The sequence below is a fragment of the Carassius gibelio genome, chromosome B21 (assembly GCF_023724105.1).
Source record: "Carassius gibelio isolate Cgi1373 ecotype wild population from Czech Republic chromosome B21, carGib1.2-hapl.c, whole genome shotgun sequence".
NCBI lineage: Eukaryota > Metazoa > Chordata > Actinopteri > Cypriniformes > Cyprinidae > Carassius > Carassius gibelio.
This window is the reverse complement of record NC_068416.1, coordinates 15,772,950-15,897,975: the sequence shown is the minus strand read 5'-3', so window position 1 is coordinate 15,897,975 and position 125,026 is coordinate 15,772,950. Positions and strand designations below refer to the sequence as shown.

The window sequence follows — 125,026 nt, the reverse complement described above, 5'->3', positions numbered from 1 at the left end:
ATATGTCCGGGGACGGTTTAGAATATTCAATTAACCTAATTTTGGGCCGTGGGTAAACCCACACAGATAGGGAGAACATGCAAATTCACACAGAAAGGCCTCCTGTAAACACGTATATAATAAAACAGGGTTAGACTCTCAAAAACTTCTCTAGACATTCATAACTTTCATTTGAAACTTATGCAATTGCACTTTTTCTGTGACTAGAAGCATCCAAACAGCTTCTGCAACTAAACAACCAACAGACCAGCTAAAACCGGTTTGCCTATGAGTAAAGCATCTTTCATTCCAAGATAAAGTAATTTTCAGGCATTTGCCAGTTCTGCAAAATGTGCACTTTCTTACAAGTTGCTTTGGTAAGCAAGTGTCCGCTCTGAACATAAATGTGAATGTGATGTAAACACAAGAAAGAACGTGTCATGAAAAAAACTAGTAGATGGAAAGTAAAACATGCTGCTAGGTTATGAGATAATGATTAAAAAAAAAAAAAAAACAAAGGAACAGAGACTTGCTAGGATGTTGTTTTATTAAAAAAATATGCACCTCAGAGAATGATCTGGAATGGAAAAATGCTAATCTTGAGACGTTTTGTCAAAAGCAACAGAATCTTTTCATAACTGTTTCGATATAAATGGCATATAAAGTCAGTACAGTAAATGTTAATAAACCAACTAATGCTTGAATGTATCTTTACCGTGGCTATAAGGTATTAAAAAGATAAAGGTTCATTTCCGAATCTGTTACAATGAATCCAATCTTACACCGCCCATGAGTCGAATCTAGTTAGCATTAATTACCTCTCAAAATCCCCAAACAGCTCATTTATCTGGCCGCTCTAGAGTTAGCCAATCTGTTCAACGATTGATGCTACAGTAGCAGAAGTCCCCTGCAAAGCACAATCTGAGCTAGACTGGTATCCAAAAAACGTTCACCGACAAGATAAACAAGTTGCAAATCCAATGTGAAAGCAAATGCAAGTGGACTGAACCATTTACAACACGTGAATTGCTCTTTTGGCTCAAAAATGCTCTCATGCATTTTAACTCTCATGAAAAAGTAACATTAAAAACTGAATCCAAAATATGACAATATGTTTTATATTAATATATTCTGTTGCGTGCATATATTGGCCAATTTATTCAAAATTACTAAAATTTTATAATACATTGTGCAATATATGCTATTATATTATATACATTTTTATTTTGACATATTACAATACATTCCTAGCATTTTGGATCAATATTATTCTCTTGTATGAAGGCTTTAAATAAAAAATGAACACAATATTTAGATAATTAAATTGTTGTATATTTTTAGAAAGCACCATATTTTGACAATTGCCAGTGAAATGGATCAAAAATACTTAGGATAAGCACATCTCTCGAGTGAGCGAGATGATCAGTCGCTTCTATCTACCTAAAACAGTGTTTTGACACACACACACATAGAATACCTAACTTTAGCAAGTAGGTTTCATCTAATCTGGTTATTTGATTTACAAATAAAACTTAATTGCAAGTGTGAACAAGTCTTTGCTCAAAATGTGAAGTCATTCACACGACACACAAATGACGGCTCAATCACGGTTCGAGAATCTGAGCAGGTCTCACGGCACGATGTTAAATAAAACGTCTTGAACGTCTTGAGCTCAGAATCGCTAAAAGCTTAAAATGGTGTCTGACTCTTTGACAATCAATCCCCTCTTCCACAAAGGTTGACCTTTGCTGATGCCTAAAAGCTGCAAAGGAGCACTTGATGCGCTCGTCTGTCATGTATAAGCTAACGTTACATCCAAACAAAGGACTAAAATCTTCCCCATATGGCAGTTGCGAAAACAGCATAGCTTCTCCAACTGACATGTATGCTCACCTCCAACTCACACTTGCTAATATTTAATGCTCCGATGCTAGTCAAGTATGAATGTCAATATCTTTGATGACCCTCAAAACGCCACAGCAGACAGCAAAAAGTACGGTCACATTAGCAAGATTTTTGCGAAATTTCGCAGGGAGAAGTGTGTTATTGTTTATTGACAATAGTAGCAATGTACGAAGTGCAGCTCAGAAAAAGATCGCTTTTAAACTAAGCAGTCAGTGCGGTGAACCTGGTGAACTTGAAACCCAATGCAAAATCTACGTCCTTGCACAAAATTTCCGAAGATGAGAATTTCAATTAAAATGACTGGATTCCACCCGCAAAAATTCGCCAAACAATGGTTAATGTGACCGCACTTGAAGGCTTATCAAACAGATGGTGTTGAAATCCTAAAACATCAAATACTGAGGTGTTCAGGATATGATGTGCAGTCACATTAGCAAAATTTCGGCTAAATTTATTGTCTATCATCAATAATGAAACAATGTATGTAGAACAGCTCACGCAGAAGTCACTTTCAAACCAAATAGCTTTTTGTTGGTCAACGTGGCAAATCTGTGAAATCTTTAGAGGGGAAATGCGAAATTACCAAACTTGTAATTCCTGATAAAATTACTGCATTTTGCCCCATGAAAACTGTCCGAACACCAATGAATGTGTCTGCACCTTAACAGAAAGCTTCTTGGTTTGAAAGTAACTTCACATGTGGCAACACTACTGATAATAGACAACAAACCAATTTTGTCGAAATGTGATGGCACCTATAAGCAGCAGCCATTCTCTGCTGGAAGATCAAATTAAAGATTATTATTAACAGAGTTCAGTCTGAAGACTTTTTATAGCACCTTACGTAGGCTGTTAAAATGCCTTTGATGTGGTGATTGGCCATTGGGAGGAGCTTAGCCATGAACCACGCACCCATAACCCCCTTTAACCTGCGATCTTGAGGTCAAAGGTTTACCTTTACTTGCTTTTCGATTTGAATTTGTTTCCCAGGCTGAAGAAACAGTACAATAATCAGCCATTTGTTTAGACATTTTTCAAATGTACAAGCTGACTGCACATCTGTACAAGTGATAAGACACAGAACATGCCACCTCTCGTCTGACGGCCATTACATCCCCCTTGGACAATGGCTAGCACGCTAAAATGCACATTTGCCCAGGTTTGTCTGTTCAGACAGTGAAAATACATGTCTTTCTGTAGAAAAGAAGCACCGTTGGATGATAGAAACACAATAAAAACCTTTGGCCGCTGGGAATAGCCCTCTCATCCCAAAGAGATTTCCCCCCACGGGTCTTCACAGAGGAGAGAGACAGGCGCTGGGTTGCCATTTCTGGTTTAACAACAAATAAATGGCTCGATAATGGCCTACAAAGGCAGTAGATTTCATTTTTTTGTCACTTAAATGAAAAAATAAAAAATAAACTAAATTAAACTAAACAAACAAAACAGAAACAAGCATTAAGGAGCCCTATTAGGCCAATGTATGCCTTTTTAGGTAAGGGGGCATCGCATGTTGATGACAAAAATACTATAGTTTATGATGGCACAAAATCCTATCCTCCTCAGAGTACAGTACACTTTATAGTCTTATTGATTAAGGAAGCTGTAGTATTTTTGGCATTACTATAGTACTTTCTGAATAGAGCTTGAGAAGTGAGGTTGGCGTAAACAACAAAAAAATGTCACTCACAGTAGTCACCAAGGTTTTGCTTCAGTGCAAGTTTGTGTTCAAAAAGTGTGAAAGGATATAGCAGCTTCTGTACATATGATGATCAAAAATGGCATTTGAATGAAATATTCCCTTATTTAAATGGTTGCTATTGCCGTCCAAGCCTGTGTCTCTGCCTGTACTGTAGCTAAAACAGATGGATTTTTGTGCTTTATAGAAAAGTGTTTCTGTTTTCTCCTCAAATGTGGAGACGGAGTATTAGTATTAGTGTGTGAGTAGACAACGCTTGTAACATCTCAAATGCATGCATAATCATGTAATATCACTAACAGCCATGCTGCTAATATACATTATGTTAACAAATGTATATGCTACCATTTAAAAAATGTGGGGTCAGTGAGATTTTTTAAAGGTAATCAATACTTTTATTTAGCATGATACATTTAAAATGATCAAAAGTGACTTCTAATTTAAATATATGATGTTCTTTTCAACATCAAAAAATGTTGAACAAAAAAAAAAAAACTGTTGAACAGTACAATAAGAAATGTTTAAGCACCAAATCAACATACTAAAATGATTTCTGAAAGATCACTGAAGTCTGCCGTAATGGTTGATGAAAATTCAGCTTTGCATTACAGGAATAAATTGCATAAAAAAAAACACTTACAAATCATACTGACCTCAAACTTTTGAATGGTAGTGTACATAGGACTTTTCATGGATTGTTTGCTAATATGTCCAAAATTTGCCCTGTAGAATGTCATATTTGAAAATACAAACAAATGTTTGCATTGTTAACGTCTACTGTGTTTGTCAGTATAGCAGCACTGAGACCGTGGTGTGTTTGAGGTATACCTGTGAAAACCCTGTGATCTGCTAGATATGGTCGAAACTGTTGGCAGAATGACACAGAAGCTTGACAGCTGTGCTCTTATCTGACGCACCATCTGATAAGAGTCACTAAATCCCAAAGATAAGTTGAGGCATATAAGATATTCTTTTTAATCTGCTCAAGATGACTGATCCTTCTGAATTTGAGGTAAATGGACTAGAGCAAAACCTTGGAACACAAGTATTTTCTTGTGATACATTGAGCGTAACAGAAAAGAGAAGAGGAGTAAACCATTGGAGGCGGGTGTGGACGTGAAGACGTTGGCTGGCTGAGCAAAGGTGGAAGGAGCTCAGAGTTTGTAGAGAGTGTGGCCTGTAATCTCTGGGACTTCAGAGGAGAGTGGCGTGGTCTGGATCTGCTGTGTCCATACTAGCCAAAATGGCTTTCTGGTCTTCTCGGGGTGGGCGGCGGTACAGCAGAGCGGAGAAGCGGGCGTACGGGTCCTGGCGAGTCAACTTTTTCTTCTTCTTGCGGAGGTAGAGAGCTTCTTCTGGCTGGAGGACCTGAGAGGTGTGGGGCTGCTGGGTCTGAGAGGGGGGCACACCTGTACAGAGAGAAAGTCTGATGAGCACATGAGGACAAACAGGTGGCCAAAATTGTTAGAACACTAGGAATATTCAAGAGGTTTCAGTTGTTTTTTTGTTGAATTGGCCATTACGATACCCATGAAAAACAAACTATTGTCAGAACTACCTGTGACAGAAGGAATCTGCTGGAACATTGAAAATAATGGACTCCCCTTCAAAGTTCAGACCTCAACCCCATTGAGCAAATCTGGGGTGAGTTGGAAAATAAACTTTACAGATCTATTGTACATTCAAAGGAAAGCCTTTGGCATGAGTTGCAGAAGGCATGGGATAACATTGACACTATGCCAGAGACGTGCAGCTATTATTGCTGCAAAAGATGGACATATCAAATATTAAAGTGGATAAAAACAGTACGACTCACTTCATCGGAAATTCTCAAATAAAATCATGTTCTGGATGCAAAAAAGGTCAATATTTTCAGATCTGTCAGGTGTTCTAACAATTTTGGCCACTGACGTTTAAAAGTTTGGGGTCAGTAAGATTTTTTATGTTTTTAGTGGAGTCTCTTGCTTATCAAGGCTATATTTATTTCAAACAAAAAATATATTTTGGAGAGTACTCATGAATATCCAACGTATTGGATGTAATCAGCGGTGAGCCAATGATGTCACATGGACTGTTTCACTGATGTATTTACTAGGTTTCCAAAAAACTACAGTAATTAATGACATAATTTTCATTTTGAGGTAAACTAACCCTTTGAATTCTTAGATAATAAAAAAAAAAAAACACTTGTAAAGTATAAACTCTTTCTCTTGCACACTACAAACTAAGTGATAATGAAATGTTATAATGTGAGCATAAAGTATGGATAGTCAGGATAATTGTAAATAAAAGTGGATAATTTAGTTAAAACGCCATATACAGCACAGATTGTCATCGTTTCAGTGCCAGTAACCAATTGTATTCTAGGAAAGGGTTTTATAGTATTCAAGGAGGCAGAGAGAGCACTTCAATGTGGAGAACCACTGTTATGAAGAGTCTCTCTCAACACTTCCTTCTCACACCTCAGTGCCTTACAAACATAAAATGCATAACTGACTCTATATTTTAAACAACGTGTGAGGACAGTGTACCTTTTCCCTTAATGTATGATGCTCACGCATAATAAATATGTTGACTTAATAAAAATACACATCATCATTCTGTTTCAAAACTAAGCAATGTCTCCATAGACAGCATTTTAAGGTATCACAGATATGCTACCGACATGAAGGCTGCTACAAAGCGACCCAAATCAGTCACTTACGATGTTCCATTTCAGTAAGCATGCTTCCACAGAAGGTAGTATACAACAAAACAACTGATCAGTAGGTTCATGAAAAAAATTTACCTTAATATTTTGTACAACAGGCCTATAGTATAAGAACTACAGTAGCTTGTGACTTGCTCCTTACCCATCTTTCGTCTGGTCTTGGAGTTGTTATTGTTGACACCGACTTTCTTGGCTTTTTTCACTCGTTGATATCTTAGTGCTTCTATCCTCTCAGACCCTGCAGAGCCACTTGGTGCACCTCGATGTTTTCTGTGCAGGAAGCAAAGAGAGGCAAAGCCATCATACAGGGGAAGGGTAGTGCGGTGGCTCGCCATGTGTTTTAAACTGGTCATAGTAGTGATCACATGGCCTTTCGTTAAGTTACTGTTGCTAGTACAGGCCTACAGGCAACTTAACCCATGAATCTCTTACACTCAAATGGTCTGAACCACGCATGGTCCAGTTTAGTATCATAAGTATGATGCAAAATATTTATTTGAGTGGAAAGAGAGGTATACTTAAAGTTTTTCAGAAATTTCCCTCCAATCAAATCAACAAGAAAAATGAGAATTTTGTTTTGAAATGTATACAATACCTCAATATGGCAACATTATGTATCTGTTTAAAAACAAAATCATGACATAGACTGGGGTAATTACAATGGATGAGCATACTTAAATACATATTTGAATAAAACTGTAAAGTACTATAAATGTTACTTATGAAAACATTTATACATATATAATACTTTATCAATCCATTCTCAGACATTTCATTTTGTATGTACAGTCTTCCCATCCAAATACAGTATGGAGGCACTTAAACTGGCAGCCCACATACTCTGCCCCACACACTCGCACGCTCACACAAACATACACAGCTCTCATGAGGCACAATAAAATAACAGAAATAGCATTATAGAGGGGCCGTCCTTCTGCTGAGGCTGCCGAGAGAAATTAAAGGCCATTAGTAGAGGGGGAAAATCACAGCTCAGCGACAAAGCATTGTCAGAAATGTGCTCATAGACATGAATACTGTCTACAATGGGCTTCACCATGCTGACAGGGGGAGAGATGGCGGGAGGGGAAAATGGCTACTTGGGAACAGTCACATAATGAAAAATAAAACAAAGCACTTGGACAACAAATGTAACAAGAATTTAATCAGATATTTGTTGGTTTTTCAACTGAAGAGCAATATTTAGCAATGGCATGCATGGCAATTTGCACATGGAACAGGACTTTAAAGGGGAATACTCTGGAAAAGCACTTCACTGGGTAAAAGCAACAACTTAAAATGCCAATAGTGCTTTCCCCATTGTGAAGGAAGTGCACGAACTGTTTTGGAAGAAAACAGAAAAGTGTTCTGCAGTCCAAACAAGTGCAGTAAATCATGATTATACAAAAAACTTAGCATTTTATTAGGGCTGTGAATCTTTGGCAAGGCAGCGATTCAATTAGATTACGATACATAGGTTTTCGATTCGATTCAAGAACGATTTTTGCAAATTTAGAACGATTCAATTCGATTCGATTCATAATTAAATTCGATTCGATTCGATTATAACGATAAAAATGTATGTAAGCCAAGTTTTTAAAAAAGAGCTTAAAGAGTATTATGTATAAGCTAACATTTTGTCACACCAGGGGCGTAGCCATAATTTCAGAAGTGACAGAAATGTCAAATACAACCATTTTATGTATGTAGCCTATATAATAATAATAATAATAATTATTATTATTATTATTATTATTATTATTAGAATTATAATTTTTTACAAGGAATTATCTTCTTTTTTTAATTACTTTTAATTAGCTATAATAAATCAAATACACTGCTGGACAATAATCAATCATTTGTAATCGATATGTTTTTCCTAATGGCAATTTTATGATTGTTTTATATACTAGGCTACATTTAATTAGCAATTATTTACATTTTCTGCACAGAATAAGATAGAAAATATACTTTATAGTTTATGTACTGTAATAAATGTAAATTAGCACTGCATCATTCATAAATTGTTTGTGGGGTTTTTTGTTTGTTTGTTTCATCAGTTCATTCTGCTTTTATCCAGTTTAGCTGCAGATATAGCCTGGCACGTCTATGAGAGCGAGATCGCTTCTCTTTCAGTGTGAAAACGTCTTCATCTCTATTTAACTTTTCCTCTCCATCAGCGAATGATTCTGAGAAAATGCGCCAGATGTCTGTTTGGCAATGAAACAAACGCTACTTTCATGCATCTGCTTATCAGATAAATCTCGCGCTCTTATTTCAAGGTCGTTGTTAATGCTGTGGTTAATTTTAAAAGTTTCCTTCGTATATTCGGTTCATCCGCATTGTTTAAAAACATTTTTCATTCAATGGATCTGCGCGTATGATTTAGACACATACATTTCTGCTCCGTCCATGCAATAAATACAGCTGTCGACAGTCGATTGAATGGGGCGTTATCACACGTCAGCTGCGTCAGAGACGAACGGAGCGCGAGCGCAATCCTGTGACAGTCTCATCAGGCGGTAAACAGTGGAGCGCGTGAAGGACAGATAAAGAGGCACGATTCACGAACACTCTTCAAGGTCTCCATTAATTCGTGCGTGTAGTAATTTAATGTGTATACATTTTGAAAGCATTGAATCGTTATAGAAATCGCGATTCATTCGATTCTTAGCATTTTGAATCGATTGCTGTTCAAGATCGGGCGATTCACGATTCAAAAATCATGTTTCAAGATCGATGCATATAAATCGACAGGGTTTGTAATCGATGCATCGAGAAAACGAGTGAATCGTTACACCCCTACATTTTATCATACAAGGTGTTTTGTACAAGGCTCATGGTTTTTAAATCACTTGAATTGGTTTCAAGCAATAAAAAGCACCTATATAAGATGAAGCATAACATGCAACTCTTACTTGAGACGATCCCTAAAAAATGGTCACCTTGACCCAGGTTGAGATCAAATTCCCAGCCACTGCAAGTAGTGTTTGTGTTGTCATTAATATAAACCTTCATTTAAAAGCACATTTATTTTATAAACAGTTTATCATGAAGGTTACCATGAATCAAACCATGAGGACCTTCTAAATGGTGGATTCTCATAAAATCAATATTAAAGCTTGGTTCTTCACATATTTTGTTTTTATTGCGTCTCAAGCATGAGGTTGTGTTGATTAAATGAAATGTGCTGGATTTCCTAATCAATAACTGGTAAGCGTACATATGCATACTAAGCCCAGAATGCATATAGGATTCAAGACTGCAGAACTAAAATATGTGGTTATCTGAAAATAAACATAAAGAAAAAAAATCTGTAAACTTGGTAAGAAACAAAAGGAAAGCAAGACCCAAAGACTTGTATTCCCCTTTAAAGGACGAGGTGAATAAAAGCCCCACCTGCTGCCCCCCCCTTTCAGACATGGATCCAACCCTTACCTATTGCGGTGTAGAGGAACTGGTCACAACAACGCTGCCCAGATAGCTGAGATCAATCAAAAACAAAGCAGGTAAGACTCGAGGGGTCATCAAGAATGACCAAATGCCCTATTCAAGATGATGGCGACATTGCAACAGATGAGAGCAGACAGTCCCTGCAACAAGATTCGCCCAACAAGCCTCCCCCTGGCAGTCAGAGCTGGGGTGACCTGGGTGACAGGAGGCAGGAGAGAGGGGGGAGTGTGGAAAAGGCAATCATGCGGTCAGGGTTACATTGGAACAGGAGAAGAGCTCCGTCCCTGTTGTGCCGAACACACCAACCTCAGCCTCCACATCATACATTCTGAGAGTCTTCCTAAAAAGCCTGGAGTTAGTCAAAATGGTGGGCTTCATTTGGACTTGGATTGGACAATTTTATTGCACATGTGGGGTTCCTCCTGTTGGGTGAAAGGCAGGGTAAAGCATGAGAGTGGATGGAAAGGCTGAGATCCTGTAGTGGTATATCTCTGATTCCAGGCTTTTTAGGGGCTTCGTTATTGCATTTTAATAAACTTAAAATGGAACTTATCCAGACACGTAGCCCTAAAAGGTCTGTCACCATGTCTGTGAAGCAAATAATTCATCTTGACTTGGAAACTGTTACCCCACAACAGCATTTGGTTAATGTCGCTCGCTTTTGATCTAAGACAAGTGCTTTAAAGTGCTTCACAGACCTTATGAATGAAATTGGATGTCTGGCATGAAAAGCAGAATCAGTGGTATAGAAAACTATAGCACAACTTGCCAATGTTGAAAATGGCTTTGAATGATTTTAAATAATGCAAGGCATCTGGGGCAGTGTATCTATGAAAGCTTGAGTTCTAACATTACTAAAACCAGCTTAAGGCAAGCAGCCAATATAATTTTGCCCATGAGAGCAAACTGTAGCTTTAGACTAAAATCAAAAGTGTGGTTATTTTTGCACTGAGAATATTCCTGAAGGGTCTTCCTAGATGTTACACTTAGGCCAGATGGTACATGGTAGATCAGTCCACACTCTACAGGCCTAGTGCACCTACCCTGAAGCTGATAACTGGGGTGGAGATGGTTCTGATGGAAGGATCTCCTCCTCAGTCCTCCTCTGGGTTGGCATCTGCCCAAAAATGTTGCTGCTTTCTACAGGAGGTGAAGGGGACTGTGACGGATAGCTTGCTGCTGAGGTGGCAAATGCCATGTGGGACCGGTAGCTAGGACTTGCTCTTCTGCTGCCTTGGCCTTGAGCAGGAGAGGAGGAGGGGGAGGACCTTCTAGAGAAACTAGCTGAAGAAGGAGGTTGAAGGGTGATCTCAGACATCTCAGGAGGAATCGGGGGTTGGATGACACTAGGACGGGGCCTGGGGCGCACTACAATCTCTGGTGAGCCTTCGTGAGAGCTAATAGGGCTCTGAGTTAGAGGTGAGAGGCGGGATGGCTGGAGAACTACCATGCTGGGTTCCATCCTGCGGGGCTGCCTTGGGCTAAGCCTGGGTGTAAGCTCATACCATCGCGTATCCAGGCTTCCGAACGAGCTTGGGCCAACCATGTGAGACACTGGGTCAGGGTAAGGCAATACCGGTACACCCATACCGTGGCTTGTGTGTCTTAGCTGCCCTAGACTCTGTGCCTCTTGCATAGGTAAACGCTTGGCTGGAAGGCCCTGAGGCTTGACCTTGCTGGGAGACTTGCCTGGGCGGCTCTTTGGGGCCTCCAGCTGCAGGATACCAGGGTACGGAGATACTTGAAGGGCGGAGGGCTGGAGGGCACTAGGAGGAAGAACAAGAGGAGGAGGAAGGGGAGGTTCCGGATGGAGATGTAAAGGGTGTGGTGGTGGAAAAATAAAGTGAGGACCCTCGATTGTGGCAAAGGTAAAATCGGGTCGCTGCCAGATGTCTGGAGAGCGCGAGGTGGAGGGGTGCGCCAAGGGAAGGGTGTAGCCAGAGACTGCATAATGCTGAATTTCTCCCTCACCGATTTCCTCTGGGATGGTAGGATGACCGAAAGGGCCCTCCAGGTGGTAAGGAGGAGAAGACATTACTGAGCTGAGAGGACTGGTGTCTGGCATGTAGAAGGGGGGTGGAGGCTCAGGTTCCCCTGGACTTCCCAAGTAGCTGTAGAACTGGCCATGGGAAAAGGCTCGGAAGTGAGGAGCACCACGAATCTGTCCTGTAGCCTGGAGTCGACTGGTTTCCATGATAGTCATGCCTTCCAAGGGCCTCTGGAAGCGAGGACTGTAGGCTGGGGGCTGCAAGTAAGACTCTTGGCTAGAAGAAATGGGCGAGATCTGATGGGGTCTGAGGGTAGCCATCATAGGTGGCATGGGCCCCGGATCATCATTCTCCTCATCTGACTGACGAAATTCAGGGTACAGGTCAGACTCCTCCACAAAGGGGAAGCCCTCGATGCGCCGTGCCTTAACTGGAGTTTCCGCATCCATAGTTTCCATGACAAAGCGCCCATCTGGGCCACGACTGATCAATTCAATTGGCGTGGTAGCCTCTGCCTCATGCTTAGAGACATTATATTTCTTGCTGGTTATTGCTCTCTTGGTCTTCTTGTATAAAGACAGCTCCTTTTCCTTGGCAGGACTTTGAGGAAACTTCTTAGCTCGTAAACCATCCTCGGAGGACTCTGAAGGAGGTCCTATGGAGCGGACACTTTCTGGACTAACCTTTCCAGAAGATGATCTACAAAAACGGGAAAGAAAAAGAAAGATGAAACAATAATGATTTACATCTTGGTCATTGTAGTTTCAGGTAAAAGTACATCTTAGACAACTGGTTATAAATCAGTTGTTGATATCACCCATCTTAATGCTCTCATTTGATGATACCTGTGATTCAAATATACTTATAAATTATAATATACCACCAACAGACCAACATTCACTGTGAAAGATTCTTTGACAGTCTTGTGCCCAAAGTACTTCAAGGTAACCTACAGTACACCCACACCTCTCAAAGTGACAGGTAGGGTGAGCATGACGTATGTTATGAAATCCAACAGTGCATATACAAGTCAGCAACTGAAACTTGCTTATTTACTTGAAATGACCACTATCATAGTTAAAAATTCAATTAACGGTTTCTGGAATTTTTCTGACATACATCTGAAAAATGTCTTAAAGGGATACTCCACCCTAAAATGAAAAATATGTCATTAATCACTTACCCCTCATGTCGTATCAAAACCATAAAAGCTCAGTTCGTCTTCAGAACACAATTTAAGATATTTTGGATGAAAACCTGGAGGCTTGAGACTGTCCCATAGACTGCCAAGTAAATAACAGCATCAAGGTCCATAAAAGGTATGAAAAGTCATCGTCAGAATACTCCATCTGCTTTCAAACGTGCAATCTGGGTTATATGAAGCGCCGGGAACACTTTTTGTAAACCATAAGGATGCACTGTTTCTATGTGTATTTAGCTTTGATTTAAAATAAAACAGTGTATCCTAATGGCGCGTATGACACAGAAGAGCATATGCGGCATGGTGATATAGAGTGACGGGTTACCGTTGACAAGGGAATTATTAAATAGTCATTATTTTTTGTTTTCTTTGCATGCAAAAAGTTTCCCCGTCACTTCATATAACCCATTGCACGTCTGACGGCAGATGGAGTATTCTGACGATGACTTTTCATACCTTTTATGGAACAGAGTTTTTACAGATTTGGAACGACATGAGGATAAGTGATAAATGACAAAATATTCATTTTGAGGTGAAGTAAACCTTTAAGATAACAGTTGTCCTCAAGCTTTCAGTGCAACATGTTCTTTATCATAAACCAGAATGATTGTTGAAGTGGTTTGTTTACTTTTAGGCCATAATCACGTTAGCTAAATGTAACCTATGATTTAGATTATTTGCCAGTTTATCTTTTTGACATCTTTATGCTACTTTACATGTTAAAAACAAATCAGATATCTTCAAATCAGTTTGAAAATATCTAGGACACAGGACTTAAGAATAATTACACTTTTATTTAAGGCCCTATAAAGTAGCACCCTGAAACCTAATATAGATGCCTAGATGTGATTAAAATGATTGTTGGTTGTAATTTTCACAGTTTTTTTCTGGATATATCTTGTCATAACTCATCCTTGTTAAGGCCTTACACTCTCCAGTCACCACTGTTTGAATGTCACAGCTAATTCAGTTTAACAGTACTGTTTAGTGTGTGTGTGTGTGTGTGCGGGGTAGTCATAATAAATACCAAAAATGAGTCCTCATTAATCATAGATGGTGACATTTTCCAAGATATTCAACTGAGAGTATTTATGTGACCAAACAACGAGAAATAACAAGCATAGTCCAGAAAAGAAGAGAGAAAATCAAGAAATGTTGGAGAGCCATAATACTTTATTCAGTAACAAATATACATGTAATGGCTGAAGCTTTGTTTTTGCTGAATCATTACACCATGCACTTTCACTTGTAATGGCTGCGGTGACAGAGCTTGGTTTCCATGGCAACTGCCTATTGATGACCACCATTCAGGTGCAATGACGTTATGCCTGCTCCAAGCAACAATACAGTGCACCATAAAGCAGGCTTTTCCCCAGCCAAGCAGAGGGAACACACAATACACACTCTTTAGCAAAAGAAATTCCCCACCAAAGAAACTTCCCACAATTGTTCTCACAAATGTTTAGAGGCATAATACACAACATGTCTGTTAAGAGACTAAAACTTAAACACACAGACAGGTTTGATCGGATATTGGCTCGCTTGCTAACAAGGCTGTGCTTTCATTTTGCAAGAGTAAACATGTTTTGGATTTAAACATTGATAAAACATCAAAGATTCAGTGTGTTTTAGTTGTAATTATCCTTATCATCTGATCATGTCAAGTTGTTGTCCTGCTAAATGTTGTGATGAAAGATAATGACCTCAGGATTGCTGATAGGAAGATGTTATCAGACTTTATAGAGTCCACCAAAATAAACTTTTTCTGTCTTGAATTGGCCTTCCATGCAAATTTTTCATTTTTCCATACAAACATGTTGTTGCTTTTAGGTCACAAAATTCAAAATCTTCCTGGAATAATCAAGCTAAGCATTTAAAAATGATTGTCTGGCAATGCACAGTAATACCACAGTTAATACAGTTTTTGGCACAGAATATCTCAATAAAAGCTCAATCTACTGTTACCACTCACTGTAAACATAATTGCAAATAACAACACAAAGTGCATAAGTTTTATAATACCAGGATTTCACAAAATATTTACCATTTATATAAGATTGATTCACTAACAAAACAATAAATAACAACAAAAGCAATCTGAACGCAGTAATACTAGCTGCTGCACATTAACCTCTGGTGTGCAGGGGTGTGTTGGTGACATACAGGCAGTGGCTCAGATGCTTGGGAGGGAGAAATCTGAAACAAACATTATGGGGGTGGTTAAGACACATGAAAGAGAGTGCAAGCCACCCCTTGGCAGCCTTTGGTCTAAATGTGTGCAATGTTATTAAAACTACTGCAAATGTGTGGAAGCACAAAAATTCACATGCAATGCATTATGCAGAATACAGCAAGTAAATATTTTATTATTATTACAAAACTGAAGTAATGATATAAATATATACTGTACACACACTGAACAAAATTATAAAGGCAACATTTTTTTTTTGCCCCCATTTTTCCTTTGCCGAGGTTATCCATCCACCTCACAGGTGTGGCATATCAAGATGGTAATTAGACAGCATGATTATCGCACAGGTGTGCATTAGGCTGGCATCAATAAAAGGCCAATCAAAAATGTGCAGTTTTACTGTACTGGGGGGTCCGAAGGTGTCCGAAAACCCCATTTGCCTCACGCAGTGCAACACATCTCTTTCACAGAAAGTTGATCAGGTTGTTGATTGTGGCCTGTGGAATGTTAGTCCACTCCTTTTCAAAGGCGGTGCGAAGTTGCTGGAACTGGAGCTCCTGGACTGGTGTGGTTACACATGGTCTGCGGTTGTGAGGCTGATTGGATGTACTGCCAAATTCTCTGAAATGCCTTTGGAGATGGCTTATGGTAGAGAAAAGAACATTCAATTCACTGACAACAGCTCTGGTGTACGGTGCCTGGGAGGGGACATGGTCGGTTCACTTAGTTTTGTCATGGCCACGACATATTAACTCGTGGTAGCATCATATTATGTTAAGGGAACGACATGTTTTTCTCGTGGCCATGAGTTTAATGCGTAAACAAACCTGGGTGACCATCGCAACCCGTGATTATCAGAGATGTATTCATTAATATTTTATTTTATGTTCCCTCGTTCCCTCAACATGAGAAGTTGTGGTCACAAGAAAAGGATGTCGTTCCCTCAAGATAACATCTCAAACAAATGATCGACAAAAAGGATCTCGTGACCACGACATAAGTTATTATGACCTTCCCACAAATTAATATCTCGTGGCCACAACAGAACTGGTGGACATTCCTGCAGTCAGCATGCCAATTGCACGCCCACTCAAAACATGCAACAACTGTCACTTTGTGCTGTGTGATAAAACATTTTAGATTGGCCTTTTATTTTGACCAGCCTAAGGCCTGGTTCACACGGGACGATTTTAAAATTGTCGGCAGATTTTCCAAACCTGAGAGACCCCACACACGGCGATAAAAAATCACGGGTCTAACAGTTTTGGTCGCTCCGTGTGTGGTGTGCAGCCACACGGCAATATCAACACATCACACACGAACCGATTTGACTCCCGAGCATTCCCAGGTCAGACGGGAAATCTCGCAAAATCCCTCGAGATCAAACGTGACTTTAGAGTAAACAATCATGGCGGACAAAGTTATTATTGAGAGGATGCAGTCGCCATAGTTTGTGCTTTGTTTTTAACGGGGAAAAAAACATAAGAAAAATAAGAAAAGGCGATGGTCAAAGAGGTGGAGACGACGCGAGCATGGACTATACTTGCTATATCATGATATGGAGATAAGTTGTTGTTTTATCTCATAGAAATGTTGTTACGTACTACACAGATTAATAACCGTTGAAATAAACGTTCATATATTAGTTTCCATGTACTCTGGTGGACTGCAGTTGTGGATGTAGTTATGCCCATCGACTTTATTTGTATTTGTTATATTATATACGCCGGCTGTTTTGATTTTGTTTCCCGGTACTATCACTGCCTCGTCACCTCGCTTTCTGATTGGCTACACGCCACAGTCCACAGGCTGCGTGATTGTTTGTCCTCGGGGGACACCACACACGAGAAGAAATCGGGCAAAATAAATCCAACATGTTGGATATCCCCGATTTGAGATCGGAGCGGTCCCGACATTCTTCCGAGCAGAGGAGATTAGTCTTAACACACCACACACGGCAGGAATATTTGATCTGATTATTTTACGATAATCGGAGCATCCTAAGATTGTCGGAAGGGCTGAATCGGGGCTAAAATCGGCCCAATTATCCTGCCGTGTGAACCAGCCTTAAGGCACACCTGTGCAATAATCATGCTGTCTAATCAGTATCTTGATATGCCACACCTGTGAGGTGGATGGATTATCTCGGGAAAGGAGAAGTGCTCACTAACACAGATTTAGACAGATCTGTGAACAATATTTAAGAGAAATAGGCCTTTGTGTACATAGAATAAGTCTGCAGCTCATGAAAAAAGGGGGCAAAACAAAAGTGTTGTGTTTATAATTTTGTTCAGTATATATATATATATATATATATATATATACCCATACACACACACACACACACACACATTAGAATTTAACATTGGTAGTGTGTTTATCATGACAGACAGATACACAGACAGATAGATAGATATATAGATAGATAGACTTCCACTAAAAAAGTGGACCTGTGGAGGAAAAAATATTTGGCAGAAAGAGAGAAAACTGACCCATCAGGAGTGAGAATAACACCAAGAAGAACTAAAAGTAAACTGGGGTGGCTTAACTACATGGAAAAGTGACTGCATCACAAGAGAATCAAGTCACATCCACACAATCATCTTAAAACAAAGGTCCAGTCATGTAATGGGTGACTTGATGAGAGTTGTGGGAGCTGTATTAAATTTGATTCAGAGATGGTTGTGTTTGATATATTTATTTATAATTTAATAATATATTTCAATAAAGGTCTAAATTTGATTTAAAGTCTTGTTGCTTGCTTAATTTCATATAAAGCAAGCGTTATGAAAGCATTCATGACCCATTGTGACGAGGATTTCACAGCTCTTAATGCACTACCTCATAATCAAATTAAAGGTGCTATGTCGCCCTCTGCAGGACACATAAAAATAAACTGAGGCCTTAATCAAATTAAAGGTGCATACCGAGATATTTACAACCTAAAGCCTATGGACAGCAAGTTTAATAAAAAATTCGAAAACGAGTCCCTTAATTTATAAATGGAATAGGTAAATACACTTATAATGGAAGCCTAGGAGGCCAACAGATTATGTAGTGTATACTATGAGGATATATTTGAAACCATTTCCTTCTTTTATTTTAAAAATGAATGTGAGAATTTATATTTTGTGAGGAAATTAAAAAAGAGGCAGTAGGGATCTTCTTTACAGAGTAGTATATATATCACTTCATATGAACATGAGCATGTGATTATAATTGGATATATCACAGTGGTCAGAAAAAGTATGTGAAACCTTGGTTGGTTTTCTGCATCAATTGTTCATAGAATGTCATCTGATCTTCATCAAAGTCACAAGTATTGACAACAACAACTTAGTGTGTGTGTTGTTAGCGTAAGCACATTGTGTTTGCCATTTTATGACCAATTAATGCAAAAAAACAACTAATTCTAATAGGTTCACATATTTTTATAGAGAGAGAGAAACAGACAGAGAGCAGTGTGATAATACAGTTTTATTTTTCATGTAACTATCCCTAAACTTCTATATTAGTTAACCGATCAGAATAATTATTTTTGTAATACATAACCAGTTGCTCCACCATGAGAACAATTGCCATCTTAAAATAAAGGGAAGTCATGGCCTAATGGTTAGAGGGTTGGACTCCCAATTGAAGGGTTGTGAGTTCTAGTCTCGGGCCGGACGGAATTGTGGGTGGGGGTAGTGCATGAACAGCTCTCTCTCCACCTTCAATACCACGACTTAGGTGCCCTTGAGCAAGGCATCGAACCTCCAACTGCTCCCCGGGCGCCGCAGCATAAATGGCTGCCCACTGCTCCGGGCGTGTGCTCACAGTGTGTGTGTGTGTTCACTGCTCTGTGTGTGTGCATTTCGGATGGGTTAAATGAAGAGCACAAATTCTGAGTATGGGTCACCATACTTGGCTGAATGTCACTTCACTTTATAAAGGTGATAACTTCAAACAAAAAGACATTTACAAAAATAATACAAGCTTTGATATGAAACCCTCTGGCATACTTTCCTGCTTCCATTATAAGTGTATTAATGTAAATGTTTATTTATACAAACACTCACACGGACTAAATCAGAAATTAGAAAAGTTGAAAATAACCTAGAAAGCTATTTTACATTTAATTTCACAATGCTAAGTGTAAATGTGCGAGTCGGCAGGATGCTAAAAGGCGACAAAGTCTTAAGCTTTGGGTCTCCAGTGTGTGTATAGCACATGTGTTCACAGCCTGCCAAAACAACCGTGCCCAGCAGCGCACATGGGACGCATGCGACATAAGGCAGTGCACACTGCTGAACAAGGTGCAGGCACTCACAGAGGACTGGACGGCGGAGGCCTGTAGCTGCTCCTTTCCTGGCCTTCCCAGTAGGGTTCTATGCCAGGTAGAGGTGTAAGAGGACTCCTGCGGCAGGAAACACAATAGAGATGGGAAGGATGGGGAGGGGAGGGATCATGTTGGCAATTAACGAGGCTGCTTTCCATAAAAAACAACATAGCAGAAGGAAAAAAAAACATTGACATGGAGAGATAGAAGTAAAGGAAAAAGGAAGGGAGAGCTTGAGGACATAAGAAATGATAATGATCGAGTGCACTGGATTGTGCATTTATTAAATGACCGTTTATCATCTTTCACTCATTGTAGGGCCTATGCATGCAGGGATGTCAACGCCAGCTTGGAACCATGCAGCATCCTTTTTTTGAAATACCAGGAGACCTTCAGAGGTTTCTTTGAGATTCCTGACAAAAGCGGCTGATATACAGTGGAGTGCAAAGATCTGAGACTAAATGCTTTGGGTCTCCATTTTTAAATGAATTATATTCCCGTTTTTTTTTTTTTTTTTTGTTAAATGCAGAAAAAATAAATAAGTTGCCTTAATAACAACTGGACTCAAAATTCATCAACAAGTTTTACACAAACCTATAGTTTGTTTTCCAGAATGATTTGATCTTGTGCTTCAGTGATAACAATTCTGATTATTACACAAATGAGCTTATTTATTGAAATAATACAACGTTAAGCATTTCTCATTGATTTAACATTATTAACATTTCCTAATTTTATATGTTAAAAATCCCCAAATTTCCTTTTTCTTTCTTTCTTGACAATGAATACCAGATTTCTTTTGTGACATCATGCTTTTGCCTCCACTGTATAATTTTACAAAGCACAAGCCTATGTAAAAGAAGTACAATAACTGAAAGTATACATTGTGAAAAATGAATACTTGATGCCATAAAAGTACTGCAGATAAAAGCGGTTACATAACTAGCTATAATACTCAATTCAATATTACAGCACTACCACAAATAGATACCGTATCCCAGCATATCATGGAATAAAGTGAACTAGTATGCTGAATAGCAGCATGTTTTTAAATGTCACGACTATGCAGTTTATTACTGACATCATACCAGAGTTAACCCATTTAGCTTTGGATTACTGAAAGATGCATGTAGGAGGATCAAGTACTATAAATGTAATATCTGAGACATCACTAGTCTAAATGTATTATTCTAGAGAAGCACTGCTCTCTCTAGTCACTTAAATCTCATTGTTTGTCATCAGAGGATGCAAGTAAATTTGCTTCTTCTAGATTCATCAAAGCAGTATGCAATACTGTGATAGGATAACACTTTAAATATTAGATTATGAAGAAGTAATATGGATAAATACTATTGAATGTATAAATATGAAAATCCTAGTCACCGATGTCCACTGTTATTAGCGCTGGGAAGACAGACAAACAACAGAGTTAGTGTAAAATGTAAGTTAGGACAAGCCGAGATTGTTGCACTTGTATACTGGAGAAATAAAGTAAAATACCCTCCCTGTTTTTTCAGTAGTGTGTTAGTATACCATGGTAAATGCTAAATAAAAATATGAAAGCATTGTAACAGGCATTAATTGAAGCAGAGACAACTCAGCATGCACATTTACCATGGTAGAGAATCCACAGATATTGTGGTTATCATCCAAACCCATTACAGTTCAGCCAAAAATAAATTCTGGGCCTTTCATACAACATTAACTCTGGATTATAGTTTAAAAAAATGGTTTGACATTGAGTTAAGCTACTTGTCGCACTAGTAATTTTGAAAGGCGATTAGCACTGCTTTTAATGGTAAGTTATGGAATACTGCTTACTGCTTATAATGCTCAGAAAAAAAGAAAAAAAAAACTAATCATAAAAGTCTCAATGCTTTAAATATTAGTGTGCGTATAAGCAGATTTTAAGTTACTATTCACTGAAAAAAATGTATATACATCTACTAATTTTGACAGACACAAGAAAAGATTTTGGGTGAACTACAGAGTCCATTATAATATAAACTCCATGTGTGATTAATATTCATCTTCACAATAAATTGTGTATTCTGTGTGTTTGGATTATAGCAAACAAAATGATTAAAAAAAACACTTTTAACAACTTAACATACTATTTACAGTGCTTGTACTGTACAAGCATGTTTTGCACTCTCTTTTCAGTGTCTGATTGTTCCCATGTGAGCTCAAAAACAGCAGGTCACTTTAAATCGGTGTCTGTGCAGAAACCAGTTACTATGAGGATGAAGCTGACCCTAATCCTGCAGTACTTTCTTTGCTAGGGTAGTAAGTGTTATCAAGACCATGAACATTCATAGACAGCAGGCCAAAACCACAGTCAATTTATCAAGCAGGAATACATGAACAGCATTGTTTTCCTACAATAACTTAAATGGCTAATTAACATCCATAAAACACAAGATTAGTTACAGAAAAAAAAAAACATAGGAATAAACTTCAAATGCAATTAATAAACAGTGTTGGGGAAAGTTACTTTTAAAAGCAAAGCATTACAATATTGCGTTACTCCCTAAAAAAGTAACTAATTACGTAACAGAAAGTAATGTGTTATGATACTTTGAGTTACTTTTTAAATCTGGGCACGGCTTGCTTGTTTAAGATAGATAGATAGATAGATAGATAGATAGATAGATAGATAGATAGATAGATAGATAGATAGATAGATAGATAGATAGATAGATACATAGACAGACAGATAGATAGATAGATAGATAGATAGATAGATAGATAGATAGATAGATAGATAGATAGATAGATAGATAACATACACTACTAATATGCTGTTGTGTACTGCTTTTTTCTGACAGTGTTCTTGCTAAATGTTAGTATTTGAATTCTTTAAACTGCCAAAAACGTGAAGCTTATATTACATTTATACTCTTTATTTTCAAAAAATATACTTTGTTAATAAACACAAAACGTGAATGTAGTAAATTAAATTAGAGGCTAAGATTTGAATAAGCTAATACAAGTACTGCACAATAACATCTATTGTAAAGTAGCAAATCTCTATTAGGTGGCCAGGGCCAACTTTCAAAGGGGTTTCAAGATGACTTAAAGTGATTTAAAATGAGACAAAACAAGCTGTATAATAAGCTAATCTAATCAAGATATGTATCATTTTAATTCAGCCCCTCAATAACTCTTTGTTTCATTTGAAGAACCAGAATTCCCACGGAATTTATATCCAGAAGCTTTCTTTTAAAAGTGTGATTTCCAGATGTGGAATAGTCATACACACACACACACACACAAACACACACACACACACACACACACACACACACACACACACACACGCACGCAAACAAGCACGCATTCTAAAATGTTATACAGTAATTATTTCAGTTACAGAAACTGGGATTTAGGGAGCCTTTAAATAGTGCTGTGGAAAATAGGGGACCTTGGAGTCTAAAAGGCTGAGAACCATTGATCTAAAGTGCAAATCAAGGCAAACACAAGAGAGAACTATTTAGAAATCCAGACTAATGAAAAAAATGAATAAACTGCTCTTTGATGAAATTAACTTCGACCATCCAGTCCATGAACACAGTACATCACAGGCCTATCACTGAGCAGTAATAAATGGCTCTTCTAATAGGATCTGTAAACGAGAGGGCGTGCCTGTCGGATGCCTTGATTTATGAAGCACACTCCACTCTCTGTCTGAATAAACTGAGGTGCGAGGGGAGAAGGGGGAAGTTCTTAAGAGACATTACTTACGGAGTCTCCACGCTCTTTCTGCAGTGTGTTATAGACAGGGGGGGATCTGTTGAAGAGAAAACCAGATTAGAGATTTCAGACATGCATAAAATGACTAATTTCAGGGCTCCAGACTAACTTTTTTTACTAGGAACACTGTAGCCCCTGACTGAAATTTTTTAGGAGCACAAGGAGAAAATGTAGGTGCACATCTTAAATCAGTCTGCAATGCAATCGTTCATGTAATCCCCCCATCATTTTAACTGTATTGCTGAAATATGCTTTGATAATAAATAGACTTAATTTATAGAAATTAAAATGTGCAGAATTCTTTTAATTTCAGAGGGACATGACATTACTCATTACAGTACATTTGTAGATGCAAACAAATCCACCAGGAGCACATTTGGTAGTGCTGGGGGGTGGTGTATGGAAATATTAAGAATGTAGATAATTTAATCATAAAATTAAATTATATTGTTTTGCATTAATAAGTGCAGCTACTAATAATATTGGATGTTCAATTCTTGTTTATTTCTTGTTTATACACATTTGACAAAATAATGGTACATTTAATAAAAATACAATGTATATATTTTCTACTTTAAAAAACATTATATATATATATATATATATATATATATATATATATATATATATATATATATATATATATATATATATTAAAGTAGAAAATATAAATATATGGTCCTTTTATTAAATGTATTATTAAAAGTTGTTTTTTCAAGGCACTTTGTGAATTTACTTACTTCATAGACAAAAAGTCCAAAATCTGATTTCTTAATTTTATATTTTATACTAGTGATTTTATAATAGTGATTTTATCATTTCAAAATATAATGAAAAAAGTAGAAATTAATAAATATTAAGCCAATAAGAATAAGTGCTCCTCTGCTGCCATCTACAGGTTCTAGTGGTGAGTTGATGTATTCTTTAATTTTACATAAGTGTTTGTTCACCACAGTATATTTTTGAGATTAACAGAGATTTCTGTGCAGAATTTGAATGCAACTCACTAGATCTCACAGCAATCTTTATTTATCTTTATCTCACTGGATGTCGCACCACTGTGCTGTAACAGTGTCAGAAAATCAACTCTGGTTCCCGAGTAAAGCTGTTTTGAGCTTGGACAAGTTTGTTTGTGTCACGGTTCCAGCTGATGAACAGTCTGCGCTGCGCAGCTCAAACGAGTAGCAGGATTTTGTTATGCTTTTGTTTTATTTGTCGTTTCATGTTTCTCATATGCAACAGAAATGGCAGCGCTTACCAGTTAAACAACGGTCAGTCACAAAATGTAATTGCACCGCCGGAAAAAAAGAGTGCAAACTACAACCATTTTGTCGCAGTCTGGAGCCCTGCATTTCCTGATGAAAAACCATTCTGAAAGCTTTCTGCATCATCAGTTGTGTGATTTTAACAACTGCATGCAAACTCCTTCAAAACTGTAAGAGATCAAAACTGTAGTGTTTGAGTGTCTTGAATGTTAAACATAATGGAAAGTTTCCCGCTGTTTTCCAGAACTCCTTGGACAAAAAAAAAAGTAACAGTCTGTAGAGTAAGATGTGAAGGGCATGTGGTTGGATGAGAAAGAGGAGGGCATTCAGACCGCGAGGGCACCACTGACCTCGTCTCCGCTTGAGCTTACGCCGTCTCTGTTTGTTGACGAAGCAGGCCGCTAGCGTGCTGAAGAGGATGGCTGCTGCCAGGAAACAGATGGTGGCCACAATGCCTGCCACCACCGGCCGCGCCAGCCCCTCGTCTGGCACCTCAGGCGGCGGGAAGTAGTCTGAAAGATACAAACAAGCTCGCCTTCAGCACACACACACACCAGCGCTTTCAATCTTAGTGTGGGCTATTTCAACAATAAACCATACAGCTCATTCAGAATTATTTAGTTAATAACAGGGACGATTTAAAAGATTGTTGCCCCTTGGTAATATTATTAGAAAATACAGGATTAGTTCCCACTGTTATGCTGATGATACTCCGCTATATATCTCAACGAGACCAGATGGAACTTCTAAATTATCTAAGCTAACAGAGTGTGTTAGAAATGTAAAAGATTGGATGACCAATAATTTCCTCCTATTAAATTCGGATAAGACAGAGATATTAATTATTGGACCAAAAAAACAGTACACAGAATTTAGTAGATTACAATTTGCAACTAGACGGATGTACTGTTACTTCCTCTACAGTCAGAAATCTGGGTGTTATATTAGACAGCAACTTGTCTTTTGAAAACTATATTTCCCATGTTACAAAAACAGCATTCTTCCATCTTAGAAACATTGCCAAGCTACGAAACATGTTATCTGCTTCTGATGCAGAAAAGCTTGTTCATGTATTCATGACCTCTAGACTGGACTATTGTAATGCACTTCTAGGTGGTTGTCCTGCTTCTTCAATAAACAAGCTACAGGTAGTCCAAAATGCAGCAGTCCTTACCAGGTCAAGAAAATATGATCATATTACCCCAATTTTACAGTCTCTGCACTGGCTACCTATGAAGTTCCATATCAGTTACAAATTATTATTACTTACCGATAAGGCCCTAAATGTTTAAGCTCCTGCGTACCTAACCAGCCTTCTACCACGCTACAACACACCACGCTCCATAAGGTCTCAAAATGCTGGACTTTTGGTAGTTCCTAGGATAGCAAAGTCCACTAAAGGAGGTAGAGCTTTCTCACATTTGGCTCCCAAACTCTGGAATAGCCTTCCTGATAATGTTCGGGGTTCAGACACACTCTCTCTGTTTAAATCTAGATTAAAAACACATCTCTTTCGCCAAGTATTCGAATAATGCATCTCTTAGCTTGGGTTAAACTAATTAATTTTACTTTGTTGGAACAGCAACTATGCTCATGATGTCTCTGTTTGTTTCTATGTTTTGCCATGGGATTTACATTTACATGCTTTGTAATGATTTGTATTGTAAAAAGCGCTATACAAATAAACTTGAATTGAATTGAAACAGAATGAAACGGTCGCCTATCATGATCCATAAAGCCATTCAAAATCACCCTGGGATGCTTTGAGAAATTAAAACAAAGCCTGAATGGCAGCCTCGTGTTTATTTTAACTTCAAGTAGTGAATGAATTCTGACTACAGCGCAGTCTATTTAGTAAATTCAATCATTCCGAGCTGACTGTCAATCACTGGAGGTTCTGTTTATGTCATGTTGTTCTTATGTTCTTGCTATCTTACTTTTGGTTATTCTGTTTTGTATGTTGTTTAATGGTCAACATGAGTTGTTTTAAATGTGCTATAAAAATAATAAACAAACAAACAAAATTATTAGGCAGCACAACTGTTTTCAACATTGATAATAATAAGAAATCAGCATATTAACATGATTTCTGAAGGATCATGTGATGCTGACGTAATGGCTGCAGTCTTCAGCTTCAGCTTTGCCATCACAGAAATATATTAAAATAGAGCAGGGGATACGGTCAGTGAAATAAAAACTATATTTCAAAAAAAAAAAAAAAACTTGTATAAAAAAATAAGAGCACAATGCACCATTTTAAACTGTGTGATTGACATTAAATCCAGCAGATGGCAGCAGAGTCTCATCAGATCATCACTATTTCAGAATCAACTCACTCCATTAATGCTTGCGTGGGCCTACAAAAAATGTCACAGTATTACATGATATTATGTGCAGTAAATCTCACAATGCATTTTCAAAACCCATATGGACTATAAAAATCCTCAGAGCACTGACCTGTACTAGAGACTCCCACTACATTACTGGGCTCACTGACAAGGTCCTCCATAACCGCCATCACTCTGAACTCATACCAGGCTTCCTGCAAAACAATGCAGAGACATGTACAGCAAGTTTCCTTTAAACAGATGACTAGAAAACTCAATCCAGTTCAACTTTAGTTGCAGTAAAAAATCTTGAGGGAGATTTTACTGCCTTTTTACCGCGCTGACAACAGACATGAAAGAGAAGACAATGCTGAATAAAGTTGTATTTTTTGTTATTTTTGGACCTAAAATGTAAAAATTGTATCTGACCCTCTGATGTCACATGGACTACTTTGATGATGTTTTTCTTACCTTTCTGGACATGGACAGTATACCGTAACACAGCTTCAATGGAGGGACTGAGAGCTCTCGGACTAAATCTAAAATATCTTAAACTGTGTTCTGAAGATGAACGGAGGTCTTAGGGGTTTGGAACGACATGAGGGTGAGTTATTAATTACATTTTAACCATAAAACCATTTTAACCTTTAAATGTACAACAAAATGATGACTACCGTATTTTTCACAAATTTTTCGCCAATAAGTCACATAAGAACCAAGCACCAAGAGTAAACGTTACCGTCTACAGCCACGAGAGGGCGCTCTATGTTTTCAGGGGTAGACTACAGGAGCACTGAGCAGCATAGAGTGCCCTCTCGCGGCTGTAGACGGTAATGTTTTCTCTTGGTTCATTTCTCTCGGTTCATGTCAAATTAATTTTGATAAATAAGTCGCACCTGACTATAAGTCACAGGACCAGCCAAACTATGAAAAAAGTGTGACTTATAGTCCGGAAAATATGGTAAATAATTATTGTTGGATTAATTATCCTTAAAAAGTTAATTTATAGTTAACTCAAACACATTTTCACCTGCAGGAATGCCATTTCAAGCCTTATGTCAATCTTTTGAAATGGACATCTCAGGCATACCTGGACCAGGTCTCTAGCCAACAGCTCTGTCTCTCCAGCAGGGATTGCATCATCAAGAACATCCCACCTCTCCCCGAGGCGGAACTCCATGATGTAGTGATCAATTGGCGAGGTGTGATTGGCTGGAGAGATCCATGTGAGTAGGACTCCCTGCTGTGTCCGGTTGGCTGTGAGGCACCGTGGTGGGGTAAGCAGCACCAGTGGTTCTGGGGTACTTATAGGAAATACTAGAGGAAACAAAGTAAACCACTGGATCATTAAAACACTCTGATATGATGCTTAAGAAACATTTGTTCTTATTAACGCTGAGAACAGTAATGCTGCTTAACATTTTCTGGGAAAACATTTTTTTTTTTTAGATTAAAAGAAAGTTCAAAAGAGCAGCATATATTTGACATATTTTTTGTTACATTATAAATGTCTTTGTAACAAATTAAAACCATAAAAATATCTTCATTGCTACAATAAAAACATGTTAACTGACTAAATTAAATAATAAAATATATAAAACTGAACTTAATGTAGTAAAATTACTAAAACTAAAACAAAAAAAATGTTTATATAAATATGTACACACAAACACTACATACATATACAAAAAACCTACTAAAAATCACAAACACAACAACAATTTTAATAAAAACTATAATAGTATCTCAGTAATACTAAAATAATACTGCTTTATGGACACTTTTGGCTAACTTGATTAATCTTTGCTCAATAAAAGTATTTATTTCTATAGTATAAATACTATAGAATAAATGTAAAAAAAAAAAAAAAAAAAAAAAAACATCTGAACTGTTGTGATATACTATACTGTAAGTGATACATTTGCTAGTATTAAAGTAACATATAAATTATTATTATTATCATTATAATTAAATTGATAGCCTGAATGCACTGTAAGTCTTTTTATGCTAAATGCATAAATTTTATTTAAATTTAATTTTTTAATAGTATTTAATAGTATTTGTAATACTAATATCCATTTAGAAGTTTTTACAATACCTTTAAAATTATCAGACAGAATTGTATTATTTCTGTAAATAAAATATATAATATATTCTAATATATTTGGAGCTTCTGCAAAAGTTCTAAAAACAAAAACAAAAACATTATAACAGGGATCAAATTACTATTCTGCCAGTCCCATCCCCACAATAAAATGCATTTCTGTCAGGCAGAGATGATCTTGTCTTTGTGAGTTGAATTGTGCAGGTGGCCAACCTAGTGTGTTCACAGTGACGACCTCGCTGAACGGGCCTGTCCCCAGCTTGTTCTGGGCCAGGACGCTGAATTGGTAGGCCGTCTCGGGCTCCAGGCCCTGCACCAGGAGCCAATGCTGCCCGCTGGGCACAGGCATGGACAGCCAGTCATGCGGTCCTAACTGCTCCCTCTTCACCCTGCAGGAGGAGTCACATGCACAGATGGAGAGAGTTCAGCACGGCACAAGCATACATGCGCATACGCTCTTATAATGATTGCCATGTCGCTCACAATACTGATGAGAGCACTGCCTGCAGCCAGACATAAAAAGACAGCTTGTTTAGCTCAGTGTGTGTGCTCAGTGATATCCAATGACACAAAACTGTCTCACGGTTTCCTAGAGGAAATTCTGAAGGATGTGTTTTCGACCGCCGATCTTTACAAAAATATCCTCATAGATCTTCAGTGTGCCTTGTACGGCCTACAACTCTTTTCCCTTTATCTCTTGAGAAAGACCTATGGCTTGAAATGAGTCTTATAGACAATACGTCTCCTATAGAAACCACCAGAATGGCTACAGTGTTGTGGATAAGTGGAGTAGTGTTTTTTTATGCTGATAATGTATTGTTTTTTTAACTACAGAAGCCCTGGACTCTCACATCATGCCATGTTGCACATGTCCAAGTAGTTTTGCATGCTCAAAACTTTGTGTAACTGCACCTACAGCCAGCATGCTTCATTCAGATAATCTGCTGCTCCTTGGCATGCAAGAGATGACTCCCACCGGAGGTCCCGACTAAATTTAAGCCGAATTTCTTTGACCTTCTTTGTACGCAAAAAACACAAGATCACCATTTGTTCACCATAAAATATAAAGTGTAAATGTATGACAAAACTGAAACAGACGTGTGTTTTTTTTTTTACTATCTATCTTACTACTCAAACTATCAGTCTTCAAATATGAAAATCCATCATAAAAATAAAAATATATGTTAAAAACCACTGAATACCTAAACAAGAAGGAAATAAATAATACGTATAGTATACAATGTAATAAATAATAAATTGAAATACATACATAAATACATACATATATACATATATATATAAATTGTTGATTTATAACAATTAGAAATGTATGGAAGCCCATTTCTGCCAGTGAAAAAAAAGGTAATTGCAACTTTTTATCTCGCAATTCAGAATTTTTTCTCAGAATTATGTGCTATAGACCTGCAGTTATAAAGTCTAATTCTGAGGGGGAATATGTTCTCAGAATTGTGATTTTTTTTTTTATCTCACAGTTCAGACTTGATAAATAAATATTAAATAAATATTTTATGTACTAATATATATAGTTGTATCATTCTAATGCAAGAACCAAAAAGTTCAAGATGTCATCTCTCTCACAGATTGATGTGCTAAACACAAGGCATCATTTGAGATATTGAAATTACACTGTGTTAGGAATATTAATAACATTCAAAAAGAAAATAGTTAAGGAATAAGGTGTATACGTCATTCGCCCCATTCCTATTGGTGAGTCATAATATTCCACTGAGGTCTAATTGATCACTTCATTCATGCCCTTATAGCTTGAGAGTTCACAGGCTCTTGAGATGTGTGTTATTCACAGCATCTCAGTGGTTGCTCGGCACCTCTCCTGCAATGCACAGGAAGGAGCAGGAACACGTCAACTATCTGCGTCAAAGAAGGCTGACGGGAGCTGTTGTTTAATCTCACGTGGGTCACCTTTAAAGGCCATTCATACACAACCTTTAAAGTCACACTGCCCAGTGCCACTGCACACAGAGTCACACTACCCAATGTTTCAAATGAAAAACATTTTTTAGCCAGCTCTTGGCACAGGTCTCTGATTGCTCAGGCACCCATGATGGACACATCAGGCCAGCGGATAATGATGATCTAAGAAGTCGGAAGCAGAACGGTGATTAAGGTCTGGCCCTTGGGTGAGGATTAAAATGCTTTCATCCTCCTTGGGCTTCTATTCTTCCATAGCTTTTGCATGTGTGGACTGCTGTTTTAGTGGAAGAGCTCAAATTAGTAGTCGGTACAGACTGTAAAGAAATGCTGAGTGAGACGTACAGACACTGTTCCTTTGTATGAGACACAGATCTGTCTTGGATGACAATGTAAACAGCAAAACCAGCAGACCTTAGTGCAGCTGCAATGTAGGCGCATAATGCTGATCTAATATACATACATTTAAACACAACAGTTCAAAAGACTGCGGACTGTATTTTTTATTAAAATAATACTTTTATGCAATTTTATTTTGAAATGTATTAAATGTATTATTTTTTATTTTAATGTTATTGCACTTTTTTCCTGTTATACTTTATATTTCATAAAATAAATGCAATAAATGCATTCTTGATGAGCACTCGAAATGCATTCTTGATGAAATAAATGCATTCTTGATGTGCATTTAAGAAAAAAAAAAAAAAAATCCTTACAGACCAGAAAACATTTGAAGGGTAGTGTATATACTGTATACAGTCCTATAATTAAACATTGCTTTCCCAAGTCAAACAATCCTTACACTTTCCTCTATTTTTCTCCATATAACAGCCATGTGAGTCTCTAAACTCAAAACTAAATTTAATGTCTATTAATAGCTCAAAAAGGAGTGAAATCTGTCTCCAGGGCTCGCAACAGGCTAAACCTGTTCATGCTACATTCCCATGAAACACTGCTGCCATCTGTTACCTGGTGTGACATTGCAGGAATACAGTATGTTCTAAAATGAGTAAGTTCCAAGTATAGCTAGCAAATGCACAGCTTTAAAGACGTACGATTGAAATGTTCTTGTCGTACCCACCAACGCAAACATACAAAGGCTATTGCGAAGCATGTGTCATTCTATAGGGTCAGGAGCACAGAAAGCTATAGAATGCTGATATTCTGGGTGAATATCGTAGAGGACAGCAGCACACAGGGAGCAGAATCACAGGGATGCAGAAGCGCTGGCATGGGCAGCAGAAAGATGAAGAGAGGCAGAGGAGACGACTGAACAAGGAGACAAATGTGCTGCTGATTAACCCAGAAGCAAGAGTTTGCCATTGTGGATCAAGTTACTAGCAAAAGTTCCTCAGGGTCACCTCTTTAAACCCTGGATGTCACCATACCGAAGCTAGTAATGAAAACTTTTAAAATAATCATACAGTAAATACTTACTTGCAATAGTTGGTTTTCTGTGTATGGTTAAAATATCAAAAACTGTTTAGCACTTAACTGCGAGAAGGCACAAGACAAAGTCTTTACATTAATAAATACTTTTCATGCATAAGAATCATCGGAATCTCTCAGGGCTTCATACTGTACTGCACAATACTGTACTGTATGTACAGTACAAACTACAGACTTACATGAGTTCTACTTTACTTCTAAACATTCTTTAGAAATGTAACATGGCCAGCATGCTAGCTAACTGCTTATCTTTGCTCAATACATTCCAGTATGAAGTTATTTGGAAGTTATGAACAAGACTCATATCAAACTAGACTGTATTTTATCAATTATATGCCTGACCATGATATTATACCCATAACCACAAAGCTGCACTGACATTAATATTAACAGTGTGTCCAACTCTAGACTGAAGGGCCCTGTTGGTCATCTCATCCCTATGGGGAAAGGTTTTGCCCCATCCCACCCATTGCCCCCGGATGCAGCAGCCTCACAGCAGCGGCAGAGCTCAGGTCAACAGTTAGGAAAAGAAGCAGAAAGCAAAGCATGCTGGGATGACTCACACATGGCCGTACCAGACTGAGAATGTCTGCTCAAAGCCACCATTGTAACCGGGTTCCCACGAGACGTTGGCCGAGGTCGTCGAGACTGAAACGTGGACTTTGGCAGGGGCGTGTGGGCTTGTGCCTGTGGAAGGAAGACAACCTGTGTCACACTCAATATAAACACACACTTGTACACAGACGCTAAGGCCACACATATTTTATTTCCCTATGTCAGAGTGATTAGCTCACTTGTCTTAACACAAACACTAGCGCTAACACAAACAAACAGACTCTGTGTGCATCATTTATCTTTTATCTTTTATTTAACAGCTAACTGTTAACCTGTGGGGACGCTTTTGAGGACACATTAAGACACTGAAACATTTCTAGCAGTCTGCTCACAGCATATAATATCTCTTAGAGACCCAACCCATCAAAAAGACTTTTGCACAGATAGCTTTTTGAGAGGAACTTACTGAATAGCTAACAGTTTAGCCTAGTAGCTGCTGCTTGGCTGCTAATCAGAAAGTTTCTATAACTAATAATTAAGGTCAGCTATTCAAACAAATACAAACAGTGCCCAATAGCACAATGTACATGCAAATATAAGGACTATGCTGGCAGTGTTTGTTTACAACTGCACTAGCCACTAATAGAAAGAGACAGGATGTTAGCATTTGCGCTACTTTCCTTTATTGAATTTATAAGCTATATCCTATAAAATTAGAGTATAAGTCTGCGTATAAATATACTTCAAAGTACTGCAACAAGTCTTTACTCAAAAATCAATACTTTTGGCAAGTACGTGGTATTAAAGTGATTTAACATTAAATGAAGACACCAGTCAAATCAGTACCCTAGAATGAGCTTCATTAATATTCAGTACTTGAGGATGATTAGGGAGATCACGGATAACTTTTTCTCAGAAATCCTATTTTCTTAATTCATTAAATTAATTAATTAATTTTCTTTAAAAACAAAATTCACAATACTTTAATCATAAATTAGAAATACTCCTTAAATACCTAGTTTGTGTGTATAGAGTAAAACATTAACTGAGAGATATCATTATAAAGTCTACATGGAACCCACAGTTTTTAACCAATGATTTTTACTTTTTGTTTGATATACTGGATAAGGATTTAAAAAAATGTTTTTGATTTAGATAGTTTAGAATAGAATAACTCAGGCTGATTTGTGAACCCGTTAGATGAACTCACTGAAACAAAAGTCCTTGAAAGAACAATTTTCTCAACAAGTTTTAGTGAAGAGCAGTCAAAAAGTTAAACTTGTATATCATATTCATTCATTACACATAGACTGATATATTTCAAATGTTTATTTCTTTTAATTTTGATGATTATATTATAACTGACAACTAAGGAAAATCCCAAATTTCAGAAAATTTGAATATAAATTATGACCAATACAAAGAAAGGATTTTTTGAAATCTTGGACAACTAAAAAGTATAAAAATGAAAAGTATGAGCATGTACAGCACTCAATACTTAGTTGGGGCTCTTTTTGCCTGAATTACTGCAGCAATGCGGTGTGGAATGGAGTCGATCAGTCTGTGGCACTGCTCAGGTGTTATGAGAGACCAGGTAGCTCTGATAGTGGCCTTCAGTTCTTCTGCATTGTTGGGTCTGGCATCTCGCATCTTCCTCTTCACAATACCCCATAGATTTTCTATGGGGTTAAGGTCAGGTGAGTTTGCTGGCCAATTAAGAACAGGGATACCATGGTCTTTAAACCAGGCACTGTAAGCTTTGGCATTGTTTGCAGGTGCCAAGTCCTGTTGGAAAATGAATAATGCATCTCAATAAAGTTGGTCAGCAGCAGGAAGCATGAAGTGCTCTAAAACTTCCTGGTATAAGGCTGTGTTGACCTTGGACCTCAGAAAACACAGTGGACCAACACCAGCAGATGACATGGCACCCCAAACCATCACTGACTGTGGAAACTTTACACTGGACCTCAAGAAACGTGGATTGTGTGCCTCTCCTCTCTGCCTCCAGACTCTGGGACCCTGATATCCAAAGGAAATGCTAAATTTACTTTCATCAGAGAACATAACTTTGGACCACTCAGCAGCAGTCCAGTTCTTTTTGAAGCGAGACGCTTCTGACGCTGTCTGTTGTTCAAGAGTGGCTTGACACAAGGAATGCGACAGCTGAAACCCATGTCTTGCATACGTCTGTGCATAGTGGTTCTTGAAGCACTGACTCCAGCTGCAGTCCACTTTTTGTGAATCTCCACCACATTTTTGAATGGGTTTTGTTTCACAATCCTCTCCAGGTTACGGTTATCCCTATTGCTTGTACACCTTTTTTTCTATCACATCTATTCCATCCCTTCACCTCTCTATTAATGTGCTTGGACACAGAGCTCTGTGAACAGCCAGTCTCTTTTTCAATGACCTTTTGTGTCTTGCCCTCCTTGTGCAAGGTGTCAATGGTCGTCTTTTGGACAACTGTCGTTTCAGCAGTTTTCCCCATGATTGTGTAGCCTACAGAACTAGACTAAGAGACCAGGCTTTGCAGGTGTTTTAAGTTAATTAGCTGATTAAAGTGTGACACCAGGTGTCTTCAATGTCGAACCTTTACACAATATAAAAATTTTCTGAGATACTGAATTTGTGATTTTCCTTAGTTGTCAGTTATAAACATCAAAATTAAAAGAAATAAACATTTAAAATATATCAGTCTGAGTGTAATGAATACATATAATATACAAGTTTCACTTTTTAAATGGAATAAGTGAAATAAATCAACTTTTTGATGATATTCTAATTATATGACCAGCACCTGTATGTATGTGTGTGTCTATATATATATAAAGCATAACTGAAATAAAGATGAAAAATAAAATTCTTAGTGTATAAAATACTACATGAAAAACTACATCTAAAAACCCCCCAGAAAATTAGAAAAGCTGCCTTGGCAACTGACTAAAAAAAAAAAAAAAAAAAGTTTAAATAGAAAACTTAAAAACTAATAAAAATTACATAAGTAGATAACCAAATTAATAAAACTTATGCTAAAAAATGAACTAAAAATATAAAAAGAACAAATATATACTAATATAAGAAATAACACTGAAGTACATAAATCATAATTAGACAAAAAATATTCTACATCAGAGTAGAACTATTAAAATATATACTCAATACAGAAATTTCTATGACATTAAAAAAAATCGCTGATATGTAAGGGTTACTCCTAGAACCCTGAGACAAAGACCACTGTTGTCCTGCAAAATATAAACAAAAATTTTGAAAATAACACTCTTTGATCTAATGCGATCAAAATTCATTGCTGTATGGAAAAACCCTTTTATCGCAAGTCGTGTTTGTGCATTATGAAGTAGCGCCATTTGGCTCAACGCCTCCTACCGATCACTAGGAGGTGCGTGCTGGCAGTGATGCTCGTGGCGACATTGGAGGCGACACACTCCCACTCCCCATGGTCCTCCTTGCTGAGAGATTTGAACTGTAAGCTGCCTCTGGGTAGGACGTTGTGCTTGCTTCTGCTGGGCTTCCCTACCTTCTCCAATAAAAGAAAACAGTTCTAGCAAACACTTTAGCTTGGTTGACTATGATACAGAAATTCTACTTAAGGATTCTTAAGGATGCAGGTTACCTTTCTCCATGTAATGTTGGGGAATGGGTCTCCTTCTGCCTCACAGGGGATGACCAGCTCTCGACCAGCCTCCTGCCTGTACTCCCCTCCAGGAACCACCAGAAATTTGGGTGGGTCCTATCCAACACCACACACCACGTCATATTGATGCAAATAGATGATATTATCAAAAAGGTAAAAAAGGAAAAGAAAGAACCTACAAGTTTCATTCTTTACCTTTAGCACCAGAGGGGCGGGAGGGGACTGTCCCATTGTACCGAGGCTATTGTAAGGCACGCAGGTGTAGGTGCCGAGAGAGTCCTCTGTCACCTCAGACACTCGAATGCTCCCATCTTCCATTTGGCTCCAGCCAGGGTACTGCAACAGAGAGAAACTTCAGCACACATACAATCAGGGATACAATCAATTGTAAAAAATCTACATATTTTAACTGAGGAGGAACATGGATCAAGAATGAACTTAATATCCTGTTTCTTTGCTAAGGGCAGTTATTCTCCATTTGGCTTTATAGTTGAAGTGGAGCCAATGATCTTTGTCTGTGTGAGACTATGAGATCAGTGTGAACTGTGAATGAAACCCATCTCACACAGGCCCATGTGACAGCATCTGTGAAAACACAGATCATTGTCCAGCTGGACTCACCTTCTCTATCCGCAGAGGCAGGCCGTCTTTTTTCCACTTCACTGAAGTGACAGGCGGGTTGGCATCCACCGGGCAGCGGATGTACCCAGGCAGTCCGATGGCCACGTAAATAACGGGCGGCATGTTCACCACACGGGCAGGGTCTATGGGACACAACAAGAGTAGAATCAATAAAAACTGCATAAATGTTGAGATGTTAGATATCTGGTATACTGTAAGGACATGTAAGGTTTTGTGCAATGTTAACTGTCAGACAGATGAGAGGAGTTTGTTCCGGATGTCTCTCTGAGTCATTAGTCTGGAACAGTTAGCACAAATCCTCTAAATGAGTCAACTACTGATGGAGAAGTACACTAATAATGAACTTTAGAGAGTCAGAAATCAGACAAAAAGATCTGAACTAGCTCACATTGAGACTATTACTCAGCTAATCGTAGAACAGCACAGTAAGTGCCTTGGAAACACAGGCGGAAAATAGCTACTATCAACATAACTGAAAAAAAATGTACTTTTTTTGTTATTTTTCTACAGAAAATGTGAGTTGTGTTTTCCCCATGCAAAGTTTAAAGCTGACTCATCATTTATAAGTCTGGGGTCGGTAAGATTTTTTTAATTTTTTTTTTAGAAAACAATATTTTTATTCAACAAGATGCATTGAGCTAATCAAAAGTGGCAGTTTTATCAGGCATTCAGACCTTTATAATGTATATATATATATATATATATATATATATATATATATATATATATATATATATATATATATATATATATATATATATATATATATATCATCATGGGAGTATTACATTTTTACCATCAAAGGAATAAATTACATTTTAAAATGCATAAAAAAATACAGTTATTTGAAATGTTAATAATATTTCATAAAATTACTTTTAACTGTACTTTTGATCAAATAGATGCAATCTTTGTGGGCATAAGCTAATAACCAACCCCAAACTTTTGAATGAGAAATTAATACATAATTATAACAAATAAATACACTATACATAAACACATTATTTGGTCAACCAAATGCATGTACAGAATTGTGCAATATCACACACACTGAAGGAAACGTACTGTATATGTTATCTTCAAAAACCAACCAAATGTTTTGCAATGCTACTATTAAAGGGATAGTTCACCTAAAAATTTAAATTCTGTCAATAATTACTCACCCTCATGTCTTTCCAAACGTGTAAGACCTGCATTTATTTTTCAGAACCCAATTAAGATATTTTAAATAAAATCTGATAGCTTTCTGATGCTGCTTGTAACCCTGAAGTGCAATTTAACTGACACATTCAAGGCCCAGGAAGGCAGTAAGGACATTGTTAAAATAATCCATGTGACATAAGTGGTTCAACCATAATATTAAGAAGGAACAGGAATACTTTCTGTGTGCAAAGAAAAATAAATAATGACTTCATTCAACAATTTCTTCTCTTCTGTGTCAGTCTTCAATGAGCATTCACAAAGTCACATGATGCATGCGCTTGATTACAAGCAGAGGAATGCACATGAATACTGTCATGAACACGTAGAGAAGACTGACACGGAAGTGCAGAAATTGTTTAATAAAGTCGTTATTTTCATTATCCATGTGCACAAAAAGTATTTTCGTAGCTTGGACTATTTTAAAGATGTCCTTACTACCTTTCTGGACCTTGAACGTATCAGTTGTGTTGCTGTCTATGCAGGGTCAGAAAGCTCTCGGATTTAAATAAAATATCTTAATTTGTGTCCCGAAGATGAAAAGTTCTTACAGGTTTGGGAAGACATGAGGGTAACTAACTAATTAATGACAGAATTTTCATTTTAGCGCGAACTATCTCACTAATTCCTTTGTGCCACAAAACAAAGAACATTATTATTGCTGATAACTTTTCTTTTCTTTATATTACATAAACAACATTTAAAGCGAAGACTATCAATAATGCTGTAAAAGAGATTCAGCTGTGTGTGACTCATAAATCACAGTCTCTCATTAGTGAAGACACCAGCCAACCGCAGCATGCTGGAGAACGAGAGGGAGCGGCACTCCGAAACGAACACTTTGAAGAAAACACTGCTCCATCTTAACGCTTAGCAAAGTGCCAGGGTCTATTTTTAGAACAAGTGGAGCTAAGGGTCGGGACGATGGAAGAAGTGTACCAGAGTGGAGAAAAGGACAGAAGAAAAGCGAGTTGTGAGGATGAAGCACAGGACTGCTAATGAAAAGGAAGAAGAGGGGGAAAGAAAAAAAAAATTAGGCAATCTTGATGCATGGAGCAGACCTGCAATGCCCTCAGCCGTCCAAAGGGGGCGCCAACGCCCTCGCTTCCAGCCTGCTGGAGCGTCTGCAGGTGACGTCACTGCAGAGAAGAGGGTTTCCACACAGGATGATGTCATCCTTTTACATTCCCCCTCCTTTTTTCTCACTTACTGTCAAATCCATGCCTCTGCTCGCTACACACATTGGTGGCCAGACTACGTGAGACTGTTTCAGAGGACAGGTGAAAATGCCTGCAATCTGGGAATTCTGCTATGATGTAATCCCTTTCCGCCACTTCATCCGAGCCAAGCTGGTCCGACACAGGCTTCCTCCGAGCGAGGGAATCTGAAATGTCTGTTGCCTTGGATACCACAGCCACTTCTGCAGCATTCATTCCCGTCACCATTTGCAATGCAATGTTTGGGTTTTGTTGGTGGTTTTTTAAATAAGGTATAGAAAACCCATGTTCTTTGCATCATTCTATTGACGTGGAGGATGTGAGCCGTGACTGAGTGATCTGCTAGCTTACTGACTCAAGGTCACTGTTTCAATTCAGCTCCAGACTCCGGGGACAGAAGGCCATTCCAATCTCTCAGCTGCAAATAGAAAGCGGCAGCTGAAGCTAATATGCCCTCGTGCCCATGTATTGAGAAGGAATATGCCGGGAGACTAAAGTAACCCTTTCATCAATTGCAAAAGAGCACTGTTATGCCGCCGTTATTCTGCATGCATGACCTCAATGTGAAAACGTGATGAAAAGACATAATCTGCTGGTGAAGGTTGTTATTTAATTTTCACACACAATCCAGGGAAACCAATGTCACAGATTCAGGATGAAGGAGAATTCCTCCTCCTTTATGTCATGTACTGTATGATATTACGTAATATAATTTTTATTTATTTTAAGAGTCTCTTATGTTCATCAAGGTTGTATTAATTTGATTAAAATAATTCACTCTTAAATCATGCTGGATAACATACTTGATCATCGCGTTCAACAAAACAGAAGCTTTTGGGATTTTTCAGCTCCACGGATCAGCAGGATACTTTGACAAGAAGTAAAAATACCAAACGGATTCTATTCTGGTGGTTTCTCGCCTACATACTGCAGCTGTACTTCAGCATCTGTGCTGTGCAATGCAGTGAGAATTTTTAGGTGCATCAGAAAAGGACAAATGTTTTCAGATGAAGTGTTCTAGTTGTGTATTAGCAGACTGACTCACAATGCACTGTCAGGTACGCTGATGCAGAAGGTGGGCGCCCAAGGCTGTTACTCGGGCTGCAGGTGTATTTCCCAGCATCCTCAGGTTTCACCTGGGAGATGATGAGTGAACCGTCGATCAGAATACTCACTCTGCGCTTGAGATCACTGGAGAGAGAGAGAGAGAAAGAAGTTAAATTAGCATCAATAGTATCGATGATTTCAACAACCTACACTACTACATACACTACCGTTCAAAAGTTTGAGGTCAGTAAGATTTAGTTTTTATTTTTTTAAAGAAATTTATACTTTTATTCAGCAAGGACACAATAAATTGATGAAAATGACATTAAAATAGATTTATAATTTTATAAAATGTAAATTAAATGCTGTTCTATTGAAATTTCCTTTTTTTATTTTACATAAACACAATCTTGGTGAGCATAAGAGACATCTACAGTAATACATGAAAAAAATAATCTTACCAACCTCAAACCTTTGAATGGTAGTGAAAATTTTTTTTTTTACTGTTCCACGACATGAAAGTTTGTCAATACTGACTTTTTCTTTCTAAGCTGTCCCTACTAATATGTATGCCTAGGTAAACTCAATTAAAGGCAGAGAATAAAGCACAATTCAAAGCCTTGTGAATTACAGTCTACTCTTTCAACAAGAACAGATGGGGTGTCCGAGGCAGAGAAAAAAAAAACACTTCAGTGGACAAAATGCCTGCGTGCTTCCACCTGTCCTGCTGCACAGAGCCTCTATTAGAAAGGAATACAATAATATCTTTTTTCTATACAGTGTACAGGCCACGCATGAGAGCGTATTGGATGGCTTAGGTCACTACTACTTCTAATCAGTGCTAGTGGAGCGTATGATGACTCAAGCGCCATGTCGCTGGATATTCTTTTCACAGGGGACAAAAGCAGAAGCATGAACCATGAGAACCTGAGAGGGTCTATGGTGAAGCTGCATTTGTTGTGTATAAAGATTACAGAGGGCACTTTCCTATTCAAGGTTACTATAAAGGACACATTATTTATGTAATATTTTTGGGTTCTACAGTATGTGTCTTTATGCTAACTAGACTACCATGACGACACTAATGAATCTTTTTTTGACAGGCAACTCTTTAAAAATACATTTAAATTAAAATGCATCTGTTTATCAATAGATGAACACTACCATTCAAATATTTGGGGTGAGTAAGATTTTTGATCAGATGTTTTCTAAGAAAGCTTATTTCTGTCACGGAATGAAAAAAAAAGGCTTTTTATGTCACAATTATGTTTTTTTTTATTGCAGTTCTGGGTTTATATCTCACAATTCTCACCAATACTTTTTTATTTTTTTATTCTGTGGTGGAAAACAAAAAAGTATTTTGAGATACAAACTCAGAATTAAAAAAAGTTAGAATTCTGAGGAAAAAGGGCATAATGGTGAGGTGAAAACTGATGTAAACAATGCTGCTTAACATTTCTGTGTAAACCGTGATACATTTTTTTTTTCAGGATTATTTTTAAAAGAACAATATTTAACTTTTTTTGTATTATTATATCTATAAAATATCTAAAAATCTAACTTGAGCCAATCTATTGAAAGGTAGTGTACAAAATATCAGTAGTGGTGGCATATTTAGTTGCATTTTGTGCACCTTTGATAACATTTCAGGTTTCTATGAAAATGTCACAACACAAGGGTTTACAAAACGTTTAACCAAAGCCTAAAGCAGTATCACAATGGCCATAGTCCCTAAAACTCACTGATGCCTCAATGATGATGACGAAACTACATGGACACAGGACAGTGGGGGTATGGTACAGTAATGAACCCGATCATAACTTTACTTCTTGAAGAAGACGTTATCTTCCTCCCAGAACCAGGTGTACGTTAGGTTGCCAGGATACGCCTCAGCCTGACAAGTGAAGAATGCATCCTGGGATATGTTAACGGTTATGTTCTCTGGCGGTGAGACAATAAATGGGGGTCCTGAAATAGAAAAGAGACACATAATAAATCAGCATTACATATCAGGATGTGTCACATTCTGTTGAGGCATATAGCAATCTCAGTCCTCTTCAAGGTTAAACACAACAATATTGGAGAAAGGATTTAATAAAAGTGTTTCCAATGATATATATTTTCATTCTGTTATTTGTATTCGACAGATCAATACCTCATTTACAGTGGTGTACATACTGAATACTGAAAGATATCAGACTGAATGAGGCAATATACCACTCAGCTGTACCATACATATTTGGAGCAGCCGTCTCATCTGAATATCACTGGCCAAGATGATAAGAATTTTACCCAGCAGCCTATCCACAGATCTCACCCTGCCGCCCACTGTGGGCATCACTTGAGTTGGCAGTGCCAGTGTAAAGAGAGGGCTCTTCTGTGGAGAAAGCCTGCAGAGAGCTCCCCGTGCAGGCACGGACTCTACAGATGCTCTCCGTCCCGCTCGACAGCACACACACATTACAGTACAAAAACAAACTCGCTAGATAGCCAGCGTGTCTACAAAACCGTGTTTCTACAACTTGCCACTTTTATGTCTCAGCAGTTGATTTTTGTTTAAACTAACAGAAAACTGTTTCTTTTTGTAAAGTGAAGGGCTTATTAAAATGGAAATTCTTTCCCTCATTTATTTTCCCTAGAGTTCCCTTCGTTCTCGGTCTGGTCCACAATTCTCATTCGGGTAAAGAACCACCTACTCAAACGGGAACATACTGTAACATATGATCAACGTGAAATGACCAAAGGTGTTATGCTCATAGAAGAAAGTCTCAGACAAGAATTAAACACTCGTCCTATTTTTGTCCCATCAAATGCCAATCAAATCAGTGTATCTCAAAACAATAAGAATCTTTATCATGATAAATGCATGGTATCTCTTTCATAATAAAGAGAAACATTCTTATAATTCATGTTTATTTACTAAGTATCTCATAACAATGATACATTTTTATCATAATTAATGCTTAGTATCTTCAAATAATGATAAACTTTCAAACAAAGTATCATAATAATGGGAAACGTATAATTAATGTTTAATATCTCATAATTATGGGAACTTTCTCATGATTAATGTTTATTATTATCACTACGGGTTAAGTCGTTATAGCAAGAAAGTTTCTCTTTGTTGTGAAAAAGTTTCTCATTATCAAGAATTACAGATTTTTTTTACCGTGCCGGTAACAGGCTTCTATACCCCTTCATCAACACCAAACCAGCGTTGATTGTGTTATTATACAGGATATAATTTAGCAGTATAGTTATTAGAATTTAATGGCTACTATTACAGTGATTCACTTTTAAACCATTCAATGCAGTGGGAAAAACAGAAATTCAAAAGAAAAAATGGAATGTCATTTATGACTGCAGTTTGATACTGATTTGATTGGCATGTGATGGGACAAAAATAGGAAGGAGTGCTTTATTCTTGTCTAGAAGTGTGAAAAGGTGAATAAAGAACACTATTGCACTAAAATAAAATGTTAATCTTGTGACAGATCTTTGTATAAAAATCTCTCAAGTAAAGTATATTTATGCTTATGGGTAGGCCAAAGCCCCAGATCTGAGCTTTGTTTTCTTCCTTTTTAATAAACAAACAAAAAAAGACAAAACAAATAGAAAATATACAGTAAGTTATACATCCATTGTGTTACTGGGTTACATGCTAACATGGCAAGCTAAAAGCAGCAGACGCAGAACAGATTAGGTGTCCCAACAGGAAAAAGCTTCTTTGGCAGCACTATAGTGAAAAATCTCTCTGACAGTGAACCCATTACTGCTTTATACTGTACCAGACAGCCAACATATGGAGTCCAATTATCTCTGTAGCTCTACAGCATGGGTGCCATGCAGCATGCAGCTTTGCAAGCATAACTGTACACACATACATAGACACAAACACACAGAAAACGGTTCAAACACACCACACAGCACTTCAACAACATGATAGTGATATCATTCAGTTAATAGCAAACAATAAAGTCCTGTAGAAACAGTTTAGGGTAGATATTGTGATACCTTGGACGAGTAGGCGTGTGGTATGGACGGCCTCTCCCTGCTCGCTGTACGCTCGGCATGTGTACGCTCCTCTGTCCTCACGGCTGATGGAAACAATCGTCAGGCTGCCATCGCTCACCTGTGGACAGATGTCACAGAATCACCTACTGACTTCCAAATTCTACATAATCTCATTAAAGGGATAGTTCATCCAAAAATGAAAATTCTGTCATTAATTACTCTCCTTCATGTCGTTACAAATTCGTAAGATCTTCACTCCTCTTCGCAAATTAAGATATTTTTGATGAAATCCAAGAGCTCTCTCTGCATAGACAGCAACATGGACTATTTTATTGTTGTCCTTATTACATTTCTGGGCCTGGGAACATTTCAGTTGCATTGTTGCCTATGCAAAGTCAGAGAGCTCACGGATTTCATCAAAAATATAATAATTTGTGTTCCGAAGATGAACAAAGGTCTTATGGGTTTTGAACGACATGAGGGTGAGTATATAAGGACAGAATATAACAAAAAAGTAGTATAAAGAGGTAAGATTTGTAATGTTTTTAAAGAAGTGCTCACCAAGCATGTATTTATTTGATCCGAAGTACAGCAAAAACAGTAACATTTTGAAATATTAATATAGCTGATTTCTATTTGAATATATTTTAAAATATAATTTATTCCTGTTATTTCAAAGCTGAATTTTAAATTCATTACTCTTAGTCTTAGTCACATGATCCTCCAGAAATCATTCTAATATTCTAATTTGCTGCTCAAAAAAACATTATTATTATTATTATTATAGCAGATTAGAATTTTTCAGGGTTTTTTGATGAATAGAAAGTCACAAAGAGCAGAATTTATCTGAAATATAAATATTTAGTAACATTATAAATGTCCTTATCATCATTTAAAGTGTCCCTTCCTAAATACATAAATAAAAAATTATATAACCCCCCCCCACCAAAAAAAAATAAATCATCATGATCCAGTCCGTCTGGAATGATATGAAGTAACAGAACAAACTGAGACAGTTTGTATTTTAAGTTAAATATTTGGGTAAACTATCCCTTTAAAGGTGCAGTATGGCATATTTTCAGCTAACGGTTGAAATGGAAATTGCACTACAATTTCAAAATATCGGGAAGCATTTTTCCTCCTCAGACTCAATGGTCATGCGAGTTGCCAGATTGACGACACACAACAGGAATGAGTACAACTGAAAATGGAGGGCGACGAGCCTTACACTGTAAGTTGATTTATCCACGTTTTTAATATGCCTCTGGCCATAGAGCTTTTTAGATGGTTGTTGAGGCTTTTTAGGTTGGGTAGAATCTGCAATCTCTGACCCAATTGGTTTGCTGGTTTCCATGGCTGTAATGAGCTGTTTTCCACCACCGGGCAACCCGGGTGTTGAAATACTGTTGGGTAAATTGGCAGTGGGTGGGATCACACAGATCAAAACAAAAACAGACATTCCGACACAGAACGCTCATTTCAAAGTAGAATAACTGGCTGTAACATTGTTTTTCAGAGATATAAGTATGCCAACTTAACAAGTTTCCTAAATGTCTGCAATACAAAATACTGATTAAGAAAATTACGTTTTGCAGAAAGAAGTTTTTAAGTTGCTCTGAAACTTAAATATATATGAATATAAATTATGTTTTCAAATTCTCTCATAAGTCAATCTAAATCTCCATTTTACTTTAAAAAAAAAGTACTAATAAAATCTGAGCTGTTTAATAAGTCTGTTTGCTTCAAGAGAACAGTAGCATCTTAAGTTTTGAGCAACTTCTCATTACTTATCTCGGTGACAGATTTCACTTATCTCTTAATAGAAATTATGTGCTGGGGGAACCATGCTCAGCATCCCACAAGAGACATCTTTTTTCGCTGCCGAACCCACACTTACGTTTCTTTACATTCAACCCATGTATCATGACAGGCGCCACTCTTACAAAACAACTCATTAAATAATAATAATAATAATAATAATAATAATTTTCAAACCAAATTGTCTCGTACACAGTACAAATAAAAGCACTTTGCAGTGAAAACGTTGTGAACTGGAGACAGAAAGGCAGAGACTGCATAGGAGAGATCAAACAAACCAGGTCACTCCAACAGAGACTTAAAGATCAATGTGCATCTCTCTTTCTGCACCCACACAAGCGTTCCATTTTACCAATTGCAGAGCAGTTCTTGGGTTTATCTAATATTCTCTGGATTTTTCTTGGATAGATGGGCTGTGCCATGTGGACCGAGGAGTTTTTGGTATTTGTATTAAACATTTGAGAAATTAGTATACAAAAGCATAATTTCTAATGGGGATTTCCCAGCCAGTTAAAAATTTTATACAATTATTTGTGGATAAACTGATTAATATTCATGAGCTAAGCCTTTTGTGCAACAAATTATCCCCACCCATTTATTATTCAGACGTTTTCTTTTGTACAGGCTTTTGTTTTTAGTAAAATGCTAGGCCAGCCTGCTCCGTGTCTTGTCTTTATTCTGAAATCATATAAAACATGCAAGTCATAATTCATTAATAGGTTCCTGTATGAAGCTCTTTCAAGCTGTGATGGTTAGCTTGCTGGCTCGGTTTCACAATCATCCTTTCGAGACAAGGCCGCACTTATGAGAGGAGAGTGTCTCTGCTAGTTTTTTTAGCCTTGAATCGTGCACACGTTCTCAGAGAGTGAGCTGAATAAATGATTCACTCTGTCAAAGAGGGTGTGTTTGGTGGCAGAGGGGCAGGTAAAGGGCGGGATGCTGATTCTTACTATGAATGATTAATTAGTACACTTCAAAGAAAAAAAACAATGTTTGTCTTTGTAATTTTTCATCAAAATGTAATAACTTGCTCCACCTGTGTTACTTTCATGAAACAACTCATTACAAAACATTTTTGTAAACTGAAAATAAAATGTCAAACGTCAAATTAAAAACTAAATAAATGAAACCAACAACAGTTACTGAAAAATAAAATGAAATAATTATAAAAATAACATAATAATTTTAATTATTATTATTATGTAGTAAAACAGATATCCTGAGGGAATTAGTAAACAAAAAAAAAAAAAAAAAAGTAAAGTGAACACACACACACACACACACACACACACACAGAACTTTCTTTAATAACTTTTAAAAAATTTAAATGTATAAATTAATAGTATATTCACTGTAAGTCAGCAAGGGAAGGGATAAAAAACCCTTTACTCACTTTTGAATGCAATTTGCTGCCATTCATAATCTCATGGGAAATATGTGACTGGGTACAACTAGTCTTGGAACAGCATAACAGTTCAGCCGCTCTCCGTAAACAGACCTGACAGGTAAGGAACTCCACAGAGCATCTTTTCTCCCCGGCCTGTCAGAACTGGACGGTTAACGATACATGAGGGTCACTTTACTGCTGCTGACCGAGCAGGTAAAGAGCACTTTGACAAAAAAGTGCAAAAAGCATACAGATGACATAGATTCATGGTAAAGTAAAGGTTTTGCTGAGGGGGCTCTCTGATGAATTATTCAGCGTTCAATCAGACGGTGTAATAGCAAGATCTACTAGCAAGCATCATCATCACAGTTCATGTGATATCCAGCATGTGTGACTTTCTCCTTAGAAGACTTACACATACCTTGAGGAAAGATTTATTGGATGTTAGACTTTAATTTTTGATTTGAAAAATTTAGTTAATCTTAAAAATAATATGTAATATAACTGTACATATATAATGATAAAATAACATTGGTAAAAGCAAGAATTTCAAACAGTATACACAGCTACATTTAAATACTCGACAATGGAGAAAGATGCTATTTTTGTAGTTACAACATTTATCCAGCAGGAGTTAACAGGAAAATGTTAACAAGCCAAACCTTGACCTTTTGATGTGAACATACACACTCCAACGCTTTTACAAACTTAACATACATGACTTCAATCTACAAATGGGCAGCATGATGGTAAGCGGCTAATTTACTTCACAAACGGCAGCAGCCTGAGACTCCGCCATGGATGCCAGACTCCGTAATTACGCTAATTACACAGACGGAGATGCACGGCCTGGCTACGGCAGACCCAACAACAACACACGTGTCTAATAAATCATAGCACACAACTTCAGAGTAAATAAAAACTAGTTTTATGATTGATACCTAATACCTATTATTAAGCATTATTCAAAAACTCCACCCCAACTTCAATTCATAAATAACCCTGATATTTTCAAAATGAATCTCTTTTTAAGGCATCACTTAATAAATATATATTAAATAAATACATAAATATAATAAATAAAAATAGTTAAATCTCCGAAATATGTCAAATTTTGTTAGTAAAGGAGGTTACAAACTACTTCATGACTTTAAAGGAACATTATTCTGGTTTGTTGTCAAGAATAAGAAAAGGTACTTGAGCACCACTTTTGCAGTCTTGCACATTTATCGTTTTGTACATTTATCATTTATCGAGTTAAATTTTTTTGGCTTCAAATCAGTCTTGGACAATCTTCTATTCACATAGTCACTAGTTTGTTTGTTTCATGGCTTATTAAACTTTCACAAAGACGTTTTGAAGATCTCTACAGGAAAAATGAATGGGGAAAAAACCTCTGGAACCAAGCGTCCTGAAGAACTGGTCTAATCAGTCAAACAACGCTCTATTTTGACTGAACAAAGAGCTCGCTATCATTCAAATTAACAAGCAATGAATACCATTGTTCCTCTCCCTGATGTTGTCTCACCTTACTTCAAAAGTGTTCAATCACTAAGCAAAGCTTGTCGCTGACAGACTGTCATTTCTCTGCTGTGTGTGAGGAGATGGAGATCTCTCGATGGGCTCTTGTAAATCAAACTCTTTTCAGGCAGAGAACTGAGCCATCCGTTCCTTTAGGAATCTCTTCGCTTAGTCTACAGTGAGCAGACGGTTTATATTCTGGAAGTGTGTGATTGTTAGGTTCAGTATGTTTGGTTTGCCGGTTTTGATGAGTCACAATCAATGGCTCGCTTGTGAGAAAAGAGCTTGTGTTTTTTTTAGTCGCCGTTTTAGATAAGAGAATCAAAAAGTCTGTTTCATATCGCGACCGGCTCAGTTGATGAAATATAAAAGATGTCACTCAAGTCGAGAAAGTCCACTGGTATTGAAATACTAGGATGGTTTATTTGGTTCCTAATTACACAGCGCTGTGAACAAAACAGACCCAAGGGACGCCTTTACAACACATAGTTAAAATGAGCAGAGTTACGAGCACCGAGACGGACAGAGGGTTAGTGCTGAATGACTAGGGGATATGACAGGGTTGAGGGGGATTAATTAGCTCTTTCTGCAGGCCGTGTGATTACTGTGTTAAAACTGCTGCGTTATTTCTTCAATCTGACAGAGGAAGTTTAAAACATACAGCAGGGAAACTCAAATTGCTTTGCTAAAAGGCACTTTTAGACAAAAGTATGGAAAACCATCTGAACTGTGACAAGCTTATTAGGGACAGTCTAAATGGCCCTGGTGGCAGTTTAAGAGGCAGTCCCACAAACCCTCTACTGCCCCCAATAGTTCAAACTGGCACTGTACTGTACACTAAAGTTTCAAAGTTTGAAGCTGGTAAGATTTTGTAATGTTTTTGAAAGTCTCTTATACTCACCAAAGTTACGTATTTGAATACCGTAACATTATCATTTTATGAAATGTTTTCTATTTTAAGATATTTAAAAATGTAATGTAATGTGATTGTAAAGCTCTGGTCTTAAATGTCCTTCAGAACTCATTCTAATATGCTGATTTGCTGCTCAAGAAACATTTCTAATTATTATTAATGCTGCAAAGAGTTGTGGAGCATTTTTGTGCTAACTGTGATATTTTTTTCAGAATTTCTGATGAATAGTTTAAAAAGCTGAAAAGTTCAACAGAGCAGAATTTATTAGAAATACAACCTTTTTGTCACTTTTATAAAATGAATGCATCCTTGAAGAATTTATATTTATATATATATATATATATATATATATATATATATATATACACCCCCATGTCATCCAAGATGTTCATGTCTTTCTTCCTTCAGTTAAAATTAAATAATGTTTTTGTGGAAAATATTCCAAGAGTTTTCTACACACACTATAATGGACTTCAGTGGGATCAATTGGGTTGAAGATCCAAATTGCAGTTTCAATGCAGCTTCTAAGGGCTCTACATGATCCTCTACATGATGAAATGATCGGTCATTTACTAATTTTCCAAAAAAAAAAAAAAAAAAAAAATATATATATATATATATATATATATATATATATATATATATATATATATATATATATATATATATATATATATATAATTTTTAACCACAAATGCATTTTTTCAGCCTACATCACACGTACGTGATTAAGCTGACCTAGTGCAAGATGAGCATTCGTGGTTAAAAAGTATATACATTTGTATTTTTCTTAGAAAATTACTGATTGTTTCCCTTATTCCTTAGCTAGGCCACCATTGAAGTCCACCATATGGTGGAAAATCCTGGAATGTTATCCTCAAAAACCTTCAATTTAAATTTTTTGTTAGGAAATTTTCAATAATCTGGTTATTTAAATTAATAATAATAATAATAATAATTAAATGAAAACTTAAACGAAAATCTTTAAAACCGCAAGTGAGCACTGCATGTGGCACTTTCCCTGCATGTCACTTGTTTGTAGTTTAGACACATAAGCAGCAATGGAATAGTGATGGTGGGCCACTGATCACCTCATGGAGGGCTGGATTTGGGGCCGTGACAATGGTAGATGGGACAGAGGAAGAGAGGAAGAAGTAACGATAGAGGAAAAGAGATGACAAAGTGCCTTTGACCTGTCATTTCCACTGTAATCAAATATCCTGAGCCCTCACTGTGACAACTCCAATCCTGTATTTGTGCAGAGAAGGATATCAATCAAACACCACAGGAACTCTTTAGGATCCACAACACTATGGTTTTCACATACTAAAGTTTCACGATTTCACATACCACAGCAAAAACAAATATGCTGTAATGCAAAGACCAAAAAGCTCTTTTAAAACCATTTCAATTATTTCTCATTTAATTAAACATGCCTTTCTGCAAGCTTTTACACTATCTATTTACTATTCTAAACAAACCCATAGCACACCGCCATAAGAACATCTCTTCTAACACCTATATATCTCTAATATATAGTATATATTGATATGTAGTCACTACAAGAGAGAGAGAGAGAGAGAGAGAGAGAGAGAGAGAGAGAGAGAGAGAGAGAGAGAGAGAGAGATTGAAAAGTTACCACTAATTGACACTAATGGTTTGCTGGAGTATGGAGCCAGAAGAGTCTCAATAAAGATAAATGCACACACTACATTCACATATGCACACACAGGATTCATAGATGCACACACATGATTCATAAATACACACACAAGATGCACAAATGCGCACAAAATTCACAAATGCACACACAAAATTTAAAAAGCACAGAAGATTCACAAATGCATACAAAATTCAGAAATGCACACAAAAATCAGAAATACACACACAATTCAGAAATGCAAACAACATTTACAAATGCACTCAAGATTCACAAATGCACAGGACAAGATTCACAAATGCACAGGACAAGATTCAGAAATGTATTTCTGATGCACACACACATATATCTTGATTCACAAACTGCTTGCGGTCTGTGAACTTCACTGCATTTGTGTGTGAATTTTGAGACTCCCCTGACTTGGCTCGACACACAAATGCTTTTTTTTAAACAGGGAATGATCAGCAACCAATCAGATATCTCCCTTCTTTTAGCCAATCACAAGAATGCATCCCATGTGGGGGGATTGTTTACTTATAAGCCAATCACATGAACGTGTTCACACAGCAATTGTATTAAATTGTATGAAAATACAGATGTTTAGATTACAATTCAGGTTTATTTTTTATTATTTTTTACTAAATATAAATTTAAAAATGTCTCAATACATATAGCCCAGTGACTGCAGAAAAAAAGTTAACCATGGATTCATAAATTTGCAATAGGCAATTATTTCATTTTATTGAAATATTTTAATGAAAGTAAAAAAAAAATTAAAAAAAAAATGTTTAAACCTTTTTGAATATTTAAATATATCTAAATATTCTTTTGGATGCAATATAGAAGTCACTTTAATTATAATATTCAGTCCCTACATGAAGAGAGAGTCAGTGGTCAGCTGCGAGAGGAAAGTGGCTCTCTGGCTGCGAAAAGTGGGTCTCCGGTTGTCGTTCGCTTAGGAAAGTGAGTTGATCGCTGCGTGAGGAAAGTGAATCGTTCGCTCAACTTCGCTGATTGAGAAAAGTGAATCGTTCGCTGAGGAAAGTGAGTCGCTCGCTGGGTGAGGAAAGTGAGTCGTTCGCTGCGTGACTCGTGAGGAAAGTGAATCGTTCGCTGGGTGAGGAAAGTGAGTCGTTCGCTGCGTGACTCGTGAGGAAAGTGAGTCGTTCGCTGCGCAAAGTGGGTCGCTGGCTGCGCAAAGTGAGTCGCCGGCTGTGTGAGGTAAGTGAATCGTTCGCTGAGTAAAGTGAGTCGTTCGCTGCGTGAGGAAAGTGAGTCGTTCGCTGATAGGCTTATAAGTAAACAATCCCCCACATGGGGTGCATTCTCGTGATTGGCTAAAACAAGGGAGATATCTGATTGGTTGCAGATCATTCCCTGTTTAAAAAAAGGCATTTGTGTGTTGAGCCAAGTCAAGGGAGTCTCAAAATTCACAAATGCAGTGAAGTTCACAGACCGCAAGCAGTTTGTAAATCAAGATATATGTGTGTGTGCATCAGAAATACATTTCTGAATCTTGTCCTGTGCATTTGTGAATCTTGAGTGCATTTGTAAATGTTGTTTGCATTTATAAATTGTGTGTGTATTTCTGAATTTTGTGTGCATTTCTGAATTTTGTATGCATTTGTGAATCTTCTGTGCTTTTGAAATTTTGTGTGTGCATTTGTGAATTTTGTGTGCATTTGTGTATCCTGTGTGTGTATTTATGAATTATGTGTGTGCATGTATGAATCCTATGTGTGCATATGTGACTGTAGTGTGTGCATTTATCTTTATTGAGACTCTTCTGGCTCCATACTGGAGCCCTGAAGAGCTGGTAACTTCAATAGACGCAATCACACACACACGGACAGAACTGTCCCAGCTTAGAGGAAGTGACTTGATAATAGCACAATGTTTTCTTCTCCCGGAGTCAATAGTACAGACATGTATCATTTTTTCATCTGTCAGAGTTCTGGATTCTGAACACAGCCTGTCATGTATAATTTCACTGTTCTGTTCAGTCAATTAGGTAAGTGACTGACAGTGTGCTTTTTTTGAGGCCAACCTTGGCTCTGGCACATTACTAATGCTTGAAACCATGACCTTAATATCTAAATTGGCTGCAATATATCGTGATGGCTTGATGGAAAATATAGCATTAGTAAATGCACAAACGATAGTCCCTGTATTTTAACAATTACAGTAAATATCCTTGTGGTCAAAATGAGTCTAAGGTCATAGTCTGATGTCAGACAAACAAATTATAACATCTGCTTACCCTCTTTTACTGAATATGTTTTTCTGCATTTGTTAAATGGGACAAAAAAAAAAATACACTACTGTTCAAAAGATTGCTGTCTGCATTTTTTTTTTTTTAAGCAATCATAAATTTATGAGGAAGAATTTAGAAGTTTATACGTTTACAAAACATTTCTATTTCAAATAAATGCATTTTTAAAATTCTTTTTATCAAACAAATTTATCAGTTTACACAAAAATATTAAACTGTTTTTAACAATAATAATAATAATAATAAAAAACAATTCTTGAGCACCAAATCAGCAAATTAGAATGATTTTTGAAGAATCATATTACACAGAAGAGTAGTGGCTACTGAAAATTCACAGTAAAAAAAAATCATGTAAAATGCATTTAAATATAAAACTGTTATGTAAATTATACAAAAATTTCACAATCTTACTGTTTTTACAGAATTTTTCATTCAATAAATGCAGCCTTGAGTATAAGAGTATAAGAGACTAAATAAAAAAATTGTAATCTCACCAACCTCAAACTTTGAAAAAAATTATCTGCAAAAGATGGCCTTCTGAACCCTGAGCACATTCATTTAAACTGAGAAGGCAGTGTTGCCAGATCGCACTAGAAACATGTATATATAATATAAAAAAGGCTAAAATTAAGTGGCTTTCCAAAAATAGTCTAATGAATATGTATGTAAATACAATTGCTTAATTTGATTAATCTTATTGCTGCATAAATTTGCATAACATATATGATGAAAAAGCCACAAATAAAATGTCTTGCATTAATTAATAAATGTCATTTAATTTAAATGTCTCACGGCTGCGTTCTGAAAATAATCCTCTTTTTTTTCCTGGAATTTTACTTGTAAGCATTAAAAAAAAAACAGAAAAAAAACAAGCCCAAAATAATTTAATCCAAGGGAATAGGGCAACACGGCATATGACATATGTAGTATTCATCAACATGTACTGCCCCAATGAAGGCCATAAAAAAGATTGAGAGAGAGTTTTTTTTTTACTAGACATCTAGGGGACAAACAGTTCATATTCTTAAAGTAGAGATGTGTTTTGCTCACCTTATACTTGCTGCTGTCCTGTACGGGGTCTCCCTCCCTGAGCCAGCTGACTGAAGGTTTGGGATTCCCGAAGGCCGTGCAGCTCAGGGTGATGCTGCCCCCCTCTTTGGCCTCCACATACTGCGGTGGTGTGTCCGTGAAAGTTGGGGGAGCTGCGACACAGAGAAATTATGTGAAAATCCCCTATCTGTTCTCCATTATTCCCTGAAATAAATCAGCCTGGCGATAACACGGCAGGTTCATTCATAACAAAATTATGTCCTATGATATATGTGTCTTTTACAGACCCTGTTGAAGTATGACTCATGCCTCATCGCTAATGGGAGCCATAGGAGTTCAGAAGGCCATCGGAGCTGTTAGCTCGTACCTCGTGAATAAGAGGGACTCCTGGTCATGGATCTGCGTCCTGCATACATATGCGCTCATTTATGAGCTCTTAGAATACAGTATATGAGCTCTCTGGCTGGCATCTCTCTGATTGTTAATAATTCTGCTTCTGCTTCACGGCCAGTTGATTTAGGAGCTAAAATCTCCCTTTCATTATCTACAAATCAGGATGGGGAATGGGCGGCCATGTCATCACGCAAGCATAAAGTGGCACCATACCCATTTTCTGTGAGATTGTCTGCTCTGGTTACAGTGTGCAGCTCAACGCATCTCCTGTGTGTGATAACTTGAAATGGGTCTAGTTTTGTGACACTCGAGAGGGAATTATGTCGTGCTGCATGATATTTTATTCAAAACCATCAAAATAGTGACTTGTTGCATAACTGATCATATTTCTAATTGCGTCTCTTGAAATTAATTTGGTGCTTACTCAATTATTTCTAGGCAATGATAGACGTTTGAGTAGAGGATGACAAAGGAACACTAGGGAGAAGCGTTTTTTTGTCTCAAACTTGTTCAAATATTTAAGACAGCACTGAGACAAGAGGGTCACACACTGCCACATATATCACAGGAACATCTTGCTCTTAAGGAAGACAGAAGATATGGGTTTAGCGATATCTCTGCACTTACAGAGCCCTGGACTGAACCTTCTTAAGCCAGCATCTATTATACATGGTTCTAAATGTCTGTGAAACCAACCTGATTCAGCCTAATTTATTTGAACCGGTCTGATTATAATAATCATTTTCATACCCTTCTTTTGCCATTTTCAGCACTGCTTTATTCTGCTTAATTAAAACTTAAGCATTTTCCGTTTTTTGAAGGAACCCCCAAGATCTGATGGCACATGACCAGAGTGCTGAAGGCAACATTTCTGAGGCCAGCCGCTAAGACATCTGTGCAAAAACACTCCTCCATCTGCTGCGAGTCTCCATTTACTGCCTTACACACTCTGACACACTGCTGACCTGTGATGTTGATTAAACAAACACACACTCAAGAAATCCTAAAGGCACGAGCACTCTATAGGCTAATGAGAAGGATGTGTGTGCCTTACATGAAAAAACAGCCTCATCTGTGATTGTCTCATGTTTCATAGTCATTGAGAGCAGCTAATTGATATGGACGTCTAAGTTTGCCTCTGCTTTTCAATCTGAATCCCCATTAGTGGCTAAACATTCAGACGAATCCACTTGACATTAGCTTGCCACAGCACGCCAAATGGAGGGAGAGCAACTGCTCGACACCTGCTGTGTTTACAAATCACTGAGAATATGTCTCGCCAGATCCAAATGCCCTGCTCTAAATATTACTGTGTGATTTAGCAAATAATTCAGTATGTTTAATATTATTATTCTTTCAATATGAATTAGGTGAATCTAAGGGGAGGACTTGTTTTATGAATGAGGAATTGATGGGTTTGTAAAAAACATACAGTATGATTCAAAAATGAATTTGCATCATTCAAAACATGACACAACCATTCAGACATTTGGGGTCATCAAGGCTACATTTATTTGTTTAAATATACAGTGAAATAGTAATATTGTGAAGCTAAAATAGTTGTCCTATTTAATATTTATGCAGAAACTGAAAACATTTTCACAGGATTCTTTGATAAATAAAAAAGTTCAAGAGAACAATTATTTAGAAATGTAAATGCAAATGTAAACAATGTCATTTCTATTATTTTTTTTTTATTTTTTTTATTATTTTGTTTTACGTATGGCCCAGCTATAGCTTTAACACAACCAGTGTGTAGTAATTCATAGTCCTGTTAAGATTGAGAAACACTGGGTCTCATTCACTAAATATGCGTAGGCACAGATTTTTGCGTGAAATGTACGTACGCACGTTTTCACGAATAAATCATGATTCATCAAAAACTTTCGTACTAAAATTTATTCTAAATGTATGAAAAGATTCAAGAACAACTTATACCACACGTACGCAATAATCATGTACAACGGGGGCCTTATAAGCATATGTTAAGAACCCTATATAATTAGATGTTATTGATAAATTATAATTAGAGTTCCAATTTTATATATGTATACACATTTTAGAGGTCCAAACAACAATCACCTGATCTATCCTTATATAAATGGTGATTAATGTGTCTCATCTTGTGTTTAGAGGCATTGGAACAGTTGGTACTGCTTGAAGACATCGCGGCATGTGCTCTAAGGAGAGAGCGCGTCTTTAGAGAGCGCACAGATATGTTCGTGTAGAGTGATGAATGGCTGTTCAGTCGCTTTAGGTTGCCCAGAGAAGTCCTCATTGATTTATGCAATTCACTGGAACCACACCTAAGCCACATCACCAACCGCTCTCACCGTATACCACCTTATCTCCAAGCCTGTGTTATAACCCATGCTTCTTTTTTTACCTGTGCCCGTTATGCCAGTGGATACACTTTTAAATAACACATTTTTCCTGGCTTCCACCTCCGACAGCAAAACCTCACGTTCATTATCGTTAAAGTTATTTTTTTTGTCTTTTGTTTCGGTGCCATAATTGTCTTTCTATGTACAAGTGCCTCATCGTGGAAAGCCCTTATATGGAGCTGGTTTGGGCGTGAATTATGCTAATTACTAACCTCGTGCACGTGGGCGCTCATTTGGAAGACTCCAAATTCACTAACAGAAGAACGAGTTTAAGAACAAGCTCATGTGCATACGCACGTGTTGTGAATTAGGCGGAAAGTTCTCGTGAGAAGTTCAAATGTGCGTATGAATAAGAAAATTGTACGCAATTATTAGTGAATGAGACCCACTGAGTGGACATAACAGATCCCTTCAACAGGTTGTTTATCTGTGCGGCCATAACAGAAGCTATTTATCCTGTAAGTGAAGCACACAAGAGACTCTACCTGAACCCCATTACAGCGTGAGGTCTGTGTCTTCATAATTATGTCCTTTTATTATTTCAGCTAACACACAGGCAAACAGTGAGAGTCCGGGAATAGAGCTGTTAAATTTGTCAAACGATCACCTGCTCACCCTCTGCGCATACACACACCTTCACGAAAAAAACACACACACACATTTAGTCTTCGACGCTGCATAATAATCCCTCCGATATTTCCAGGGCTTCTAGGCAAGATGACATCATCTCTTTTGCAATGAGTGTGCGTGTCTGCCGGCAGCCGGTGATAATATCACAAGCTCTTATCACAGGCACAGATTGTGAGAAGAATTCAGCTATTATAAGGCTCTGTGGATACACCGGCCACACAGGCAGATGTTTTAGTGTACACACACACACACACACACTAACAACACACACACATTGCACCAGTGAGAACTAACTGGCAGGAGAAGCATGGAGAAAGGGCTGCGTGGAGTTAGTCCCACAGGAACATCTTCATCTTGCTCATCTTCCTCTCAGGATCTGGTAACTGAGTCAAGCATCTGTGTGAATCCTGCTTGGTGAATAGCTCCTCATCAGATCACAAGACCTGTTCACACACATGCAAATATATGTGAACCACACCAGCTGTACACACCGGCATGAAGCTGTTAACTGTCACATATCTCAACTGCAGGGACAACCCAAAGCAAAGTGAGAGTTTTGAATGGAGAAAGGTCTAAATAAGTTGGAATTTACACTTAGTATGAATCTACATTTCAGACAATGAACAGAATTTCAGGATATATATATATATATATATATATATATATATATATCCTGAAATTCTGTTCATTGTCTATATTGTATATATATAAATTGAGTTCCACAAATAAAATGTACAATATATTTTTTTTTTTTTATTCTGCATTATTTTCTACTGCATTATTTTCTACTATTTTAAATGATGTCCTTTTATTACTGCAGCTAATTACCAATAATGTATTAATTTATAACCTATTTTTCAGGTTAATAATTCACATTGGTACATTTCACAGGTCTAATTTATATTTAAAGAGTGTTTTAATCTTTACATTTTCTTAATATATTGTATAGTGGCACTTGTTGCACTATCCGAAGATTGAACCAATGAACTGTGTTTGGGGAAGGGCTAACAGTTTGCCCAACAAATGGCATAAGGGAGTTTTCTGGAAACATTATTTAAATGAAATGAAAATTATATTGTAAACTTTTGGTAAATGAAGGAAGATATTTGGTTATCACCACTTAGGTTAAATTCTTTAGAAATGTTGGCCTATATTGATAGGATAGCATCTTGCAGTTGATGAAGATTTGGGGGAAGCACATTCAGGGCAGGAAACTCCTGTTCCACCACATCCCAAAGATGCTCTATTGGGTTGAGATCCTGTGACTGTGGAGGCCATTTTAGTAAAGTGAACTCATTGTCATGTTCAAAAAAACAGTTTTAAATGATTTGAGCTTTGTGACATGGTGCATTATCCTGCTTGAAGTAGCCATCAGAGGATGGGTACATGGTGGTCATAAAGGGATGGACATGGTTAGAAAAAATTCTCAGGTAGGCCGTGGCATTTAAATGAAGCCCAATTGGCTCTAAGGGGCCTAAAGTGTGCCAAGAAAACATCCCCCACACCATTACACCACCACCACCAGCCAGCCTAGTGTTAACAAGGCATGATGGATCCATGTTCTCATTCTGTTTATGCCAAATTCTGACTCTACCATCTGAATGTCTCAACTGAAATCCAGACTCATCAGACCAGGCAACATTTTTCCAATCTTCAACTGTCCAAATTTTGTGAGCTCGTGCATATTGTAGCCTCTTTTTCCTATTTGTAGTGGAGATGAGTGGTACCCGGTGGGGTCTTCTGCTGTTGTAGCCCATCCGTCTCAAGGTTGTGTGTGTTGTGGCTTCACAAATGCTTTGTTGCATACCTCGGTTGTAACGAGTGGTTATTTCAGTCAAAGTTGCTCTTCTATCAGCTTGAATCAGTCGGCCCAATCTCCTCTGACCTCTAGCATCAACAAGGCGTTTTCACCCACAGGACTGCCGCATACTGGATGTTTTTCCCTTTTCACACCATTCTTTGTAAACCCTAGAAATGGTTGTGCCTGAAAATCCGGCCCGCCTGGCACCAACAACCATGCCACGCTCAAAATTGCTTGAATCACCATTCTTTCCCATTCTGACATTCAGTTTGGAGTTCAGGAGATTGTCTTGACCAGGACCACACCCCTAAATGCATTGAAGCAACTGCCATGTGATTGGTTGATTAGATAATTGCATTAAAGAGAAACCGAACAGGTGTTCATAATATTCCTTTAGGTGAGTGTAAATACATTTATCTGGTTAACATTAGTAGCAAACTGCCCAGTGTAACACTCAACCATGAATCGATCTGTGTTTAATGCATGCTTCAGTCATGTGACCTTGACAGGAAGCTGATTTTAATTCAGGGGATGTTGCTGCTATCAAGGTCACATGATCTACTCAAGTGAATCAATAGAGACATTCAATACAGCACTTCACGTCATTATTACATATTACGTCGATGCGGAAACACACAGACCCTTACAGACCCGTACCGTTAGATCATGCTGCTCATATGCTCCTTTAAAAATCGTTTAAGCAGCAGAGGTGTTAGTCACATAACAGATCCCTCTTTATGATTCAGTTCTCATATTTAACAAAAGAAACACACCTGAACAAAAGCATCAAATTGTAATGGCTCAAACAAATGTAATGTGTATAACGATGGAAGATAAGAGGCAATTCAAAGAGCCAATTATAGCTGCAGCAAAGCACTTTTCCACAAAAGATTTTTTATATTTAGCATATTTATTTTTATATTTTATATTTATATTTGGGAGGCTATGTGAATGTATCCAAATTTTAAGTCCAGTCACATATGGAGGGTCCATCGGTGAGCAAACCTATTTTCTTATCTCTCAGACACTCTTGGTCAAACACAGATTAAATGTGAGCGATGCATACTGAGAAGAAAGGAGCTTCACCGAGGCTGGAAGGGGGAAACTGAAAGCCTGGTGGATGAGGGGCATTTCAACAGAACCCAAAACGAATACAAACAAACTACAGAGCACCACTGCTCTTTCTGCAAACCAACCTTGCTGTCCCTGCTGAAACAAGCAAAGATTCAATTAACCCAGGAGGAGAACTGACCCTCACTTCCTGTTTCTCGGTCTCCGTTACTTCCTTCCTTGTCAAATGTCAAGAGTTAGCTCACCTCACTGCTGCAGGAATTGGAATGTTTTATTCTCACATCTGCATACTGCATATACAGACCTACCACCAGCTTACCACCAGCTGTGGTAAGTCTGATTCATTTAAGTGAATCAGTTTGTTCACTTCAATAAATGATTCACAGTTAAAATAAAATAATAGGATTGGAATATTTCACACAGAAATGAAAATGTACTGAATATTTACTTATCCTCAGTCCATCCAATATGTAGATGTAGATGAGGTTTCTTCTCCAGAATTTTGACAAATTTGTCATTACATCATTCACAAATGGATCCGCGGCTATGAATGGGTGCCGTCAGAATGAGAGTTCAAGAAGCTGATAAAAACATCACAATAATCCGCAAGCAATCCAGAATGACTCCAGTCAATCAACAAGCAAAAATCTGCATGTTTAATAATAAACAAATCAATTATTAAGATGTTTTTAACTTCAAACTGTTGTTTCTGGATGAGATAAGAGTCTTGAGTGAATCAGGAGAGAAATATGCACATATCAAGCATCATTTACAAGTGTCTATGATCCAAAACTGTTCTAATCAAATACATCGGTGGATATTGATGTGAGAGAATGACAGAAAATTGACTTTTCACTGAAAGAAGCATTATTATGGACCCATTTTTTGAACTGAAGTGACAGTTTACAGCTAAAACATGATGAACTATGATGAATTTGTTTCTTACAAATACACAGCTTTTCACTTCACAGAATGTTAATGGATGGACTGCAGTCTTGTGTATTGTTGAGACGTTTTTATCAGATTTCTGAACTCTCATTCTGATGGCACCCATTCACTGCAGAGGATTCATTAGTGAGCTAAATTTCTAAATTTGAGGGTTGGTAAATTGTCAGCAAAAATTAGACCATTAAGTCCCTGGATCTTTTTGTGAAGCAAAACATTTATTTAAATAATGCTCACCATCACTGTTCTACTCTGTTATGTACAATAAAAGTCTTTTCTATTAGTGTGTGAGTGTGTGTTTCAAAGTAGCTTCACACACACCCTCATATGTGGTGTAACAGAAATGAGTCGAACCAGACAAATTAAAGAGTCTATCAAAGCTGTGTGCATTGAAACACGAGCCGAATTCCTCAGGAAGTCATAAATCAGTTCTAGTGCCACAAGAACCAAGCAAGATGACCAACCAACTTGTTCACACAACAGCTTTCAACATTAACACCACTAGAACAATTATTTACAATTTCAATACGAAGAAGAGAAATTTGGTGTCAAATTTGTTGTTCGTAATTGAAATGCAACGTTGGACATCACATGGAAACCAATGAGTTAAACACTTCCATTGACTTCCCCCCCACCTAGCAGAACCAGACTGAAATTCCTAAGGGGGAAGGGATTTTGTCTCCACAGAAGTATTTGTCAAGAGAATGGCAAAGAAACTGCTTTTGTACATATATATGGACCAGAATGAACTCAAAAAGACTTATACATGAATCAGTCCATCGCTTCACTCCATATTCATTTATGTGTAACCCACACATTTGACTATCATGTTATAATCACTTATTGTGTATGTTTTTTTTTTAATAACTATGGGATAGCTGAAGGATACATAGTCATGTCTGGTATGTGTGTGATTGAATCTACTTGCTTGAAATAGCCCTGAAAATCATTTATTTGTCACATGTATCATATTCGCGTTAAAGGAATCATGTCCAAAATTATACCCTGCAAGAGCAGGAAAATTCGGACCACATGCTTGGTAAGATAAACAAATTATTTATGATACCCCGAGCCAAGACAATATCTGATTGGTCAAGACAACATTTGAGGTGTGGCCAACAGGCCAGTTAAATACTTTTGACACCATGAAATCTTGCTTTTAGTCGGCTTTTAGTCTCTAGCTATGCTGCTGCTATCAGTCATGCCAGTTTCTAGTCTCTAGCTATGCTTCTGCTAGCTTGTAGCTTCTAGCCATGCTGTTAGTCATCATTGTTCTTTGAGCGCGGTTCCAGCGTGCTTCGGCCTGCAAGCTTGCTGCTACTTAGCCACAATGAGAAGGAACACAACCTAGTCTCGTCAAACTTTATTTCTTTTCTTTTCCGTTTGAGTTTCGTGTTCTGAGTTAAGTTTTGTAACGTCGAATCTCCGACGCCTGACCTCGGGTGCCCGTTCAACTTCAACCAGCCCACACGACTCTGCACCTTCAGCCAACGCCCAACAACCACGGGCTTCCCAAGACATCACTTCAGCCACTACTGAACTTCCAGCCAATCAGCGACACCGGGATACCCCTTTCAACGGGAGTCCCTTTCACAGGAAACGAAGGCAATGTATCCTCAGATATTTGTTGTGCTGGTGTATCTAATATAATTTTAACCCCATTGAGGAACTCAATGCGAGCGTTAATTAAGTGATTGATGGTTGCTCATGTCTATGCAATTTAATGTAATTGCTGTAAACTTGGGATTCCATATTTCCATTCTCTTAAACTCATCTTTCCCTAACTTTATATCTTCCTGCAACTTGTGTGAATGTGTGAGTCTGTGCGTTTATGTGTTAGATTAGTTTATATGTCTTAGATTTATGTAATAAAGCCTTATTCATATTGAAAAGAGAAGTATCTTGTGTTTTGTGCTTACAAGTTAATGTCTTAAACTGACGATCTTGTTACTGTGCTAATTGATAATGTTTCACTATTAGTATCCAGCGCAGATTTGATGTTAAACGGCTCGTTCACTGAATCGCAGGGCGTCTCAGTGATCAGCCGTGAAACAGTGATTCTGTTCAAATTCCCTTTAAAATCTTAAATGATTCCCTTTGAGCTAAATTGACCTGTTTCCGTTACAGTGGCTAATAAGAACAGATTAAATAAACCACTCCAGCTGTGAACTTCATTCAAATTTATCTTTATTTATTCAGGTTTTAAGTAGAGTAAAATTGATCAAGTGGATAATAAGCTAAAGGGCCATTTATAAATGTATCTATTAATATATAATATAATATATATCTTGCTCACATCACAGTACACTAACAAAGAAGCCTGAGGTGGAGATTTGTAATATAAAACCACAGGAACAAATTTCTCTCAGTTCATATTGTGTGTTTATGTGATGAGGGTGCAACTGTGAACCCTGCTACAACATGAAAGAAATCAGCAAAATGGAGCCGGTGAGGAGTTTAAAGGGAGACGGAGTGATACCCAAAGCTAATTAAGCACAAACATAAAAGCCAAAACCAGCCCCCAGATCACTATTCTGAAACACTAATCATAATGTAAAAATCCTCTTTATCTCACGCTGTTGGAGATCTGATCCAAAGGGATGATGTTGGAAGATGATCCAAAAGGCACTAGAAACTACTGGCCCCTGGCTCCTGTTTCTACTTCACACATGCATGAGAGAATGACCCGTGCAGATTTCAGGCTTTAATTCTCTTTTTACATATTACAGACATATATAAGCACCTTACACACTTTGATCTGCTTACACGTGTAATCCTTCGTTTTTGTCCTCCTTTGTTATCTTGTGAATATCGTTCATGATGTACAGTGTATGGCTAATTATGTAACTGCATTTCAGGTTAATACAACACAATGGTTTCTTCCCACATTGATTATCATCTGATATTATTAATTAATCTGTATTGGATGTATTACATTTCGATTACCTCAGCCATCATCTAATGCTCATTTAAAAAGGTAATCTTTAAAAATACTAATAATTAATAATACCATTAAATGTAATCTTAAGCAAATCTCAAAATTAATATATTTTTATAGATTACAATGTTATGATACCTAAATATGTGAATAATTTTAGTTTTATAGTACAGAATTTTAGTATATGAATACTCCAATATATTAGTATATATTATATATAGTTTATTATTATTATTATCACTATTTTGTCATTGGCCATAAAATGAATAATTGTTACAACTATTATAAAATGAATAAGTATTGGATGATTTAATGAACTGTTTTATGAGACTTATGTTATTTTAGTATTTCTATAATATTTTAGTATTTTGTAAATTATCTTTTATTTGTATATTCCAGTTTTCATTTTAATAAAAAAAAAATTACATTTAAATTTTGTTATCAGTTTGACTTTTTTAATAGTTTTATTTAGCTGTTATTTATTTATTTATTTATTTATTTCAGTAAAATAGTAATTTTTTTTCAGTTAGGTGCCAAGGTAACATTTATTTATTTTTATTTATTTATTTTTATTTAAGTGTTTCATTTAATATTTAGTTCAATTTAATTGTATATCTATTTCAATTAACACCAAATTTTTAGTTAACAAAAACAAAAACATTGCTATGAGCATGAAACATCAAAATAATCTAATAAACAACTTAATGTCTAATATAAAATCTGAGTCTTGAAATAAAGCTGCCATTCCATGTAAATCCTGCAGCAGTTGTTGGTGTCTCCCAATTTTAATTAGTGAAATTATCAATAGCTTAAAAGTTAGAGAATCTACAAAAAGGGCTGAAGTTCAAACATCAAACATTCTCTCTCAAACACGCAGCCACATTTGTCAATTAAATGAGTGAACAGACTAAAAAAGGGCAGTAAGTCATTATTTGTAAGAGTAGGGCACTAGGGCACCATTCATACCACTATGGCTCACAATGGTGCCCAATGCTATCAGCTTCATTTACACCCAATGACAACACACCAAGGGCCATCCCTCAACTACAGTAGAACAACAAGGACTGTCGGGTGCCTGTAGCTAAACCCACACTTCCTATTAACAAAACAACAAACATGCTGCAGGTCAACAGATTGTCACAATCAGAGCTGCAAATATAAATTCTGCCAGTTCTAGAAATGTGTGTCTACTGCCGAGCTATCGTTTAAAAGTCTTCATCTCATGCCATGATGCCATCTGCAGTGTTTCTGAAGCATATGGCCTCGTGGTGCTGAGCATTTAGCACCCACATGAGATTGCAAGGCCATCAGTACCATGGACAGTTCCCTGGCCCACAAACATCAGCACCACAGACAGCTCCCTAACTCAACCCTGCAGTGATTCTGCTATAGGGTCAGTCATAGACTCATCACAGACCTGATAATGAGCCAATTAGGAGAGCAGCATAAGCAACCGTATGCTTCACCCAGAAGATCAATGAAGCCCAATAGAAAACCTCCAAAACTGTTGTGCTCATTTGTCTCTGTGGCTTTATCAGGGTTTGTGCTCTATCCAAAGGGGCTCCAACTTCATTTGCTTAACAAGCTTTGTGGAAAAGAACGTTTGTAATGGTATTATCAAAATTGCAGTTCATCTCAGCCGAATGATATAACAGAGCATTTTTTAACTCTAAGTTCTATGCTGTGGATGAATTCACCTGCTCAAAGAGGAAGCCTTGTGAGCTTTTTATGTCACAAGTGTCTAAACCAACAATGCCCGCTCTTAATTAAACACAACGATGTCTAGCAGGCAATTAGCAGCTGATTAAAATGACAATGAGTTCATCTTTCAGGCTGAACATAAGAGTCAGAATAACATCAGCATGCTTATATCCTTTTGCTTTGCATTTCAGGCTACAGAGGAGCACTGTGGATGCGTTAATAATATGTCAGAAGGCTGACATGCTGTATATAATCTAAAATGTTTTAAACGGCAGTTTTCAGGCGTTTTTAATTGAATGAATGAATATTTGTACATTTAAAATAAACTAACAAATAAATAAAATAATCACAGACATTTGGTCATATCTCAGAACCATTGAAAAGGAACCTAGAAACCAAAAAATGTTCTACATTTGTTCATATATCATCAATATCAAGACAATATTTGTACATTTAAATTCAAAATAATAAAAAATAAATAAATTGTCTTCTCAAAACCATTTACAATGAACTAAAATTCAAAAAGACTTTAATGTTCCAAATGAGTTTATATATTTCAATGAATGCAGCCACATATTAAGACAATATTTGAACATTTAAATTCAAAATAAATAAATTTTCACATCTCACAACCATTTAAAATGAACTAAAATTCAGAAATAATCCAAATTCATTTATATATATTTATGTATGCAGCAGCTTTGTATAAAGACAATGTCTACTTTGAAATGTACATTTAAAATAAATAAACAAATAAATAATTCTTCAAAACATGGTGTAGAACTTAAATGTCCAAACTTTAGATATTTAGGTGAATCTGTGAACATTATGGCTTGATTGTATTCACAGCAAATGATCTGCTACCAGCAATCATGCAAAGTCACAGCATGTGAGCGGAAAAGTAATATACGATTTTTGGACTGCCCTTAGACTAAGCAACAGACGTTCTTTCCTCATGCGGGTATCCCATTAAATCCCATGGGATTAGCGTAAACTCACAGTCAGTCTGGAATAGATTTAACCGCTCCGCTCTCCTCTCTGACCCTAAAATAGGGATCTGAGTATTAAACAGACGAGATGCTACGACAACCCAACCTCTCACCTTGTGGCCATGACATGACCTCCTAGCTTCTTAAAGTCTAGTTAACTTCATTAACAGTCATCACAAGGTGATGTTTGAAATAAACAGATAAACAGCGTGTTCATCCTGTATACATCACACTCCAGAAAACAGGATGGACATCAGCTGTCGTTTAAACTGAAAGAGGCGGGACTTGTATTGAGCATAAGAGCATGTGATGTCAAATCAGGGATCACAAGCAGCCACTTATCACAGAATAGGTTTCAGAAAAGAAGAATGTAAAAATCAACACCCTAGAAACCTTAGAATGTCTTTTGGATAGGGAAAAACCATTCACACAACCTGCAAAAATGTCAAATGTATTTTTAGCCTCACACTGATTAGGCTTTTGATGATGACACTGGCTAACATTAGTACTCAAAGACTAATTTGTACATTAAATAGCTTCCAAAAAGCAAAACATTGAACATTTAGGATTTTCTGTTTGGATTTCAATGAGAGTTTTGTGCTTCCCCTCTCCAACTTTGCAAGTTTAATCTGAAATCCAAAGGATTAGTGCTAACCAGCCGTGGAGTGTAAATCTGCTGTAAGATCACAGAGAAAGCAGAGAGTTTATTCTCTCCACACACATTCAGCACTGCAGAGGAGAGCAGACTCTCTTTTTAAAGAGTCAGACCACCTATTAGAGATCTTAGTTACTGTAAATAGTGCAGAAACAGAGCTGTTAACAATACCAAAATATATATTTATATAAATAAACTTTAAAAAAAACTTACCATAAAAACATTTTCATGCCATTACGAATCTATCAACATCCAATTACCAATAAGCAAAAACATGTATTAATTAATTAATTTATTTGTTCATTTAAATAAATATGCAGAAGAAAGTGTATAGGAAGAGACTGATAAAGCACAGCCCAAAACAATGATTTAAATAAATGTATAACCAATAACAGAACAAAACAACTTAAAGTTATTATTACAATTGTTAATACTAAAAGGTTATGTAAAAAATATTTATAATGTATATACTACTGTAGTATAAATATTTTTTATTATAAATAAATATTCTAAAATGCAATAGCAATTTTGTATTTTATGATTATATTTTTTTTTACACAAGATAATGATTGTTAAAAAAGATTAAGTCCATTTTTAAAAAAATGTTTGAACATCTCAACAATAAAAACAATAATAATAATAATAACAACACAGAAAATCTACTGTTATTTTCTGCCAGGACAATATATAAATTTACAATCAATAACACCACAAAGCAACTTAACATCATAATCATTATTATTATTGTTGATATTACTTTTAGTATTAATACTAAAATATTACATACAGTAAATTTATAATGTAAATTATGTATATATTATTGCAGTATAAATTTGCATTTATAAATAATTTGTAAAATGTTAAAAATAAATAGCTATTTTAAATATTTAAAAAAAATTGATTGGTAGAAAAGACTAAGTCGAATTTAAGTTTAAGTTTAAACATCTGTAAAAATAAAACATTTAAATAATAATAATAATAATAATAATACTGAATTTAAATAAACTAAATAGACTGTAATATTTTGCCAACACTTTTTTTATTAATTTTACAGACATGTCCGTCAACTCTAATAAACTCATATTATATAACATATTACAACTCCTAATACTGTGCAAAAGTCAAAATACGGGTAAAACACCTGTTTAAAAACACTAAGAAAATAAATTAATATGTAAAATTCCTTCATAATAATACAGTATATAGTGCCCTTTGAAATATAGTGCCACTTATTTCTTTCTCATGATGTGTTTCACAGCAAAAAGATGATAAAGTAATACAGGTTTGACAACATTAATGAATGAGTAAATGAATTAAACTTTTTGCTCGAGTTGCTGCTTAAAACAAACAGATCAAAAGATGTGCACTCCAGTGTGTCTCTTCAACAGTCACCTGCATGAGTGAGCGCTCAACCCTGCTGCATTGATGAGCCATTACATCATTTCCTCGCCCCCTGCTTAGCACTTCTGACATGTGCCTCACACCTCGAGCGACACAAGTGTGAGTGTGTGCGCGAAAATATCAGAAGAACTGTAAAACAACAGCTCTGAGGCACACAGCAGCTAACATAGAGCTAATTTCTTTCCTGAGAGTCACTCACTCGCCGCACTAACCACCCCTTAATCGGCCCCAAACACGCCAGCTCTCCACACAATACCCTTCAGAAAGCACTTCATCAGCTGGCCCCATGCATATATTCATAGAGATATGCAAAAAGCTTTATGCTTGTGAAGGTTTTTTTTTTTTTGCAGAAACATCTCTGAGAAAGCAGGAATTGGTAATGAGGGGCGAAGACCTGCCCGCCACACAGATGAGACGCAAACATATTACAGTACACTTAAAATACAGTTTAGTCTCTGATTAAACTGTGTCAAAGAGACTGGTATTGTGCACTCTGAATACCATGCTGCTTTTCCCAGTGCTAGACAGACTGGTTGTGTTCTTATAGAAGAAACACTGGTGATATTAGTGTGTTAGTCACACAGGGCCGCAAGGCACACAGTCACACACACATCCAAACGTGGCTGATAAACTGGCCTGTCAACACTCTAACTTGTGTGCTGAGCTGCTGGATTTAAGACTAGCAACAACACAAATGGATACACACATACGCAATGTCACAGAGCGACATTGCAGCGGGCATGAGGGAGAACGGGAGCCCTTTCATCCTCCAAAAACTTAAGAGTCAAATAAAAAGATTCATGGAGCTGCACATTCGGAAGAGTGATCTGATTCATAGCAGTTGTCTATTATAAGTGGCTGAGCATATATCACACAGCAATGATCTGGAGTTAATGTGCTGTAACCCGTTTGGGGATTTGGGTGTCTGCTACCTAGGCAACGAAATCTAGAAGGCAGAGTGAACTGACACTTGTCGTACCAGGCATGATGCGGCAGCAACAGCCAATCAGAACAGTTTTTTTCTGTTTGATTGCTATCACATTTACACTAAACTAAAGTGAAACTTTTAGGGGTGTCGCGATATACCGGTATTGACGATAACCAATTATCGATATTGTGTTAATTTAGTGTGTGATGATATACTGGTTTTAGCAATAACCGCAATATTTAAAATGAACAGTTCTCATGATAACAGCACATGTAAATACTCCATTGCCAGTACCTGGTTGAGCTCCCAGGTGGCAGTATTGTGCCTTAACGCTTATACCTGTCAAACAAGACGACGACACAGCGCTCGCAGCTACTCCAAGGAGAGCCGTGTTCATCAGCATAAGTTGCCATTATTTTACTAGTCATAGAATGAGAAACGTTATATTGACCTGTTAACAGCGGTTTTCTGTGTTCATACATTAAAGGATGATTATTTTAATAAGTACCGCGTTTTCTTTACTCGTCTTATTTTTGTATTTGCAATAAATATGGCCTGTGCGTAGTAACACTTTATTTCTTTGTTCAAATCTATTAAAGGGGGGGGGGTGAAATGCTATTTCATGCATACTGAGTTTTTTTACACTGTTAAACATGCTAAACATGGACAAAGTTTCAAAAATTAAGTTGTACGTTTGAAGGAGTATTTTTGTTCCAAAAAAACCTCTTCCGGTTTGTCACAAGTTTCGGAAAGTTTTTTTTGAGTATGGCTCTGTGTGACGTTAGATGGAGCGGAATTTCCTTATATGGGTCCTGAGGCACTTCTCCCGGAAGAACGCGCGCTCCCGTATAGCAGAGCACTGAGAGGCTGAGCACAGCCTGATCAGTGAGAGCACAACAGACATTCAGTGATCAGAGCGAGAGCATCGCGAAAAGTCACAAAAGAAGTGTGTTTTTGGTTGCCAGGGCAAGACAACCCTGCACAGATTATCAAAAGAGAAACAGCATTCAGGGACCAGTGAATGGAGTTTATTTTTACAGAGCATCAACGGAGTTGTGCAAGTGTTTTTGTTTGTTCCCTGCATTTCGGATTCCACATCGTTTATTTCTTAAGGATAATGCAGTCCCAACGGAAAAGGGTCACGATCGTGTGTTGGAACCGCATGCGGTGAGTAAAACTGCTTCAAATATCTCTGTGTTGTTAACTTAGCTATCAGCGCGTAAGCACATCAAGTAAACAACATGCGATGTCATCAAACTGCACTTTCCACATGTACAGCTTAAAAAAAAAAACGACATAAAGTGGAACTTAGTCATTTTCCAAAACCGCTAAGCAAATATATACAGTTTCAGTACATACCACATAGCATACCACCTTTGCTGATGCTGCTATTGTTAAATTTCAGCCTCTGGATCTGTGTCACAGCTTCCACATGCTCTCAACTCAAAAGCCTACTGGCTCTCGTGATTCTTTAGCTCCGCCCACACGTCACGCCTCTAGGCGCTCGTGTTTTTCCGGGAACAATCGGTACAGACTATCTTTCTCTTATTAATATAATAAAAATAAAGACTTTTTGGAGTTATGAAGGATGCAGTACTACTCTATAGGTACTCAAGATTAACAGGATATTGAGTGAAAACGAGCATTTCACCCCCCCTTTAACAGTTACACGATTAAAACTGATCTTGAAAAACTGAGCGATCACATTGCTGCATTAAACTTTGTAAAATGTTAAGTTGGTTGCAGTGCTATGCATTTAATGTCTCATCTGCGGTCATTCTTCAATAAGGTTCATTAGTTAAAATTAGTTAACTACATTAGTTAACATATATAAATAACATCAATAACAAAGAACAATATTTCCACAGCATTTATTAATCTTAGTTCATGTTAATTTCACCATTTACTTATGCATTATTAAAATCACAAGTTGTGTTTGTAAACATTAATGCACTTTGAACTAATATGAACAATGAATTACTCTATTTTTATCAACATTAATAAAAGCCTAATAAATGTATTGATCATTGTTCATTCATGTTAGTTAATGCATTAATGTTAATAAATGACATCTTATTGTAAAGTGTAACCATTAATATTTATTCATCATACACTGTTGAACTTGACAGTATTTTCTCTATTGTTATTTCATAGGAGCTGCAAAGAAGATGGAGAAAGCCAGAGTCTTGTGCCCTGCCTTTATCAGTAACCTTATGTTCATTGGGTGAAAAAGAAAAAGAAAATAATTTGACTGATATCTTTTTCCATATCGTTTCTATAGATATCACGATATATCGATATCATGAATTCTTATGGCCACAACAACCGTGATATGAAAAATCTAATATCGTGACAGCCCTAGTTTAAAGTAATTGAAGAATGGCTTGGATAAAGGAAATTACATTTGTTATGTATGTACTGTATGCATGTATGGATGGATGAATGCATCAATGTATGTATTTTTTATGTATGTACTTATTTTTAAGAAATAATTGTAATATTTGTTTATTTTGAGATTTTTCTTTTGGCCTTTTTGCCTATATTTTGATAGGACAGTAAGTATCTGAAAGGAAGCGAAATGGGATAGAGAGAGTGAAAGGGATCGGGAAAGGTCCACAAGCCGGGATTCGAACTCAGGACACTCATAGAGCAATGGTGCTAATTGTCAGCATGCTGCCACAAGGCTATCGGTGCTGACAACTGTAATATTTAAAAAATAATGTTATATTTAAATGTGACATGCATTAATTTGATCAAAAAGGACAGTAAAGACAAATGTTTTTCTATTAATTTCTATTAATCCAAGAATCAAAAAAAAAAAAAATACATGGTTTCCACATAAACATTAAGCAGCACAACTGTTTTCAATAATGATAATAATAAGAAATGCTTCTTAAGCACCAAATCATTATATTATAATTATTTCTGAAGACTCGTGTGACACTGAAGACTGGAGTAGGAGTAATGATGCTGAAAATTCAGCTTTGCCACCACAGAAATAAATTACATTCAAATAGATAACAGCTATTTTAAAATTGTAATAATTTTTCACAATAATACCATTATTATTGTATTTTTGATCAAATAAATGCAACACTTTGAGCATAAGAGACGTAACTGACCCCAAATTACTTCTGAGAAAAGCATCATTCGGGCTAAACATCTGGAAAAGACACTTCCAGGATGTTCTGGCATGAACCTGACTTTCTCAGTCTGATCCAGGCTCATCTTCCTCAGGATGAAAACCAAAACAGACCCCAATGTAAGTGACTTAAGACAAAAACTGATCCTAGGTCAGAGACTCACCGTTGACTGTGAGGTGCACCCAGCTGCCGTTGTGGAAGGTGTGGTACTGTTGTTCCAGCATCAGGACCTTGCACTCGTACCAGCCCTGGTCTTCCGAGCGAACCCTCTCAATGCGCAGAGATGACTTGCCATGCAAGCTGGCTCGGCCTGTGGAGTTCAGAGACGCACAAAAGATGGGAGAGATGCTTTAACAGGATCCAAAACAGTCGTCTACCAAAAAACAGCAAGTAAACTGTTTAAATAAGTCAGTTTGAGACACAAATATTATAAGGGCCAGAGGCCGTGACGGCTGAAGTGAGAGCCGAAGTGGCCCACAATAATTTCAGACACTCCTGTGAGCACATGGAGAAACACACATCTCTAACTGCGCCAGACGGGGGCAAATCCATCATGAGACTATGATATAGCTAGCTGGCTGTCTTTGAGGGTCAAGCAGAGAGCGGGATTTATGCCTTTTTTTCTATATTCTGGCAACAGTGCTGGACAGATGGCAGGAAACAACAACAGCACAGGCAGAGGGATTGCAAGACAGCAGCGTTAAAGGCTATTAAGGGCCTGTGTTTCTCCTCAAAAAACAAATTTTCAATACAAATGGCACTGCTACGGCCAACATGCAGTCTGAAAGGATTTTTTATAGTCCCACAGCATATGAAATAAAAAAAAAACATTAAGCAAATGTACTCAATAATATAGTCAGAGAAATAAAATCTTCTATGTGCATTAGTTGGACGGTCAGAAAAAAAAATAGTGTGTAATTTGAGCTAAAGAAGCATACTGTAACTACTTTGTTTGAAATAATATTACGTTAACAAACCGTTTCAGAAATTCTTCATTCAAACAGAAAGCCGCACTATTGGCGTGACTTGAAATAGTACATGATTGTGCCCACTGAACACCAAGGTCGCACAATCAAAAAACTTCAGAAATATTCCTTACACACAGCAGCTTCTGTGAGGCCCTGCAGATCAATAACACTGAAGGAGAACCAGAAGCGAAACGAGAGCGGTCAAACGCCTGGCCTATTTTTACAGCTGTGAGAGAGTGTTGATGAGAGCAAGAGAAACAACGCTGACATGAGATGTAGGGTAAAGATAGTCCTCAGGAAGTGACACGCTGGAGGTCAATACAGTAAATGGAAGCATAAAACTGCCTCTCCTACATTCATATTCTTCCCACTTTTCCTCTTTTTCTTTCTCTCTCCCTCTCATTAAGTTAAAGGCACAGTTCAAACCTGGAAGAAGAATTTTAAGGAATTTGACCCCAATGACCTTTTTATGGAGAAAAAAAAAAGAGGAAGAAAGTAAGTAGTGAAGGTTTGGAGGGACATGAGGGTGAGTAAATTATGTTATTATTGTTCACTAAAACTAACACTATTAAAAATTATTTTCATTTACTGAAATAAAGCGGAATTAAAATAAAAATGAAAAATATGGCAAGGCTTAAAAACGTAATAAAGAAATACATTTAAGTCAAATAATTTGAAATACCAAAACAATTTGAAATAAAATTAAATAAAGCTACATAAAAATATAAAAATCATTTTATATTTAATATGTTACGTTCGGAATTAAATAGGGTTTTGCTAAGCTGCAATTAACACGTACAGAAAAGCCTCAATGCATGATGGGAATCAGAGTCCTGCCTCCAGCATCACAGGCTTTTTTGTTTCTGGGTAAACGAGACTAAAACTTTTAAAGCATTGCTATTTCAACTCTATTTAGCATTAATGAATAATACATTGACTCGCATATGTGGCTACTTCATCTTCTCTCAATCTCATGCTTACACAAAGACCCAATACATGGAATATATATAGGGTCATTTGGTGACAAGCAGGCTTTTTGTGGTGGACATTGGATATCTATGCCCGAGTAATGCTGGACGCACACCAGTTACTATTACAGCAGGGGTCTCATACTCCAAAACACAGAGCTACTGTAGATGTGCTGAATAGAGCCATTAATCTGAAGGAGGCGATGCCCAATATAAAGCCAGAGGTCAGAGGAAATACACTGCTGAATGAGACCTCATGCAAGAACTCATGTAAATCCAGGTCACAAGGCCATTGATGGCAATTATGGATCCTGCTCAGTGGAGCAGATAAAAGACATGTGGAACTTGTGCTTCCCGAGCGGAACGATACAAACAGATCAGTCTTTACAGTACATATTACATTTATATTACTGATAAACAAATAATTATTTTTATTTAATTTTCAAATAGTTATGTATTTTTATACATATCAAAAAGCAGTAAATGACCATTATTTAAATATTTATTTATGCAAATTATTATACTATTAATTATAATTTAGCATTTTTGTGTGTGTGTTTTATAATTATTATTATTATTATTATTATTATTATTATTATTATTATTATTATTATTATTATTATTATTATCATCAAATCACACATATCCCAGGTTTCAAGCACCAGCAGAGCAACTGCCTTCAAGATTTTCAATATCTTAATCTGCTTTTAAAAAATACAGCTCAGCACTGCACAACGTGTTAAAGTCTCTGCTGGAAATTCAACTGAGGATACAGGATGATAGAAAGTAAAAAAAAAAAACACTTTCCAATCTCGTTTCCATTCACTCTGAGTGAGAGTCATTAAAATTGCATATCTTGCCCTGAGCCACATCTGATAAACTATCACAGTTTCTTTGCTTTTATAAATCTGACATGCTCTTAAATTATGCCCTTTCTGTTTCCACTCCTTATCAATGATGTAATTTCCAATCTCAATTAGGAAGAAAAGGATCATATATGATCTCTGGCGCTCTCCTCCACCCCATCCCGAAACCTCTTTCTTCTGTCCGGCTGATGCCTTGCTCTTGAGATCAGCACCTCTTCCACCTGTCCACAGATCTGGACCGCCAGATACACAGGAGCAAATGATAAGAGCTTTTTCTTCAAACGTTTTGATTCACAATCTGTTGACACGGCCAGCTCTTGCCCTGTGATAAAGCTTTCAACCCTCTATGAGCGAGATTTAATAATGTACTGAGATCTGGACTGGGCTGATTTCAGAGACAACAGTGAGATATCTCCATTTCATTGGGTCAAATAAATGACTACGTGTCCTGCTGTGATTTTATGCATTAAAAATAATTAAATAAAAATGAAACAGGTGAGGTATCCGTCACTACAGACCAGCGAGCTTTACTTATATGCAGATTGTAGTCCAAATTAAAACTTGTCATTTTACAGGGCAAAAAAAAAAAAAAAAAGGAAGGAAAGGCAGATACTGATGGGTTTGTAAATAAGATAAGACATGGTTGTTGTAAACTATTTGTAATCTACAAAATTTTTTAGAAATGCTAGTACTTGAAAAAGCTTAATTCATGTGAAAAGAAAAAGAAAGAGAAAAGTGTCAATTCAAATGCAAAACACTGCCTGAAAGAAATAATGTCTAAAAACTGATATAAGTGTGATGTGAGTTTCCTATATTAGATGTAATAATTAATAATTTAATGGATACAAATCTTTTTCAATTCCGTCCAAATGATGAAAAGTGGCTATATTTCTGTGGAAACTGTGATAAAATAAGATAAGGTGGAAATCCGAGCTCACCGGAGTACTCGGGGTCCACATGAGGAGGGTAGAAGCGGAAGTTGATGAAGAAGGGGATGGGCACTCCAAACTTGAACCACTCCACCACGTAGGGCTGGCCGTTGAGTGGGTGGGCCACGTCACATCCCAGAATCACGGTCTCCCCTGCGCGGGCCGTCACAAACTGAGGCTCCTCTCTGACTCCGTGGGCACCTGTGAGAACATACGGACTTTGATGAGTAATCACACACACTTAGGACTGTACCAACCACACACTGAAACTGCTCTGGGGAGCAATGATTCATCTAACAGCTGAAAATAGATTTTGGTTAGTAGATCAAGTAAATCTGCATACTATGTGCTCCACTAAAGCATTGATTGAAGCTCAATTCTACATTAATTAACTATATCCGGATATCCTGAAACTATTTTACTAATCAATATACACACACTCATTCATTCTCCATTAACTACAATACTAATGTCAATGGACTGTCAATAGACTGATTTGTCCCCTATTTATTATATCAGGAAGTAAACAAAGTTTTTGTGGGATTCTGAATAATGTAAAACATACTAATCAAATGATCATATTTGTGACATTGGTCATATATTTCTTACATATGGTCACTCAGTTGAAACTTTCGTTAAAATGCTCTTTGGATTATTTTTCAAATTATGCTGGACTACATAATAATTAGACTGAAAACAAACACACAGCGTGACCTGCAATGTCCGATTCAAATGACTCTCATGAAGCAGTTCTTTTTAATAAGCCAGTCAAAAAGATTTCCAAAACAGCAAAACTCCTGAAAGTCTGAATCAGATTCACTAAGTGAGTGAATCATTGAGAGCAATGAGTTCACAACTGACTCAATCACTAAACTAGAGCCATTACAGAAGTGTGTGATTTAGATTAAAAAAAAATCATATGAACATATGTTGTTCATGTGAAGCATTTAATTAGTGAAAATAATTACAAAAAATGAATAATATATATATATATATATATATATATATATATATATATATATATATGCTAACTATATTAATTTATATTAATATATATGAATATATAACTAATATATATATATATAAAAAGGTGTATAAAAAATCTAATATATTTTTTACAATGATTTTAAACAATGATCTCTATACATTAAAATGTGTAATTTAAAAATTAACCACACTGAGACTGATCTAAATGAGTGTGTTTCAACAAAATCACAATTTCTAGAAAGCTATATAAGCAATGACACAGGATCAACTGCTATCAGAAACGACTACCAACCTTTCAACCTTTGCTACAGTAACCATGACATCTGAGCTCATCCTGCACACAGCAGATCAACAGGTAATCAAAAATGATCCATCAAATATAATATTTGCATATGATGGGATACAAATCCAAGCCTTGCTTTCCTCATAAGCAAAACTGACCTTGGCATAAGGTCACCGGCCAATGAAAAACTCCCATAATCAGTGTATGATACGCAGCTAACTTGAGAGGTGCCTAATATGACAGATAAAACAGTCTGGGTTAATGCAAACCTAGGTGGACTAAAATTGATTTATTCAGTATGTAATTTCCTTTGTGAGGCACATCACATTCAAAAAAGCTGGGGAATCAAATGACTGACTCACGACTGTGATTAGATATTCTCAGCTGCTGCTTTTCCTCTCTCTCTCTCTCTCTCTCTCTCTCTCTCCATCCCTGTAATGATGTGATGATGAGAGCCGGAGAGCCGCCACCGCGTCCCTGTGCATATACCCAAGACTCCCGCTGCACCCACTACCTACTGCAGCAGCGCCTGCTGATTGGCTGCTGGTGACATCACCGGTGAGCAAAACAAGCCTTGGAAGGTATGACTTCACTGTTTGCACGGCTGAGAGCGACAAGCGCTTAACAAGCAGCTCTCTCTCTTCTCCCCTCCAGATTTACTCCCGTTTACAATGAAAGACACAAGGGATCGAGCCAGTCAAACCACTTGAGCCCTGAGAGAAAAAGGATGTGCATTTACAACCGAGAGGACTAAAAAAGCCAAACATCATTTGTTTGGTTTTTCAAAAGTTTGCCATGTGGTTGAAGACTTAATTAAGAATGTGCCCCTTTAAAACTTAAATAAATAAATAAATACATCAATAGAATATATGTTGCCTAATTATTTACATATGCACTTAGATTATCATTGTGTGGCTATTATTATATTTAGTAATAGCAGTAGTAGTAAAAATAGAAATGGAAAATCTTGTGCATCCAAATGAACTAATCTTCAAAAGTTGTTTCATTAATAGGGTGGTTCCCACTCCCTTAACACGTCCACCTATGCAATCTTGATCGAAATCCAAATAAGGAAATCAATGTAATGCAACTATAATATAATATAATATAATATAATATAATATAATATAATATAATATAATATAATATAATATAATATAATATAATATAATATAATATAATATAATATAATATAATACTAGCCTTGGTAGAAGATGGTAAACTGGTTTTTAGACTTTTTAGAAGGTACAACAATCTTATCATAAAATTTGCATGAATATACTGATGGAAAGCATCAATATATTAGGCATACATTAATGTTCTAGCAGCTCATCATCATCTTCACAGATCTTGCTCAACATTATAAATGTAGCGGAAGGCTGGAGGCACCGTAGTTCCTTTGAAAATCCCACTTAGAAAAGTAGGTCAAAGTAACCCATAAGTGCTCCGAGATTGTGAAGCATCTGATTCAGGACAGTGTGCTTCTTCTGAAAACACTGAATCAACACCCAAGAGTCATAATATTGCCATCTATTTCCGCCAGCAACAAAATCAATATGGCAAGACAAATGAGAAATCTTAATTAAAGAAAGAAATCAATATAAAGGAAATGCTCCAGTAAGTGTCTTCTTCATCATTATGTCAGGCCTATAAATACACAAATTAAAGGCTATTTAAGGCAACAAAGAAAAAAAAGAAAAAAATTGAAAAGGACAAGACTTCGAATATGTCCAGCGTTAACTTTCTGTTTCAATAGGAAGATCACACCTGTTTAGTTAACATTCCTATTAATCGGATTTAAAAACATAATTGTTTTAAAAGTTTGTTGTGCTCAAGAAAATGAATTAAGCATCCATCAAGCATTTGAATATTTCAGAGGGAATCTTGTCAGATAGTTGCATAACTTTAATCAGTGGTGATGAGAATTTCTGAATTTGCTGAGTAAAAAAATGCACACAGCAAATAAACAGGATGGATCCTGACTGTGCAATAACAGCTAGAGGAGTTTATCACCTGACAGAACAACTGGACAACATGTAAAAAAGAAAAGGTACTAAGACTGCAAATGGGCAAACACAAAGAAAAGGGAAAAAAAGCTCAGCGGTACAGTGCAAATTAAATAACATTACCTCCCCTTGGTGAACAATAGACTGTCGCTTCCCCATTCATCTGCATCAGACGATTTAAACCAAAAAAATAAAAAACAAAATACCAGCGTGGCTTTGAAAACGAATGATGCTCTAATGGAAGTGAAGGACTTGACCTAGATCGGCTGGATAATACCACCCCTGCCATGGATCACTCACAGAGTTCACACAAAACCCTCAGAGGTTCAGGCTCTCTGTTTTCGAGTTCCTACCAGCTCTTGTCTCCTCCAGCAGAGCTGCTCTCTGATTTCAGGTGACTTAATCATAAGATTACAGCTTGAGGAGAATAAACAGACTCTTGAGCGGAATAGCTAATGATTCTTTAGCTCATGATACAGATTCATTCAAATGTGCATAATTAGATTATTTCATGCTACTCTGTATGCAGGCCAGAGATAACAGAGTTTCCCTCTGCTTTATGACCATTTACTGTAACTATATTTATTGATAAGACTAGGTACGCATAAAATGGATGCTATGGGAAGACTCAAACAGAATCTGCACTTATTTTGTCGTATTTTATGCTTATCATGAAGGAAATGTTTGGATGGAGTTAAATGAATAGTTTAGCCAATTATGATAATTTTGAATCGATGTGCCAATCTTGTTCTAAAGTACTCAATCAGTAATCAGTTTGATTCAGTTCTCTAGTTCAAAACGCTCATTCAACTGTAGCTGACAAATTGTTATTATTAAAAATGTACTAAATGCTATCAAATGAATTACAATAAAGAATTGACTATTTACATCACCATTTAAAGGGGTCATTTGATGCTGCTAAAAATAACATTATTTGGTGTAATGAAATGTTTATATGGTTTTCATATACATTATTTTACACATACTGTACATTATTGTTTGTCCTCTATGCCCCACCTTCTGAAACACGTAGATTTTTACAAAGCTCATCGGTCTGAAAAGCGAGGTGTGCTCTGATTGGCCAGCTATCCAGTGCATTGTGATTGACAGTATACCTCAATCATGCGACAGAAATGTTACGCCTCTTAACAGATTGTGATGCCCTGTCCGACAACCACATGTGACGACCGATTGGTGAAAGCCGATCCGGCGATCCACAGTGCAAAGCTGCTGTATTCCCTCAGCAACCAACAGGGATCAGCTCCAGGCATGACGAAGCAGATATCGTCCTCTTTTGGAAGACCAAATAAAGTAGTTTTGCTTTCACAGTGAAACACACAGTGTCTATACAACATGGCAATGGCGGCAACAACAATACTACAACGAGAATAAAAGGTACGCATTCTTTTTTGCCTGAGCATCTGAGCTGCATTATGCAAATCTTCCCACATAGTGACATAGAGATGTGGGGGTGTGTTAGAACAAGCCGTTTTATAAAGTCTTAACTTTTATAAAGAATATCTCTTTGGATTTGAGACTTTAGTCTTTGCAGCTTTACAGATCTTCTTTATGCACCAAGAGCTTGTAACACTCCAAAGAGAAAGGAAAAATTTCAATCGCATCAGATGATCCCTTTAAAAGATTGGGGTCAGCAAATTATTTTTTGAAAGAAACTTATTTCAGCAGAATTCATTAAATAATAATAAAATAATATTACAAAAAACTTCTATATCAAACAAATGTTGTTCTTTTAAACTTTCCACTGATCAAAACTTCCTGAAAAAAGTGACAGTTTCCACAAAAATATTAAATTGTAAAAACTATTTTCAACATTGAAAATAGTAAGAAATGTTTATTGAGTACCAAATCAGCAAATCTGAATTATTTCTGAAAATTCATGTGACACTGAAGACTATTAGCAATGGCTGCTGAAAATTCAGCTTAACAGGAATGCATTTTAGGATATATCAGAATACAAGAAAGTATTTTAAGCTGTAATAATATTTCATAATATTACTATTTTAAGTGTATTTTTTAATCAAATAAACAGGTGATTTCTTTCAAAAACATGAAAAAAATCTTACTATCTCCAAACACTACCCATATATACAGGGAGTGAAGACAGTATATATCAGAAAATCACAGCAAAGAAATTATCTCCATAAAAGATAAACCACCACAATTTTCATTCCAGTTCCCCCTGAATCACTCACTATCAATGTTCCTATGAACAGGTAATGACCAGCCTCGTAAAAACCACCTCTGAGCAGATAGCTTTGCGAAGGATGAACCTACTTATGCCTGCTTCTATAAATAAATATAAATTACTCCTAACTAATGACCAGAGTAAGATGTTCGAGTTGATGGACCTCTAATTGCAAGGGAGGAACTGGGGGCAGTGCATAACTTTGAGGTTTCAATCGGCTGTCTCACGTGAGCAGAATCTTTAATGAATGCGCTGATTGCTGCTCAGTAACCTGCCACAGCTACTCCCATAATTCAAGGTGAATATCACATCTGACAGCTCCCTAAATGATTTGACATGATTGATCGTTACTTAATGTGACCATTTACTATGTTAATGTTACTGATTTATATCACATACACTTTCGAAGCGTATTACGTCATAGCATTTATTTATAATAATATTGGTCACACTTTATTTTAAGATCCAATTCTCACTATTAACAAACCATTAACCAGTATTTCCCTCAATACACTCCTAATTTGATGCTTATTAATAGTTAGTAGGGTAGTTGTTAAGTTTAGGTATTGGACAGGGTTAGAGATGTAGAATATGATGTGCTTTATAAGTATTAATAAACAGCCAATGTTTTAATAAATAATAGGCTTCCAAATAAGCAACTATAGTTGAAATAATGAAAATTGGTCTCCATACTAAACTTATAAACTTATGTATAATATTATTATACATTTTTAATAATATATACAATAAATGCTCTTTTATGCAAATATTTAAATATCTGTAGTGTTGTTGATGTATTCAACCATTTGATTATTCAGATTAAAGAAGTACAGATTCAGTAGAAACTAATTTTTATATATAGATTTCATATATATTCTGTCATATTTTATAATTAATGGATGAATATTACATGACCTAATTAATATTCATGAGCCCGGCTGATAAGGTTTAGAATTTGTCCCTCAGATTATTTTAATGTCCCTGGTTACCTCAACATTTTTAAATGTGAGACGGAATTTGTGCAGACATAAAAACTTAAAATGTTTTTTCATGTTTGTTCATGGTTGTCTGGTTTATGAAATATGCTTATGACTCATAAGTTACGAGTACACAAACTAGAAAGAAATGCAATGTTTATGCAGGTAAAAGTTGCTCTGAGTCAAAGTTTACAAAGAGAGATTGGGGTCATTTTGGGTTAAAGGCTGGCAGGAGTTACTTATTAAGAACATATAACGTCACATATCTTTCTAAAGTGAGAAATGGCAGTTGTGATATTATGCAAATGTTAGACCAATGAGGCCTCCAGGTTTAAAAGGGCACTGCAGATATGGGTCCCAAATGAAGCTTCTTACCCCCTGCTGAATGCTAGTATTAGGGGCAGATGGCTAAGGGTGGATCAGCATGCTCTTGGTCTACTGAGAGGACAGTAATGGCATACCAACCACATTTAGAGCTTTACCCCTGCACGTATGACATTAACCTGATAGGTCAGCTGGAGTTTAAGACTTTAAGACAGAATATAAGCCTCAAATGAACTTTTCTTCTTAGTTCTGGCTTGAAGTTTTCAGGCTTATTTCTACAGTTCTACTGTAAGTTCAGTCCTAAGTGCTCATTAGACTACAATTAGCCTATCATTTATTATAATAAATTCCTTAAAAGTTTTACACTTTTAAAAAGACACTGCATCAAAATAGCTTCTGTTGCTTCAGCTTGTAATGTAGAAAACGACTTTAAATCACAGATCATGTAGATAAGTTAAATTATAAGTATCTTATAGGTTTGGAAGCTATAGTTTTAAAGTACTTTAGAGATACAGCTCTGTCACAAAGCTTTGATATTGTATGGGATTTCAACATTTCAGGCAATCCAAATGGTGATTAACACCTACAAAGTAACTTTTACATTTCTTTGTAATCCCATAATAATCTTTCCATTTTATTCTTCTAAAGTGCCAAACCTTTCCGGAACGATCTGACATGAGGCATGACTTGGGATCCTATCAGTCAAAATGTTCTGCATCCAGAAAAATAAAAGACAGGAGTTTGACAGACACATTAATGATTTAACATCAATACATTTAACTTTCCTTTTCATTTGATATAATGTTACACAATCAACTTTAGCAGCACAGGCCAGTTGGCACAAGAAGTATCAGAGTATACAGAGTACTTAATCTAGACTAATGGTTTAATCCATTTTCTTTCATTAGGTTCAGACTGAACGACACAACACTTTTCATGGTAGACCAGCACATCACTTTATATTCCCTAATACATTAGCTTTTTTTCTGTTTAATGTAAGTCAATTCAAAATGACTACACGGTATGCAGTAATACCTAAAACCATGTTTTTAAGGCACTAGAATTTGGATGGCTGTGCAAAGTAAGAAGCAAATTACTAGAAATTACTTTGGCAAATTTCATCTGCATTTGACCTGCAATGAAAACTCCAGACTATGTTTCAGCTTGCAGAAATGCTAAATGGATGCTTTTCTCTCCCATTAAAAACAACAATGCTAAAGACCTAACACTTAAAATGCAATGAGAGGAAATCACTTAATTGGCTGTTTCCTTCAGCCCTCTAGCATAGTGCTCTCAAAGAGATGGAAATAGAGAATATAATTAATATGGTGTTCTTACAATGTTCTCTGCAGGGGCACAATCAATAAGGTCTTTTTCAGACAGGCTGGTGGCTTTGTCAACAGTGGAGAAGCAACACAGGGATACAACAAAGACAACTAAACCAGGTTTATAAATGTGACTGGGGACCACAAAGCCAGTCATATGTGTAATTATTTTTTTATTTTATTTTTTTTAATTGAGATTTATACATCATCTGAAAGCTGTATAAATAAGTTTTTCATTGATGTATAGTTTGTATACAAACTCTGGGGTGCAAAAAATGTTTTTGAGAAAATCAACTTTAAAGTTGTCCATATGAAGTCCTTAGTGATGCATATTGATAATCAAAATTTGATAATCCAAAGTTTTGATATACTAATGGTAGGAAATTTACAAAATATCTTCATGGAATATGATATGTACTTAATATCCTAATGATTTTTGGCATAAAAGAAAAATCGATAATTTTGACCCATACAGTGTATTGCTGCCTATATTGCTACAAATATACCTATACTTATGACTTTTGTATTATGGTTTTGTGGTCACATACTGTATAATGCTGAAACCTTAACAACGCATTCAATTTCTGAAATTTGGGTAAGCACAGTTTTGTAGAATTTTGATAGTCTATTGTAGGACTTCAGTTACTGGACAGTTAAAAAACCTTTTTTGTATGCTGTGCCTTCAAACTGATCTCTATTGAAACACCATAGAAACAGCCACAAACATTGCAACAGCAACAGCCAATCCAATGATAAAACTATGTGATATATTTTGCTACGTAATTTGTACAATGTGACTTGTACAGAAAGGTGATGTTAACAACTGTCTAAACTGAACCGTGTGGGGCATAAACAGATTGTGCAAAAATATACAAATGAGATCTTAGATCAAGTTCATATGAATAGCCACCAATTCATCAAAATGTAAAACTGTTACAATCTGACATTATATTGCATTGCACAGTTTTGGTGTATTTTGCCGTTTTTCTTATTTCATTTCATTTATGGACAATACCAAGTTTAAAACCTTGTAAAAAAACTAGGGCTGGGCAACTTAACGCGGTATCATCGATTAATGCCGATAATTATTTTATAGTGCGTTAACACAGTTTTTTTATTATTATGAAAGTCTGTTGCTCACTGGATCTGAACACATATACAGACAAATCATGGGTCACAGGAGGGGATGCTCCCGATCAAAGTATTTAGGCTAAGCATCAGCATTCACAAACCACTGTCCACTGCTATTTGTAACAGAAAAGAATGCAACAAGCTCGTAATCACGACTTTATAAGTGGGAAATAGGAAGTTTCCGATAACTAGTGAAGACAGCAGAGAATCGCTTGCTCAGCACAGTGAAGTGCACTGTTTTTTTAACTTTGTGGTTTATTTTTTTCACTTGTATGGGACGCGGTAACACCTGACCCTCTCACAATATATTCCTTTGCACATCTATTGCTTTTGCCCGGTCAGAAATATTCAAGCAAGCATGCAGCATGTGTCTGCGCTCTGGCGCGGATAGCGCTCACACTCACTGATCTATAGAGGAGCATCTCAATAAATTAGAATGTCATGGAATTCAACTCAAATTGTGAAACTCGTTTATTAAATAAATTCAATGCATACAGACTGAAGTAGTTTAAGTCTTTGGTTTTTTTTAATTGTTATGATTTTGGCTCACATTTAACAAAAACCCACCAATTCATTTCCTAAGCCTTCAAAATGGTCTTGGTTCACCAGGCTACACAATCATGGGGAAGATTACTGATCTTAAACAAGTAATTGTGTGCACATCCCAACTTCTGACAGGTGCAGGACAAAAGAAACTACTAAAGTGAAAAAATGTAATGTCTGCAACACTTGATTTTAACTCCCATATTTAATAAAAGGCAATGTTTCGACCCTGCTGGGTCTTCTTCAGGCAAAAAAAAAAAAAAGAAGATTGCTGATCTGACAAGATGTCCAGAAGACAATCATGAACACCCTTCACAAGGAGGGTAAGCCACAAACAATCATTGCCAAAGAAGCTGGCTGTTTACAGAGTGCTGTATCCAAGCATGTTAAAGGGGGGGTGAAATGCTATTTCATGCATACGGAGTTTTTTACACTGTTAAAGAGTTGGATTCCCATGCTAAACATGGACAAAGTTTCAAAATTAAGTTGTATGTTTGAAGGAGTATTTATGTTCCAAAAAAACCTCTTCCGGTTTGTCACAAGTTTCGGAAAGTTTTTTTCGAGTCTGGCTCTGTGTGACGTTAGATGGAGCAGAATTTCCTTATATGGGTCCTAAGGGCACTTCTCCCGGAAGAGCATGCGCTCCCGTATAGCAGAGCAGAGAGAGGCTGAGCACAGACAATCACTGATCAGAGCGAGAGCGTTGCGAAAAGTCACAAAAGAAGTGTGTTTTTGGTTGCCAGGGAAATACAACCCTGCACAGATTACCAAAAGAGAAACAGCATTAAGGGACCAGTGGATGGAGTTTATTTTTACAGAGCATCAACAGAGTTGTGCAAGTGTTTGTGTTTGCTCCCTGCATTTCGAAGATGCTTTGACGCCGGGTTTGCACATCGTTTATTTCTTAAGGATAATGCAGTCCCAACGGAAAAGGGTCACGATCGTGTGTTGGAACCACATGCGGTGAGTAAACTGCTTCAAATATCTCTGTGTTATTAACTTAGCTATCGGCGCGTAGGCACATCAAGTAAACAACATGCGATGTTGTCATCAAACTGCACTTTCCACATGTAACGTTACAGTTTAAAAAAAAAAAAAAAAAAGACGACAAAGTGGAACTTAGTCATTTTCCAAAACCGCTAAGCAAATATATACAGTTTCAGTACATACCACATAGAGACATTGTTGCTGATGCTGCTCTTGTTAAATTTCAGCCTCTGGATCTGATTCTGGATCATAAATATACGCTGAATCTGACTGTTAGCCGTGGTTTGTTTTGGTTGGTTTTGTCCTTAGGGTGTCACAGCTTCCAGACGCAAAAGCTTACTGGCGCTCGTGATTCTTTAGCTCCGCCCACACGTCACGCCTCCAGCCACTCGTGTTTTTCCGGGAAAAATCGGTACAGACTATCTTTCTCTTATGATTATAATAAAACTAAAGACTTTTTGGAGTTATGAAGGATGCAGTACTACTCTATAGGTACTCAAGATTAACAGGATACTGAGTGAAAACGAGCATTTCACCCCCCCTTTAACAGAATGTTGAGTGGAAGGAAAAAGTTTGGAAGAAAAAGATGCACATCCAACCGAAAAATCCGCAGCCTTATGAGGACTATCAAGCTAAATCAATTCAAGGAATGGACTGAGACTGGGGTCAAGGCATCAAGAGCCACCACACACAGATGTGTCAAAGAATTTGCTGAACTACAGACAACGTCAGAGTCATCTTACCAGGGCTAAGGAGAAGAAGAACTGGACTGTTGCCCAGTGGTCCTAAGTCCTCTTTTCAGATGAGAGCAAGTCTTGTATTTCATTTGAAAAGCAAGGTCGTAGAGTCTGGAGGAAGGGTGGAGAAGCTCATAGCCCAAGTTGCTTGAAGTCCAGTGTTAAGTTTCCACAGTCTGTGATGATTTGGGATGCAATGTCATCTGCTGATGTTGGTCCATTGTGTTTTTTGAAATCCAAAGTCACTGCACCCGTTTATCAAGACATCTTGGGGCACTTCGTGTTTCCTTCTGCTGACCAGCTTTTTGAATATGCTGATTTCATTTTCCAGCAGGATTTGGCACCTGACCACACCGCCAAAAGCACAGTGTTGGTGTGCTTAACTGGCCAGCAAACTCACCAGACCTGAACCCAATATGGATTCTATGGGCTATTGTCTAGAGGAAGATGAGAAAACAGGAGACCAAACAATGCAGATGAGCTGAAGGCCACTGTCAAAGATACATGGGCTTCAATACCATCTCAGCAGTGCCACAAACAGATCACCTCCATGGCCCCCCGAATTGAGGTAGTAATTAAAGCAAAAGGAGCCCCTACCAAGTATTGAGGACATGTACAGTAAATTAACATACTTTCCAGAAGGCCAACAATTCAGTAAAAAAAAAAAAAAAAAAGTTTTTATTGGTCTTATGAAGTATTCTAATTTGTTGAGATGATATGAAATGGTGTTTTTTTGTTAAATGTGAGCCAAAATCATCACAATTAAAATAACTAAAGACTTAAACTACTTCAGTCTGTGTGCACTGAAATTATTTAATACACAAGTTTCACAATTTGAGTTCAATTACTGAAATAAATGAACTTTTCCACGACATTCTAATTTTTTGAGATGCACCTGTTTATAACTGAACCGCACTCTGGTCCAACTCTTCCAACCGAGCCAGGGACTGCTAAATGATTAATCAAACAAATCAGGCTTCAGGGGTTAAAATTGCCTAGTGTGACCACACCCTAATTATTCTCCTGCATCCCGCATACACAAGTCTCATCCTGCCTGAGATTAGTCAACTAGTGATTCAGACAACTAGTCAATTTAACTGGCATATTTAGACAAGCACATCCCTAAATAAGACCTTCATTTTTTATGTGTTAGACAGGTCTCATTTCTCATTTCGCTGCCAATTCGCGTTTCAATATCCCGCACCTGTTGTGAGCTTGCGTTGTCAGGGCTACAGAGGTTAATCTATCCTCCAGATAGGGGCCACATGATTAAGATCCAGCTTCACAAACTCCTCAGAGGATAGTCTGATTTCCTCCCCAACTCTCCCAGGCAGCGTTCACTCCTCTTTTAGGCATGTGCGTAAATGACTGTGTAGTAATGATGTTAGAAGCTGACTCAACAACACGATAGGAAGAAACAGAAACAAAATATCGGATTCCACCAATGAGGTCTTAAAACTGTGACAATTGTCTATTTTTGATTCCTAGCAAGTAACCTAAAGCCAATAGGTTTGACACATGCTGGTTTAAATCAAGGAAAAATGATGGATTTTAAAATATTTCAGGTAACTACAAAATTTAAAGGCAGCACTGTTGCCTGGTGACTGGATTACTTTCTTGAATCTATTTTTATTCTGAATTATAACAAAATTCAATTTTAACCATCTATAGCTGTCATTACTTTGCACAGAATATGTTTCTCATTCATAGCTGAAAACAAAAACTCACATTAATACTGTACTGGTTTGCTATGCTAGATGATTCATTGTAGTAATAATTAGATGTGACTGTCAATAAAGGGAAGTGGAAAGTGATTATAGTTCTCATGCTGATAGATTTTGAGTCACTTTACAATTCACCTCGGGGGATTTGGTCTGATCCATAAGTAGTTGTTATCTCTTCTATAGACTACACAGAAAACACACACACATACATACATACATACATACATACATACATATATATATATATATATATATATATATATATATATATATATATATATATATATATATATATATATGCACAGTGTTCAAAGATAATAGATTATGAAATCACATATAAAGATGTATTTGATTACAACTCGAGTTGTAAAAAAGCACTATAATGATCAGCTAACTGCATTCAATGTAAAAGTGAAATAAATAACAAAAAAAAAAATATATATATAATACATTTTCATTTAATTGCAATTAACATGCAATTAAGTCCCAGAAAACATTCAGTTTGCAGCTAAATATATTATTTTACTGAGTGTTATTTTAGTAATAAATACTTCTTTAAAAAAGTATGCAAAATTTTACTTTGTACTCTTCATTGTATTTTTTTACAAGGGAAAGTAAGTTGGGCAGAATTTGGACAATGTTTAAGCACTTCTGAAATTCCATTAAGCTAAACTGTGTTCATTTGCCAGCAAAGACAGCAAATCTGACAATGGTGGGTGCACTGTAATATATGAGATTGTGAATATACCCAGGCATCTATGGCAGGCGCCGGCTGCTAATCCTATATTGTTGGGGAAATGTTGACTGTTTTCTATCCTCTTAGTCTGCAACTTTTCATGGCTGAAGAGTCAGTGATTAATCTGCAGCCTTCCAGCATCACTTCTGCAACCGAGACTGCAGATCCAAAATCATTCCCTGCAAAATCTCTGAACATTACTGATTACACATGCTCTGCGTAGCAAACAGGATGGAAGTGAATCATTAGCCGTTTCAAAACCTTAATAGGCAGCTACTTTTGGCAACATCCAAAATGTCATGCTACTGTACCTCATAAATAATACATTCTGAAAGCTCTAGTACATACAGCAGGCAGAAACTTTCCAAGCCTGACAAATTGCACTCTGCATGGGAAAGTCATCTTACAGCTGATTTTAACAGTTTGATATTAGCATGTCGCTAAGCTAACAGCACAATACTCTAATACTTTTCAATTTTTAATCAAATATATTTAGAATTATAGTTTCCGTGAAGATTTATATATTTGCCAACATAAGGTATCCTACATGACAGCATACTGTAATTAAGATATCTGTGCAAATTTCCAGAGAGAATAACGGTCTCAAAATGTTATGGTTCTTTGTAGGGAAACTGAGGTAAAATGTCCAGTAATGAAACTTTGATGGCATAATATCATAACAATTGTATTTTAAAGTGACATTTGAATGGATTTAATAAAGAGGCAGAGAGTATCCAAATCACATGACGGATTTCTCAGTCGTGTGCACTAAGAAAAAAAAAAAAGGAAAATTGTCCTTCTGGAATTGGACAATTAGAACCTATTGTCCCCTAAAACCTGCACGAACACCATCTCACTGGTTTTGAATGATTCTCAAAAAGCAGGATTTCAGTTTTAAGCTAATCCAAAATCATATTTTACTACAATAATTGTTAGAATTGTTTTATTGTAATGCTGTAATGTGGATTTTGCCCGGGAAAATGTGGATTACAACAATACAGAGTCTCATTTAAAAAAGAACAAGACTGGCTCATATTTACTTGAAGAAAGCAGCGTTAGTCGCTACAGCAATTCCCTGGGAATGCCTTTCAAAATATCAGCCCATTAATCCTATCATATATATAAATATAACAGAGACAAAAACAGAATCTGTATCTAAATATATTCTCAAGCACATGCACATTTGGGTTAGCAAAGGCAGAAGACACCTACGATTCTCTGTGCTGGCTAGCATTACATAAGCAGCAATTGGATTCTCTGGCAATATATCTCTCTATTTCTATCTGACAGCTATTCCCTGTTTACCTCCCTTTCACCTTTTCACAGTGTGCACCTAGTATGCTTTTTGCATGCTGTAGTTCATGCCACTGCACTCTGGAGAGCCCAGAAAACATGCTAACAGTAGCAAGCTACCTCAGCAAACTGTTTTCATTTGTAACAGTGACTGACTAAACAGTCAATATCAAGCTGTTTCCTGCCAAAATTGTTTGTTGGTGCAATGAAAGTAATACAAGTATCAGACAGACTCATGTCTCAACTCAAGAATTTCTATGTTGCTAGTTTAGTGTTGGTTTATCTGGTTGGCTAATGCTGGGTTGGTGCTTGTTTGACCTGGCGCATTGGGGGAACTCATCTGCATAGTCCAACAAACATTAGCAATGCAGCAATATGTCTGTTCCAGTCTGCCCAAAATTAAAACACAAGAGAACACATGCTTTTCATCTCCCATTGAACACAGGGGCTAACAGATGACTTGGTGTCAATCTGTCAGAAGATTACACTTTGCACATGGCAAGATGGCACACAGTAAATGTCTCCTGATAACATTTCTTTCCCACTGGCTCCAAAGCACTGTGAAGAAGCACATAAAAGTGTCATGTCCCACGTCGCCCCTTATATAACAGAAGCACAGAATTACCTCTTCAACCCAAAATATTAATTTAACAGCAAAAACTATCACAGTACCATAGTCTAGTAAATCTGCCAGTCTTTTAGAAGAAGATTGCTGCATTAAAGGAATGTTCCAAAAACAAATTAAGCTTAATCAATAGCATTTGTGGAATAACGTTAATTATCATTTGTCCTTCCATTTCTCTTTCTCTTTTAAAAAGTAGTATAGCCATAAATGTCTTAATATTATTTTAGTGTGGAAAAAATACTCACCTTTTATGTAAACTCATGTTAAAATATATAATAAATTTTCACAACTTCATTGTCATGACAATATAATGCCTAAAACCTTAGAAAGAATTTATGTACACGTTTTTGTAAAATTATGTTTCACACTTCTGCTTTTAAATGGCATTAAAAAAATCTACCCCATTTACTTCTATTGTAAGTGTCTCATCTTAATGTAACCTCAGTTTTTACAAATCAACAACATGAAACTAAAACCCGAAGTACCTTACAGTTAAGTGTATGCTAGGTTATGCGTTAAGCAGAGCTGCACGATTAATCGTCAAAAGATGCCATCTCCATTCAAATGTTTCATCTTTTGTAAGAAATTTTCCCTTCAGATTGGTGCTTCAAATAATGTTTGTTGGTTAAAATGTTGATTACATTGTTCCACCACTAGGTGGCGACAAGTGACTGTTAAAAATGTATTTGTAATTGAATCATTCATTCAAGAGAGCTGTTCAAAAACAGTGATTCATTCAGTAATGGAACAAGTGAAGTATTAATGAGTGAGTCATTAAATCATTCATTTAAATCAAACACTTTTTTTAATAGAATGAGGCAATGAATATTTTGTCACAGCCTCTAGTAAATTACATTATTTTGCTTATATCAGAATTGTGGGGAAACTGTAATTTCAATTAAAAATTGTGAATCTCAATTTATCCCAATATCTTGCAGCTCTTGCATTAAGAAGGCATTGCAAAAATCTGCATTGTATGCACATTTTGTAGTCTTTATGCTTAGATTGCATAAGCAATGTTTTCACTAATTCATTTGTGCACAAGGTGGCGACTTACCCAGCCTACTGTTTCACAGTCAAAAAAGAAACAGATGCAATGAAACAACAACAGAAACACACATTGATGGGTGCTTGCATGAGGTGGTTTAAAGCAAAGATATTTAATTGGTCATAACTTTTGGTGCAAACACCAGAAAAGAATGAATATTTCTTGTGTCCATGTGTGTTAGCAGGGGCATGTTTGTGTATGAGCACCTTCCCTTTGAAACTGTTGGCCGCATTTATAAGGAGATTGCAAGAGTGACCTCCCACACCACTCTGTAAAAGCAAGATGGCAGAACACAGTGCAGAGCTTTCTGCTGAAGGCCAACTACCACTAAAAAATTAAAACATACACAAAAACTAAAACCTAAAAAAGACCTTTGACAACGAGAGGAATAAAACCAGAATTAACATTACTCTGGCTTTCCTGAGATACAGAACATTACAGGCAGCTAAAGTGATCCAATTTGACTGGTAAATTTGTAACAACTACAATATTAACATATAGTCAATGTTTCTATAGCAGCATAACAGTTATCAAGTCACTTGATATTGTAGATATCTCAATTTTGTTATATATTCCATTTTCTTGATGTGTAACAGGGGGGTGTAGGTGAAAGGAGGGCTGGGTTGTGGCCTAAGCGCACGTTTGATTTGGTCTAAGAGGCAGTGCTCACATGCCACATCTAATGATTGAAAAATCATGCATAACCCCTTTAAATAGCATCAATTTTATCATCCGGAATATACCTCAAAATCTTATTAATGGTCTGGCTGACCTCTGAATGAAAGAGGCAGGGCAGATATGATTGGGGTGGAAGGTTGGACAGCTTTGATTTGAAGGGGAAAGTTGATCAAAGGTAGGCGCCATGCCACGAGAAAGAGAGGAGGTGGCTCAGGAGGGCCTGATTCATCACACCCAGTCAGCATCCCTCCTGTGTCACGTCCCGTGCCAGGCGTCCACCGCAGTACACAGTGAGCAAACACATGGACTTGTAAAAATGATGGATCTAATTTTAACAGAACTATAGTGCAGCCAAACAGATTGAGAGAGATGGATGCATAGATAGCGATCGCTCCGAATTGATTGCCTTCTGAAGGATGGTGGTGAAGGAGGAGAGGAAAAGCAAGAGGGGCGGCAATAGAGAGAGAGAGAGAGAGAGAGAGAGAGAGAGAGAGTATCCTTGGCAGAGAGCCTGGGGTACAGTACTGAAGTATCTCATGGCCAGAGTATGAATGTTTAATGGACGTGGTGGAGCCGGGCGGGAGGAAGCAGAGTGCGCTGCATCAATGGACAGCTGAAAAATGAGACGCGAGGGGAAGCGGTCCAGTCAGGGGGCGGGGAGATACGATCAGCACGCTGCCTGGCCGCCTGCCGGGCCCACGCACGTCAGAGGAGTCACACACTCACACGCGCTCTCTACATCTCTGTCAATTCATTGTGAAGTCCAGCAGACTTTCCTGACACACACGATACAGCCGGATCTGAAAGCATACATGCAGTCTGGCATCTCGATCTCAGTGCTGACTGGTGATGATAGTGTCCTGTGTTGCACTGTTGTATATGCAGATGTGAAGTGGCAACGTGATAAAAGGTACATTTGTCAGACTTTTTGTCCTAATCAGAGTAGCTCCACCCACACTGAAATCTCATTGGACAGAACAACCACTCCTAATTAGGGAAACACCAGTATTTATATTCTATACTATTTTGAGGAAAAAAAAATCACTAAAAACTAAACAGTCATCAATGCTACAAATTAATTTAGGCGTCACAGCATTATTATATATATATATATATATATAAATAATTTTATTTTTTTCCATAGTCATATATTTTCTTTCTTCTGAACTTTTGCTTCTAAAACATACCTAAGCAGCATATGCAGTTTTTTTTTCAACAGGGATGAGTCCTATTGTAGTCTTAATATTCCACTGACTCAAACTCTGAACCACCAAAGAATTTATAGCACGTTTCTACCAAGGGCTGAATCATGATTCTTACACTGCTCCCCCGACGCTGAGTCAGACTAAACACCTCTGCCCAGCATCACTCCTTTATTAGTCAGCACTCTAACCAAACTGCTGGAGCACCGTCTTCCAAGCATCCTTGAGTATCATCATTTTTAATTATTCTCATCAAAAAGGGACATTTCTGTTTCTGAAATCAAGAAGTGCGTCAAGATACCACTGCATTATAGCATCATCCACAAACTACACAAGTACAACACATGCACAATGGCAATCTAAGATGACTGATGATCTTTTGGGTGTGCTGAAAGTTGTGGCCAAATCACAGATGCAGATCTAAACAACAGCAAAGTGTATCGATCAATAGGCCCATGCTCTCAATTCTGTAAAGATCAAAGGCTTTCTGTTCAGTGATTTCCACGGTGCTAAAGCAGACGTTAAGCTGTAGCTTTTACTTAGACCAGGAATCTGCTTTCCACTGACTAAACACACAGGACATGGAAAAATATCCAGTTCTTCCATTCCCAGTGTGGACGATACATAAAATAACCCAAAGAGAAGGTTGAAAGGAAAACTAGGTTCTTTAATTGGAGGTAGCAATGTAAAAGTCACATTGGAAAATAGTGTCTACCAAATGCATACATGTGAACTTGATAATTTTACAATGCTGTGATCTTTGATGACACCTAAATGGAGTCAGTGAGTACCCTGACATGAATAAAACAGTCATCTGGCATGTTCTCCAACATGGGAGGGGAGGTTTTCATCTGTTGATGAACTTGAATTAGAAACATACTGTCTTTACTTTAATGCCAGAGCTAAGTCATGCATAATTAACCAAATTCCACAGGGCTCTTTCGAAAGTATCTATATATGGACCATCTTCCACTAGTGTTGTCTTCCATGCATCTATCAGACAGAGGAAAAGGAAGACTGCATTTGGGGGAGGGGGACCTGAGTCAATGCTGTCCCATATACCAGCTGATTGACATATTATGGTTCGTGACTTTTATAGAACGAGCCCTTTGCCCTGAGCCATCAGTGGCCTGTTACTTCCTATTCACATCAATTGGGATGCAAGCCTGCATTTGGTGAAAAATTGATGCTAGAGCACTCAAGGTTGACGGGGTATCTACAGGATGTATGTGGTGAGTGATTTCATTAAGGAAGATATTATAAAAAAAATCTTAAGGGACCAGGGATCGAAGTTATAGACCTTAGGGTAGTGCCATATTTAATTTCTGGCAGTAATAAAAATGCGGCTGTGAGGAATAGAAGAAGTACAGTGCGTTCAAAAAACTCCACGGTTTAACAACAGTTGAACTGATGATATGCACTTACGAAAAAAACAATAGACAAAAACTCCACAAAACAGTGTTGAAGGTTCCAAGTTGTAAAAATGATGTGATCGACAGTTTGTGCCATTGTAAATATTATATTATATTATATTACACATAAATATAGACATATGCATACAATATTTTTTAAACTAGTAAATGCAATATTTTTATATAACAAACAAAATATTTTTGCTAAAATTTTACATTACTTAATATTAAAAATATATACAAGAAAAATTAGCAAGTAAGCCTTTTAAAAAAAGATCTTTTGAATCATAATATATAACCATTTTTAATACACTAACCATGACTGAACTGTGATCCAGATATGAACATAATATCATACCGTTCCAACCTGTAATGTATTTAGGGAAACCAAAAGTGAGAAACAACAGAGGCCGTAACTTAACAGCAAAGTACAGAAATCATTCTACATTTCCATTATTCTCCCCACAAAGACTTAAGCTCAGATAATGGCTAAACTTATATCCAAGTTCCTAATAGCTGAACTAGTCTGTGGGTAATAGAAACATCCAGTTCTGAAAGGCTCTACCCACAAAATTCTGAATGAGACAAAGTCTTGTATTGCTTCAGCAGGGAGACTGTTTGGGCATATCCTTTATATCTGGCGGACTAGACTGACAGTGTTGAGGAGAGAGAGTATCAGAGACAGGAAACAGCTTTTGAAGTGCTGAGAAAATAGAAATGGGATCCAGCCACAGACATAGATAAGACATTCACATCAGTATCTACAGCGCTGGGGAGCTATCTGAAGATTTTTGTAGTTTTTTTTTTATTATTCTACACTCCATACACCATAATGGTAAAGCAAAAAACAGGTTTTAGGCATCTTTGCAAATTTATTACAAATAAAAAACTTAAAGGTACAGGTTGTAGGACCTGCCACTAGAGGGCGCAATACCAAAACAATAACAATGTGTGGTTTGATGACACTAAGAAGTAGCATGGAATGATGGGATTTGTTTTCTTCTACCCAACTGCTGACAGCCATCAATCAGACGGAAACATAAATCATGGATTTAACGTGAGTTCAACGATTTGCGCGAGTAGATTACATACAAAGTCAATGCAAAGATGCGATCAGACTATGAATCAGACACGTCCTCGCGCATGTCTAGAGACGCGATGCCCCGTGTTTGGCGTGTGTGCCCTTATAATACTAATCTTGTTGATCGTTATAATAGCATACGTTTTCTGTAAAGATACGAATCAAAACAACTCAACTGTCGAATAACACACAAGCGAGATCAGCATCTCTTTCTAGTTGAAGTCTACAACCACACCCCCTTGATCTTGTGCTCTGCAGTGAGAACCATCTCCACTTCAATTGAAGAAGAGTTCTGCTTCATTGAAGATTCACAGAATCATGTAGCCTTCATTATCCATAATGGAAGTCATCTGAGACAAGTAGAACTCTTCCTAGAGCTGGCCTCCTGGCCAAACTGAGCAACTGATGGAAAAGGGCCTTGTCTAAACTGGTGACCAAGAAGATGTCAGTCACTCTAGTTGAGCTCCATGATCATATATGCAGATCGGAGACATCTTCAGAAGGACAAACATCACTGCAACACTCCACCAATCTGGGGTTTCGTCCTCAGTGAAGACACACAAATACCCACTTGGAATTTGCCAAAAAAAAAAAAAAACACCTAAAGGACCCTTAGTCTGTGAGAAACAGGATTCTCTGGTTTGATAAACCTCAGTTCCATGCATACTGTTTGAAGGAAACCAGGCACTGCTCATCACCTGCAGAGTACCATCCAAAAAGTAAAGTATGCTGTTTTTTTCAGCAGCAGGGACTGAAGGACTCATTAGAGTATAAGAAATGGTCAATACACCAAAATATTGAAACAGCATCAATGAAACCCTAATCCAGAGCATTCAGAACCTCAGACTGGGCAGAAGGTTTATCTTCCAACAGGAAAATGAACCTTCAGTAAACACTGCAAAACTGGCTTATAAACAACTCTGTGAATGTCCTTGAGTGGCCCAGCCACAGCCTGGCCTTGAACCCAAACAAATATTTCTGGAGTAACCTGAAAATGTGTGTTTGCCACCATCTAACCTCACAGAGCTTGAGAGGTGAAGAGCAGTGAGAATAATGACAGATAATTGCCAAATTATCTGATTATAAGATTATAATTGACCCAAAAGACTTGAGGCTGTTAAGGTGCTTCAGCTAAGTTATGAGTTAAGGGTTTGAATACTTATGCAATGTACTTGGAGTGTATGATGTATGGACTGTAGATTGATGTGGAAACTTTCGCAAAGCACTATTATATATATATATATATATATATATATATATATATATATATATATATATATATATATATATATATATATACATATTATTCAAAAGTTTAATCGAAAGAGAGAGTCCAACTTGCCTGCCCTTCTACTTTTTATATTGTTTCCTAACTTTGTTTGTCCTATAGACCAGCAAAAGCCCAAGAACAAATAAAAATTAACTGTAAATAAAAAAATAAATTAAAAAAAACTCTTTGTGTTCTAATAGTTGCAACTCCACTTTGTTCTTTATTGCCCAAAGCATTACCCCTCACTCAGAATCACTGGAGCCAACAAAATCTTTTCTTTATGGCTGTCTCAGCTGTGCCCTCTGTGGTTGCATTCTGCAGCTTTCCATGCAATCAGAGCAAGTCAGCTGCTTTTCCTTGTTTGATTGGAATGCCTGCCATGGATTTGGCTGGATTATAGCTGACATTATAAATCATAATTACAATACATCTAAAGTATCGGTCAAGAGAGCCAATGAGATTAAATATAGTAATTTGAGGGTTCTTTTATTTTTTGGAAATCTGTAGTACCAAGACAGATAAACAACATGAAAACGGCATGCTCGTGTGAGTGGTGTTGGAAACTAGTCCAGATGTGATGACAGGCTGCTTGTTTGTTATATAAACAATTTTAATTTTTCCACAGGGAAGAGGTCTACACGCTTATCATTCCGCTGGATGAGGATCAAGCCATCACAGCCTGAGGATGAAAGAGAAGTGATGACTGTTGGAAAACACATCCAATGTTATCCAACACCGCTTAAAAATGAGCAGCTGTCAGGTCCCCCACTAGCCCTCCTCTAACAGGCTTTCCATGAAACATAGACTCCGGTACAAACCTCCAGAGCAAGCTTTCTTTAGATTCTCCATTTCCAGCTGGCAGCTACATCAATAACGCCTAAGGGTGAGGAACCCGGCAGAATCTAGTCTGCTAGCAGGTGCTAACTGCTAAAACAAATCACCATCATTTCACATGTATCCACATCAGCTCAAATCATATCCTGTCTGCTCAAATCAAGGAGTGAAGATTTGGCTGGTTAGAATGGCCTTGTCACGGTAGGAAATCCAGTGTTTCCTCCGTGTCATGTTTTGTGATTGTTTTTGTACTTACGTTGTCTCCATGTGCTCGTTTAGTTGATTGTCATCACCTGGGTGTTGATTGTCTCGCTCCAGCTGATCTTCATCACACCTCAGCTACTTATACTCACCTCGCTCTCTCTCTGTTGTCAGATCCTCACTCATGTCTTCGTGTCCTAGTTGGATTACCGTCTTCCGTGTTCGTGTGCTGGAGTGGATTAAGTGTTGTCGTCCTCGTGTCAGTGTTCCGGTCTGTTCCTGGTTTCAACCATTGACCACCTTCACCTGCACCGCCGACTTCACCACCCAGCTCATCTCACGCCACCGTAGACCTTCCTTGCCATTGCCAACATCCTGGACTCTCTTTCTCAATAAACTACATCTGATCGCCTGCAATTGCTTCCTCCTCTTTTATCTGTCGTTACAGAAGGATCTGACCATCATGGAAGCAGCAGGCGACCGCTCCCCATCTCATCTGGAAGAATTTCTGCAACGAGCTGTGGGTCGTATGGATCGCCAAGACAAGGCGATAGATGAGATGGGTCGAGCCTTCCAAGCAATGGTGACGAAGGTGTCCGAGCTCGCTCTCCAGACGCAACACCAACAACAACCGTCACCCGCTGCGCCTCCCACGCCACCCACACCGCCGATCGTCTCCGGGGGGATTTCCCAGCCCGAACCACGCCTCCCCATCCCGGAGAAATATGCGGGTGAGCCAGAGTTCTGTCGATCATTTCTGTCTCATTGTTCTCTGCACTTCGCCATGCAGCCCCGCACGTTCTACACCGAGGAAATGAAGGTGGCATTCGTCTTATCACTACTTACGGGAAGGGCTGCCCTCTGGGGGACGGCGGTGTGGGAAAACCAAGACAGCTGCTGTGCCTCGTTCCACGCCCTTTCGGAAGAGATGAGACGGGTCTTCGACCGCTCCGTCGCCGGGAGGGAATCGGCTCGCCTTCTCACGGACCTACGTCAGGGGGAAAGGTCCGTCTCCGATTACTCGATTGAGTTCCGCACCCTGGCGGCGGAGTGTAAGTGGAACGAAGAGGCGCAGTGGGATCACTTCCTGCATGGGTTGGCTGACCGCATCCAACAGGAGATCCGCGCCGTCGAGCTCCCCACTTCTCTCAATAGTCTGATTGACCTCACCATCAGAGTTGACAATCGACTCGATCAAGCCACCAGACGGAGGGGGAGAACAGTTCTCGCGAACAGACCGGAGGCTCAGTATCAGCGCTCAGATGTTGCGGTCAGCCCACCGGGAGATCATGAACCCATGCAGGTGGGGCGAGCTCGGCTCTCCCGGGAGGAGAGGATCAGGCGGAGATCCCTGGGACTATGTTTATACTGCGGCAGTCAAGAACATCACATCCAGCGTTGTCCGGTAAAAGACCAAGCCCGATAGTAAAACGGAGGCTACTATCGGGTGGGATCTCTGCCAGGAAGACCTCATCTACATCGACACTCCTTCCGGTGAGTCTACGGTGGTCCACCCACGCACTCGAGCATCACGCCTTGCTGGATTCTGGGGCAGAGGGTAATTTCATGGACTTCAAGTTCGCTTGTAAGCTTAACATTCCTCTCACCTCCCTCAAACACCCCATTGCACCCTTTGCTCTCAACGGACACAGACTACCAGTCATCACACAGACCACCTTACCTGTTTCCCTCACCACATCTGGCAACCATACTGAGGAGATATCATTTTACATCACGGACTCACCTCAATCCCCCATCGTTCTCGGTCACACCTGGCTTCAGAAACACAACCCCAGGATCAATTGGCGCCTTGGATCTGTGGTTAGCTGGAGCGAGGAATGTCATTTGTCTTGTCTTTTGTCTGCTGGTGTTAATGTTTCTGAGTCTGTGTTTCAGGGGGAAGCAGTGGATTTGGCTAGCGTGCCCGCGGAGTACCACGACCTGAAGGAGGTGTTCAGTAAGTCTCGTGCTGATTCTCTTCCTCCTCATCGTCCCTATGACTGTGCGATAGAGTTATTGCCAGGTACTTCTCCGCCTAAGGGCAAGTTATATTCTTTGTCTATTCCAGAGACGGCGGCCATGGAGAAATATATATCCAGTTCTCTAGCAACGGGGTTTATCCGCCCTTCTTCTTCTCCAGCGGGGGCGGGGTTCTTTTTTGTGGGAAAGAAGGACGGATCCTTGCGACCTTGCATTGACTACCGAGGGCTGAACAACATAACGGTAAAGAATACCTATCCTTTACCGCTTATGTCTTCAGCTTTTGAGAGGTTGCAGGGAGCGTCCGTTTTCACTAAATTGGACTTACGTAATGCTTATCATTTGGTCCGCATCAGGGAGGGGGATGAGTGGAAGACTGCCTTTAACACCCCTAGAGGCCATTTTGAGTACTGCGTTATGCCGTTCGGGCTAACCAACTCGCCGGCAGTCTTTCAAGCACTCGTTAATGACGTGTTGCGAGACATGGTCGATCTGTTCATATATGTTTACCTGGATGACATATTGATTTTTTCTTCGTCTCTCCAGGAACACGTGCAACACGTACGACGAGTGCTTCTGCGGTTGCTAGAGAATGGATTGTTTGTCAAGGCGGAGAAATGCGTTTTTCATGCACAGTCTGTTTCTTTTCTAGGACACATCATTTCGACTGAGGGTGTTCGCATGGATCCTGAGAAGGTTAAGGCTGTGGTAAATTGGCCATCCCCAGAGTCTCGCAAGGCCCTGCAGAGATTTCTGGGGTTCGCCAATTTTTACCGGCGTTTCATTCGCAATTTCAGCCAACTAGCCGCTCCTCTGACCGCCTTGACCTCCCCTAGTTTGACGTTCAGGTGGTCAGACGCAGCTGAGGCTGCGTTTGTCAAACTGAAAAGCTGCTTTGTTTCAGCTCCCATTCTCGTCACCCCTGATCGCTCACGTCAATTCATAGTGGAGGTCGACGCGTCAGAGGTGGGGGTAGGAGCAGTGTTATCCCAACGCGCATCCTCAGACGGAAAGGTGCATCCGTGCGCGTATTATTCTCACCGTTTATCTCCTGCAGAAGTTAATTATGACATTGGCAATCGAGAGTTGTTGGCAGTCAAACTTGCACTGGAAGAATGGCGTCACTGGCTTGAGGGGTCGGGTGTACCTTTCATTGTATGGACGGACCATAAGAATCTCGAATACATTAGAACCGCCAAAAGACTTAACTCCAGGCAGGCTCGGTGGGCATTGTTTTTCGGTCGTTTCGATTTTACACTTTCTTACCGGCCGGGTTCCAAAAACATCAAACCCGATGCTTTATCCCGTCTTTTTGAGCGTTCCGATCGTACTGCTACTCCCGAGCCCATTTTACCGGGGACCATCATTATCTCCGCGCTCAGATGGGAGGTCGAATCGAAGGTGTTGACCGCCTTAGAAGGGGTAACGCCCCCGGCTCGTTGCCCACCGAACCGATTGTTTGTGCCGGAGGGGTTACGGTCAGACGTTCTCCAGTGGGGTCATTGTTCCAGTGTTGCTTGTCACCCAGGGGTTAGTAGAACTAGATTTCTAGTCAAGCAACGATTTTGGTGGCCTGGTATGGCTCGTGACGTCCACGATTTCGTCTTGGCTTGTTCAGTTTGCGCTATTGGTAAGACTTCCAATCGACCTCCAGATGGGTTACTCTTACCGCTGTCTGTCCCTTCAAGACCCTGGTCCCACATTTCGCTAGATTTTATCACCGCCCTCCCGCCCTCTAGAGGCAATACGGTGATTTTAACCGTAGTGGACCGGTTCTCGAAGGCGACTCATTTTATTCCCTTGCCCAAATTACCTTCAGCCAAGGAAACAGCGGTAGCTGTCATTGACCACGTCTTCCGCATACATGGCCTCCCGACAGACGTGGTTTCTGACAGGGGTCCCCAATTTGTGTCCAAATTTTGGCGAGAATTTTGTAAATTGTTAGGAGCGACTGTTAGTCTTTCTTCCGGGTTCCATCCCCAGAGCAATGGTCAAACCGAACGAGCCAATCAGGATGTCGAGAGGGTTTTGCGATGTTTGGTTTCCAATAATCCTTCGTCCTGGTGTCAGCAACTCTCAGTTGTGGAGTACGCACACAATTCTTTGCCAGTGTCATCTACGGGCATGTCTCCATTTAAGTGTAGTTTAGGGTACCAACCACCTAATTTTGTCAGTACGGAATCCGAGGTTTCGGTCCCCTCCGCACACGCACTAGTCCAGAGGTGTCACCGCACCTGGACCAGAGCTCGCAGAGCTCTGCTCCAGGCTAGGTCGCGCACCAAGGCTAAGGCCGATCGCCACCGGTCGAAGCCTCCCCGTTACGTCGTCGGTCAAAGAGTGTGGCTTTCTACCCAGAATATTCCTATGCGTTCCGTTTCTAACAAACTTGCTCCCAAATTTATTGGCCCGTTTTCTATTACCAAGATTATTAATCCGGTAACCGTGCGTCTTAGCCTTCCTCCGGCGTACAGGAGGATTCATCCCGTGTTCCACGTGTCCAAAATTAAATCGGTGATTTCTTCCCGTCTTAATCCGCCTGCTCCGGTTCCCCCCCCGCCTCGTCTCGTTAATGGGGAGACCACCTATTCGGTTAATCGTATTCTGGACTCTAGACGGAGGGGACGCGGTTTTCAGTACTTGGTGGATTGGGAAGGTTACGGTCCGGAGGAGAGAAGCTGGGTTCCTGCTCGGGACATATTGGATCACCACCTTATAGATGATTACAATCTACAGGTAAAGCAGGCTGGGAACGTCAGGTGACGTCCTAGGGGAGAGGGTACTGTCACGGTAGGAAATCCAGTGTTTCCTCCGTGTCATGTTTTGTGATTGTTTTTGTACTTACGTTGTCTCCATGTGCTCGTTTAGTTGATTGTCATCACCTGGGTGTTGATTGTCTCGCTCCAGCTGATCTTCATCACACCTCAGCTACTTATACTCACCTCGCTCTCTCTCTGTTGTCAGATCCTCACTCATGTCTTCGTGTCCTAGTTGGATTACCGTCTTCCGTGTTCGTGTGCTGGAGTGGATTAAGTGTTGTCGTCCTCGTGTCAGTGTTCCGGTCTGTTCCTGGTTTCAACCATTGACCACCTTCACCTGCACCGCCGACTTCACCACCCAGCTCATCTCACGCCACCGTAGACCTTCCTTGCCATTGCCAACATCCTGGACTCTCTTTCTCAATAAACTACATCTGATCGCCTGCAATTGCTTCCTCCTCTTTTATCTGTCGTTACAGGCCTGTTAGCACCTTCTGGGAGATGCTGCAACTATGGCATTGTGGGGAATAAAAGGTTATATAATATAATATAATATAATATAATATAATATAATATAATATAATATAATATAATATCATATAATACATATATGCATGGGAAATGTCACAAATGTCAAACTTTGTTTTAAGAAACGGATCCTTTTAGTCAGACAAAATTAATATAAAGCACATCTGTTTTCAACATTGATATTAATAAGAAATCAGCATACTAGAATAATTTCTGAAAGACACTGAAGACTTGAGGAATGGCTGCTTAAAATTCAGCTTTGCCACTGCATAAATAAATTACAATTTATTCAAAAAGAAAACAGTCATTTTAAATTGTAATAATATTACATAACATTAATGGTATTTTTTATGGTATTTTTTATCAAAAAAAAATGTAGAGAATTTGTCTAGATTATATTTCATACAACAGTTTGTTCTGGATCTCAAATCTGATTGGCTGAGGGCCTTTTCCAGTGGTGCAATATTGCAGTAGTTTTAACTAGGGGTGTAACAGTATATGTATTCGTACCGAACCGTTTCGGTACAAGGCTTTCGGTACGGTGCACGTGTGCACCAAATGACCGAATGCAATATTTTGTGTGCGGAACATAGGTACATTTTCGTGTTTCCACACGAACATATTAAGTGGTGGAACTCTCCACGTTCAGCGCAAATCCCGCCCGGCTGCAGCTGATCCAGGCGGCAAGGAACTCGACCGGAAGTTGAAGTCGGGTGGGGGCTGCCATCTTTTAGCAGAACTTCACTTGCGTTAGCATTCCCATTGACTCCCATTCATTTTGGCGTCACTTTGACAGCGAATAACTTTACATCTGAGGCGTTTAAAGACTCAGTTTGTCCATTATTTATTTCTAAAGATACACGACAATGTATAAAGGGCTCCATTACCTTCTATGTTACATTATAGCCAAGTAGAAACAGTTTTTGTAAAAAATAGGCTAACGATTGCGTCATAACCTCTCGACTCTCTGTCGCATTACCGTACAGACAGGAGGAGAAGCTCGCAGGCAATTAACTTAATATGGCATACTGGCGTTACATTTTAAAATACTATACAAAATAATTAATCAGAATACTTACTCCTGCTCACTCACGACAAAGAACTCCCCGCTCAAGCTCGCCGTCTCTGCAAGATTAACGATGGCAGTTTGCACGCACAGCCACTTAGAAGATTTACATCTGGCAGACAGGTTGCTGACGTCGTCAAGCTTCGTTTGAGTCTGCGCGTCAGAAACGGAAGTGCTAAAAAACGCTAAAAATGGGCTTCACTTGTCTAAATTGAGTTCCAATGGGGCCGCTGTGTCCATTTCTTTTACTGTCTATGAGCTGATCAGGCCAACACTATAACGAAATCTGAGCAGGTCTAAAAACTGAAACTGTTGTTGCTGCACTTTACACTTTGCAAAATGTATATATTATATATATATATATATATATATATATATATATATATATATATATATATATATATATATATATATTATATGATATATCTTTTTTTTTTTTTTTAAATATGAGCAGGCCTACAAGCTGGGATTGGTAATCATAGTTATTTATTTATATTTTTCATTATATTTTATTATGTGATATTGATTTGAGACAGAGTATTTTATTTAGTGGATAACTTTGCAGCAGTATTTTATTTCCTATTATTAGTTTTTATTATATAACGTTATAGATTTTTTATCATATTTTATTAAAAAGTGTTAAAAAAAAATTGTAAACAAATTGTTAAAAAAAGTTTATAGTAATAAACAACCCACAGTTTAATGTTTGCATTTCTTTCCCTTACTGTACCGAAAATGAACCGAACCGTGGCTTTAAAACTGAGGTACGTACTGAACCGTGATTTTAGCATACCGTTATACCCCTAGTATCAACGCTTGGTATCATTTTGTTTCACTCCACTTGTTGTCAGATCTATACAGACAATATTTGTCTCAGTAAGTGTCAATTGCAGAAGAGCAAACCCACTATAATTTTACAGTATTATTACTGTTATTGTGTCACAGAATGTAGTTGTAAAAGATTTGAACATAGACGTAAAAAGAGTTCTTCAGACCTCAAATGTTTGATTTATAATTAAAGATAGCGAATATTTGAAATTTGTTTAGACATTCAGCGCTTGTACCCGCCAAGAACAGCTTGATCTCAGCCAGTCCTTTGGGAATTTGCTGCTGCCTCTTTCGTTATATGAAACAGGCAAAATTTGGTCTTATTAATCTATTACTTGCAGCAGAGCAAATCAGTTTGTCACTAGGGTAAAGTTAAGTTTCATATCTTTTATTTTTTATGTAACTAAATCATGTACTAAATAGAGTGCTGATTTTCTACTTTTGACTGATTGTTTGCTTGTGTTTATTTACTGTACTTTTATAATGGCTATTGCAGTTCATTTATATATTACTGTTCAAAAAAACTTATTTTACATAACTAATATGCTGTGAATTATGCCTGCAGCATTGTGCCAATGGCCAAATCACAGCTTTGCTGATATACAGCCATATAGTTCAGGTACTCGTGTAATATAATAGATTATATTATGTTATGTTATATTACGTTAGTCACGTGTCATTTAGGGTTCAGGTGATTGGCTCAAAACTGGAGTCTGGACATAAATGGGAATGCTATCTGACTCCTACTATAAACCTCATTGGTGCCAATCTAGATAAATTAAGATAAAAAGATTAATTTGAGCACCTGCCAAAATGACATTCGAACAGACATGTCGATTTGGCAAAACAAGTTTAAAGGGGGTGTTAGGCACAAGCTCTTATCATGAGGGAAGTAGGTCTGCTCCTGAGGTGGACTGCTGGAGGTCTCAACAAGTTCAGTGCAGTCAGCCAGTATTGAGCCTCGAGGGCCTACCCGGAGCAACACATCAGCTCAGGGCTCTCAGTCTGCTGTCTCCCAGTCCTCTGTTTAGACAGAGCAACAAAGTAGAGATCTGGCACCTGGCCAGGTTTGTAGCTGGTGATTGCGGGCCTGTTTGCCAGCTGACAGCTTGAGACGGGAGGGTGAGGGCAGGGAGAGAGCTGCACTGGGGCTGGGATAGTGCAGCATGACTCTGACTCTCAGGAGGGAGGCACTGAGAGTACGTAGCAAAGTGCACAGTCAGAACAGCAAAGTAATACCTACCTAAATGTTACCTAGATCTACAGCCATACTGTTAGGTATAGCGTCTCTCCCAACATGGGAAATGTGTAATTATTCATAGTGCATGCATTTAAAAAGTTCTTCAGTGATCCAAGATTGGATGCTCCTTGCTATTCGGCTAGCAGCCCTCTTGTGGACGAGTTAGAATGTGCAGGGCTATATGAGTCCATGAACCCAACATTTGAAATAAAGACACACCACTTATTTAAACAAGTCTCAAGGTCGATCAGATTAACAGAACATATTTTGAATTTCAATTATGGTGACTTATTTAGAGTGCTCTCATGTTTAAAAAGCTCTGCAAGGTCTAAAAAGGCATAATATTCAAAAAGTTAATAACTAAAACTGCATACAGCCAAAAACACTGATACTGTGTAATAAAATACAATTGAGCACCATACCAGTTATACATAACACAACAGCACTCTATTAAAACCACCTTAAGATGTGTAATTTAAGTTCACCTGTATAAATTCAGATCTTAAAGGGAAATTTTAATGGGATAACCATTTTAGCCAAAATGACAACATCCGTTACTATGCAACAATAACTTCTCCTTAGTGGGTAAATCGTGATAAAAATTTTATTTTAGGGTAATCAATCGCTTTAATTTGATAAAACACACTTAAAATGCAGTATACATGCTCAAAGTTTTTAATGGGATTGAAAAACCGGTGAAATTGGTTGGAACAGAGAGCACCAGCTCAAACCCTTCAGTTTTGCAAGACTGAATTACTTAAAAACTAGCACTTGAACAGAAATGTCATTAACCAATGACACAGCAATAATATTGATAAATGAACACAAAATTATAATCCAAAATAATCATAAAATACCCAGAACTGCTATATTGTAAAATATTCAACACGACTAAAATAGCATTTAAATACAAAATAAATAAATAAATAACCCATGGTGACCCAATCCCAAAAATAAATAAATAAATATTAATGACTGGAGAAAAAAGGAAAGAAGAAAAAGTCTGCAAACTTAAGGCTGTATATAGCCTAATAAATTGCACTTCAACTCACCTTGAGCAGCTGTTCCTCTGGTGCTGAATACACTTGCTATCAAAGTGGCCACATACCAAATCATAGTACTATTGCCAACCAGAGAGAAACCTCGTCACATCTCAAAGTGCCCCTTTCAATAAATCATTCTTAGCCGAGCCCCTGGACGTTAGACACACTGTCAACTGCTGATACCCTATTATTCATGCCCTGCATACTTTTCTCCGACGGTTCCCTTCATTCCTTCCCTCCCCTTCTTTCCTTTCGCATCCTCTCTCGATGAAATAGAGCACCTGCACCAGCGCACGGCAGCCAGACGCGGCTCGATGGCAATGCCAGCGTGAAACCAAGCGTGACAATTTAGCTGTTTGCTCCGCCCCCGCTCGAATTTCATTGGCCGGTGGGGGAGGCGTCGGGGCGGGGATTGGTCGCCTCTCCGTCGCTCTCCATGCAAAAACTGAGAGCACCGCGTTTCAAGGTGAGTTGGAGCGTGAAGTGGCGTCGGAACCGCAGTATCATGCGCAAAAGCGCAGTCGTGAAAGAAGCCTGTCGGATGCCCAACGTAGGTAACAAGGTTTCGCGTGTTGTGAAAGTTAAAGGTGCGGAGGGGTGGACGTCACACTTTAACGTGTGGGGAGGAAATCCTCAACCTGTATGCGTCATCCGCATTTCATCCCATCGATTGCACTGCGCGCGGTCTTGAGACATGAATCCGGAGCCACACTGAATTCTCCGGTAGTAGTGATGTCACTTGTTAGTGACATCATGGTTGAACCATATTTCCACCTCTAAATTAGTTCTAAGGAGGCAAGTACCTGGAGCATTATAATAATTTGACACAGGTGATATAAGTCAAGTCAGTCTAAGGCAATCTAATTTGTATTGCTGTTACCTAAAAATAAATAAATGAAAGTTTTATAGCACAAAATCATGCTCCAGTGCCCCAAGTGAGACGAAAATATCTTTATATGATTCAGACAAAGGATACTAGCCTACTTAAAGGGATAGTTCAACCCCAAAAAATGAAAATTCTGTTATTTGTCATCAGATAATTCTAAACCCACATGCTGTTGTTTTTATTATAACCTATTAAAAAAAATAGACAAATAGAGGCATTTGCCTTAAAAAAAAAAAAAAGTAAATTAGTAAGACCACAGTGGTGGTTGCCTTTTTAATGTTATAAAAGCAGTTCAGTGACTTTAAATTTACCCCACTCTAACACTTTCTGAGAAAGTAATAGGTAATGGATATTTGTAGCCCAATCTCGGTCAGTGATGTCTGAAAAAAAAGAAGTCCATAAAACTTGTGAATTTCTACAATAGTTTTGGGAACAGATATCATGTTCTGAAATATAATTTTGCACTCCATGTTCAGATTTATAATATGACTTAATTTGTCGGCTATATGAACATCCCTTGTTCGAATCCCGACTCAATGACCTTTCCCGATCTCTCTCCCACTTCGCTTCCTGCCAGTTCTGATCTGTCCTGTCATAAAAAAGGGGGAAATGGCTCAAAAAAAAAAAAATCTTAAAAAAAGTTGTTCTCCCCAAAAAATACCAGCTACAGAAATTTCCAATAAAGCATTTTATTTTAAGTAAGAACTTTAACTGATGCATCTGTCACATATCATATACATTGTTCAAATGTAGGCTGTTTTCAGTCTGAATAAAATGTGTTTAGAAAGCAAATTTCCAGGAATAGAGGTGTCAAATAATTACATTGTACAGCAGCATAATGTTATGCATGTTGTGTTATTTGCTAAATGTATGGTTTTTGAACATCCAAAAAATCAGCCCAATATGGAGGTAGCTGTAAACTCACATCAATTTCAATTTAAAGGATAGAATCTGCTATACAGTCCGTTTGAGCAATGTTTTTAATGGCAATTCTGGTGTCCTGCCAGTGCTTCTTCTATCCACTTCAGAGAGTTTATGGTAAAGCAGCTTGGACTGGACAGTTCTTCAAACAGTGTCTTTCATGTTCTCATAGACTTAAGGACTAGAAACTTCCAAACTATACAAATCTTAAAGCTAGGTCATTTTTTTTAATCAAGTATTATTGTTTATGAAGGCTGGACTAATTGACTTTCTAATGCAGTTTGATAATGTTTGATGTCATACAAAATAGAATAGCAGGATTTATTGATTACACCATTAATATCATAGTGCTATTATGGAGAAAAACTCTTCAAAATCCTCCAGAAATGCCCATTCAGACTGTTTTTAGCCGATGAGTGTACCGTGCTTTATATAAATCCATATTCAATGACACACACTGTTCAGAGGCCACTTAAAAAAAAATTACTCCCCAACACTTGGAGGCTTTATGAATTCTTATAACCTCTCACTTATCTGTCTCAGTATATACATTCATTGCCAAGTTTTATGCCACCCACCCATATGAGTTATTAACCTGCTTGTACAGTACATGCAGTCAATATGTAGGTATTTGTAGGTACAGCTGTATAAATTACTTCACACAAAGATGTGTTTGTTTTCCCCTCAGGTAAAAAGATAAAGATATGTTTTCCCTCAGGTGAGAAATACACATCTGTTGGGTTTGACACCAGCTGCAAAGTGCTGAGCTATCATCGGAATTGAAAATAACACACAGGCCTCAAAATGCTCTTTATTTCCATAACCATTTTAGAGCTGAAGGGCAGATAAATATATTCAGCTGAGCCCTACAACTCACCTTCAGATAGGCATTATGATGTTGAGGAAACCATGTGTAATGCTGTAATGCTATAGATGTACAGAAAAAATCGCTAGGAAGCACTCTATTTTTTTGTGTATGTTAGTTATCTTGGACTTTTACTGGCACATATTGATTGATTTTATTATTTATTCTACAAGTGAATGCATTCAGTAAATGGAGGTTTTGAAGATAAAGTAGGGCTAGGTATCGATTATTATATTCAGATTCTGATTTACAACTTTCAATTTAAATTTCATTCAGTGCTGATTCATTAGGGTATATTTCAGTTTTTCAGTTATTATATCCAATTCGTTAAAATAATCTACGTATGAGAGTAATTTGTTGATGAATTGGTTTACACTGATCGAGTTTTGGCATGAAAAAAGGACCAAAAAAAAAAAAAAGATCAAATCAATAAAAAGATCACTTTTTTCTTTTGTTGTCGTACCCAGTCACCTTGGCACTGAAAAGTGGTTTGCACACCAATGAAAATAGCTTTATTCAAAGGATTCAGGATTCAAATGAATTAATCAGAAAATCTGTATTTTTTTAATCTTTCTATAAAAGTGAGTATTATGTGGCTGCAGGCCATCAGCTGCTTATTATGCTACTGATATGACTAAAAAAAAAGATACTATTCATTTCAGGGTTAAAACTGCTTTGAAAAGGAAACATTTTTGAGAGCACTTTTAAGAGTAAAGAATCATCTTGTACTGTAGAGTTCACTGGAGCTTTGTATCACAGAATAATAACAAGGTTAACATGCAACACCTCCAATCTTAAGCTTTGACTGCCTGAATGACCACAAAATTCATATTATAATCAAAACACTCCAGCCATATGTGAGGGATTTCAGTGCTGTTCTTGTTAATGGTAAGATAAGCAATTTTATAAAAATATTTTTTTCATTGGGTCACTGCTCAACTGAACAGAGGTTAAACATTTTATTTAGCCTGTGTCCAGTCCATCTCCTCTCAAAGCTCTCTTGATTGGCCATAAGCAGACTGGATCTTATTTATTTACCCTGAATGTGTAACATGCAAGTGTGACACAATGTGTTGCCTGCATAACATATTTTGGCGAAGTCTTGGTTTGTGATTATTTGTTTATATATTTCTTCATTGAAGTATGAGAGTATAGTTTAACTGTTCCCTGATATTGGAGATAGATGGGTTTAGGCAACTCCTTTCCATTTCAAACCTTTCTGTGCTGTATGTAGGCACACTAGAAGCTTCAAAGCCCTTAAAGGGCCATTAGAGTCAAAGATTTGCCTGCTTATATAAATTGCCTTTCTAAATGCTGTAATGGGATTGATATACAGAAAAAATGCAGACTATGTGTCATCTTAGACTTAGCGATTTATTTGATTTATTCCTCGAGTGAACGTGTTCAATGAAAGGAGTTACTAAGATAAAGTGAGTAGGACTGAGAATCAATCCGCATGTTCAGATTTATCTCCATTATGATTCACAAGCTTTTGAAGTGATTCAGTGCTGATTCACTAGGGAATATCTTCCCCCTAATGTCTTTCCAAAGCTGTGGAACACAAAAGAAGAGGTTTTGACGTGTGTATGTGCTTTGTCCATATTTCAAAGGGGTCCAGTGTTGTTCTTTAAAAACTCTTCCTTTGTGTTCCACAGAGGAAAGAAATTCAAACAAGTTTAAAATGACTAAATGGTGACAAAATTCTATTTTTTTGGGTTGAAGTATTCATTTAAAGGATATGTTTAAAATGCTGACCAGAAAGTCAGGAGCACTCTGTATAATAAGAATTCATATTAAATGTGCATGCATCATAAATTAGGTCCTCCAGGGCATGAGTCGTGAAATGCTTTAAACTTTTCACATGTACCCACAGGGGATAATAAATAGGACTTTTGTGTTTTTCCGCTCCATTAGAAGATTTGCATATATCAAAAGAACAGCAGATGCTTTGCACTAGTTTGTCACTTCTCTTTGTTCAGGGCGTATTTGGACTGTCTGCAATTTCATGAAATGTTAACCACTGTCGACTTCACAAATACAAGAATGCAAATCGTCTCTGGCCAGGCTCTTGTGTTTCTTAAGAAATACAAAGACAACAGATAAACAGCTTGCCAGCATACTGGCTAATGTTAATGCTGCATATAGCTGGATGTTTTCACTCTCTGATGCAGAAGCAAAACACACCAGTGAGAGAAATAGTGAAATAACCGTATTTGTAAAATACTGTAAAATAGCAGTTACCGTATTTGACCTTTCTATAAACAAAAAGTTGCTCGATTTTGGTTATTAACTCATACAGGATTTATTTGAACGGCTTCTGTAAGCTTTTGTGTGAACAGGATGATTCAAGAGTCACATCTGTTTCAATCCAAAGCATTACTGTGTGAATTGGGAATAAGCACTATGTGTTCCTCATTCTTTAAAAGCTGTTGTTAATCGTTTACCATTTAGCAACTCTGATGTTACAATTATTTCCCCATCCCTGTGGTTTTCCTTCAAACTAATTGCAATTGATCAGGATCAACTCATTCAGTCAATGTCATTGATTCCTGGATTAGAAAGACAAACAGATCTTCTCATCAGGTGTTTTTTCGATATGGTAAATTGAGTTAAGAAATTAGTGTAGCTATTGAAAAAAATCTCTAATGCTGTTTTCAGGCTTTGTGTCCACTTCCAAATAAAATCTAAATCTGAGCAATGATGAGCCAAGGGCAAGTGGTAAACGCTTGCAAACAGTAAATGAACCAAGTGAGAAACAAATGTATCTAAATAACAGTAAGCAAGAAACCAGTTGGCTCTTACGCTCTTTATCTGATGAATCTCATTACCCAACAAATCAGGAAGATCTTATCACAGAAAAAGGTACAGTAATGCAGAACAGGGGTTTATTGCACGTGTTAGCACCATATTAGGGCCATATTGACAAAATGCACCACATACGGGGAGGGGACGATCGATCTGCCTCTTGCTTCTTTAGATTGCATGCTCGTAACTCTCAGATTCAAGTGCTACACTTCTCTGCATAAAACTTCCTTTACTGTAGATCATCCCATGACATTTAAAAAGTGTACACACTGAAAACGTGGGTTTAAAAATATATGTAATACTTGACATAAAAAGAATAAGATTCTTGACATACAAAATACTAAGACATTATAAAATATGTATATGTACTACACACATAATACTTTTATACAGCAAGGATGCATTACATTGATCAAGAGTGACAGTAAAGACTTACTAGTAAATTATCTTTAAAAAAAATGCTGTTCTTCAAAATTACTATTTATCAAGATTCCAATAAAAAAAGTTTAATATAAAGCTTGACTGTTTTCATCATTGATGATAATAAGAAATGTTTCTTGAGTATCAAGTCAGCATATGAATGATTTTTGAAGGATCTTTTGACATTGAAGACTGGATTAATAAAATGAAAATTCAGCTTTTCCATTGCATGAATTAATAATATATTAAAATAGGAAACAGTTATGAGACAGTTAAGAGACATCTCTTAACCTGTTAAATGTCAGCCCGTCCCGTATACGGGACGCCTACATTGACTATACTATATTACAATTAAATCTAATCTAATCTTGACAAACTATATATCGTTGGAAAGGTCTAAGACTCCCAAATATAAATTTTACCAATATGTTTTGTTAAAAATTATGTAGGAAAAGTAATAGATTAATTTATGACAAGAGTGCACCCTCAGAAATCTACATTACAAAAGGAGCTTTGACCTTTGTTTAAAAAAAAGACTTCCTCGTTGCCTTTTTCTCTATCACATTTTAGAAATCATCAGAAGTTATATATCACTTTAAAACATAAAATCTCAAAATTCATGCTTTAAAACCCTTTTTAAAATCAGACATTGCAAAATCATGTTACAAAATGTTTTCAGTCATGAATTATAAAAATTTAGGTTTGTATCATGCACATTCAAGTCTATCTTCAAAAACGTGAGTGACAGTTAACAGGTTAAAAACTGACCCCAAAGTTTTGAACAGTTGTGACTATATAAATGAAAGTATGAATTTTAACTAGTTTCGGAACTTTCTAAAATTACAAACTTGCTAGCAATGTGTGTGCACAAATGTACAGAGTGCACACTCACTCATAGCACATTTGTAATTTTATCTGTGTTTACCCGTTTTGTTTACAGTGTCATGAATGTCATGTTTCCAAAAACTGCATCCACAGTAAGCTCTTTCATTTACAAATGACCTCTACAGGCTGTTTAGAGTGGTTGATAAGTGGTCAGCTGTTTAATTTCTACCATTTTTTCAGCATGGCATCTGTACAGTAAAGGGCACCTTTAAAAGCACCTTTCAAATGAACTAGCCAAAGTAATCCCTGTTCATTCTGGTCAGGGTTGAGCAAATAATTGCATTGCTGTTGGCTGGCACTGCTCCACCCCTGTGCCCATGGGAAGTCTGGCATACACGTCTGGCCATGGCACTTCGGATTTGGGGATGGTGGGGGGTGGAAAGTAGGTCATATGGATTCCTGTCAGCTACAGTCTGCCTGTGACCAACACCCCCTACCAGTAATTCATTAGCCCTACTCAAAACCATCAGCTCTCTCGGTTTTAGTTGGAAAGTGTTGGGACCGTAACCATATTAACTGTGAGTACTTGTGGTGAAAGCACAGAATCTGCCCTAATGATCAATATGTCGGGTTGTTAGTGTGTCAGCGGCACCACTGAGCTGTCGACTGTCCTCTTGTTATCACCAGCATGTAAGATTTTACTCCAGCAAACACAAACTGTAAATATATGTGCATAATTCAAGGTCACTGCAGTTACTGCTGTCACATCGCATTTAAAGATGTCATCTAGCTCAAGTGTGTAATTCACTTTCAAACTATTACAGCAAACAGACTTTTTCTAATGATTACACTCGAAAAATAGACTTCTGTATCACACGTGACAGGGAAAAGAAGATATGAGTGCCCTATTTGTTTTTAAGTAAAAAACAGTGTTGAGTGAATTATGCTCTGTCGTCCACATGGCAGACTGGAACATAACAACTGAAAGATGGAATGGAATTACATGATAGAAAATCACACTTACATTGAGTCTTATGTAAGATTTAACACTAGAGATTAGTTTTAAATGTCAATGTCCTGTCAGACACAACATTTGATATTCATCTGCCTTAGTCAGAATTGTATTGAAATAACAGAATTTCATTTGAAATGAGGTAGCAGACAGGATACATTTCTCATTCAAATTTGAAAGTTTGTTTTTGAAAAGATTACATTTCTAACTCATTTGTCAAGACCAACTTCAAATGTGGATGGAGTTAAAAGTGACGTGACATTCAGCCAAGTATGGTGACCCATACTCAGAATTTGTGCTCTGCATTTAACCCATCCGAAGTGCACACACACAGAGCAGTGAACACACACACACACACTGTGAACACACGCCCGGAGCAGTGGGCAGCCATTTATGCTGCGGCGCCCGGGGAGCAGTTGGGGATTCGATGCCTTGCTCAAGGGCACCTAAGTCATGGTATTGAAGGTGGAGAGAGAACTGTACATGCACTCCCCCACCCACAATTCCTGCCGGTCTGGGACTCGAACTCACAACCCTTCAATTGGGAGTCCAGCTCTCTAACCATTAGGCCACGACTTCCCTTAACTGGATGGGTGGATATCATCACCCTGGAATTATATTTTTATTATTCTAAATATGTGACAATTTATTTAAATTATGTGATGTTTCTTTTGTAAGCTGTGTACATTTTGGGTCTTTTTTTTAGAAAACAAAAAAGGTTCTACAGAAGTCTATGGAGCACAAAACTGTTCAAAATGCAGATAGAACCTTTTAATTCCAAGGCGGTTATTTAGACACTTCCAAAACTGTTGCAACAGAGATAGAAATAATGTTTTTCTGTTTCCATCATTGTTGCCACAGTTTTGAAAGTACATTTTTCTGTTCTAAAAAAGAGGGTGTCCCAATACTTTTGTCCATATACTGCATGTATAAGTCATTGGTGTTTGGTGATGATTTATTGGCTCAATGTCTGTATTTAAAGTCACACCAGAGGTGTATAGCTGGGAATGGAACTTTGTTTTCTGCAGACCAGTCAAGTTCTTCCACACTGACCGATCAATCATTTCTTTTTGAACCTTGCCTTACACACATAGGCATTGTAATGTTAGAACAGAAAAGGGTCCTGTCCAAACTGCTGCTGTAAAATTAGAAGCACACAATTCCCTAGAATATCATTGTTTAACATTAAGATTTGTGCTCATGGAAATTTCTAAAGTAGTCAAACCTGTTCATTAGAAGAGGTGTTCCAATTCTACTTTTGTCCATATAGAATAGTGCACATATCGAATGCTTATGTCATTCTATGTATGAAAGTTTTAAAAATTGAGGTGAAAATCCTGCTTGTGGCATGTCTTGTTTTTTAGAGCCTGGGTGTAATGGCTGGGGGGAGACCGAGTGATACGAGGGGCCTGTCTGTTGGCTTCTGGATGTAATCCTTCCTCTCTGAAGTGAAGTGCAGTTATTTTGAGTACTTAACACGCATCCTGATCTTCCAGGGTATCTGTGTGTATAAAACAGCCCCTCACGCTGTGTCGGACCACTAGCGAATCAAAACTGACATTTTCTTACAGGGCTGACATTTTCTGACAGATTTTCAAGAAGCACTAGAACTTTTTCGGCTGCACCCCTTGTCTACAGACACTCTAACGTTTCTTCTTGTCGTCTTCCATCATCTCAACAGAGGTGTCAGCCACTAAAGATGAATAGGTGGCTCCTCTAGCCTATATTTAATGTAGGTGCAGACTAATTGGTTTGTATTTAGAAGGAAGAAACTGCTGAGTTACAGAAAGATGGCAAGAGAGGTCTGAGTGGGAGGGAAAGTGTGTGTGATAGAGAGAGAGCGAGAGAATAGGTAATATACTGTACGTCAGTGAGATTACCTAATGAAAGCTTAAAGCAAAGAATCTGGGCCAAACGGCAAAATGAGTCCCCTGTGAGCACATAGAGAAATGTGCTAGCATTTTTTATTCATAAAATCCTACAATGTGCTAATTAAAAAAAAAAAATCAACAGCCCTGGATTAATTGCCATGGATCTTTGAAGCAATGAGATTAATTACCTTATGATAAACTATCCAAAAAAGAGGTCAATGCAATTGAATTATGAAATACATCAAATATACCCTAGTGAATAGTTTACAGATATATACCCTTGTTCTAATAGTATGTACATGATGGCAGTATTTCCATTGCATTGAATTGTTCTGTTAGCATATTTAATGAGAGTATCTGATCAAAGGTAATTGTAACAGAGCATCATTCAGCAAACAGAAGGAAGTTCTGCGGACTGTAATCGGATAAAGCTCAGTGGCAGAGCCCATTGCATTTTTAAGCCATGAGCTTGATCCATTGCTTTGCAAACACTGTTTATCATAAAAGCCTGATAAACAACTACGTTCCTTCTTTTGGGGACACAGTTTGAATCGTGGAGATACAGCCAAATTAGAAAATGTGTCGAGCCACAGATCATCAGTTGATGTACTGTAGACTGTAGAGAATGTTTTGTGTTGCTCTTTACATGCAGTTTTTGAATACATTGTCAGTTTAGAAATGTATGGCTCTGTGAAGCTCATTCATTTTGGCATATGTAAACAAGATAATAATTTTTTTTTTCTTTTTAATACAGTATCTTCATATCTTTTTTTATTGTATCTTATTTTTTATGTTATATTAAAAAAATGGTTTCATGGTCCAGGGTCACATTTTTATTTAGTATTTGGACCGCTTCCCACCCTCTTAAAGTCCTGTTATGTTTGCCATTGTTTGACAAAACTGAGTAATTTCGATTGGAATCTCTGTGATAGGGAGTTTTGTATGAAGGTAGAAAAAAGTTCCGCAGATTTCGCTCAAGTTGGTCATTTAAGCGTACCATGCCGAGCATCAGAAAGCTGCTTGATTTTATAGTGAGTTCTGTGTGATAAGAAATATTGCTATTGTGCTGCTGCACCCTTAAAAGCCTTATCTAAATACCCCTTTGCAAGTGAAACCAGCAGCAGAGCTGAGTGCTGTAATTCATTGCTCACACACCAGCTTGCAGGTTTGCTATGGAGTCCATTATAGTTTAGAACTGCCCCGTCTTTCAATAACAGCCTTTTCAGAGTCTGCATTACATTTGCGACAGGTTCATAAAACAGTCTGTGCTGTCATGTGTCGCACAAGCTCGATCAAACTGAAATGATCAGGGACCTTAAAAATAAACCTGTTTTTAACATCGGGATCTTTTAGAAGTATATACAGAGTGGCATATGATGATAAACAGCCAGGAATAGTTTGAACTTTCACATTTTATTGCTAGTTCATCTAGTGTTGTGACCCCCAAAACTAAAGAATTTTTCTTTTTAATCTTGCAGTTTATTTTTTGTTTTTTAAATCCCATTTTTTCTCTTTTTGTCGATGTAATTGCAAGGCTTTACCAGCAGAGGATGCATAAAAATTATTGATGCCTTCTAAGGACACTCATCAGTTTTACTGGTTAGACAAATGTCGATGAGCAAGACTCATATAAGCCCACATGAGTGACTCAGGTTTGAACAGTGTGAAACTTCTAAATGCAAGAACACCACCAAGGGACTGCTTAGAAAATGAGAAACATGTCATTGGCATAAAATAGACATCATTAAGCATAATTAAACGTGACGTGCTGGATTGTGAGTATAATAGTGCTCGTAAGCAGCAGGATCTGTCAGTTTATTTTTACCATCCTGTTATGCAGCATTAAATAACAGTATACTGTAGCACTCCTGTCTCATCGGCAATAAGATGCGTTCTTCTCCTGCATATAAACCACTTGATTACATCATCGTTTGCTGCCAGGATAATAACTGAACACACTGTTCTCCATTGAGTCTTTGTCATTGTGTTGTGATTCAGTTGGAAGCACAGATCCCACCTCTGTCCTCAGTGTCAATCTCTAGCATTGCCATAGTTACTATCTTCCCTTAACTGAAGGCGATGCTTCAATATGATTGTAAATTTCATACGGCTCATTCCTAATAATGCTGACACGAATGCCAGCCTTTATGGATTCTTCCTCAGTAATATGCCCCTGGGCCTGGATTACAGCCCTATAATTCTTATTGACAGGCCAAAGGTGCAAGTGTGATTTATTAGGGTGAGCAAGAAACATCCTCAGACAGCCCTGCCACAGGCACAGAGATTCTGGGAATGGAAATCCTAAAATGAAATGTATAATCAGCCCATGCAAATTATACAGTGAGATCCAATAGTCTGTGACCACAAGTGAAACTTATTGTATTTTGCATTATTGCCTAATTTAAAGTGTATGCGACCTTATTTAGAAGTTTGATTGGAAAATTCACAGATTTTAATCTCAAAATGTTCACTAATATTTAGGGATGCACGATATTGGATTTTGGCCGATATTCGATATGCCGATATTTTCAAAATAATTTTGGCCGATGCTGATACCGATATATATACAAATTTTTCGCCTGATATATTTAAACTTTAATTTTACTGAAGAGAAATCCATGTATCTCTTCTGTACTGATTCTACCATAAATGTATTATTTTACAAATGTAGACAGACATTCACATCTGAAAAACAGGTCAATTATTTCACTTGGAGAATATCGGTTTGGCTCATCGGCAGAAATATTCATATCGGACGATACCGATGATGGTCATTTTAAGCTTTTATCGGCCGATACCGATGTTGTGCCGATATTATCGTGCATCCATACTAATATTATAATAACACTAATATTGTGAAATAGTATTACAATTTAAAATGAAAGTTTTAAAATGTCATTTATTCCTGTGATGGAAAGCTGAATTTTCAGCATCATCTCTCCAGTTTTTATAAATAAATTCATTTTCGGTGAATAATAAAATGGAAATTGTACTAAGTGTTTTCTCTGCTACTATTCAACACTTTTATTCCAACCTTTTTGTTTCCTAAAGCTGACATCTTTTCACACACAACTGTCTGTCCCTCTTTCGGTTGTTATTTTAAGATATTGAAATGAAGTCTCTCAGCGCATTGATCCTCAGAAGAACACAAACACACTTGTTTCTGCAGTTTAGAGTTTCTAGATTAATTTTTAATTGCTGTGTTCAAAGCGATATGAGATTCAAAGAGGCCCTGAGCGTTGCTGCTGTTTTGTTGGAGGAACAAAACAGTGAATGGGAGTTAGTTTACTTGTTGACACATGTCAACAACAGCATCTACAAACATGCAATTAATTCATGAGATGACTTTGAGTCTTTAATGAAGGATAAATGCACAATGGATGATGTCCCAATGAAAGCAAATGTGATTTAAAATGATGAGACGACTTCTTTCAAATCAATATTTATATTGAAATCAATTGTGTTTATAGTTAAAGACTTGTCAAGTCATGTCTTAACATTCTAAATTGCTTCTTAAGGAACTTCAATATGGTTTTGTACTTGTGTGTACTTCATCTTGACAAACTTCATTATTTGAAACTTTTGAATACATCTTCAATGATGAGATTCAGAGAGTGCAGCTTTAGCAAACTTTCCTGTGCATCAACTCTTTCCAGCATTCTGTTCATGTAATTGTTTTCTTTTTTTTCTGTTAAAGATCAATTCAAATGTTTCAAACTTTGTTTTTGCTGTCAGGTCTGAGGTGTGATTTGAGATCCCACACTTCTGACTAAGAGTTAAAGGTTAGTGGAGCCAGGCACAGCATGTGTGATGGACATACTGTCGACAGACTGTGCTGTGAATGTGTCACTCAGAGTCATGATGATCAAACCACTCGGCCAACATTTATTTGGAATAGAGCAGCCTCCCCAAACATCTTGTTCAGAGATGCGTCATCAAACTATGGCAAAGTTTTTGTACTCTGAGCATAAGCATTTAAGACGTGTTTTAAAAAAGATTCAAAAAGTTTCAAAACGGTTCAAAACTCAAAAGTTCTGAACAAGACAACACCTTCTCACCAAGACTTGAATTAGTTCTCTAATGGGCTAAAAAGGATCTGACTCTCTTTTTTTTTTTTTTTTTTTTTTTTTTGATTTTTAAAGAGCCTAAAGATTTGACATTAAAATAAATAGGTAAAAAATAAAAAGATAATTGTTAAATGAAGTTTAAAATGAGGAATAAAGTATCTTATGTGAGATAAAATGTCAAACAAAGTCGTAATTGTGAGATATAAAGTTGCAATTTGCAATATAAATTCATAATTACTATGAACAAAGTTGCAGTTGGGAGATCAAGGCCTGGTTTCATAGACAAGGTTTAGACTAAGCCAGGATTAGGCCATAGTTCAATTAGGACATTTAAGTCATTTTAATAAACATGCTTC

General features: G+C 37.5%; 1 protein-coding gene across 1 annotated transcript; it reads right to left on the bottom strand.

Moving 5' to 3' along the window:
* Positions 1-3,904: 3,904 nt before the first annotated feature.
* Positions 3,905-111,458, bottom strand: LOC127986148 (protein turtle homolog B-like). The gene is made up of 21 exons (XM_052588386.1): positions 111,008-111,458; positions 77,957-78,148; positions 74,380-74,526; positions 55,238-55,389; positions 44,617-44,734; positions 42,429-42,570; positions 40,601-40,746; positions 37,118-37,260; positions 36,692-36,832; positions 36,476-36,592; positions 36,229-36,379; positions 32,865-32,976; positions 29,104-29,279; positions 27,877-28,103; positions 26,917-27,001; positions 24,810-24,971; positions 23,186-23,231; positions 19,433-19,519; positions 10,787-12,430; positions 6,436-6,563; positions 3,905-4,992 (listed from the first exon to the last, which is right to left on the bottom strand). Exons 1-21 carry the CDS (start codon positions 111,069-111,071, stop codon positions 4,778-4,780), a joined length of 4,395 nt encoding a protein of 1,464 aa, XP_052444346.1. The 5' UTR covers positions 111,072-111,458; the 3' UTR covers positions 3,905-4,777.
* Between the last annotated feature and the right edge of the window lie 13,568 nt (positions 111,459-125,026).

Excerpts from the sequence above, each read along its gene's own strand:
- LOC127986148 (XM_052588386.1), bottom strand. The coding sequence starts at position 111,071 with ATGATTTGGTATGTGGCCACTTTGATAGCAAGTGTATTCAGCACCAGA. Across the intron at positions 36,593-36,691 it reads CCGCCCCTCTGGTGCTAAAG|GACCCACCCAAATTTCTGGT; the intron begins GTAAAGAATGAA and ends GGTGTTGGATAG. Across the intron at positions 23,232-24,809 it reads TAAGCTCAAGCGGAGACGAG|ATCCCCCCCTGTCTATAACA; the intron begins GTCAGTGGTGCC and ends TCTCTTCAACAG.